At 49.5% G+C, this 121157-nt stretch overlaps 2 protein-coding genes across 7 annotated transcripts; both read left to right on the forward strand.

Moving 5' to 3' along the window:
• The first annotated feature begins 13057 nt into the window (after window positions 1–13057).
• On the forward strand, window positions 13058–107013 carry BRD4 (bromodomain containing 4). 6 transcript variants are annotated; one of them, XM_080798880.1, is made up of 21 exons: window positions 13530–13621; window positions 69096–69414; window positions 73339–73476; window positions 74788–74923; window positions 76345–76634; window positions 77332–77694; window positions 79023–79151; window positions 85445–85654; window positions 86538–86737; window positions 87077–87372; window positions 88393–88503; window positions 97883–97935; window positions 98050–98422; window positions 99091–99678; window positions 102556–102668; window positions 102768–102930; window positions 103060–103190; window positions 103335–103540; window positions 103631–103868; window positions 104198–104276; window positions 104488–107013. In XM_080798880.1, the coding sequence occupies exons 2-20, from the start codon at window positions 69130–69132 to the stop codon at window positions 104264–104266; spliced, it is 4092 nt and encodes a 1363-aa protein (XP_080655006.1). In that variant the 5' UTR covers window positions 13530–13621; window positions 69096–69129; the 3' UTR covers window positions 104267–104276; window positions 104488–107013. The 6 variants fall into 6 exon arrangements, with proteins under 6 accessions (XP_080655004.1, XP_080655006.1, XP_080655005.1 ...); XM_080798879.1 differs by having other exon boundaries at window positions 104198–107013; XM_080798881.1 differs by adding an exon at window positions 71138–71209 and having other exon boundaries at window positions 13562–13621; window positions 102556–102930; window positions 104198–107013.
• Window positions 107014–108612: 1599 nt separating this feature from the next.
• Window positions 108613–112582, forward strand: EPHX3 (epoxide hydrolase 3). Its single transcript, XM_080799078.1, has 8 exons — window positions 108613–108697; window positions 108860–109402; window positions 109612–109697; window positions 110066–110223; window positions 110315–110443; window positions 111302–111405; window positions 111499–111635; window positions 111729–112582. The coding sequence occupies exons 2-8, from the start codon at window positions 109160–109162 to the stop codon at window positions 111952–111954; spliced, it is 1083 nt and encodes a 360-aa protein (XP_080655204.1). The 5' UTR covers window positions 108613–108697; window positions 108860–109159; the 3' UTR covers window positions 111955–112582.
• Window positions 112583–121157: the final 8575 nt, after the last annotated feature.

Raw genomic sequence — 121157 nt, forward strand, 5'->3', positions numbered from 1 at the left:
GGGTACCTGAGTAGCTCAGTCAATTAAGTGTCCTACTTTTTTTTTTTTTTTTTAAGATTTTATTTATTGGGGCGCCTGGATGGCTCAGTGGGTTAAGGCTCTGCCTTCAGCTCGGGTCATGATCTCAGGGTCCTGGGATCCAGCCCCATGTCGGGCTCTCTGCTCAGCAGGGAGCCTGCTTCCCCCTCTCTCTCTGCCTGCCTCTCTGCCTACTTGTGATCTCTCTCTCTGTGTCAAATGAATAAATAAAATCTTTTTTAAAAAAAGATTTTAGGGGCGCCTGGGTGGCTCAGTGGGTTAAAGCCTCTGCCTTCGGCTTGGGTCATGATTCCCAGGTCCTGGGATCGAGCCCTGAATCAGGCTCTCTGCTCGGCAGGGAGCCTGCTTTCTCCTCTCTCTCTGCCTGCCTCTCTGCCTATTTGTGATCTCTGTCTGTGAAATAAATAAGTAATCTTAAAAAAACAAAAAAGATTTTATTTATTAAAGAGAACACAAGCAAGTGGCAGGCAGAGAGAGAGGGAGAAGCAGGCTCCCTGCAGAGCAGGGGAAGCCCAATACAGGACTCGACCCCAGGACTCCAGGATCATGACCTGAGCTGAAGGCAGTGGCTTAACCAACTGAGCCATCCAGGCGCCCAAGTGTCCTACTCTTGATTTCGGCTCAGGTCACGATTCCGGGTTGTGAGATTGAGCCCAGCCTTGGGCTCCTCACTGGGTATGGAGCCTGCTTGGGATTCTCTCTCTCTCTCATCCCCTCTGTTCTTACTCCTCTTTAAAAAAAAAAAAAAAAAGGCATTATCAATATTAATAAGTCCTCTCCAATTAAATTTTGGACCATAAAAAACCATTTCCACTGCCCAACAACTTGGCTGAAAGAGGGTCTTGCTCACTCCAAGTGTGGCCAGTAGTGATTAGACAGGCACAGTGACGTTCAAGTAGAACCTCAGAACCAACAGTAGAAGAGCCATTCAGCATTTTTTGGAAGTAGCATCCTTGGAGCATTTCATAGATGGGTATAGAAAACACGGTGTGGCTTTATACTGATTTAATACTGATGGCTCTTGGGTCATGGTGAAAGTATTGGGGGGGGGCACCTGGGTGGCTCAGTTTAAGTATCTGCCTTCAGCTCAGGTCATGATCTCAGGGTCCTGGGACCAAGCCCTACATCGGGCTCCCTGCTCAGCAGGAGCAGGGAGCATGCATGAGTGGGTACGTGTACACACTGTGTCAAATAAATAAAATGTTTTAAAAAAAAGTATTCAGGGGGCGCCTGGGTGGCTCAGTGGGTTGAGGCCTCTGCCTTCGGCTCAGGTCATGATTTCAGGGTCCTGGGATCGAGCCCCACATCTGGCTCTCTGGTCGGCAGGGAGCCTGCTTCCTCCTTTCTCTCTCTCTCTGCCTGCCTCTCTGCATAGTTGTGATCTCTGTCTGTCAAATAAATAAATAAAATCTTTTAAAAAAAAAAGTATTCAGCCACTTCCTTTATCTTTTTTTTTTTTTAAGATTTTATTTATTTATTTGACAGAGATCACAAGCAGGCAGACAGGCAGGCAGAGGGCGGGGGACGGGGAAAGCAGGCTCCCCGCCGAGCAGGAAGCCGGATGGGGGACTTGATCCCAGGACCCTGAGACCATAGCCTGAGCTGAAGGCAGAGGCTTAACCCACTGAGCCACCCAGGCGCCCCTCCATTAACCATTTTAAAGTGGACAACGCAGTAGCATCTGGTACACTCACCACCTGCAACTGGTTCTCAGACATTTTCCTCACCCTAAAAGGAAATTGCACGCCCCCATTGGCACTAACCCCATTCCTCTCTCCCCCATCCCCTGACAACCAGTAATCTGCTTTGTGTCTTGGATTTATTTGGTCTGGACGTTTCATGCAGAGGGAACCATACACTACATGACCATGGCTTCTTTTCAGAAGCCTGTTTTGGAGGTTCCACTGTGCTGGAGCCTGGATCAGTACATCGTTCCGTTGCATGGCTGAATAGTACTCTACTGCATGTATATACCCCATCTGTTTATCCAGTCATCCAATAAGAGAGATTTGAGTTCTCACATTTCTGACTATTTTGAATAGTGCTGCTAGGAACATCCTTGAACAGGTATCTGTATACTCGTTTTGTTGTTGTTGTTTTGTTTTAATTTTTTTTTATTTATTCATTTGACAGACAGAGGTCACAAGTAGGCAGAGAGGCAGGCAGCGAGAGAGGGAAGCAGGCTCCCTGCTGAGCAGAGAGCCCGATGCGGGGCTCGATCCCAGGACTCTGGGATCATGACCTGAGCCAAAGGCAGAGGCTTAACCCACTGAGCCACCCAGGCGACCCTGTATACTTGTTTTTAATTCTTTGGGATATACACCTGAGAGTGGAATTATATCATATGGTAATTCTTTAATTTTCCAAAGAACCACCACATTTTTTCCGCCACAATAGCCATACCATTTTACGTTTCCATCAGAAGTGTACAAGAGTTGCAATTTCTTCACATCCTTACTGATACTTCCTTTTTTTCCCCCACTTCCGGCCATCCTAGTAGGTGTGAAGTGGTATCTCATTACAGTTTTGATTTGCACTTTTTTTTTTGAAGATTTTATTTATTTATTTGACAGAGAGAGAGAGATCACAAGTAGGCAGAGAGGTAGGCAGAGAGAGAGGGGGAAGCAGGCTCCCCGCTGAGCAGGGAGCCTGACGTGGGGCTTGATCCCAGGACTCCCGGAAGGCAGAGAGGCTTAACCCACTGAGCCACCTGGGCGCCCCTGATTTGCATTTCCTGGTGACTAGTGATGGTGGACGTTCCTTCATGGGCTTGTTGATGATTTGTTTACATTTGGAGAAATGCCTATTCAAATTCTTTGCCTGGTGTGTGTGTGTGTGTGTCTGTGTGTGTGTGTGTGAGAGAGAGAGAGAGAGAGAGAGAGAGAGAGAGAGACTCTTGCGGGGAGGGGCAGAGGGAGAGGGAGAAAGAGGGAGAAAGAGAACCCCACATGTGGAGTCTGAAGCAGGGTTTGATCTCAGAACCCTGAGATCATAACCTGAGATGAAATTAAGAGTGGGACACTTGCGGGGGAACACCTGGGTGGCTCATTGGTTAAGCATCTGCTTTCAGCTCAGGTCATGATCCCAGAGTTCTGGGATCCAGCCCCATGTGGGGCTCCCTGCTCAGTGGGGAGCCTGCTTCTCCCTCTCTCACTCCCCCTGCTTGTGTGCACTCTCTGTCAAATACATTAATAAAATCTTAAAAAAAAAAAAAAAAAGAGTGGATGCCTGGGACGCCTGGGTTTCTCTGCTCAGTTGAGCATCTGGCTTTGGCTCAGGTCATGATCCTGGAGTCCCAGACTCCTTGCTCAGCAGGGAGTCTGCTTCTCCCTCTCTCTCTGCCCCTCCCTCTGCTCCTTCTCTCTGTGTCTCTCTACTCTCTCTCACTTGCTCTCTCAAATAAATAAATAGAATCTTAAAAAAAAAAAAAGTGGGATGCTTAAAATGGGCAGAGCCAGCCATGAGGCACTCTTTGCTTATTTTTTTAATTGAGTTGTCTTTTTGTTAATCATAGGAGTTCTTTATATATTCTGGATACTAGACACCTATCAGATATGATTGCAATTTTTTTTTTCCATTCTGGACTTTTCATTCTCTTAGTAGTGCCCTTTGGTGCAAAAGTTTTCTTTCCCATCAAGTCCAATTTATAATATATTTTTTTCTCTTGTTGCTTGTACTTTTGGCATCTTTTTTAAAAGATTTTATGTATTTATTTGACAGAGGGCGAGAGCACAACAGTGGAGAGGGTCAGAGGGAGAGGGAAAAGCAGAATCCCACCTGGGTAGGGAGCCCGTTGTGGGGTTGATCCCAGGACCCTGGGATCATGACTTGAGCTGAAGGCAGACACTTAAGAGCATCTTATATATGTAAAAAGCATTGTCAAATCTAAGGCCACTAAGATGTACCCCTACATTTTCTTTTAAGAGTTCATGGTTTTAGGGGCACCTGAGTGGCTCAATCAGTTAGGCATCTGCCTTTGGCCCAGGTCATGATCTCAGGGTCCTGGGATTGAGCCCTGCATCAGGCAGGGAGTCTGTTTCTCCCTCTTCCTCTGCCTGCCGCTCCCCCTGCTTGAGCTCTCTTCTCTCTTTGCCATATAAATAAATAAAATCTTTTTTTTTTAAGAGTCCTATGGTTTTAGCTGTTGCATTTAGGCCTATGATCCATTTTGTGTTAATTTTTGTGTATGGTGTGATATAAGGGTCCAACTTCACTGCATTCCATGTGAATATCTGGTTGTCCCAGCACCATTTGTTAAAGATGCTGTTCCTTCTTCCTTTTTTTAAAATTTTATTTATTTATTTGAGAGAGAGAGAAAAAAAGAATAAGAAGGGGAGAGGCAGAAGCAAAGGGAGAAACAGGTTCCCTGCTGAGCAGGGAGCCAGATACAGAACTCGATCCCAGGACCCCAGGATCATGACCCGAGCCAAAGGCACATGCCCAACAACTGATCCACCCAGGCACCCCAAAGATGTTGTTCTTTCTGCTGAATGGTCTTGACACCCTTGTCGAAGGGCAGTTGACTATAGCTACCAGGGTTTACTTCTGGCCACTCAATTTGATTCTTTTATTCTATACAACTATCCTTATGCCAATATCACACTGGAGCTCTGTACACTGATTTGGAATCAGGAACTGTGAATCCTCCAACTTTCTTCCTCTTTTTCAAGATTGTTTTGGTTATTCTGGTCCCTTGAGTTTTCATATTTACGTAAGAATCAGCTTATCAATTTCTACAAAGAAGCCAGCTGATAGGGATTACATCGAATCTATAGGTCACTTTGGGCTCTATAGGCCATCTTTACACTATTAAGTTTTCTAATTCATGAACACTGACGTCTTTCCACTTATTTAGGTCTACTTTAATTTCTGTAAGTAGTGCTAAGTTGTTCTCAGTGTATAACTTCTACCTTTTTTTAGAAGATTTTATTTATTTATTTGACAGAGAGAGACAGCTGTAGAGGGAAAGGGAGAAGCAGACTCCCCACTGAGCAGGGAGCCCAACGTGGGACCTGATCCGAGGACCCTGGTATTGTTTTTCATTAATTTCAACTAATTAACTTAAAAAAAGTTTTGAAAAATCCTTTTTTAAAAGATTTTATTTATTTGACACACAGAGAAAGATCGTGAGAGACAGAGCACCAGCAGGGGAAGTGGCAGGCAGGCAGAGGGAGAGGGAGAAGCAGGCTCCCCGCTGAGTAAGGAGCCTAATGTGGGACTAAATCCCAGGACCCTGAGATCATGACCTGAGCTAAAGGAGACGCTTAACCAACTGAGTTACCCAGATGCCCCTATAGATGTTCTTCTTATATTAGATTCCAAGGGCCTGCTTCATCAACCCTTTTTTTTTTTTTTGAAGATGAGAGGAACAAAAAAGATGCAGGCTTTCAGTCTTGACATGTACTTACACTGATGAGAGTAGGCTATTTGTACAAAACTTTAAAAACAGGCCTACTCATGGAGTCCCTGCTAAAATAAGTTCTATCAGGCATCCTTCCCCACAATAGCCTGTTTTCAACAATGGTGAGAATCGGTCAAGGAAAGGAACGTTCCTTACTTGGCAAATGCCGAAAGAATGTTTTTAGCAGCTGGAGCAGGTTCACTTGGCTCACTGCCACTCGTTCTGATGCCATGATTCCACAGGGCCTTGAACGCATGGGATGTCAGGGGCTCATGACCAGAATTTTATTGGAATCACCAGCCTCCTGTGTGAGTCTTAAACGAGAAGGTATCTTATAATGCGGCTCATTTCCTGGCCAGACATTCTGAAGTCTGTACATTGCAGGGCACCTGGGTGGTTCAGTCGTTAAGCATCTGCCTTCAGCTCGGGTCATGGTCCCAGGGTTCTGGGATCAAGCCCTACATTGGGCTCCCTGCTCAGCGGAGAGCCCGTTTCTCCTTCTCCCACTTCCCCTGCTTGTGCTCCCTCTCTCACTGTCTCTCTCTCTGTCAAATAAATAAATAGAATCTTAAAAAAAAAAAAAAAAAGAAAGAAATTTGTACATTGCAACTGCATCATTTGCGTTTTCTATTTACTTTTCTTGCTCAGGCAGTTTTCTTTACATATGGCATTCTTTCTTAAAAAATGGAAACACAGGGGCACCTGGGCGGCTCAGTCGGTTGAGTGTCTGACTCTTGGTTTCAGCTCAGGTCATGATCTCAGGGTTGTGGGATGGAGCCCTGTGTGGGCGGTCCGTGCTCAGTGCAGTCTGCTTAGGATTCTCTCTCTCCCTCTACCCCTCCCCCACTAGTGCACATGCTTGCTTGCTTTCTCCAAAATAAAAGAATAAAAATTGAAACACAAAATATGCATAAAGCATAGGTATAGTGGAATTACAAAGCTAATGCAGTCAAGAAGTGGAACACTGTTCATTCACGTAGGATGAAAAAGCTCTAGAGACCTGCTCTACAACATTGTACTTATAGTTCTCTATACCATACACTTAAAAAACTAAGAGGGTAGATCTCACGCTTTTTTTTTTTAAGCGCATTAAAATAGTGGCTATGCCCACCCACCCCATCATTCCTTCCTGGTCACCCTCTCAGACAACCACTGGTGACTGCTTTTCTTTACAGTTTTATTTCCCTAAAAACTTCAGTCTATTTTCCTGTTTTAAAAATCAACACAGTGGGACACCTGGGTGGCTTGGTTGGTTAAGCCTCTGCCTTTGCCTGAGGTCATGATCCCAGGGTCCTGGGATCGAGCCCCGCATCGGGCTCCCTGCTCAGTAGGAAGCCTGCTTGTGTCCTCTCTCTCGCCGAGTCTGTCAAATAAATGAATAAAAAAACCTTAAAAAATAAAAAATAAAAAAATAAAAATCAACATAGGAATGGAATCATCACATAGGCACATGGGCCTTGCTTCTAGACCAAACGATGAACAATATATGAGTGGTCCTACTACCATTCATTGACCTCCAGATTCCTTCTTCTTGAGTTTTATTCCATGTGCAACATCTGCATTTTCTTTCCACATTCAAACTTTTTTTTTAATCACTTCCTTTTTTTTTAAAATTTCAATTATTTGGCTCTCCATACTATGTCTTCCAGTATCTCACTACTGAGTGTGACAGTGAATGATGTTTGTCAAACACTTCAAAACTAAGCAAAACCACGACAAAATACAAAATAACAAAGTAGCGGAGACTAAAAATTACCCTTCGGGCTATCATGCACCTGTTTGTGGCTGACAGAATGCAGTGTTCTATTCTGAAGCTTACTTTTGTTCCTAGCTAATTTATGAGTTAAAAATTGGCAAGCATAAAGGTGCATACATGTCATTACACATTTGTCGTAATTCATAGAATAGGGGTGCCTGGATATGGTTAAGTGTCTGCGTTCGGCTCAGGTCATGATCTCAGAGTCCCGGGATTGTGCCCCACTGTTGGGCTCCCTGCCCAGCAAGGAGTCTGTTTCTGGTTCTCCCTCTCTCTCAGCCCGCCCACTTGTGCTTGCTCTTTCTCTCTCAAATAAATAAATAAAATCTTTTAAAAAACAGCAACAAGGGGCACCTGGGTGGCTCAATGGATTAAAGTCTGCCTTCGGCTCAGGTCATGATCCCAGGGTCCTGGGATTGAGCCCCACACTGGGCTCTCTGCTCAGCGGGGAGCCTGCTTCCCCCCCTCCCACTCTCTGCCTGCCTCTCTGCCTACTTGTGATCTCTGTCAAATAAATAAATAAAATCTTTAAAAAACAAAACAAAACAAAACAACCCAGCAACAACTCATGGAACATAAAATACAAAGAGTGACCCCTACTGTAAACTATGGACTTTAGTTAATAATCACTATTCATATTGGGTCATCAACTGTAACAAATGTACCACACTGTGCATAATAATAATGGGGGAAGTGGAGAGGGGAAGTAAGGGAGTATATGGGAACTCTGTACTTTCCACTCAATTTTAATGTAAGTCTAAAACTGCTAAAAACAAATGAATTAGCAAAAAAATGCAAGCAGAATAGCTTCTGTAGAATGGTAAAGAAATTTCCATTTTCTAGGCTTCAGGGAGCTGCTTCTAGGGAGCAGCAAACTACTGTCTATGGGATAAATTTGGACTGCTGTCTGTATATGTACAGTCTTCCAGCAAAGAATGATATGTATGGCCTATATGATTTATTACAGTTATATATATATAATATATACATAATAATTTATATAAATATATACAAATAAAATCTTTAAAAAAGAAAAAATCAAAAGAATATTTTGTGATTCCTGAAATTGGCATGAAATTCTAATTTAAGGATTACCTTTTTTTTTTTTTTTAAGATTTTATTTATTTATTTGTCAGAGAGAGTGAGCACAGGCAGACAGAGAGGCAGGCAGAGGCAGATGGAGAAGCAGGCTCCCTGCTGAGCAAGGAGCCCGATGTGGGACTCGATCCCATGACCCTGGGATCATGACCTGAGCCGAAGGCAGCCACTTAACCAACTGAGCCTCCCAGGCATCCCTGAAATTCTAATTTTAGTACATAACATTTTATTGGGACATAGCCACACCCATTCACTTATATATTAATTACAGCTGCTTTTTTGTGCCACAATGGCAGAGCTACAAAGACTGTATGGCACACAAAACAAAATATTGATACTTTTTTTTCAAATATTGAAAAAAAAAACTGTCAACTCTGGAGCTAGGGAAAAGAAGCAGACAGGCTTCATGGAGTCTGGAGATTTGACTTCTACACAGTGTAAATGTATGATCTTGGGTGAATCACTCACTATCTCTAGGCCCTAATTCCAGTATGTAACTCCATGGTCAAGTTCTTACTCGAAAGTGGACATGGATTCAGGCCATAACAAATCAAACACCTCCGGGATGCTTGGGTGGCTCAGTCAGATAAGTGTCTGCCTTTGGCTCCGGTTGTGATCCCAGGGTCCTGGGATGGAGTCTCACATCGGGTTCCCTGCTCAGAGGGGAGTCTGCTTCTCCCTCTGCCTTTTCCTTCCCCTGCTTGTGCTTTCTCTTTCTCTGACAAATAGATAAATAAAATCTTTTTTTTTTTTAAGATTTTATTTATTTATTTGACAGAGAGAGGGATCAGAAGTAGGCAAAGAAGCAGGCAGAGAGAGAGAGGAGGAGGAAGCAGGCTCCCTGCTGAGCAGAGAGCCCAATGCGGGGCTCAATCCCAGGACTCTGGGATCATGACCTGAGCCAAAGGCAGAGGCTTTAACCCACTGATTCACCCAGGTGCCCCTAGATAAATAAAATCTTAAAACAACAACAACAAACAAATCAATCACCTCCAACTCTTCCAATGGTTTATAAATTTATCCTTGCTTTTAAGAAAACACTAATATATTTTTTAAGATTAAAAAAATTTTTTAAGTGATTTCTACACCCAATGTAGGCTTGAACCCACAACCCTGAGATCAAGAGTCGTATGTTCCACCAACTGAGCCATCAGAGGAATCCCAGATTTTTTTAATCTGGGAAAATGCTGGCAAGTATGAAAGGAAAATGGTAAATGTATAGGATGTTTATTGTAATGCTAGTATGATGGAAAAACTAGAACTGAATTAAATGTTCAAAATGGTGGAACAATTAAATTATGATCTATCCCTTCCAGATAACATACCATATGTCATTTTGGAGTTATCTCCCAATTAGTCAGAACTCATGTGGAATGGCTTAAGATATAGTAAATGAAAAAAAGCATGCTACAAATTAACAAGTACAGAAGGCTCTCTTTTGTTTTAGAACAATACAACTATTTCTGTGGATACATACTGATAGACAGTGTATAGATTTGTGGAACTACTATATTGTACACCTGAAACTAATGTAACATTGTGTGTCAACTATACTTTAAGAACAACAAAAAAAGACCAAGGAACTCCTGGCTGGCTCAGTGGTAGAGCATACAATTCTTTTTTTTTTCTTAAAGATTTTACTTATTTGACAGAGATCACAAGTAGGCAGAGAGGCAGGCAGATAGAGAGAGGAAGGGAAGCAGGCTCCCCGCTGAGCAGAGAGCCCGATTCGGGGCTCGATCCCAGGACCCTGGGATCATGACCCGAGCCGAAGGCAGAGGCTTTAACCCATTGAGCCACCCAGGCACCTCGAGCATACAATTCTTGATCTTGTGGTTGTGCATTCCAGCCCTATGTTGAGCATATAGCTTACTTAAAAAAATAAATAACATGCTGTCACAAATTTTAAAAAAAGTCTAGATTAGTATTGCTCAATAGAAATATGCTGCAAGCTGTATATGTAATTTTATCTTATCTAGTAGCCCACATTAAAAGAGTAAAAACAGGGACACCTGGGTGGCTTGGTTGGTTGGTGGCTCATCTGCCTTCAGGTCAGGTCATGATCCCAGGGTCCTGGGATGGAGTCCTGCATTGGGCTTCTTGCTCAAGCAGGGAGGCTGCTTCTCCCTCTGCCTGCCACTCCCCCTGCTTGTGCTCTTTCTCTCTTTCTTTCTCTGACAAATAAATAGATAAAATCTTAAATAAATAAATAAAAGAGTAAAAAGAAACAGGTAAAATTAAATTTAATAAATATTTTATTTAATCCAATATACAAAACATTATTCCAACATGTAATCAATACAAAAAATAATAAGATATTTTACATGTTTTTTTTCTACCCAATCTTTGAAATGTAATGTGTATTTTACACTTACAGCACATCTCAATTTGGGTCATCTACATTTCAAGTACTCAATAGCCATGTGTGGTCCTATCAGACAGCACAGGTCTAAAACACATAGAAGAGGTAACAGTGGTTACTCTGGTGAGGGAGGGGAAGAGATAAGAAGGTACTTAATTTTTTTCTCTATATTCTTTTGCATTGTTCAGTTAAATGGTTTCATGTATTATTTTATTTAAAATGAATAATGCATATTTAAAACCAATCAATTATAGTATGTACTTCATGTCTCATTCCTTAATATTTTTATTAATCTCTTCTGGTTTTCAGTATTACAAACACAGTAATAACAAGAGAAAAGGAACTTATTATGGGAACCATTAAAAAGTAAAACTTTTTATGAAACTGATTCAACCGGATAAACATTTTCTGAGTTTAAGCTGTAAGGAGTTAGGGTCTGCAGTATGGAAGACAAAAAGAATGGGGCATTGGAAACAGCTTTTGGAACTGCCTCTACAGTTTGCATATTCTCTTCAGGCTGGAAATGACTTCTAGCAACAGCCCAAAGCCCTTCAGTTTGGTTCATTAAAACAAGCTAGATGTTACAGTTTTGTTTAAATGAAGTGTGACTCAAGTAAAGTGTAAGATTCTATTACCTGACTTGCAAATTGGCAGCTCCAAATTACTTCCAAAAACATGATCAGCAACAATAAATTAAGTAGATAATGCAAGAAGACAACCATGGAAAGGACAGCTTCAAATGGATACATTCTGGTTTCCTTAAAAAGAAAAAAAAAGTTGTTACTCCACATTCACATAGCCCTGGGTACTTTCCTATTCTTTTACCACTTCTGATCATCTTCCACAAACTGCTGAGCATGCAAAACAAGGAGCCAGAAGATATTCACAAATTTCAGTATTCTTTAATACATGATTAAAGGAAGTTGACTAATAATCTGGTTACAATCACTTCCTTTATTTCTTGCACTTATTTGTTATCTCATGGTTTGCTAAAATAACTGATAAATTTAAGTCTTTGCTTTCCTAAGACCCATCACCCTTGAAGCCTGAGCAAACAGCACGACAAACACTGACTGTTATGCTAGTGTACTGATATATTTTGAAAGAAGGGGCCATCAGAGAATTTTTTAATTACCTAGACTTTTTAGAGGAACGGAATTTGCGATTTCTAAAAGATGGAACTAAAAGTACTAAAGGTGGGAAACCTGGGTGGCTCAGTTGGTTAGGCGTGGGACTTCTGATTTCTGCTCAGGTCATGATCTCAGGGTTCTGAGATGGAGCCCTGCATGGGGCTCTGGGCTCGGTGGGGCGTCTGCTTGGGATTCTCTCTCTGTCTCTCCCTCTGCCCCCTCCCCTGCTAATGCTCTGTCTCAAAAAAAAAAAAAAAATCTTTAAAAAATAAAAGTGCTAAAAGAGTGAAGAGCAAACGGGAAAGAAGTTTTTGCTTTCCCATTTGAATAATTTAACAGAGTCATCATTATTTTTTATTTTAATGTTTTTAAGTAAGGTCTCCGTTCAACTTGGGGCTCGAACTCGAGACCTCGCGATCAAGACTCGTCGGGTCTTCCCACTGAGCCAGCCAGGAGTCCCCAGAATCTTCATTTTTAAAATGCAAGCGACCCTCGTTCTGCGGAGCTGACTTGTCTGGGAAGCTCGAGGCTGAGGAACGGCCGGGGCACAGCTGGAGGGACGGCGACGCGGCCCGGCCCAGCACTTCCAGCCCGCGCACCCCGCAGCTACCGGCCGCGGCCCTGCGCACAGTCGCCTTCGCCCTCCCCCTGCGCCCGGCGCCCCGTCGCCACTCGCGAGCCGAAGCGACCCAGCCTCCTTCCAACACCTTTCCGCCCTGGCACCCGGGGACCCTCCTCGGTCTCTGCCGGCAGCCTCTGGGGTCTCTCCTCACCTTCCTCCCTGTCGCTGAGGGTCTCATCAGCGGACCCTTCTTAAATTTTGGACATCTCCCTTCTCAGTCCCAGCCTTCAGTCTGTTAGATCTCCCCCCTGCCCCGTTCTCTCTCTTGGTCCGTAGGGTCACGCCCCTCCGTCTGCGGGGGTGCCTTCCCTGGGTCCGCCTGATCCCTGCGCCCTCCAGCCGAGGGATTCCCCCAACCCCGCGCGCCCGCCTCTCCCACTCACCTCGCGCCTGCTAGCTCTCCCGAGCTCGCCGGCGCCGGGCGCGGTCGCGGGACGCGCACGCCGGGTGGCGGCGCGGGGCCGCGCGCGCAGCGTACGCGGTGACGTCAGTGCGCTGGCGGCGGCGGCGGCGGCGGCGGCGGCGGCGGCAGGGCTGTTTGTTCTGCTCTCCCGCAGCCGAGGAGCCGAAGCGGTGGCTGCGGCGGCGGCGGCTGCCGGCAGTGCCCGCAGGCGAGCGGGGCCTGTGAGCGCGGCGGAGCGGCGGGCGCGGCGGGCGGGCCCCGGCGCCGCGCAGGCAGCCCGAAGAGGAGGGGGCGGCGGCGGCGGGCGGCCGGCGGGGGCGGCGTGCGGCCTAGCGTCTCAGGTGAGGACCGGTGCCCTTCGGGGTGGCGGGCGGCGCGGGGCGGCCGGCGGGGACCCGCGGCGCGGCCCGCGTAACCTGCATTGCGTAATGGGGCCGGTGCGCCAGCACCTACGCCATCGGCGCGGCGCGGGGGCGGGGAGGCCGGGGCGACGCGGGCTCGGGCCTGCGGGCCTCCCGCGTCCGCGCGCGGTGCCGCTTGCGCCGGGCCCGGGCGGCCTGCGCCGTTGGCGTCGGAGTGGCCGGGCAGCTCGCGGCTCCTCGGCCGTTGGCGCCGCCGGCCTCCAGCTTGGGCCGGCCGGAGGGGCAGGGGCGCGGGCGGGGGGCGCGGGCGCCGCGGCGGGGCGGGTGGCCGGGGGCGGGCGGGGGGCGGGCCGAGGCGCCCGGCACTTCCTGCCGCCGCCATTTTGTCAAGTGAGGAGGAGGAGGAGGAGGAAGCGGCCGCCGCGGGGCCGCGGCGCGCCCGGCCCCGGTAAGTCCGGGCCCGGCGTGGTGGCCGCGGGCGCCGCTGTCTCCGACCGCGGTCCCCGAGGCGGCCTGGGCCACGGCGCTCACGTGGGCCGGGCTCAGCGCGCTCTCTCTCGGCGCCTGGGTCCTCCTACCCGGACTGGGGCAGTGCGCCCCCGCCCCCATTTCCTCGCCTTCCCGGCTGTCTCCGTATCTCTGCGGAGAATGGAGCTGGTCCCCAGGTGGAGGGAGGAGGCTGCCGCTGCACGCCTGCCGGAAGACACCCTCGTGGGTGGGAGCGGTGCTGTGTCGGGCGAACCTGACCCCCTTTACCCACCCACTCCCAGTCCGGCAGCCCTGCGCTGGGCGCTTTGTTTTGCTTGGTCGGTGCTCGCTGGCGTCCTTGCTACGGCCTCGTCTGTTTGCGGTGTTGTGCGGGGTGGTGGTTTGGGGTGGGGATGTGGGGGAGTTGTGATTCAGCGAAATAAAATGACACCCCCCTCCCCGCCCCTACGGAAGCAGCACAACTTTACCCGACTGGGCTGCCCCCAAGGCCTGCGGTGGCCTTGGATGAAAATGGGAAATCCCACTTTGGTGTGGTGGACAGTGTAAACACTTATATTCAGGCCTGTGGATGAGTCATGTGCTTTTTGCTCAGTGGTTGACCTCCCATTTACTTAAGACCACGCATTGTTTTTTGAAATGTTATTTTTATTTGTTTACTCATTTAATGTTTTCAGCTACCTGGTACGGTTTATGGTATTGGTCTTTGGGTTCATTTTTATGTGTTGGATGCAAGAAGTGACCTCTTGGAGCCTGTTTCGTGAGAACTGAAGTGTCTTTGCTTCCCTTTGAGAGGGCTCTATCTGTCCCTGTTTAGAAAAACGAAGTCTCAGTGTAGCTCTAAGCCAGTGGCTCTTTGGTGCTGTAATAAGGGGAGATTTTTATGAATGGGGCTGTCAAGTTCCTTAAGTTGTTAGTCCTTAGAATTTGTAGTCTGGAAGTGGTAAAGAAAGCTATACTCAACAGGATTTATGAATGTGTTTTCAATTCCAACTAGGTTTTGGATGGTAAAATCTGTTTTATGACCTTGCCAGGAGTTTAATAAAACATTCCTTTTGGTTTAGTTTGGATGGGGATTATCTTTTCTTCAAGGTGGTATAGGTAACCAAGCCCTTCTCCCCCAGAACTTCATCCTGGAGAGGATAAATCTCTCAGATGGTTTCCAGTGACTAACTCTAGAAGGAAAAGCATGATTTGTTTAAAAAACAAAACAAAAAAAGCATTGTTTCCTTGTTATTCCCCATACCCCTTTCCTTAGTAGAAAACATAATATCTAAGGGCTCAAGCTGTGGAGTAAATCTAGTAAGATCACTTTAGTTGGTTGTAATTGGAAGGAGATGAGCCCACCTGTGTACATCTAGCTAGAATTCAGCCCCAGCCAATTTGCTGAAGATAAAGAGCTCTGCCTGCAGATTAAAGTTGGAACTTGAAAGTGGCTACATTTTCAAGATAGTTTGACTGTTCCAGGGTGCCCATCTGACAAGCTTCCCTAGCTTAGGATGGTGATGAGAAAAAAAAGTCTGGCCACTTTGTAAAATTTCCACTAAATTATTGAATTGTTTAAAGGAATTTAGACTTTGTTTCCAAAAGTTACCCTTTTGAGCCAGTTGTGATCTTTGTACTAAATTGCACTTTTGTTTTTGGAGGTTGGGAGGGTGCGATATTTTTCTGTTACGCAATTCAGGTTATTGAATGACCTGAGATTTATAGATCTAGAAGGAGATTGGAATCCTTGTTCTTAATTTAAAGCAAAAATTACTTGGTACTTCTATGATTTGAAGACTAGGGGCTGTTAAATCTTTTGACAACCCACTGTCCTCTGTCACAATTGTATTGTAAAATATTTCAATTTCTGATTTTGAATAAACTTGTAAAGTAGATCGTGTTTGTCTTTATGTGCCCGGCAAATGTATAAAAATTGAAGAAAAGCTTGTCGTTGGAAACTGCTACTGATATTTTGTAAGTCTTTGTGATTTTTTGTGTTTAGCAAGGACTGCATGTTTGCAAGGTGAGAAATGGGATTCTTTGCGAATGCTGACAGTTCATTTTTAATTCATAAGACATGAGTTTGTAAAAAATAAAATTTTACATTTTTCTCTTTGTTTTACTGGAATGTAAGTTCCATGCAGGCAGGTTTATGTTTGCTTGGTTTTGCCTATTTTAATTCTCTGTTGTATTCTCAGCACCTAGAGGAGCACTTATTTTTTGAGTGAACAAACTGGAGAGATAATTAAGCAAGAATTTGGCATATCAAATGCAAATAATTCCTCTGAAATTAATGTTAGGAGGGGACATAATTGGTTAGTAGTGATTTATAAGTAATGTGACTTTCAACTAGGATGGTAAGGTCCAGAAATTGCAGTGAACTTATTTATAGTCTGGGCAGTGTGGCATGCAGTTGCTTCTGTGCACTGTCTACTGTACGTTTCCCACTTAGTTTGAAATGTGGTGAGTGGGTTTGGGCTGTGGTTCAACAGTGGCCTGGGAAAAGTATTTTAAGAGGGAGATGAAGTGGGTAATAAACATGTATGGGTAGCATTTCTTAATGTGACTCTCATGTTGTCAGTAAAAGCTTATTATTTTTTTTAACATTGAGCACTTTCTTTTTAATATTCGGATTTCATGTGGATGTGATTGCCCAGTCAATTTCAGCGATTAGTTTCTGAGCTCTTACTATGTGCAAAGGAAGACAAAAAGGTATTTGCATGTGAGTTTTCTTTGACGGGTTGCTTTATTAGGGTATTTATTGCCAAACATTTACTGAATGTAAATTGCGTATAACTTGAGCATTACACTATTACTGTAATAAAATCCCACCAAATATTCTTTAAAGAAATAACAGCTTTATCGAGGTACAGTTCACACATACAATACAGTTCCCCAATTTAAAGTGGACAGTTCAGTGGTTTTTAGTATATTCAGAATTGTGCAGCCATCACCATAATGAATGTGAAGACATTTACATCTCCAAAAAGAAATCCCTATACATTAGCAGTGGCTCTCCATCCCCACCCTGCCCACCAGTGCCTGGCAACCACTAATCTATTCTCTGTCTCTATAAATCTGTCTTTTCTGGTTATTTCAGGAATCAAACAATATAGCTATTCGTGTCTGATCTCTTTCAGCATAATGTTTTCAAGGTTTGTACTATAGTATGAATCAGTACTTCATTCTTTTTTTAATTTACTTTTTAATTTTTTGGTTATTTTTAAAAGATATAATTTATTTATTTGACAGAGAGACAGCAAGAGAGAGAACACAAGCAGGGGGATTGGGAGAGGGAGAACCAGGCTTCACGCTGAGCAGGATGCCCTCTGCCGGGCTCTATCCAGGACCCTGGCATCATGACCTGCATCTGGGGCAGATGCCTAGATGGGATCGTGACCTGAGTTGAAGGCAGATGCCTAATGACTGAGCCACCTAGGCACCCCAGTACTTCATTCTTTTTATAACTGAATGGTACTCCATTATGTGAATCCATGACACATTTTATTTATCCATTCATTAGTGGGTGGATATTTGGGTTGTTTCCACTTTGGCCTCTGTGAACATTCATGTACAAGTTTTTGTGCAGACATTTTCTTAGATATTTAAGAGTGGAATTGCTGGGTCATGGTATCTATTTGACGACGTGCAGTGACTTTAACTGCCTTGATTTTGTAGTGTATTCACAAGGGGTTAAAAGAAAAGCTTGCTGAGCTGTGGATGTACCCATTTAAAAAAATGAGGAAATGGAAGTGCAAGGATGTCAGCATGTCGCATGTAGTACGGTCTGAGTGATTTGATCCCAACTTAGTTTTTAAAAATTGTACATTCCTAGAGAACAGTTTGAAATGCTGGTAAGGCACAGAAACCCTTCTGGAAGATGCACTCCAAACTTCTAGTGTTGTAAAGAGTAATTGTTAAAACCCTTAATTTTCTTTTTCAGTCTTAACAGGCTACAACTCATTAAGCTGCATCCATAAATCCCACCTTAAATCATGGGATATATTCCACTCAAAAGAAATAGATGAAGTCCAGTGTCAAATTTAGGGCAAACAGACATCTGTCCCATTCTTGACTGAACCCTGAAGGGGAATAGCACTGATCGATCCACCACCATTTGAAAATGAGATTGTAAGGTTTTTTTTTTCTTCCTTTCTTAAACAAAAGTCGTTTGTGGTCATTTGAAATAATTTGAAAAATAGCAATATTAACAGTGTGAAGTGTCAGAAACTATCCCTTGATCTCATTTGTATTCCAATTTTTTCTATTTATGAGTAACAAAATTAGATTATACTCTCAAATTTTCAAAGAAAATATTACATTGCGAACAATTCCAAGATGCTCTTTTTAAGTAGTTATCTAATATTCTACCATATGAATATACCATAATTCTGCTATCTTTGGAGATGATTTTCAAGTTGTCTTTTTTCATGTCTAGGGAGGAAATCACTAGATCAAAGGCTGTCCATTTTTTAAACCTTGATACGAATTAGTTTTCCTGAAAAGTTCCATGAATGTCCATTTCTACACAATTACAGCTTGATAGTGTCTTGTTTATAAAGGTGAGGTTTTTAACTTTTTTTTCCTCATAAAAAGCAATTGGATCAAAGCAAAATGTCCTCTCAAGTGTGTTCTGAAGGCTTCTGAGAAGCAGATATGTCTCCACATCTTGCTGTTTGACCTTTTACTCTCTCCTGCCAGAGTTGGACTTTGTTTCTTGAAATCAAGTCTCAGAATTCCTGATACTGTGTGTGATAGGAACCCAGTGTTATCTGAATGCTCTGGGGAAGGGTACTGGGGAGGGTTTGTATAGCCTCTTGACATCTGATCCTGTCTCATATTTGCTAGCCTGCTCCGAAGACTGATGCCACCAGTATGACACAGACCCTGGTTTGAGTCCTGGCCCTGCTGCCACCTGTGTGGCCTTCAGCTTGTCTCTCTACCTCCCACAAATTTCACTTTTTTCATCTGAGGGTAAAATGAGGTGATTCCCTCTCAAGGTTAGCTGCTTACTTCCTATTATTGCCCAGGGTGAAAAATGAAAGTGGGAAGAGATAGCCAGGTATGAGAGTAGAGCTATTCAAGGCTAGGAAAGTACACCAGCTGGTAATCCTAGAAATCATGTCACCAGGTGACACCAAGGTCCGCCAGGTGCCTTTTAAGAAGAATCCCCTTTGTGTTGTGCCTTTCTCCCAAGTAAACGGTGCGTGGAGACCAGCGGAGGAGGTGATTTAAAGTGGGGATTTGGTTTTTTTGTTGTTGTTTCGTTTTGTTTTTAACGTGAGGATTTGTTTTTATCTGATAATGAGATTGAAAGAGATGCTAATGGGATTAAGGGAAATTCAGTGGTTTGGGGGCATCCATTCTGGGATGTTGGCTGCAGAGTTTAGGGAAATGATGCAGCAGGGAAATGTAGCCTGGTGTATTTTCAGGCCTGATATGTAACTTTCCTATTTCATTAAAACTTGGTTATATGAATAAAGGCAATGGCCATGGTGCCAGAAGTCGCTGGTGGACCAAAGTTTTTCCAGAGCACAAGCACAGCATCTTTCCCTACCATCTTTGGCCGTAATCTGAATTGTGTTGACATCTTGGTGTGATAGGAGGATTCGATCTCCAAGAAGTTTGTCACAAATCAGCCTCTCCCTGGAAGAGAGACAGGCAGCTGGATGGGCCAGGAAGGTGGAGTTTCTGGTTGGGAGGCTGAGGTCCTACTAAGGGACTTTGGGCCTTGTTGACCCAATGAACCAGTTGATGTCAGTCACCGTTACTGGGGACCATGAGGACCAGTGACATATGGGGGTGTTTTTTGTGTTAAACCTATTTGGAAAATAACTTTCAGAGATCAGGCAAATCTGAGCATTTAACTGCAAATTAAGAGTGCTTGAATGGCTATTCTTTTTGATCTGTGACATACTTACAAAGACTTTTTTAAATTCATCCTAAGTATAGGCTATTCTGTGATCTTTTTCTTGACAAGTAGTGGCCTGTTCTGCCCAGTGTAGGAACTTCTAGGTTTTTGGGCTGTGGAGAGCAGGCTTGTTGGAGTTGTGTCACTGGAGAGGGAGAACTGTGGAGAACACTGTCAAAGTTCAGTCCCAGCCCTGTACCCTTTTGGTCTTGTCCTTAGGTGATTTACATAATCTCTCTAAACCTCAGTTTCCTTATTTGTAAAGTGGAATCTGTATACCTGAGCATTGGCAGTTGGCCAGAAGGTACAGGGGAGGGAGGGGTCTGTATTGTATTCGGTTTGAGTGGGGTCTGAAGGGAGTGCTTGCTTTGCTCTGCCTTAAGGGCTTTGAGAAAAGCTGTCCAGACTCTACTTTGAAAGTGGTTACCTTCCTTGTCTTGGTTCTCTTTCCCCCCCCCCCCCCCCAAAGATTTATTTATTTATTTATTTGACAGACAGAGATCACAAGTAGGCAGAGAGGCAGGCAGAGAGAGAGGAGGAAGCAGGCTCCCCGCCGAGCAGAGAGCCCGATGCGGGGCTCGATCCCAGGACCCTGAGATCATGACCTGAGCCGAAGGCAGAGGCTTTAACCCACTGAGCCACCCAGGCGCCTTTAAGTTCTCTTTAAGGCTCAAAGTCCAGGGACGCCTGGGTGGCAGTGGGTTAAGCCTCTGCCTTCAGCTCCGGTCATGATCTCAGGGTCCTGGGATCGAGTCCCGCATCGGGCTCTCTGCTCTGCGGGGAGCCTGCTTCCTCCTCTCTCTCTGCCTGCCTCTCTGCCTACTTGTGATCTCTCTCTCTGTGTCAAATAAACAAATAAAATCTTTAAAAAAAAAAAAAAAGGCTCAAAGTCCATATTTGTTCCTTGTTGCTGTCAAGTCAAGAGGCACTGACGCACTGTGAAAGCAGTGCCAGGGAGAAGTGTTGGGCTTGGTATTGTGCAGTTTCCAGGAACAGGAATTAGTAATTCCTATGTTCTTGTAGGTGGCTAATGTACCCATTTGTCCTACCCCAGGCCATAACACATACACATCTGTGGGCATATTGGCCTTTGAGATTGTTTTGTGTTTTAAGAATAAAGAGAAAGAGAGTGAGATCAGTTTGGGGATTTTACAGTTGAAACATTTTCTGCTGTTTTTGAGGAAACCTATATTTGGCGGGAGCAGATTGTTAATGTGAGGGTGTAAACAGAATTGCATGGAGTATGGAACTTGCCAGCACAGTGTGTGTCTGTCTGTCTGTCTGTGTATGTGCATGCATGAGAACCAGGTACAGGGGCACACTGTACTTGCATTGGACCAGTCCCCTACCCTCTTAAGTCTCGTTTCTCATGTAAAATGGGTAATAGGTTTGGGCTCCAAACTTCGACCAGGATTTAGATTTTAAAAGAAAGTCATTCTTGTTTTTTATCTCCCCCCCCCCCCAAACTTAAGGGTTGCAAACATTATTTAAGGGGAAAAATGAAATGTCAAAGGGTGTCACACATTGAAGAGTATTTCATAAAATCTTTACTTGGACTATATGTAATGTTGTGTACATGATAAAATGAGTATCTTATTGTGAGTCCTGTCAGAACAGTGTGAAATAACATTGTTTTAGATACCATTCACTTGTAACTGTAGGTACCTCGATGGTAGTTTCTCCTCTTAACTGTATTGCAGTCTATTTCTTCCCCACTTGTCCGAGAGTGAACCCTGAATATGCTTTCTAGTAGCAGGTGAATTGCATTGCTCTTCAGTGTCTTTCTTCCTTGTACCCACTGCTTGCTGAGCCCTCTCTGTAGGGGCTGGAGTGGGTGGGGGAGTTGAGGAAGCGTATATTGGTTAAGGTTGTCAGTAGTCTGCAACAGGCAAAACAAGTATATAAAGAGAGTGTGTGTATTTAAAAAATTCAACAGAGTTAATTTTAAAGATCTTAGTTGACTTTATTTGATGATTCATGAATTGAGAATCATCTCACCTAGTAAATACAAAAGAGCTCCAAAGAGCTGTATTACTGAAAGGTTTTTATAGGCAGAAGGGGGCAGGATGAGGAAGTTACAGTGAAGAGCAGATTGTTTTAGGCAAGGTCACCTTCCTTTAGGGGCTGGGGTCAGTTGGGCAGATTACCTCACTAGTGCTGACCAAGTAATTCCAGATTGACTGGTTTAAAATTCCACTCCTGGGAGAAGTTGAAACCATAATTTGGTATTAAGTCTCAGTTTGGTGACTGTGGAGCTTAGCACAAGTGATTCCATTTGGGGCCTTTTACCTTTTTTCTGTGCGAGGCAGACTACCTGTCCTTTATTCTCAGAAACTCTCCTTCCAGCTTTCTAATAAAGATCTCTCTCTCTCTCTTTGTCTTTGGAAATAGTTTTACTGGTTAGGTATTTCTGGTATAAATAACTAATGTAAAACTGTTAAAAGGGAAATTTGTTGGCTGATGTGACAAGAAGTCGAGTGGGTCTCAAACAGGGACATCAGAGCTTGTTACCTATCTCTGATATACTGATCTCAGGGTCAAGATTGAGTTTTCCCCAATAGTGCTGTCTGATGGCAGAAGACTCTGACTTGGATCATTGCCTATCACTGACTGTATGCAGAATGGGAATGCCAAACCACCGTGCCTCAGACATGGGACCTGTACCCATGTCTGCCCTCTGCTTGCTCACCGCAGCAGCACCTTGCTCATCATTATGAGGCATGCTAGGTGAAATAGTTGGGTTGAGCAGTCTGTTTTTTCACTAGAAGTGGTGTGCCCCTTAACTGGAAGCAGGAAATCTTGAATGGCTGAAAGGGAAGCTAATTTTCCATACTAAGTCATAAGTCAGAATTCAAATCTGCTAGAGTGACTCTCGTAACTCAAGAAAAGGGTAAAGAGAAGGTAGTTAAGAATCATGTATTTCAGGGTGCCTGGGTGGCTCAGTGGGTTAAGCCGTTGCCTTCGGCTCAGGTCATGATCTCAGGGTCCTGGGATCGAGCCCCGCATTGGGCTCCTTGCTCAGTGGGGAGCCTGCTTCCTCCTCTCTCTGCCTGCCTCTCTGCCTGCTTGTGCTCTCTGTCTCTCTGTCAAATAAATAAATAAAATCTTAAAAAAAAAATCATGTATTTCAAATCCTTTTGTAGAGGATTAAATGGTTTATTTTGCTAGGTGCTGGGTACAGAGGGAGCCACTATGGGGAGCTGTGAGAGGCGTTAAGCCAAGTCTCAATGTCTCTTTGGGAAGAGTGAGATGACTCAGGTCACCAGTGATGATAGGGTCCAGTTTGGCCAGAGAAAAAGCCCTCAGGAAGCACAGGGGTGAGATGGGGTTATAACACTGAGGGAGCACAGGGCAAGAGTTGGAAAATAGACCAGGTACATAAATTTCAGTAAACACTTGTATGAATGAAATTGTAATGGAGAGCATTTCAGTAGACTGGGTTCATCTTTCTTCCATGCCTGTGAAAACTACAGTTGTAATTTTGCCATTTGCTAAGCTGTTTCTGTACTTGAGTTCTTGTAAAGTCTGCTGCTTGGCATTCCTCTAGTATTACAGAAAGCCTACTCAGATTTCCATAATCAAAAACAAGTGTTAAGCATTGCTAGAGTAATCATTTTCCTACAGTTCTTGCTGTTGGGTTTATTCGGTCCTTTAAGAGCCTTGGAATAATTGAGTATCCAGTGGCCAAGGATGAGACCAGCCCTGCTTTTCACTAGAGCCTCAGTTCTTTTTTTTTTTTTTTTTTAATATATTTTAAAAGATTTTATTTATTTACCTGACAGAGAGCACAGCAGGGGAGCCGCTGGCAGGCAGAGGGAGAGGGAGAACCAGGCTTTCCACTGAGCTAGGAGCCCAGCGTGGGGCTTGATCCCAGGACCCTGGGATCGTGACCCAAACCAAAGGCAGCCACCCAACTGACTGAGCCACCCAAGTGCCCCAGAGCTTCAGTTCTTAGCTTGAGGGGAGATCAGAGGTCATCTTAAGAATGTGACGAATGCTGGGGTGCCTGGGTGGCTCAGTTGTTAAGCATCTGCCTTCGGCTCAGGTCATGATCCCAGGGTCCTCGGATTAAGCCCCACATGGGGCTCCCTGCTTGGCAGGAAGCCTGCTTCTCCCTCTCCCACTCCCCTGCTTGTGTTCCCTCTCTCGCTGTTTTTTTTCTCTGTCAAATAAATAAATAAAATCTTAAAAAAAAAAAAAAGAATGTGACGAATGCTGTGGATCTTTTCTCTTGGAAAAAATGCTTATGCGGGAACGTTGTACAGTTGTAGAGATGGTTCTCATGAACCAGAGCCAATCCAAGAAGCATGTACTAAAATGAATTTCCTGAATTTTACTTTGAGAATGAGTTTATTATTATGTTAATTAAACGGTTCTTGGTGGTTTTGAAGGCTTTCCTTTTTGCACGCAGCCTGCTTTTGGAGACATTTACAAATATATGATGTGGAAATGGTGTGGAGCGCCCATTTTGGTCTGTCCTTGTAAAATCCTCCAGAGGGTGTTACAGAGCTGTTATCGTGAGTTAGCAGTGGTACAAACCTACTCAGGACCCCTGTGTACCTCTCTTTTCCAGCTTGTTTTCTTTTCTGGGGTTGAGGAATGTCAGAATGGGCCTATCAGCTGCTGCAGAAAAAAAAGAGGTTTTTGTTCAGTGCAGTTGCCACTGTTGGTAAAACTGTCTCCCGGGTTGGGTGTTGGCCTGGAGCTTTTGCTCCAGAAGGTAACGCAGCAGGCCATTAGTTAGCCTGGCATTTGGTGGTGTTGGATGTGGGTAGACTTAAATAATGGCTGTGAGTCCCTCTTGTGATTTAGTGCCTCCTCTCCATGCATGCTCTAGAACTACACGCTGAGGGAGATAGAACTTGTGGGACGGCAAACTATTCTTCAGCATAATGTTTGGCTTAGGAATGTGAACATGCTCCTCCAGGTGTGGAGCATGGTGCACTCTGCTGTCTCTCCCCACATCCCTGTGTGGTGAAGGAATAGGAAACACAATACCACAAACTTGAATAATTCATACTTCTGTAATTGGGGCAGAGTTGTTGGAGGATGGAAAAGAACTCCCGTTACTTCTAAGAATAGTGCATATTAAAAACTCTGTTACTCCTTAATCTCTAAAGTTTGAAGATTAAACTTGTTAGGTGCTGATGGATATTTCACCTTTTCATTTACTGTTGGTGTTGGCTTTAATTAATCCCATTGCTCTGCTCAGTTGAATTACAGTCTTATTGTATGGGCATGATTTTTGTTCCTTGAGCAGTTTCCCCATTCTGTAATTAAGAGAAACAAGCAAGATAGGGTACCTGGAAGAGTTTTGAGGGTTTTTTTTTTTTAATGTTTTATTTATTTGACCGAGATTACAAGTAGACAGAGAGGCAGGTGACGGGGGGGGGGCAGGTGTGGGGAAGCAGGCTCCCTGCCTAGCAGAGAGTCTGATGTGGGGCTCGATCCCAGGACCCTAAGATCATGACCTGAGCCGAAGGCAGAGGCTCAACCCACTGAGCCAGCCAGGCGCCCCCCCGGAAGAGTTTTGTAAAAGGTGGTGCCATCCATGTGTAGGTTGTTTTCATTTATAATCTTGATTGAAAATTACTTGGTGCTCAAGTGCTTTCAGTTATAAAAAGCTGCTAAGTAAGAAAGGCATGTGTATGTGTCTTCATTTGTTTTCCTTTTGACACTAGGAAACAATTGAGCTGACAGATTAGCTGTCTGGAAATAACACCACCTTTGTGTTCATCTATTTCAGAATCATAACATGCATCTTTGTAATCCCAGCAATGCAGTTTTGAGTTACCAGTGTTAGAGCCCTTTGGAGTCGTAGCACATGCAGCCTGTAATTCAGTTGGCCTATCCTCAGGGTCCTCTCTCAGGACATCTCCAGGCCTGTTTGCTTTGGGAATCCTGTGTGAGCATCCTTCTCTTGTACTTGTGAGGGCTGAATACCCTTCCTGGCCTGTGGCTCTTTCTGCTTGCTTTCCAGACCCCCACATTCCCTCTGTTCACCTTGAGGCAGTGCTTGTCTTTGATCTGTACCTGTTTGTGAAAAGGTTTCCTCTTAAGGGTAGAACTATATTTTCTGAACTACGGTTTGTTTGTTTGTTTCTTTTCCCCCCCTCTAGTACTGCTTGCCTTTCTTGAAATGGTGAAGTCAAACATGAGTCACCTGGCTGGCTGTCAGCCTTAATATATGGAGCTGCAGTGTGGGTTTCTTCTTTCTCACTGTTTCCCCAGATGGGAAGCTTGAGCATATGTTTATGAGCACTCTGTTTTAGTGAGTAGTTGAGTGGTTACTGTGGCCCAGGTGCTAGATTTCTAAGAAAGCCTCCTATGTTTTCCTTAAGTCTTCAGAAAACAACCTTACTAACTGGGTGCTAGTATTCTCTCTGTTCTGTAAAAGGAAGATGACGCCCAGAGAGCTCATCCCTTGAGCAGAGATGCAAGGGCATGGAGCTGGTAAGTGGAGGCGCCTGGCTCCAGAGCCCATGCACGTGCTTGCTCGCTCCCTGCCCCCCGCCCCCACAAGATTTTATTTTTAAGTAATCTCTACACCCAGCATGGGGCTTGAACTTATAACTTGGAGATCAAGAGTTGCATGTTCCGGGCGCCTGGATGGCTCAGTGGGTTAAAGCCTCTGCCTTCAGCTCAGGTCATGGTCCCAGGGTCCTGGGATCGAGTCCCACATCGGGCTCTCTGCCCAGCTGTGAGCCTGCTTCCCTTCCTCTCTCTCTGCCTACCTGTGATCTCTGTCTGTCAAATTAAATAAAGTCTTAAAAAAAAAAAAAAAGAGTTGCATGTTCCACTGACTGAGCCAGCTAGGCATCTCCTACATGCTCTTGATTTCTGTTCTACAAGCTGTGGAAGGAGGCAATCTGTCATATGTAGATGGTTGGGATGGTACACAGTGGGCACAAGGTAGACTGCAGGAGTGTTTTCTGAGAAGTATAGGCCAGCCACTCTGAAGGAAGAGAGATCTTCCAGCTGTGAGCATAGGAAAGAAGCTGGCATTTTGGCTGGTCCATCTGAGGACAGCTGAGGCTTGGATGGAGATCTGGACTGTTCTGCAAGCAAGCACCTGTTCCTTGGAGGCACTCACCAGGGTGGGGAATAGTCAGGGGTGGGGGGGCTTTACTCTGGGCAGATCTCCTTTTCATCTGGGCATCTGGTCACTAAATGCTGTGTCACTCTACTGAGGAGTAGCGAAGAAATTCACATGAGTGGAATTAAACTTCACCTGCCTTGATTTGGTTTCACCTCCATTAAAAAAAAAATATATATATATATATATATATATAGTTAAAGATTTTATTTATTTATTTGACAGAGTTCACAAGTAGGCAGAGAGGCAGGCAGAGAGAGAGGAGGAAGCAGGCTCCCCGCCAAGCAGAGAGCCTGATGCGGGGCTCGATCCCAGGACCTTGAGATCACGACCTGAGCTGAAGGCAGAGGCCTTAACCCACTGAGCCACCCAGGCGCCCCTTCCCTCCATTTTTTCCTTGTTACTTTAGTGAAAGTCTGAATACAGAAAAGGGAGTTTGGGCTGGAATAAACTTCATTTTTAGCCTATGTGCACCAGGCTTGTTAAAGCAGGGGTGTGATCTGGATGATCTCTTAGGATTCTGGTGAGTCTGTCTCAAAGTGCTGCTTATTATAGGGTGCAGTTGAGTTCCTGCTCATGGGTGCTTATTTCCCACTTAGGGACTCTTGTTTAGAGGGAATTTCCTGCCTGAAGCGAACAGGCCAGATTCTGCCAGGGTGTGTGTAGGACTTACTAGGTAATCAGTCACTGTGCTGTATTCTGTGTGTGCAGTGAAGATTCAGTGGTTAATAAAGGTTATTTTCCATGTCTGTATGCCATGTACAATTAAAGCATGTCTGAGGGGCAGAGTGAGGCAAGTGTTTAAGGGGTCCTAATATGTCCAGTGGTGGGTAGTGGCTCAGTGCTAGAAAGGTGGTAATTTATTTTATAAAAGTGTCTTGAAGAAACAGATCATTTTACTTTTAAGACCTGTCTTTTACTTTGTAAGATGACAAATGATCTCATCGAGTAAGAGTTTGGCTCTGAGTAGCTGTGAGAAAAATACAGTCAAGAGAAAGTGATAGAAGTGGTTAAACAGGCTTCATGCAAAACTAAAAACTAGACTAGTAAGCTGGTTGGAATATGATCAAAATGTAATAGATTTATTGCAGCAAAATTCTCCTGTTGCTCTAAAACCCAGACTCCCATCCTGTGGTACTCTGGGCCCTAGCTTCTATGACAGATTGTTGTCCCATTGTCTTTGGTTCTTTGCTTTTTCTAGACACCCCCTTACCCCCCGTCTTTCAGGGTCCAGTTTGGATATTTTACAGTGACCTACCGAGTTTGTTTTTATTTGTTTTTATTTTTTTTATTATTTTATTTGTTTGTTTTTAAAGAAAGCTCGCTCCACATCCAGTGTGGGAGCTTGAACTCAAGACCCTAAGATCAAAAGTCACATGCTCTTCCAACTGAGCCAGCCAGGTGCTCTGACCTACCTAGTTTGTAAAGCAGTGGTATCCTGTGGAACTTCCTGCAGTAATGGAAAATATAGTTTCTGAGTTACCATCCAGCATGGTAGCCACTCTCACCCCATGGCAAGTGTGCCTGATTTGACAGGTTTTAGAGAAGATAGGCTTATTTTAGTTCCCTGGTGCTTGTGATTGAAACAGCCTTGTAGGCAGGTGAAGTGTGGTTCTGGAATGCGGGGGCAGGCCTAGGCCAGAAGTGGGGACTTTGGGTATTGCTGGGAGGGTGGGCGAGGTCTTCTTGGGGCTGTGTGGAGAGAGAAGAGGAGGGGTCTGGGGCTACATTTAGAGTGAGAGGACAGTCAGGAACTGAATCCTGATTTGTGGAAAATGGCAAATACCTTGCTCCCATTCCCACGGGAGGTTGGAAATGGAGTCCCAGCAAGGTCCCAGGCTAGAGAAAGCCAAGCCTGTATAGCCTTAGAACTCAGATGGAGAATTAACCTTCATCAGCTTAGGAAAAGGTGTTTTGTTTTGTTTTGTTTTAAACTATCCATTGTGGAGTGAATGCCAGTTACCTAGGTTAAGTATGGTATTCTCCAGTCTCTGGCCTTCTGTTTTTAGGGCCTAGAAAATTTTCTACTCCTCCTTGGAATTTGCTTTATCTGACATCTTTCATTTCATTCCCTCCTCCCCCATTTTGTGAGCAGAGCTTTTGGGGAGGGCTGGTGCTTTTGGCCCATTATATTTGGGTGTGGAGAATGTGAACAAAGGCTGAAGCAGTGACTGAAGTCTGAGCTGTGGTTATAGAAAGTGCCAGTGGTGGTCTGCCTGGATTGAATCAACTGAACCAGGTAGATAAAGCCTGCCCACAGAGCTAGTGTCCTGCAGACCAGACTTCAAGGCCTATTGGGTTTACTCTGTGAAATGTGCAAAGTTAATACCAAATCATAACATTCAGTTTTATTAATAGTATGATTAATAGAGTTTATTGAGCACGTATTTTCTGTTGCATACCATTTGACACTTCACCAGTCCTGTAAGAGACAGTCTGATCTCCATTTCTGCGTTCAGGAATCTGGTGAAGCCATCGGCCCCCATCAGTCAAAAACATATAAAAGTATCATCTTAATGTTTTTAACTATATACACGTTATTGTGCAGTAGATTCTAGAACTTTTTCATCTTGCAAAACTGAAACTATATCCATCTAAAAACTCTTTCCCTTCCCTCCAGCCCCTTGGCAACCACATATGCTACTTTCTGTTTCTAAGAGTTCGACTATTTTAGATACCTCACATAAGTGGAATCATGCAGTATTTGTCTTTCTGTCACAAGCTTGTTTCACTTAGCAAATGTCTTCCATGTTGTCACATATGAGAGGATTTCCTTTTTTAAGGCAGAAAATATCTTATTGTACATAGTTACACATTTTCTTAATCCAGTCACATGTTAACGGACATTGGGATTGCTTCCCCTTCTTGGCTGTTAGGGATAGTGCTGCAGTGAAATGAACCTGAATGAACTTGGATACTTTTAAACACAGTTTTCTTTCTTTTTTTTAAGATGTCATTTTTTTGTCAGAGAGAGAGCAAACACACAAGCAGGGGGAGAGGCAGGCTCCCCGCTGGGCAAGGAGCCCAAGGACCCAGGACCCTGGGATCTTGACCTGATCCAAAGGGGGAGGCTTAACTGACTGAGCCACCGAGGTGTCCCTGAACACGGGTTTCAATTTAGAAGTTGGATACAGAAGCCTGCTACAAAATTGCCATGTCCTGTTTGAATGCTGAAACTGATCTGGGATTGGAGGGTTTTTATATGGCGGCTGTGAAAAGTGGACCCAAAGGTGCAAGAAGGGAGATGGTGCAGCTGGGGTCACCTGTCCAGCCAGGTGTCTTTCAGGGCACCCTAAAAGAAAACATGTGACTGGTTGCAAATGCAGTGGACTCTACCCCTTTTTAGGGTCTTATCCTGTCACTTATCCCACAGCCATGGCTCTCAACCCAACCCACTAATGACATTTTCCATGGCAAGTAGCTTGCCTCATGTTTTCATTTCAGCCAGTCTAATCCTGAAAAAGCAGACAGAATCACTGTAACTTAACATTTCTCTATGCATTGCCTCAGAATGTGACCAGAGCAGCCTGACTTTTGAAATCCTTTAAGTGGGATGGCCCTTACCAACTCATGATCACATAGATGTAGCAGAGGTGAGAAGTGTTTCCAGTGTCCAGACTTGGCAGGCTCTGCCTTTCCATGCATTCAGTGTCCTGTGACTTATTCCTGGACAACTTGGATTGTGTCATCCTCCCTCCTGCCCAGTGCAAGAAGCACCACATGCCACCTGTCCTTGGAATGCGAGCACAGAGCCTCAGGATAGATGAACTAGACAACTTCCCCAAAAGGAAGCAGCTGAGATTTTGATTTTTCTTTTCTCGGAAAATCTGGTCCCATTTTTACAAATGGGACCATCCGTTCATCAGTTCATGAACATGTCCATTTCTGCTTTTTGATTCTTACGAAGAACGCTGCTATGAAGTTTCACATGCAAGTTTTTGTGTAGATCTGTTTTCCTTCCCTTTGATTATATAGCTAGGGGTGAAACTTCCTCCTTATATGGTAACTTTAATCTTTCCAGGAGCTGCGGACTGCTTTCCAAAGCTGCTGCCCTATTTTTACATTCCTGTCATCAGTGTATGAAGGTTCCAGTTTCCCTACATCTTTGTCAACACTTGTTGTTATCTTTCCGATTGTAACAAATTCCTTTCAACCCAGCAGAATTGAAGAAGTTTCAGCTTTTACTTCTGACTCTCTTCATTTTGATCTTCTAGATAAGCAGCAGTTGCAGGATAAGGAATTTTTTCCTGGTGTTCTTGCAGGATACTCTGCCCAATTGAGTCTTATCATGTGACATGCCAGTAACAAGACGCTGTATGCAGATCTGAATGCATGGTATTGTTAAGAGGTTGAATTTTAAGTTGTATTGTGGAACTTATTTCTGTGAACTTTTTTTCTAGTGATAACCTTAATTGATGTTTTAGGTAATAGAGTGTTGATGTCTTCAGGTAAGGGTTCCAGTCCACATTCTCCCTTCCAGTTTTTTACTCACAGGTGTGCCTGTGTACCTGAGGCTAAAGATTTATCTTAGAACCCATCTTACTCTCTGTGCTTATTGGTGAAACAGCTTCTGGTCCAGGGCAGAGGATGAGGGCTTGATTCATCAGGAATCTTTTTTTTTTTAAATATTTTATTTATTTATTGGACAGAGATCACAGGCAGAGAGGCAGGCAGAGAGAGAGGAAGAAGCAGGCTCCCTGCTGAGCAGAGAGCCCAATGCGGGGCTCCATCACAGGACCCTGGGATCATGACCTGAGCCGAAGGCAGAGGCTTTAACCCACTGAGCCACCCAGGCACCCCGATTCATCAGGAATCTTAAGCAGACTGTGCCTCCCAGGTTTTGAAACGATCCATAACCTTGAAGTCACTCTTTTTACTGTTTAACAGCAATTGGCTTTCTCTTCTCCTGGTACCAGAATGAGCTAGTCACTCAGTGTTTTATTTCATGCTTAACAGACGTTCTGTTTATCTCTGTTGTGTTTTATGTTAGTCAGTAGAGCATGCTGAAAATGGAATGAACCACGTAAGGAGGTAAATAGATGAGCTGTGACTGGTGGTATTAAAACTAAAAATGTACACTCACTGGCATTTGGAGAAATGGGTAGCAATCTCGGACAGTCTGCTCAACCTCTGAGCCTCTGTTTCCCTGCAGTCAGTAAAAGGGGGTAACAAAAACCCCACCTCCCTGAAGTTTGTGAAGATCTGTCTGGGATCAGGTAGCTCTAGTGTTAGTAAAAAGCTGCTGCCGTGAGGCACAGCGGAGGGAACGTGCTCTGATGTAGGAGGTGCTGTGGATTCAGTCATACATAATTAAAGGTGCAGTGATTTGCACTTGAAATCTGACTGATTCTAATTGCTGTCTTCCAGCTTGACCAGTTCAGTTGCGTTTGCTTTGCGTATGCTTTACCTACCTCATTTCCTTGCCCATCCTGAATTTTGAAGTCACCATCCTTTTTCACTCTGGTCTCAGTTGCATATTACCTCTAAAGAGTACATTGCTTTGTCTTACTGTTTTTCAGCTTTTATTACCCATGCCAACATATTATTTGCAGGGTTCTGCCACTTCCTCATTTAAGTTCGTGCATTTGTGGTAGTTATACCTCACTCATTTTCACCAGAGTGTGAATGTATCATGATTGGTTCTCATATTGGTGGACATTTGGGTGCTCAGATTGATTGACTGATTTTAAGATTTTGTTTTTAACCAATTTCTACCCCCACAAGGGTTTAAGATTCCCAGCCCCATGATCAAGAGTCACACACTCAGCCAACTGAGCCAGGCAGGCTCCCCCTTTAGATTGATTTGTACTGAAGGGGGAAGGGAGGGTGGAATTGGTGTCATTAGAAAGCATTGTTGCTATGAGCATTCTTTTGCATACAGACATGCACCTGAGAGCTGTGTACAAGTGTTTCAGTAAGTGCCAGGAGTGGAATTACTGGATCATCAGGGATACCTTAATACCAAATGATTTTCGGAAACAGTGCCATCAGTTTACCTGGCCACATCCTAAAATGTTGAACCACATTTTCACAAACATTGGCATTAATGGACTTCTTATAGTTTACCAGTCTTGATGGGTACAAAAATGTCATTGTGGCTTCGGTTATCAGGGAAATGAAGATTAATGAGGCTGAGCATCTTTTTTTAAAATTGAACTTTATTTAAATTCAATTAATTAACATGTGGTGTATTACTAGTTTCAGAGGTAGAGTTCAGTGATTTATCAGTTGCATATGGCACCCAGTGCTTATTGCATCACATGCCTTCCTTAATGCCCAGCACCTAGTTAACCCATTCCCCCATCTCCCCTCCAGCAACCCTGTTTGTTTCCTATAGTTAAGAGTCTCATAAGGTTTGTCTCTGTTTCTGATTTCATGTTATTTTCCCTCCCTTCCCCTATGATCCTGTTTTCTTACATTCCATATATGAATGAAATCATATGATAATTCTTTCTCTGATTGACTTATTTTGCTTAGCATAATACCCTCTAGTTCCACATTATTGCCAATGGCGAGGTTTCATTCTTTATGATAGATAGTATTCCTGTGTGTGTGTGTGTGTGTGGGTACACCACATCTTTATCTGTTCGAATATCTGTCCGATGACATCTGGGCTCTTTCCATAGTTTGGCTATTGTGGTCATTTCTGCTGTAAACATTGGGGGGGCAGGTGGCCCTTGGGATTACTGTGTTTGTATCCTTTGGGTAAATACTTAGTAATGTAATTGCTGGGTCCTGGAATAGCTCTATTTTTAACTTTTTTTTTTATTTAAAGATTTTTTTTTTAATTTATCTGTCAGGGAGAGGGAGAGAGAGAGAGTGTGTGTGCGCGTGCGCACTCAGGCAGGCCGAGTGGCAGGTAGAGGCTGAGAGAGAGGCAGGCTCCCTGCCCAGCAAGGAGCCCGATGCGGAACTCAATCCCAGGATCCTGGGATCATTACGTGAGCCGAAGGCAGCAGCTTAACCGACTGAGCCACCCAGGCATCCCTATTTTTAACTGTTTGAGGAAACTCCATACTGTTTCCCAGAGTAGGTGGACCAGCTTGCATTCCCGCCAGCAGTGTAAAAGGGTTCACCTTTCTCCACATCTTCGTCAACATTTATTGTTTCCTGACTTGTTAATTTTAAGACTGAGCATCTTCTTGTGTGTATTCAGTGTTGTTGTTGAAATGTCTGTTTCTGATTTTTGCTCATTTTCTGTTAGCTTTTTTTTTTTTTTGAGCAAGTGTGTGCCTGCACTAGCCAAGTGGGTGGGGGAGGGGCAGAGAGAGGGTGAGAGTGAATCCTAAGCAGGCTCTGTGCCCAGTGCAGAGCTGGACATGGGGCTCGGTCTCAGGATCGTGAGATTCTCACTTGAGCCAAGATCAAGAGTCCCATGTTTAACCAACTGAGCCACCAGATGCCCCTAGCATATTTATTTTTTTTAATTGATTTGCAGAAGTTGTTTATAGAGTGTGAGTACTGGATCTCTATGGATAGATTTTTTTGCAAATATTTTTCCCTAGTTTAGTGCCCCACCCCCCGCCCCATAGTTTTTTGACAAACAGGAGATGTTAATATTAACATGGGTGAATATATAAATCTTTGTTTTTACAGTTAGCGGAAAGAACACTACCTGAAAAATACTCTATATTGTTTTATAAAAGTTGTAAGGTTTTTATTTTCAAATGTATGCCCTTAATTCATCAGGAAATGATTTCTGGGTACAGGGTGAGAAGTTGTGCAGGCTTCGTGACCACAGATGAATGAATGACATTTCTAGCCTTAGCATCCTCTTCAGTGAGATCTTGGTCCTTACCTGTGCAAGGTTCTCATGGGGTGTTGGATACAGCATACTAGCACACTGGGCCTGAGCCACAGTGAGCATTCAGTAATTGCTCATTGGTCTCAGTCCAGCTGCATTCCCTAAGCATGTGGACACTTAGGGAAAGTTGGCGCCTAACTGGGAAAGTTGTTTCTTATACATCGCTTGCCAGCCGCTACAAGTATTGTGGCCAGGCTGGGTTTGGCTGCTCAGCAAATCTCTGGCAGGGCACTGGCTAGCTTGGAGAATGTTCAGCTGTATGCAAAGCTTGGCCGATTCAGGCAGGTGCTCAGTCAGTACCAGAGCTAATTGGTGTGATATCTGATGCATTCTAGAAATGACTGTTTCCTAGGTCTCTAGTGCAGTCACAAGCCTGGGTCCAAGATACTTTCCTAACCAGGAGATTTGGGCCTTGAGTGGAGCTGTTTAGTGACTGACATTGAGTGTGCAGGAGTGTTCAGACGTGGGCATGCCTTTGTATGCTCTGGGAGATCAGATGTCAAAATGAGGGCTTTGGGAGACCAAAAGGTATTGATTCCAATGCCTGCTTATGGAATTTGTGCAGTAGTTACTGTCCTCTCTGTGAGCCTTTTCCAGTTAGGCTCTCCCGGTGTTCTTGCTGGCATTTTGACCAGGGGCTTTATCATACACCTATGGAGGGGGGCACTGACAGCATGTAATAATAAACCATCAAATGTTTCTTGATCCCTCTCAACTCTGTAATGCCCACATTGGAAAACTGGAAATAATCTCAATTTAAAACAGCTGGGTGTGGTTCGTGAGCTTTGGCCCTGTGATGGGTAGCAGTGGCTGTGGCTTCACTGTTAAAGGTGACGGGTCTGTATACAGATCCCATCAACACTAGAACACAGGATGTGAAGAGAATATTGTGGGTAATCCTGTGTGCTTCTACACACGAAAATACGTGTTGTTACTATTTTTTTTCACAATATTTTATGTATTTATTAGAGTTCATGAGCAGGAGGGAAGGGTAGAGGAAGAAGCAGACTCCCCACTGTGCAGGGAGCCTAATGCGGGACTTGATCCCAGGACTCTGAGATCATGACCTGAGCTGAAGGCAGACACTTAACTGAGTGAGCCACCCAGGTGGCCAAAAGTAGGTGTTACGATATGGGGTGACCTTTTCCCTACTTGTGGCTTTGTTGCATTTTATTGTAAGGACAGTGAAATGTTTTAATCAGAAGACTTCATTCTGCAGGTAAAAATGTCCTGCTGCTTTTTCCCTCTGAACCTGAAGGTGTTCTCTTGGCCAGGAGGGAATTGCTTGCTTCTCTGACACTTCATTGTCTAGGGGCTGCCTCACCTGCTCCTGCCCCTCCCTTTACTAGTTTTGAGATTCAACCAAAACTTTAAAATTGAGCCAAGGCCTTCTAGGAAGCATTTAGTTTGAAAAATTACTCTACCCTGTAGCTTTGTGTATCACCGTAAGTTAGTTGTCTCAAAAGATTAATGAACTGTGCTTTAAACTCTCTGGAAGAGCTGAGTACCAATTCTCCCCCTGCTCTGAGTTAGGAGTAGTCCTTTTCCTCAGTTGATGTGAGTGCAGGAAATGCTGTGGTTGTACAGCCGACAAGGATTTTTGTTACTCTTAAGATTGTTAGTCTTGCTGCTTTGGTGTCGTAAGTATAAACCACAAGTCACAGAACCCATTCTTTACCTTCAACTAGAGTTTTCCTTTCAGAAAAGTACTTTTAAACACTTAGCTGTTCAGCAGTGTTCCAGGAGCTCTGATCTTGTAGGAGTCTTGATCTGTAGGAGTCTCGGTCTAATACAGGTGAGTTTCTGTTTCAGAAAATAGACTATTTGGGTTCCTTCCTCCTTGTCCTTTGATAACTGATTGAACAACACCGAGCACTTCACATATGCCAGGCACCCTTTTTAAGCCTGCTAATCCATGGGGTAGCCCTGAGGGTATCCCCTGTGAAGCACTGGTTCGCAGATGAGTCAGAGCCTGTGTCTCCCAGCTCAGCTCGGGTGCTTGGTGTTCAGACCAGGCTGTTCCTGTTCTTGTTCAGCACTTGCAGGTCTGTGTCTGCCCTCAAGACTCGCAGGGCAGCGGGTCTGAATGGGTGGGGCCCAGTTGTGGTTTATTTGTTTATTCATTCTCTTAACTTCGCTGTAAAACTCACTCTGACAAATGCACTACCAGAGAAAGGAACAATATTTCTAGCATCCCCCCAAATTCTCCTTGTGCCTCTTGGTAGTCAGCTTCTCTTCCCACTCCCAGCTCCACACATGTGTTTTTAAAACAAGCTCCCCCCAAAATTCTCTTTGCAGCCAGAAATGAGAGCTACCGCTTTACAAGCTCTTTACAGAGCAGCAGTCAAGTCGTTTTTTTGCTTATGATCCTTGGTGGATGAGATGCAGAAGTGGGTGGCCACTTGCCATAAGCACAGTTAGCACCAGAATGTTGGGTCCTGTTGCTGAGTCGCTGCAGGAAGGAGGAAACATTGATGGCATGCCATGGAGTGCACTCATGTTGGGTCACCAGGGGAGTCATGGAAATGTGTCCCTGTCCCATTTGCTTCTCTACATCTGCCCATATTGGGAATTCTGAGGTTAGGGCATCTTTTACAGATTGCTTTTTTTTAGCTGGGATTGGCCAAACCTGGATACCCCAGGTGTCCCTCACCCTCCCACCCCCCACTTCTGCTAAGGGACTCTGAGTTGATTGCTGACGGAGCACATATATCACTGTAAAAGAATTGTGTGACTTAGTGAAAGTTGCAGAACTCTCTGAGGGGAAGATTCTTTTAAAAATATGGGGGGACCCTGCTCATTCATGCATAATTTTTTTTTAAAGATTTATTTATTTGACAGAGACACAGCGAGAGAGGAGAGAGAGAACACGAGCAGGGGAGTGGGAGAGGGAGAAGCAGGCTTCCTGCTGAGCAGGGAGCCCAATATGGGGCTCCATCCGAGGACCTGAAGGCAGATGCTTAATGACTGAGCCACTCAGGGGCCTACATAATCACCTTCTAATAAGATGCTGTAAGACAGGCATGTGGATCACTAGTGAGCAGTGTCAGGCTAGACCCTCGGGTGTTCATGCAGGTAGCTGTGGTAGCCAAGCACATTTGCTCCCCCGGATGTCTGTGTCTGCAAGTGTTTGTTGTTCCCTGAGACAAGGAACAGCTCTGTGCCAGCAGAAGAAGGCTGTTGCTACACTGCACAGGGCACCACCCATAAAGGCGATATAGTGATGTGCCAGCAGTCACCCCAGTGCCGGCATTCTAGGACATTAGCCTGCACTGCTTGGGATCTCTTAGCAGCGTGGGACCTGTTTTCTTTGCTAAGACCTCGGGTGGATTGTATATTTAACTAGAGAAGACTGATTTGGCGTTTGTTCTTTTAAGCTGATTCTCTGGTTGTAGGAAGTAGATTGTTATAATTTGGTTTAGTTCACAGCTGTTAGGGAAGCTGTATAGAAGTGTACTTTCATTCCTTTTTCGGGGAGGGGTGGTGAGAGGTGGGAGTAGGGAGAGTAGTAATGACCACAGGCTTTCACGTTAAGAATGCCAGGAAAGCATTTTGCAGGTTTGCTTTTGTTTGTTTGTTTGTTTTGGATAGCCCTTTGAGTTATCCACAGTCTTGTTACAGACTTAGCCAGGATTCAGGCAGAAATGAACCAAATACTTCAGCAGTGCTTACAGTATGTATTTCTGTTGTGGACTTCTACCTGTGTCCCATGTTTGTGTGTTTTGCAGAGCCCATCAATAACCAGGGCTTAATAATGAAGTTCAGATTGACTGGGTTGTGAGTATGTTGGCCTGCTTGGGGTACCTGTGCTCTGCTGCCTGCGTAGGGCAAGCATAAAGAAACCTTTACTACAGTTGTTGGCTGTCGAGTAACCAGGTGCCTCCTTTCCTGTTGCAGCTCATAGTGATTCTCCCAACTAACAACACTGGTTGTAACAAAGCCCCTGTTGTGCTTCACCTTCATCTTAAAGATGAGATTGCAGAAAGGCCTGATTGGGATTGGGGATGGAGACATGCAAACAGCCCCCCTTTCTCCCTGCTGCTGGTCCCTTGGGGGAGTCCAAGGTGTTTGGGTTGAGCTGGGCCCTTCTATTCTGTTGTTAACATTCCATCTTTGATTTCCAGTTGAAACGGCTGCTTTCTGCCTCTTACGTCATCCCCTGTGATGAGGGCAAGCCTCAGACAGGAAATGAGGACACTCCTAGTGGGAGCCCACATCTGTATTCCCTTTGTCAGCAGGTGGGGCATTTCCCACTAGACCTGAGCCATGTGCAAAGGCAGAGATCAAAAAGCAGATGAAAAGTCAGTATGCTCTAAGAGAGACCTACTGAGAATCCAAATAGAAAGTTTCTTGTACTTGTTGGGCAGACAAAGCAAAGGAAGGTGTGGGAGTGTGTTAGGTTTTGATGAGTAAAAAACTTAAGCAAAGGAAGCCCCCCACAAGGCTGTTTACAAATTTTGAAGGCATAGTTGAGGTGCTGTACATTCTTCTCTGTGTTGTGTGTGCATGAAGATGAGGGAGTAATATATTCCACCTGATCTATGTTTGTTTTTTTTTTTTTAATTTATTTATTTGTCAGAGAGAGAGAGGAGCGAGAGTGAGCACAAGCAGACAGAGTGGCAGGCAGAGGCAGAGGGAGAAGAAGCAGGCTCCCCGCCGAGCAAGGAGCCCGATGTGGGACTCGATCCCAGGATGCTGGGATCATGACCTGAGCCGAAGGCAGCTGCTTAACCAACTGAGCCACCCAGGTGTCCCCACCTGATCTATGTTTAACAACAGAAAAGGGTAATGCTCTCAGTACTTAGAACTGCTTAACCAACAACTTGGGAAGGCCTCACAGCCTCTGCGACCTCATCACAGGAGAGTGACAGGTTTCCGTGGTCTTTCTGACCTGTCAAAGTGCCATACTGGTTGCTGCCCTGTGTCCTTTGTCAAGATTGTGAGAATGTAACCAGGCTGTTACTGTTTTAAGTCTTGACATTACCTATTTGTGTGTGGGAAGGGAAGGAGCTGATTTTTCTTTTCTTTTTTAAAAAATCATCTGCTAGAAGCTGTGCCAACTGCTTTTTTCTTCTTTTTAAGTCCTTACAAAAACACAAGGTAGATATCCTACAAGAAGGGCCTTGGGCTGAGGTGCTTGCCCAGGGTCATCTGGACAGGATCTGAACCACGGTCTTGCTGGATCTGAAGTACACGATTTACAGAGGGGAAGTGTCACCACCATCAAAGACTACTCCCCGTGAAAGGGAGGCAAAAGGGGTCATGTGTTTAGAGAACCAGAGAGAAATGAGTTGTTCTCCAGATTAGAGAAGCCTCTGTCAGTATACCTCCTTTGTTAAGTAGATTTTCAGAGGATTTGAGAATAAGTTAGTCTTCCTTTAGTCCCTTGGATTTTTAAATCTTAAATTTAAAGCCTGAGGTTGAGCAGAGTGCTGCTGCTTCAGGAGCCAGAGCTCGTGTAGTTGAAAGGTCAGGAGACTGCACTGGGGTGCCGGCTCCCTGTTGACTTTAGCAGCCATGACATACTCTACATTACTGCTGTCTAAAGACGCATTGGCTCATCTGCAGGCATCCTGCCCTCTTTCTGGGGTTAGTGGGTCTCTGTTGTAGGCTTATGACTTTGTGTGACTGGCATTTGTGGTTGGTTTCTGGCTTTCTTTAAACATTTATTGGGACGTTTCAACCTGCCAGGTGCTGACTTGATGACATTCATAGCAGTATGAACTTGGAAGAAAAGGAGCACGCACCATCATAGTTTGGTGGATGCTGTGGTTGCTTCCAGTTTCAAATTCCAATTTTTCATTGCTGGTGAATAGGAGAGGTAATGTTTTGCATATCAACCTTGTATCTTGCAGCCTTGCTATAATTGCTTCTTAGTTCCCGACGATTTTTGATTCTTTGGGATTCTCTACATAGACAGTCCTGTCATCTGCACATAAAAAGTTTTATTCCTTCCTTTCTAGTCTGTATCTCTTTAATTTCTTTTTCGTAATTCATTAGGACTTCCAGGACAAAGTTGAAAAGGGGTGGTAAGAAAGGATACTCTTGCCTTGGTGCAGATGTTAGGGGGAAAACATCGAGTTTCTCAGCATTGAGTGGATCCTGTGATTGTGATGAAACAAAATCTGGCCACAGGAATCCTTGAGAAGACCATGAAAGGCAGACTTGGTGTGTGTTGGGGGTGGGTAGGGATTCAGGGAAGGCTTTTTGAAGGAGAGGGGTTTGACAGGATGGGGTGCTGTGGGGGACAGGGTTGATATTCCAGACAGGGAAGGTCTAGTATATTCAAAGAAATCAAGAGTGTCGGGGGTGACTGGGAGCTTCTGTCAGTAAAGTGTCTGACTCTTGATTTTGGCTCAGGTCATGATCTCAGGGTTGCAAGATTTGAGCCCTGCATTGGGCTCTGAACTCAGCCTGGGGTCCACTTGTTCCTCTCCCTCTGCTACTCTCCTGGCTCCCACTCCTCCTGCTGTGTTTGCAGGCTTGCTCTCTCTCAATAAATAAAATCCTTTTTTTTTTCCCAAAGATTTTATTTATTTATTTGACAGAGAGGGTGGGGGGGTGCAGAAGCAGGCTCCTGGCTGAGCAGAGAGCCTGATGCGGGGCTTGATCCCAGGACCCCGAGATCATGACCTGAGCCGAAGGTGGAGGCTCCAACCCACTGAGCCACCCAGGTGCCCCAATAAAATCTTTTTTTAAAAAGTGTCAGAATGGTACATGTGCAAGCAACAATGAACATATCTGTGAGGGAGAATGAACATACCTGTCTAGAATTCTTGAGCTTCTGTCATGTGCCAGGTACCCTGAGGTGGCAGGGACACATTTTGCGTAGTTACCAGACCACTCTGAGGCTGCAGTTGGAGGTCAGACGTGGCACAGCTTCCTTTAGCAGGCTGGCTCTTTGGGGTGGACAGGGTCTCTGCCAGGGTTGAGCTTCGGCTGTATTGCTTGTTCCTTAGGCCAGTGCCCCCCTTCATGGCCCCTCTGACTGGTGGCTGACTCGGGAGAGTCTACACAGCACAGGTAGTGTTATGGTGTTGAATGTTGAGGCAGTTGTGGAAACGATCATAGCTAAAGAGTAGTTTTATCTCTTCCCTTTTTGAAGGTAGACATGTTAATCCTTTGTTCTCTGAATGGCCTCTGGGGTCTAGGATAGCCTGCCCCACACTGTTCACTCTCCTTGACTGCTTTGCCACTTTACCACACAGGCCCCAAACTCCAGGCCTTGCCCCACACTGGCTCTCTGCATCCTAGGAATCTTGGATGTCAGCCAGGCCTTAGAGCTCCAGGCTCTGAGGAGATCAGCGATTCCGTTCATCTTGGATTAGCCCTGGCACCCAGCCATCCTTTGCAACATTCTTCCCTGGGAATGCAGCAGAGGAAAGTCCCAGGAACTGGCTTGATGTACCTTTGGAACATGAGCCTGCTTTAGGTTGCTGGTTGCCCATGGTATGTTAAGAATACTTCTCTGCAAGAACAGTGAGAAAGGCGAAATTTCCACACCCAGAAATTAGCCCTGGAATTATAGCCAACTTTTAGTCATATTCAGTGCTAGTGGCAGAATCCTGTTCCACCATTCCTCTTTCCATCCTCTTGCCTTCTGGACTGAAGAGGAAATGAATGGACCCAGGAAATCCCTACATGAGGGTGTTTCCATATAAGCTGGTGGAGATCACAGTGGAGTGCCTGGTGCCTTCTCTTTCGGGTGTGTACATAGAGGTCAGGGTGTCCCCACCACTGTGAACTGCACGTCCAGACCAATACCAGTTACAGCTGAAAAGGAGAACATTCCACTTTGGTGTTTTCATTTGTATTTTACTCAAGACAGGAATGTTTAGCTTCAGATTATGAGCAAATTGTCACAAATTACGTTTGTGAAAACTCAGGGACTCCTGGTATGTTCTAGCATGGTACCCCATTTCTTGATCTTGATTGTACAGTGGTTCACAGTCTTGGCTTGGATATTAGAATCACCTGGGGAGTTTTTGAAAATCCTAATACTTGGCCCCCACCCAGGATCGTTTTCATTGGCACATCTCTGTGGGAAGGAGCCCAGGAGTCAGTATGTTTTAAGGTTTCCTGAAAGCTGCCAGCTGTAGACGTCTTTAAACTGTTTGTACCCGATTTCACCCTGGTCAGGTGCTGGACGTAGAGCATGCAGAAGGGGCACAGTGTCATGAGGAGAGGCATAATACTGGGCAAGTTGCAGGCAATTCTGGGAAATGCTTGGCTAAAGTTTTTTTTGTTTTTGTTTTTGTTTTTTTTCCACCCCTGGATTTTTCCTTTGCTAACTTCACTGCTGAGCACTATCTTCTTAGTTTGGGGACTTGAGGGAATGGTGGTCTGGTTTATTAAGACCCGGTTGACTCTCTTGGCTGCATTTGGGCCCTGCTGAAATCTGGGAAATGAGGCCCTGACTTAAGTGCCGAAGCTATTTCTGCTGTTCATTTGAGATGGAAAGCTTTCTGAAATGAATCTTTGCCCTGGGGTAAAAAGGAGTGTGCCATCAGCAATGTTCATAACAGCACTCTTCACAAAAGCCAAAAGGTAGAAGGAACCCAAATGTCTACTGACAGACAAATGGATAAACAAAGTATGGCATAGCTGTGTAATGGTATATTACTCACCTGAAAAAGGAAGAAAATTCTGGCACATGCCACAACATGGATGAACCTTGAAGACATCATGGCAAGTGAAATAAACCAGATATAAAAGGACAAATACTGTATGATCCCACTTATATGGGATTCCTTATAACATAGTCAAATTCCTAGAGAAAGAAAATGGGGGGGGGGTTGCCTGGGTGGCTCAGTTGGTTGGGCGGCTGCCTTCAAGTTGAGCCCCACATCAGGCTTCTTGCTGATGGGGGAACCTGCTTCTTCCCTGCCTGCTATTCCCCCTGCTTGTGCCTGTGCACGCTTCCTGTCTGTCAAATGAATGAATGAAAGAAAGAAAGGGAGGAAGGAAGAAAGGATGAAAGAAAAAGAAAATGGAATAGTGGGTCCCAGCTGTGCAGCAGGAGGTGGAGTGGGAGTTATTTAAGGCAGTTTTGGTTTGGGATGATGAAAAATTCCGGAGGGTAGTGTTTGTGGTTGCACAACAGTATGAATGTACTTAAAGCTACTAAGCTGTACACTTAAAAATAGTTAAAATAGTAAGCTTCATGTTGTATATATTTAACCATACACACACACACACACACAAAATTTTTTTAAATGAGTGTGTCTTGCCTCTTCCAGGTAGATGGCTGGGGGCCCTCTCACTGCGTTTTGATCTTATTCACCAGAGAATAATGAGTGGCGCCTGCGCAGGTTGCCTAAGGCTGTTGCCTCTGCCATGGCAGTTAAATTGTTCACTGTTTTTCTTTTGGTAAAACAGCATGGTTGTCTCGTTTGCCTGCTATCGCATTGCCAGCCGTTGCTTCCTGCTCTTGTGCCTTCAGCTGCTCCACTTCCCTTTCAGTGGGTTGCCTCTAATCTGGTGTTCTGGGGACAGAGATAAGCCAGCCTTCCCAGTGGTGTGAGGCTTCGTGGTGGCCCTCCCCAGAGCCACCCTCCTAGGACTTCAAATGTCCAGGAACCCCTCTGATCAACCACTCTGGTAGAGCTAAAATGTTGAGTTTCAGGTTTCTTAGGTTCGGTTTTTACCTTGGTATCCAGAGTTCAGCTAATCTTGTTTTGAGTTAAAGAGGAGTTTTTCATTGGTTTTTCTGTCTCAAAGTCACTGTTTTTGGTTTTTTTTTTCCCAAAGTCACTGCTTTGAATGGTGCTTCCATTGGCCTCCTTAAGCTGTTGGCATCAGTTGTAGATGGCTGATGTGAGCACGCCTGGGTGTGCACTTTTGGTGTAGTGGTCTGACATGAGCCAGCCTTTCCAAGGGCACTGAACATCTGGAGGAGGTGCTCATCCTCCTGTCTGCCCAGTGCTAGCAGAGAGCTCCTCTCTTCCTTTGCTGGAATCTGCTTGGGCCGGGATTTAGGATGCTTTCAGCTTAGGGTGTTTGGGCTTTTCAGAAAACATCTGTAGATGTTTTCTCATGTGCTCACGGTGCCTTATTAGGCAAACAGCTTTGCACACAGTCCATTGTGTAATCCAAATAATGCCAAGGGCTTCTGGGGCCAGGGTTTCCAGCAGCAGAGAGAGATCCTTGGGGTGTAGGGGAGTCACCAGAGTCTGCAGTGAAGGGTAGGGGTCATAAAGGCATCTCCCCAGATGGTTGTGACGTGAAACTCTTTTGCCTTCAGCACTCAGGAACCGTGAAACCTCTGAGGATTCTGGGATAGAAGACCAGGTTGTTAAGTGGCTTGTTCTCATAACTAGGGAACTTTGGGGGCGCCTTGGTGGCTCTCAGTCGGTTAAGTGTCTGCCTTCGGCTCAGGTCATGATCCCAGGATCCTGGGATTGAGCCCAGCGTTGGACTCCCTGCTCAGCAGAGAGCCTGCTCTTTTTCCCTCTGCCTGCCGCTCCCCCTGCTTGTGCGCTTAATCTTAAAAAACAAAAGGGGGGCTTCTGGGTGGCTCAGTGGATTAAGCCCAGGTCATGATCTCAGGGTCCTGGGATAGAGCCCCGCATCGGGCTCTCTGCTCAGCAGGGAACCTGCTTCTCCCCCCCCCCCCCCCCGCTGCCCCCGCCTGCCTACTTGTGATCTCTCTCTCTGTCGAATAAATAAATAAAATCTTTAAAAAAAAAAAAAAGAAAGAAAGAAAAAAATCTTTTAAAAAAAACACCAAAAAAACCCCTGGAGGACTCTTTTTTGCCTCACTTTCCTAAGTTAAAGATGGAGCATACTTGTGAAGTGAAAAAATCAGGATTTGGTCAGCTGACTAGCTGTCATTCAGCTTACGTTGTGGCATTTATTTATTTAGGGAATCATTTAGTAACTACCAGCAAAATAACTGGTGTGCTGAGAGGAATTAGCATCTTTCTGACTGTAACAATGTAAACCTAGGGTTGGCTGTCACTGCAACCTGCCTGAGGGGTAAAGTCTAAGGACCAGCTGACTGACCCTTGACTCTGCAACAAGATGTGTCTCTACTGGTTATAATCAATGTCTAGGCTAAAAGTAAAGTTGTGATACAGAACTGGCTTAATGAGCTGTGTTGTCTTGTATGTAAATGATCAGAGCTGAATAAATTCTGTCCTTTCGTTGTCTTTAAGGGTGGTGGTGTAAAGATGGTATCACTGAATGGAAGCTGCAATTTTAAGCAAGCCACAAGCCCCTGTATATACAGGAGATTCTGGGGAGTCTGCTCTATTTTACACATGAAAGAGGCTTTTGTGGAGAAGGTTGGTTTTCTGGGCACCTGGGTGGCTCAGTCGGTTAGGTGTCTGCCTTCAGCTCAGGTCATGGTCCTGGGATCCTGGGACCAAGCCCCACGTCCCACTTCCTTCTCAGCGGGAAGTCTGCCCCTGACCCGCTCGTGCTCACTCATGCTCCTCCATGGGTGCCCTCTCCTTCCCTAATCAATTCTTTAAAAATAAATCAGTAGGTTTTTTTCCCTTAAGTTTGTTTTCTATGTTTTGTTACGTTTGCTTTCTATTTAATGCATAATACGGAGGAAATGAGATCAGGAATCACAGAACCTCGCTTATGAAAGTCCCAAGGGATTCCTTTAAAAAAAGATTTAAAAAATTTAAAAAGCGTCAATCTCATGTGTCCCCTGCTCTTTTTTTTTTTTTCCTGTAGTATACCACAATTTTAGTTGTCTTTTCATTCTTGATTGTCCCCATGCTCCCATCTGTGGGCTGAAATGTGGACCCATGACTGCAGGTGTCTTTGTGCCAAATCCCAAGAGACTGCAGTGTTGCAAGATACATAGTTTGTTGACTGGCTGAATCAGAAATCCAGTTTTTATCTGAGCCAACAAATGATGGTGTATACCCACTCATTCCCAGGGCCAGTCTTTCTTGGCCAGCCAGGAGTTGGTTTTCAGCCTGTTCTTCACCTCAACCCCCATCTCCTTATAGAGCCATGCCAAAAGGTACATACTAGCACATCACAGATACATGTTCGCATGTATCAGCAAAGGTGGGCAGCAAAAGTCAGAAGCAGAGGGGCGCCTGGGTGGCTCAGTGGGTTAAAGCCTCTGCCTCCGGCTCAGGTCATGATCCCAGGGTCCTGGGATCGAGCCCCGCATCGGGCTCTCTGCTCAGCAGGGAGCCTGCTTCCTCCTCCCTCTCTGTCTGCCTCTCTGCCTACTTGTGATCTCTGTCTCTGTCGAATAAATAAAAACATTAAAAAAAAAAAAGAAGCAGAGAAGGCCAAGTTGATACTGTTTATAAGGGGAGGAACGATATTCAGATTACGGGAGCAAAGCTAAGAGAAGAAGCCCTTACCAGAACCCCTTAATTAGGGGTTTTGCAGGGTTCAAAGTGCCATTACACCTATGTCTTTTCCATCTGGGTCCTGCTGTGGGACCATTACTTCTGTGATGCAGTAAGACGTTTTTTCTTTTTCATTTATAAAGAACACTTTTTAAAACCTCTCAGATCAGGGGTGCCTGGGTGGTTCAGTCATTATGTGTCTGCCTTCGGCTCAGGTCATGATCCCAGGGTCCTGGGTTTGAGCCCCGCGTTGGGCTCCCTGCTTGGCGAGAAGCCTGCTTCTCCCTCTTCCACTCCCCCCGCTTGTGTTCTCTCTCTCACTGTCTCTCTCTCTCTCAAATAAATAAATAAATAAATAAAATCTTTTTTTTTTTTTTTTTTAGATTTTATTTATTTGCCAGAGAGAGAGCACGAGAGTGAGCACAAGCCTGGAGAACAGCAGGCAGAGGCAGAAGCAGGCTCCCTGCGGGACTTGATCCCAGAACCCTGGGATCAAGGGGCTAGCCTGGGATGAAAGGCTAGCCGACTGAGCCACCCAGGCATTCCCAATAAATAAAATCTTAAAAAAAAAAAAAAACCTCTCAGATCATACCTTGGGTTGAAATCATATCTGCAGTGGCCTTTGTCTCTGTCTTTACTCACTAGAGATAGTGAACCGATTTCACGAGGGACCTTATGTCTGTTGAGGGGGAGTGGAGCTTACATTTTCATAAATATGGGTCAATATGAAAACGGAACAAATCAGAAACGTGACGGCTGTGGACCTGGAGCAGGAAGGAGGCATGTGTGCTTTGAGCTTGATCACTTCTGGGGTGTGCTAGGGTGGAGGCGGAGTTACGCTTGAGTCTCTGTGGGAGGGCAGCTTGGCCAGATCAGTTGTGTTTGCCTCCAGGGTCTTCCTTAGGGCTCATGTTTATATGTTTGTGTTGTGTGGGTGAGTGAAATTCCTTTCTCTGCCAGGCCTGCAGCACATCTGTTTGGGTGGTGGTCTAGGGATACTTGAGGTGCTTGCCCCCATGTATTATTAAAGGGATTTGAGTTTGAATTGGATTTGATGGGGATTTTTCTTCCCCATGGTGCATTTTTTTACCCAAAAGTATAATGCATTTTGATGCCATTTCTATGGCAACTGGTGAACTCCAAGGGAACAAATTCTATTTTTGTGCTCTTAACATGGTAACAGGATTAGTGAAGGCACATTGAAAATTCCATTCTAAGTCAGTGCTGCATTTTGAAGAGAATTGAAATGGTCCTGTACTAAATTTTGAACATTGACTCCATTTGAATACACTTGTAATAATCTGCATGTCACTCAACTTTGTCTCTGAGGGTTGGGAGGGGATTGTTGGGAGCTGATTTTTAATCCCAAATGGGTCCTCAGTGAAGTCTTAAGGAGCTCTGTTCTGAAGGTTTCAGAAGCACCTTGTTCATGCACCTCGTGCTCAAGTGTGTGACATCCTCCCACCACCTGAGCCTGCAAGTCAGGGACCCCCCCCCCCCCCCCCCCGCCAACCCAGTCGCTCCTGCCTTCAAACCAGACCTCACCGAGAGACAAAATAAAAAAGTGAACTCCTCTGCTGTGGACCTGAGAAAGATCACTTCCTAAGGAATCTTTCTCTGACCCGAGCTCCTTGCTTAGGTGCCCTTGGGCCCCTGGGAGGTAGTGTCCTGTACCTTCTGTCTGTGAGGGCAAGGAGCTAGTAGTGGGTGGCCTCCCATTGGGAGGGGGTGGTCCACTACCCCAAGGAGCACACTTAGCTCCCATTGCTCGTGAGCCACACCTTTCTTTGCTTCCAAGCTCTTGGTTTCATCAGATTGAGCTCCTGATATCGGTTTCGGGTTGGGGAAATGATACCTATTTTCTGATTTTTAACTCCGTAAGAAGCCTAAGCTTTCCACGGGAGTGGTTTGGAGACACTGGGGTAAAGGATCTCAATCCTTGCTGGCTCTAGGTGCTTGTGTCTGAACCTGGAAGCGGGATGGGAGGGCTGGGTAGGGACGTGGGGAGCTGGACAAGGGCAGCCAGAGGTAGAAGAAAGACAGGGAGAAATTTTGGTGTGCTTCTGCACTTTGGTTTCCCCCAGTTGAAGACAAACTGTAGCTTCTGTTTAGCTTCTTGTGTTAGGCTTGTCTGTTCTAGGCACCTTGATAGGGACCTGGGCAGTTGTTTTGCCAGAGTGTGGAGGACTGAGGACTCGGTGCCTGTTCCTCTGACCTTTCTCTCCCCTCAGCAGATGGTACTGTTGCATGTTCTCCCTCACCAATGAAAGAGCTCATTCATGCCATTCACTGAGGGTGGACTCAGAGCTCTGCCCTCTTCCATCTGCTGGGGACAGAACCCGCCACCCAGCTTGGAGACTGCCCTCCTGTGTTGACTTCCTCACAGCCGGATGCTGGGCACTGTCCTGCGTAGCATCAGCTGCTTAGTGGCCAAATCTGAACAAGGGAAATGCAGAGCCTCTCTGTGCTTCTACTCCGGGGAGAGAAGCCACCTGAGTTTGTGTCGGGGGCGGGTGGGGGGGGGTGTTGCTCAAGGCAATGTCAGTAGTCCTGGCTAGATTCTGTGTGTCACAGAACAGCTTCTGGGAAGGAGCTAAGTTTATGGCTGGATCCTGCATGCCATTCCCCTCCTAGTTATGAGGAGCCTGGGGGCCCAGGCACTGAAACCTTTGGCCATTACTTTCACATCTCGCCTCTCCCTTTTTCGTGTGTGTTTACCTTGGTCTAAAACTCTGCTTTAAGATCTGGTGTTTTTTTTCTAGGATGGTTTCCACTTCCTTCTCTTTCATGTTACTATTCAACTTTCAGAGGACAAACGCAGAGTACCACCCCCTCACCCCCAGCAGGGACTTCACTTGACCTTCTGGGTACTCTACTCTCTGGACACAAAATTTCCTGTGTGGTCTCACCCAGGCCTCATGCTCAGCTGCTGCTCTGCTCCTATTCCCTGGTAATCAGCTTTTTACCAATTTGTCTTGTGATGGTTCCGCAGTTGAGGTTAATCCTGGACACACTCTTGACCTCAACAATTGGGATTTAGCCTCTTAAATTGTCTCTGAGGCTGGCCCCATCCTCTGCCCTTTTTTTGGTCTTGTTTTGTTCCTACAATAAATAGCCTCCATTTAAATTTGCTCTGCACCTGCACCCCCCCCGCCCCCGTAATGTTCCCAAATTGTGGGATGCCTAAGTTAGGTGACTCTAGCTAGACCAGAGACTGGCATTCCCCATGGGAGGAGGGCACAGTTTGCCCTTCAGTTTCTTGCAGTCCTGCTCACATTGAGGAGAAAGTCTCAACGGGTGCTGATCTCCTCCCTTGATGCAAATTTAGTATGCTCAGACTTGGGCCAGCAGGCACTCCAGTGATGTTGTTTTCATCGTTCTTATTTTTACACTGGCTTTCTCTTCAATGCAGCTGGTGCTGGTTTTTTTTTTTTTTTAAGATTTTATTTATTTATTTGACAGAGATCACAAGCAGGCAGAGAGGCAGGCAGAGAAAGAGGAGGAAGCAGACTCCCTGCCGAGCAGAGAGCCCCATGCGGGGCTCGATCCCAGGACCCTGAGAACATGACCTGAGTTGAAAGCAGAGGCTTTAACCCACTGAGCCACCCAGGCGCCTTTGGTGCTGGTTTTTAAGTTAATGACTTTTCTTTCCTTTTAATTTCATGTTTATCAGTGCACAGGTTTTTTTGTTTTCGTAAATCCTTTGAAAGTAAATTGCAGATGTGATTTTACCACATGTACTTTGGCAGACATCCCTATAAGAATAAGGGCATTTTCTTGGAAAGCAGGGATTGTATTCCATGTTCATAGCAGCAAATGGCCAAAACAGTAGAAGTCACCCAACTGTCCATGGATGGATAAATAGATGAACAAATGTGGCCTAGCCATATAATGGAATATTTTATTCAACCTTAAAAAGGAAGGATATTCTCACACGGGTTACAACATGGATGAGCTTTGAGGACATTTTGCAAAGTGAGAGAAGCCAGTCAAAAAAAGGATAGACTGAATGATTCCACTTATATGAGGTACTTAGTCTGATTCATGGAGACACAGTAGAGTGATGGGTGCCAGGTGAAAGGAGGGAATGGAGATTTGGTGTTTAATATAACAGTTTTGGTTTTGCAAGACAAAATTCTGGAGATGGTGATGGTTGCACACCAGTGTGAATGTACTTAGTGTCACTGACGTGTACATTTAAAAATGAATGAAATGATAAATTTATGAAGGCTATTTTACCATAACAAAAAGATTTTTTTTTAAAAAAGATTTTATTTATTTGACAGAGAGTGAGAGAGATCACAAGTAGGCAGAGAGGCAGGCAGAGAGAGAGAGGAGGAAGCAGGCTCCCTGCTGAGCAGAGAGCCCAATACGGGGCTCGATCCCAGGTCCCTGGGATCATGACCTGAGCCGAAGGCAGAGGCTTTAACCCACTGAGCCACTCAGGCGCCCCAATGAAAAGATTTTTAAGATATTAAGGTTATTATTTTTTAAGATTTTATGTGTTTGTCAGAGACAGAGCGCACATGCAGGGAGAGGGAGAAGCAGGCTCCCTGCCAAGCAAGGAGCCTGATGTGATTATATCCCAAGACCCTGGGATCATGACCCTAGCTGAATGCAGACACTTAACCGACTGAACCACCCAGGTGTCCCAGATTATTAAAGTTTTTATTCTGTTTTTTTTTATAAAATAAGGACATTGTCCTATAGAACTATAGTAAACATGGTTAAATATGAGAAAATCAATAATTGCAACCCATGTTAAGATTGCCCATGTTGTCTTTTGTAATGCCTGTCTCGTTCAAATAGATTCAAACTTCACATGGAATACGTTAATTTTTTTAATGTTTTCTTTTTTTAAGATTTTATTTATTTGACAGACAGAGATCACAGGTAGGCAGAGAGGCAGGCAGAGAGAGAGGAAGGGAAGCAGGCTCCCTGTTCAGCAGAGAGCCTGGTTTGGGGCTCGATCCCAGGACCCTGGGATCACGACCTGAGCCGAAGGCAGAGGCTTTAACCCTCTGAGCCATCCAGGAGGGCCCCTTAATGTTTTCTTTTAAATAAATAGAAGTTTGTAAGAAGCAAGTTGACTTTTAAAAAGATTTTATGTATTTTTTACTTATTTTTTAAAAGTTTTTATTTATTTATTTGAGGGAGGGAGAGCACAGAAGGAGAGGGAGATGGGGAAGCAGACTCCCCTGCTGAGCAGAGAGGCAGGTGTTGGGCTGAATCCCAGGACCTTGAGATCATGACTTGAGCTGAAGGCAGATGAGACACTTAACCAGTTGGACCACCCAGGCGCCCCAGATTTTATTTATTTCTTTACTTTAGAGAGAGAGAGAGAGTGCACACAAGAGTGGGGGAGGACCAGAGGGAGAGGGATAAGCAGACTCTGTGCTGAGTGGAGCTAGAGGCGGGGCCTGATACCACACTCCTAGATCACAACTTGAGCCAGAATCAGAGCCACATGCTCAACTAACTGAACCACCCAGGTGCCCCAAAAGCAAGTTGATATTTGGATGATGAACATGGATATTTGGTGATGAAGTTGGTAGGTGTGGACTGACTAAGGTCCAGCCAACCCTGAATGTGTAATGGTGTAGATCCCTGTGCCCTAGAGCCAAGTTCCTGAAGTGCGTCCCCTGGCTTCCTTTCTAGAAGAGGGAATCTTCCCAGATGTTTATGGTAAGATCAGCACTAACTTCTTAGGGTTCTTGAGCATCAAAATGTGGCTTGTGTGACTGAGGAGCTGAACTTAAAATTTTATTGTTGCTTAATTATTGGAGAACTTTAAAAAATGTTTCGAATACTTTGGGTATGTGAAGCTACTTTTTCACCTGTATATTTTATAGAATCTAAATACAGGTAAAATATTTTTTAAATACTTTATGAAAATTTAGTCCTGCATTGAGATGTGCTGTAAGGATGGAGCATGCACTTAGATCTCAGACATTTAGTACGAAAAGAAATGTAAAATGTCCGGGTTTTTTGGTGTTTTTTTTTTTTTAACAATTTTATTTATTTAAGAGGAGGGAGTGCGTGTGATAGAGACAGCACAAGCTGGGTGGAGGGACGGACTGAAGGATGGAGAGAGAGGAGGAGGGCGATTCCCTGCTGAGCAGGGAGCCAACACAGGCACAGGCAGATCCCAGGACCCCCAGGAAGGCAGATGCTTAACTGACCAAACCACCCAGGCACTCCTCCCAGCTTTTTCTAGTGATTATAATTGAGATGGTACTTGGGATGGTATATTGGGTTCAGTGAAAATAATACTATTATACATTGAATGAAATATATGAATAACTTCACCTTTTTAAATTAATGCGGCTACTAGAAAATTTTGAATTGAGTTGGCCATATTTTTTTTCTGTCAGACACATACAGATATGGTGCAGGTATACAGTATCTGCTTTCTCTGTGCAGCAGCTCCCAATGCCACCCTCCTCCAGGTCCTCTTAACTTCCCTTTCCGGGCTACTGAAGATTTTAGGCCCTGTTGGCTTTTGGTGAGTTCTCACTGGAGTCTCTGCCACTTGCTTGGTCCTTCTGTCTTGACAAGGCCTCGGGCCTGTGAGTATATGAGCCGTAGGCACACCTGTGCTCCTATACTAAGCGTTAGGTTTAGTGGAAGGGCTCTGCTACATCTCTCACCTGTGCAGGGTTTGCTGGGAGCAGGAGGAACATGCGGTCTGATCTGTGTTCCTGGCTACATGGGAGATGACCCCTCTGTTCCTCCTCGGTCTAGCTCTTTGCCCCAGGTCCTCAGCAGAGGTGTGGGAATCACTGGTGGAAGGGCATTGGGACCCCAAAGTGGATAGAGGAGGTACTTGCTCAGCTCAGCTCTACTCCAGGTGACACAGGCCTGGGATGGAGAGCTGGGAAAGGCATGGGCCTGAAGCAGCCCATTATGTGGGTCTCCAGCTTCCCCTGCGCACAGCCTGAAAACCACTTACTAAACCCAGTGCAAGGCCGTTTTCACTGAGGAACATGCATGTGTGCACATTTTTGTTTACTTAGTCATTGTGTATGCTAGACCCTAGTTAGAAGCTTCAGACGTGACAAGTGTTAGTTCCACTTCCTTAAATTTTTTTCAGTTTTAATATAAAGGTAGTGAGGAGTTGTGGGGAATGCTTCAAGTTCATTGAGTGAGTGTGCTTGGGGGCAGCTGTTTTAGTTTTTGACGAGTTGAAAGCTCCTCAAAAAGTGAGCGGCTCTTATTCCTAAGTGGACACTAAGGAGAAGCTGACTCTGTCTGCCAGGGAGCAAGCTTGGATTTGTGACAATCTGAGTCTGAGATGCTGGCTTGGCTGCAGCCGAGGCTCTCCTGGGGCAGGGATCACTGCCGGTCGTCATCGCCCATGCTGCCCAGGGGAGAGTGGTAGGCTGGAGATAGGTGAAGTGGGGGTGGGGGTTGAGGGGGACGGCGGTTGGGTCCTGCAAGGAGATCAGATATGCTTTGTGTCATGTGTCCTTTTTCCCCGTTCCTGTCACTGTTAAGAGTTGGGGCACTTAACCTCTCTGGGTCATTTACTTCAGTGGAAATTAGGTGGAATTAATGGCAATAAGAGCACGGATTGTCACAAAACAACAGATAACTTCACGTTCTTTTGCTTCTTTAGCTGTTCTCTTCTGAAATGATGTTTTGTCCCTGCTCAGCTCCTTTGCACTCTGAAAGTTACTGAGATCTAGAGAAGGTTGGTTTATTTAAATCCACCTCAAACTGACACAGATTGTCAGGGCAGAAGTAGACCCTGAGTGTTTGGTGAGGGCTGAGGCCTCCCAACAGACAAAGGATTGGCAAGCTTACCCTTTACCTGATAGAAGAAGTGCCTGACAGGAAGTCAAGACCGTGTGCAGGGTGGGCCCCTTGGCCTGTTTTCTCTGGTGTTGCTTGACTCTGAGAGGACCGGCCTTTGGTAATATCTCTAGTTTTGATGCTGTCAGCTCTCATGACTGATTGCGTTTAGGCCTTGGGTTAGTCTTTCAGTTCCTTTCAGTCCCCCAGTTCCAAGGGACTTGGGGGGGGGGTCTTTCTAGTTCTGATGTTAATTTTGTCACCTCTTTTGGGAAAAGTGATATTCTCTCCCACTCCTACCCATATTATTCGGGTTCCGCACCTGATGAAAACTGAGGCATGGTGAGAAGAAAAGTTGTCTCTCCTAGAGTCATACCCTGAGAGTGCCTGATACTGACAGATGTAATCTTTTCCACAGATTCTTTTTTTTTTTTTTTTTTAAATTCAGCTTCTCAGTGAGTGTGAGAGGGTAGTGCTGTTGAGGTAAAGGCTACCCACTAAGTATCAGCTCTTCATCAGTGTGACTGAGCTCGTGCAGCTCTAAACCGACAGTCCACATGTGCCCTTGTCCTTCATGGGTTCACTGTTCCTGGCTCCTTGCAAGGTCTTCATGTCTCTGTGTGTCCTCTTGGCCATTGAAGGCCTGGTTTGGCCTTTCCTCTTCATGAAGGCTCTTATTGGTCATCGCATCTCTGGAAACACTTTTGCTGGCCCTGTTCCTGACCCCTTTTGTCCCCAAGGAGCATAGGTGGGTCCCTGGGACACCTTGAGTCTTGCCCTCAGCCACTATGCTGTGACATGAAGAGAAGCTTAGAGGCAGGATGTGCTGTTGGTAAATCTATCCTGCCCCACCCTGTTACCTCTGCTTCCCAGGATATGAAATTGTAGGAAGGTTGATTGGAATGTTGCGTTTCCCACTTGTGGATCTGTTCATGCATTGAGTGTTGTTTTCACTTACATACAGCAGAGCTAACTGTGTGCTGAGCTGGCACGTTTTGGAACATTTCAGCCACAGGCAGTGGACTGCCTCTCCCCTGTGTGGAGCTAGCCACTGGCTGTGCAGGTGGTTCATCACCTGCACTTCACTCACCTCCTGCTTCTTGGCCTCCCAAATTTAGAAAGAACTTGACATTGATCACTTGCTTGAAGGTTGACACTAACCTGTTTCCCTGGTATTTCATGTGCCGGAAACACCATAGGTAATTGTCTTTTTTTTTTTTTTTTTTTTTTTAAGTTTTAAGTTTTGTTAATGAAGATCCTGAACTTGATTTTTATCCTTTTGTTGGAACTGAGAGGGTTCCAAAGGATACCATGTGATGTCATCCTCAGAAGCTTTCTGGTCTACAGCAGGGCTGCCCAAGACTATTATTGTCAGCCTAGTTAGGACTCATCTAGTTTCTCACTCTTGAACATTTCCCTCATTTCAGTAGTTTCACTGTCCTGTGAGAGGTGAACATTGACTCCCACTCTTTTTTTTTTTTTTTTAAGATTTTATTTATTTGACAGAGAGACCATGAGAGAGGGAGCACAAACACAGGGAGTGGCAGAGGGAGAAGCAGGCTTCCCACAGAGCAGGGATCCCGATGCGGGGCTTGAGCCCAGGACCCTGGGATCATGACCTGCGCCAGAGGCAGACGCTTAACAACTGTGAGCCACCCAGGCACCCCTTGACTCCCACTCCTGGTGCCTTGCAGATTCTTCTTTTTTCCCAGTATCTGTGTGTCCTTCCTACTGGAAAACCCTCATCTAAGTGAAGGAAGAAGTACCCAGCCTTGCTCTCTACTTCAGCTTTGCAGTCTGCATGGCTTTGTGGCCATCTCAGAGTTATCTTTCAAAGCAGGACTTTTCTACATGAATTAACGGTCCTTTTGCATTCCATATTACGGTGTAGATTAAGCTCAGTGTCACATACACCACGTCAGCTTTTTTGGATAAGTAAATAACTGGGGGGAAAAGGTGTGAAAGTGAAGTTAGGTAAAGAAGTTGGAGTAATGGCTTTATTTATTTTTAATTTTTTTATTAATTTTTTATTTACTTATTTGACAGATCACAAGTAGGCAGAGAGACAGGCAGAGAGAGAGGAGGAAGCAGGCTCCCCGCTGAGCAGAGAGCCCGATGTGGGGCTCGATCCCAGGATGCGCTGGGATCATGACCCGAGCCGAAGGCAGAGGCTTAACCCACTGAGCCACCCAGGTGCCCCTATTTATTTATTTTTAAAGATTTTATTTATTTAACAGAGAGAAAACAAGCAGGGGGAGCAGCAGGCCGAGGGAGAGGGAGAAACAGGCTCCCTGAGGAGCAGGGAGCTCAAAGCAGGGGCTTAATCCCAGGAGCCTGGGATCATGACCTAGAGCCAAAGGCAGACACTTAACTGACACTTAACTGAGCCACCTGGGCACCCCTGGGTAATAGCTTTAAAAAGAGACAACCTGAGGAAAATGTCACTTACCCTTACCTATGAAAGGCACAGCCCTAGGGTCACATCCCCAGGTCAGTGGGAATGCATCGTTTGTATTAATGGTATCATATTTCTTTCATAACCTTCCAGCCTCAAATTTGGAGTGTTGGCCCAGGTCAAGGCAGCTTTGAGAAGCAGTACCTGGAGGCCAGCTCACCAGGTAGAAAGGCAGATAGACGGAGTGATGCACCACACCAACGGAGGTCAGTGGGGACTTCCCAAACAAGAGGCCAGCCTATTGTTACGTATGTATTGGTTTGGTTTTCAAAGTTACTAGGTAAGAGTCCTCTGCAGACCCACCGCCCATGTCCCTCTTTATCTTACAGTTCCAGGTAGCCACTCATTTGCACATCTTTACCTAATTTCATCTATAATTTTGTATTCTGTTTTTCTTTTATTTTTTTATTATAAAGGTTTTGAGAGTGTTTGTGGGCATGAGAGACAACATCAGTTGGAGGTGGGGAGAGAGGCAGAGAGGGAGAAGCAGGCTTTCCGCTGAGCAGGGAGCCTGACATGGGGCTTGATCCCAGGACCCTGCGATCATGACCCAACCCAAAGGAGACAGATGCTTAATGGATTGAGCCATCCAGGTGTCCCTCTGAACATAACATTTTCTAACATAACATTTTGTCATATATATTTCCCTTCCCTTGACTTAAAGCCTAGAAATCTCTGGAACAAAACTAAAGCCTGTGTGGGTCAGTCTGAATTTTATTGGCACACAGCCACTCTGATTTGTCTAAGGATTGTCGGTGAGCTGCTTTCACAATACAGCAACAGCAGAATGGAGTATTACAATAAATTGTATGTCTTGTACAGCTGACTGTATTTACTCTCTCAGCCTTTATAGGAAAAATCAGCCTGCCCCTGCTGGAATGTTTTAGTCTAGCAGTTTTGATCTTGTCCACATCAGAGTTTTTGTTTTTTGTTTTTTTACTGCATGCCTATCACAGGAACAACTTCTTTTTTTTTTTTTTAATATTTCATTCATTTATTTGACAGCGGGAGCTCAAGCAGGGGGAGCGGCAGGCAGAGAGAGAGGGAGAATCAAGGAGCCAGATGCAGAACTCGATTCCAGGACCCTGGGATCATGACCCGAGACAAAGGCAGCTGCTTAACCAACTGAGCCGCCCAGGCACCCCTCACAGGAACATTTTATTTTTTAAAAAATATTTTATTTTTTTATTTGAGAAGGGGTTAGGGACAGAGGGGGAGAGAGAATCTTAAGCAGGCTCCATGCTCAGTGCAGAGCCCAGTGTGAGGTTTGATCTCATGACCCTGAGATCATGATCCAAGCCGAAATCAAGAGATGGGATGCCTAACCGACTTGAGCTGCCCAGGCACCCCCACAGGAACATTTCAAATTCACAAGTCCATCCACCCACTTCTAACCATCAGCACCATGATGTAAACTGTATGTAACAGTGGAACTTTTTACTGTGCCTGAGTTGGTCATCCCTCCAGCTTCTGGCTGCTTTTGTAGGAAAAGATGGTGCAAAATTCTCAGTGCCACTAATTTAATGGGCCTCCTGATTGGTTTCTAAAGCAAAAGGACAGGAATTCTGATTGGCGGTGTTGTGATCTTCTGGGCCTGGCTCCCCGTCCTGGCTACAAGGTCCATATGGGCCTGGTGCCTCCCCCACCCCTCCCCACCCTTGTGGAACAGAGCTTCAGTGTGTCTACACTCCCCTACCAGGAAGGTAGCTCATCACCTTGGGTCGCCTGGCTTGAGGCAGGCTGAAGGGCCAAGTCTGAGGTAATGGGCCCCTGCTTGGCAGGTCTGAGGGGCAGGAGTTACGGTTCTTAACAAGCTGCACGAAGGAGGATTAAGTCTTCTGAGAGCTGCCTCAGCGCACAGCCACTGGCCAGGCTCCAGACAGTGCAGTCTGGCTGATGCGGTCTGGCTGATGACACCAGTGCTGTTCTCACCAGCTGCCTGAGCCGGTTAGATGGAAAAGTAATCCTGTTTGTGCTTCCCCACTGACACACATACGCATTGAAATGGGCCGTAGCCATGAATGGAAATAGCTTCTGCTCCGGGACCAGGAGGGAGTGGACCTTCTGGTATTAGTGTTCCATAACTAGCATAACCATTCAAGAAAGAGGTTGCTAGGACAGGATAAGATTTTCTGCAAATTGACTGGTACTGAGAGATTGCCAGATTTTTACCAGTCAGGATTCTTCAACCCCTTCTTTTTATCTCTGGGTAGAATCTTGCACTTACTCCAAGTGATGTTTTTTTTTTTTTAAGATTTTATTTATTTATTTGGCAGAGAGAAAGATCACAAGTAGTCACAGAGGCAGAGGGGGGTGGGAAGCAGGCTCGCTGCTGAGGAGAGAGCCCGATGCGGGGCTCCATCCCAGGACCGGGAGATCATGACCTGAGCCGAAGGCAGAGGCTTTAACCCACTGAGCCACCCATGTGCCCCCAAGTGATTCTCTATAGGAGAACCTTGCAGTGGTGGGGAGGTGCCTTCCTCTGAAGGATGTGTGTAACTGTGCACTTGTAATTTCTTGAGGGGCTGTGGTCAGCTGGCATTGGCTAGCATTTTGCTTGGCAGGAAACAGGTTCAAGGCAGAGCTCTTTGTGGCCCTTACTGTGTCAGAAACATAAATAACAACTTGGACTCTGTTCCTCTCAACTCTGTCCCCATGGCATCAGCAGGAAAGTACGTTTCAGAGTTCACCTAGGATGTGGGCTGAGTCACACTATAAACTGACAAACAGATGGCCAGGTGCTGTGAGAGCTATCTTGGCTCTGATTTGTTTTGGGGGGGGGGGTGAAATTCTTTGGAAAAACCACTTTTGGAAATCTGACTTGAGACCCAGCCTGAGGGTCACATGGCATTCAGCTGCTTCTGTAGAGAGGGCAGTGTAGGCCTGCTGATTAATACCTGCCAGAATGTGGAAGTGGGGTGCCCCTGTGGCGAACCAGTCCTGCCAGGCCCAGTGGTGCTGGTTGACTGGGCCTCTGCCCCGTGATTGGTGAGAAGGGGCAGCTGTGGAGCAGAATACTTGAGATCTTCGTAGCCCCAGGTGACCTCCAGCTGACTGACCAGGCCACCATCCACTCTCCTGTGTTACCACAGGGACGAAGATGATATTGGCACTTGCCTTGTAGGGCTGCTGTGAGGATTAGCTAAGCAGGTACAGCTCAAGTGCCCAGCAGAGAGCACCAGCCCAGGACGTGGCAGGTATGTACTGACAAGCTTGCCTAGGCCCTAGTGCGGGTGAGTGTGGTGATGGCTTGCACAAAGCTGGTCACAGTATTTCATTGGAGAATTCTTAAGGCTTCCAGTTAACCTGCACTGCTCCTGTTTTCCCTGGTGTCTTGGTGCCCAGGTGCTGTGTCACATGAGGGTGAACATGACAAAGTGGAGGTGGGTTCCTTCGGATTTGTGGGCCCTTGGGAGTCTAGGACTTCATTTGGAACTACAAGTACAAAATCTGTCATCCACAGCCCATTAGGTTTACTCAGCCTCTTGTGATGGACAGAAATATCCTCAAATTAGCCTCTTTCTGGGCAGTTGTATATGACCTTTTTCTTTCTTGTCCTCAGTGTCCCAGAACCAAGCCTACCGATGTCTATTTCTTTCTGTCTTACCTTCTAATCTCCAGGAAACAAAACTTGCTGTTAATTTGAAAAACATTATAGTTGTGTTGTCTGCTAAATGCTGTCTCTCCTTAAAATTTTCTCAGATCATTTAGAGGAGTTGGGATGTTAGCAAATAGTATTTCTGAAAGCAAGAATGTTTAATCAGGGGTCTACTTAAGAAAATAATTTGCATTTTTATTTTCATTAACTCAGAAGTTCCTAAACTTTCTGGTTCACAGCATCCTTAGCATCTCTGATTTTCGTGATGTTCCTAGGCTGAAGGAAATACTGAACAGTTTTGTTTATTAGGCAGTTTAGATACAGACAACTGAATAAGCACTAATGTCCCAACATGTACAGCTGTTTGAAGAAATAAAACAGGTAAATTGAAAGGGAAAATATTACAACCTTTCATAATCACAGTTACTCCCTAATGGGATGTGCATGCCTGTTGGGCACTGCTTAACTGCTCACGCCTTAGAACCAGCTCCAATACCTGCCACTTGCATTTCCTGTTCCATACCGGGTTTTATGTGGTATTTACTTTTTTTTAAAACATTTTTTATGAATTACATTTTTTTTCTTTTTTTTTTTTTTTTAAAGATTTTACTTATTTTTGACAAGAGAGATCACAAGTAGGCAGAGAGGCGGGGGGGGGGGTCAGGCTCCCCGCTGAGCAGAGTCCAGTGCAGGACTCGATCCCAGGACCCTGAGATCATGACCTGAGCCGAAGGCAGAGGCCTAACCCACTGAGCCACCCAGGCGCCCTGGTATTTGCTTTTTAAAAAAGATATTATTTACTTTTAGAGAGAGCAGTAAGGAGGAGCAGAGAGAGAGTCTTAAGCAGACTCTGTGCTGAGCACAGAGCCCAATCTGGGGCTCAGTCCCACAACTCTGAGATCATGACCTGAGCCTAAATCAAGAGTCGGATGCTTAACCGACTGCATCACCCAGGCACACCTGTAGTATTTGCTTTTCATTACAGCGTTTGTTGAATGCCAAGTTTTGCAAGATACGACATTGTCAGAAGGCATATAATGCAATCTAATGTTGAAATTATCGATTGCCTTGTACCTGTATTTCATATAGTACCCCTCTGAGGTATCATAACACCCTTGGCGCACTCAGTTTGGGGACCAGGGCACTAACTGTCTAATCTCTCTTCATCTTTTTCTTTTTCCTTAAATTGGGAAATTGTTATAGGATATTAGTTGGAAATAGATCCAGGAATAAGACACCCAGTTGAATCATGCAGCCTTCTTTGGGTTGGAAACAATAGGTGAAATTCTCTTCCTGTCCCTTGTCCTTCATCTAACTCAACGCAGTGAATGGTGGCTCTTGCTTCTTGGCCACAGGTCAGTATTTAAACAGACAGCATTTTAAGATCTTTTAGGCTCAGAACTTTGCTTGAATATGATGTCTACTTACATGTGGAGGTAGGCTTATGAGTTTCTGAGCATTCAGTTTGTTTCTCCCTCATTTAGCCTTGGTGCTGAGTCATTGATTTACCCTGTCCCTGTGCAATCCCCTCTTGGGTTCTCTGTCTTTTGCATTTGTAAACTGCATTGGTGTAGGTGTAGTTAAAAAATGAAATATCAGGGGCACCTGGGTGGCTCAGTTGGTCAAGCAACTGCCCTTGGCTCAGGTCGTGATCCTGGAGTACCAGGATCAAGTCCCGCATCGGGCTCCCAGCTCCTCGGGGAGCCTGCTTCTCCCTCTGATCTTCTCCTCTCTCATGCTCTCACTGTCTCTCTCTCGAATAAATAAAATCTTTAAAAAAGGAAGAAAGAAAGAAATGTCAGGCAGGGGATTCCTATAGTATCTACGTGTTCCGAATGACCCTGGAATCTGTCCCCCATGCTCCATCCAAGCACAACCCCACCTTTGGTCCTCCCACTATGTTCTCTACCTTGAGTCAAGGACACATGAAATACAAAAGCCCAGTCTGGTTACATGGTCCCTGTGCTTTGCCTCCTACGCCCCCTACCCCCACCCCTGCCACCAAGTCAGCTCCTCAAATGTGCTGCTATCTCTCCTGCCTCCAGACCTGTGCCGGTGTTCCTGCATTGGTCCTACCTTCTTTTACAAGCCTGGTCTCTTTCTGTCCATCTCTGCCTCACCTACCACATGAGCGCACACCCTCCCTGTCCTTGGCCAGAGCAGCCCAGCCCTTTTCCTTACTGTACTTGCCCGAGTATTGCTTAATCACTGGAAGAATGTCATGTTGACCGCAGAGTCCTGGGCCTGGCACACAGTTGACACGGGATGCATTGGCTGAGCAAATGAGAGTCTGGCAGTCACCACATTTTTCTGTGTGAGAGCATGAGCTGCTTTCCTTTTCCAAAGCTTCAAGATTGATCTAGAATAGAATCCTCAGGGTGACATTCACATGTGGTCATTGTAGGGTGTCTTCTGTACCTGAATCATGCACTGAGCACTTGGTAGGTATCGGGAGAAGAAGAATGACATAAAGATGGCCCTACCCTCAGGCTTCCCTGTGTGCGCTCATGGGGCCGACAGGGAAAGCCACTCTAAACAGATCAGGGAAGCACCATGTGCAGCAAATGAAAGGCCTGAACGTCACAGGGAAGGGGGCCCACTGTGGCCTCTGCTGAGTGTTGATGCTGTGGTCTGGGGGCAGTGTAGGGTGGAAGTGACTGCTGTGGGAAGAATTTAAGGTGGCAACCTTGTTGGATATTTGTGTCAGAGAAGTCACCCTGGCTCTCACATAGAGCTGCTTGCTGGTGCCTCTAGTTCTTGGCCCACAACAGACCAGAGTCTTTTTGGCTTCCCTCGTGTTCTCTGCTGTGTTGCAGGTGAGTGGCTTCTGGAAGTTTCATAAGGATTTTACTTGCCTGCAGTTCTGAGGGCTGAGCTGTAAGATGCAGGTTGTCTGGGCATGGCCTCTCAATGTGTGGGTGCTCTTGAGGCCCCTGAGTGCGAAACAGGACATCCCAGGGATTTCATGGTGATCCCTCACATTGGGGCCATGGATGTTACCTGTCATTGGTTGTCTTCACAGCCTCCTCAAAGAAACTTTCAGGTACTTGTGTTTCCCAGGTCTGTCTGATCTGTTAAACTATATCATGCCTTCCATTTGAACTCTGGCAGCTTCTTTCCTTATGAAATTGACCTGGGTTGTTAAAAGTGTGTGGGTCTTGTGCTTAATGTTCATGTTACTTAAGATGGGCCTGTCTGTCCCGACCATTTGCACTGGACCCTTCTGGGGTTGAATGTTCATCTCGTAAATGGGGACTTCTTGGTTCCAAGTCCAACTGAAACTTCCCAGGCGTCGTGTTAGACTCTGGGCCACCATGGCTGCTTAGGCCTGATCTTTCTACTTCCTGGATAAGTTATTTTTCTGTACCTCAGTTTCGTCATCTTTAAAATGGAGATAAGACCAGAAGCAATCTCAGTTGTTTTGAGGATTTAAATACTACTGTATATCAAGTGTGAGAACGCTGGCTTCGGGAAGGATGTTTTGGCTTTTGTGGTGGAGGTAGTAGTTTAAACCACAGAGATGAGGCAAAGTTTAGGGTCAGGCTTTCTGTAGCAAAAGCTCTGTTCATCTGGTGAACAAAAAAACACAGCTTCCTTGGCTCAAGGGCCCATTTGGGCCTGGCTTGAAGGTGAAGTAAAGTGGTTATGTGCGGAGCCCTCTATCCCTTGGCCTCACTGAGAGTCCGTTTGGAAGAAAAAAAGGCGACAGCGCAGCCCACAAGTTCCAGAAGTCAGTTACCTTGATTTCATCTTGCCTCCAGGACATTACTTGAAGATTTCCAGAATGTCATTGCTTAATGGAAAAATGTGTGGGACTGCTTCCTCCCAGTAGGATGCGCTTGGCCCCCACCGACATGTGTCCTTGTGGCTGACAGGGTTCCTCCACTCCCCTGGGTCCAGAATGTCTCCCCTAGGATGGTACCACTCCTGCCCCTTGCCTGCTGCAGCTTACCTGGCTTGGCTGTGTAATTCTCACATTGCTTTCTAGGAGAAATTGAAGAGCAGAAACCAAACTGCTTATCATTCTTTATCCTCACTTCAGTGCATCCAGCCTCCCTTCATGATGGGGCCACATGTACACTTGTTCCCTTGTATTCCTTTGGACATTTTGGTCCTACTGCGTGGAGACTCTCTCCTAGCTGACTCCAGGACTCCTTAAAAACCCATTGGCGTATTTTCTTCTCTGTGATGCTGCCTCCCTGTTGATAACTTGTTATCCAAGCACTCAAGTCCTGTATCTCTCTGTGCTTGGTCCATGGCCACCATACAAAGGATCCTGGCCAGCTGGCACATTGTCCATGTCATTCTTCCCTCTGTTTCCCCTTCCTGCCTCACTGGCCCCACTCCAGTTTCTGTAGTTGCCCAGTAAATGATTACTCCCATCCACTTACCTGTGGAGGATTTTTGAGGGAGTGCTCCAAAGTCCTGTGCATGGGTTCCCGTCCTCCCTCCCCCCAGTTTCCTACAAACTTTCCTGATCCACTGGCTTCTCCACCTGGAGCCTGCAGTCGGTCTTGGCTGGCTCCCTTCCAGAGAGAAGGTATTTGGGTTTTTTTTTTTTAATCCGTTTACTGTTTTGTTTATAGTACTTTTTTTTTAAAGATTTTATTTATTTATTTGTCAGAGATTACAAGTAGGCAGAGGCAGGCAGAGAGAGAGAGGAAGAAGCAGGTTCCCTGCTGAGCAGAGAGCCCGATGCAGGGCTCGATCCCAGAACCCTGGGATCATGACCTGAGCTGAAGGCAGAGGCTTTAACCCACTGAGCCACCCAGGCGCCCCTGTTTATAGTACTTTTATTTTGAAAGGAAGCTAAATCAGAAGCCACACATGGGTTTCAGCAAAATTAAATATCGTGAGAACAAAACATTGCTAAAGTCTATGTGGATGATCATATGGTGCACCTTTGTGCACAGCCTTTTACACTGGCATCAGATGGGGACTCTCCTTGTCAGCCCTGGAATGAGTGAAATGAAAACCAGGGAACACACACCAGGTGATTAAATGCTATCCACCTAAAGCCTGCCCTATGAACGCTCCCACAGCCCCACGGGGGCCCCTGCATGTCGCTCTGAGGTGGCTGTAGACCTTGCCTCTCTGGAATTGAGGTGCCCTCTTTATTGATTAAAGCTCAGAGGTTGGCGAAACCCTCTTCTGCCTTTCTTGCTGCTCTCCTCAGCAGCGAAGGCACACTTTTTGAAGGCTTCCATGCATGGCTGAATGCAGCTTCTGGGATGCTTCCTCCCTTCTCCCCATGTTCTACTCAGTGACATGTAATTCACCCTGGCCCCTTGGTTTCTCTTCCCTCTGTTCTTGCCTCTGAGCAGGCTCTTTCTGATGGTTCCACACCTTATCCCATCCTTTGGGTGCTTCCCCTCCCTCGATCTGTATGTGGCCTTCTTCCTGCTCCCATTGGGGTGCATTTACTCAGCTCACTGGCCTCTGGCTCCCATCCCGTCCTTTCTTAGCTGCCAGCTGGGCTCACCTCATGCACCCCTCATGTGCCTCCCTCCCATCAGTAGTGCCTCTGACCCAGCTGTCTTGCCTTGATTCATGCCCAGGCACTTCTTTCCAGGACCACATGGCCATTAGTTCTGGCCGAAGTCCCCAAAGTCTGGAGCAGGCCTATCCAGTTACATCTGCCTTTGGAAACTATTATAGTGCACAGTATTCCCCATCTTCAAATGAAGTTCATTTGGGGAAATGCGCCTCTCTTGTCCTGAGTTCCTGGAGCCCCACTCTTATGAGGTGCTCTGCAGACTGCTGCCCAGTTCCCCACCTCCAGTGCCCCCTCAGGTTCTGATGCCAGATGACTGGTTTCAGCTCTGGGTGCTCCTTCCCCATCTTTAGCACCATGCGAGAGGTACCAGGAAATGGCTTCATATCTGCAAAGCCCCCCTACTCTCCTGTAAGTGTTCTTCCTGGGCTAGTATTCTCCCAGTAGAGTACACTCATCATAGAGATTGCCATAGGAGCCTCCCTCCCCTTCTCAAATCTCTGGAGGACCCTGAGAGGGCACAGACTAAAATACTCACCTGGTGTCTTGGATACAGTTGGGCCTCATTAATACTTAAGTTTAGCGTTGGATACTAAAGGCCGCACCTAGACTCCTCTACATTGCCCTGCTAAAACATACCTGTCCTCCAGGGCCTTGGATAATAGCACTAGTGTTTCTCCACAGTGTCTTCCCTCCTGTGAGCTATAAATGATTGGTGAATTACCTAGTTTTGGGTTTTGAGTGTTTGTCATCCCATCTGTGAAAAAGCAAAAGGCAGTCATAGATCTCTTACTTGTTGGGTGAAAAAGAATAAAGAACAGTCTTTCCTCTTAAAGCAAACATGGATTCAGTTCTCAGACTGAGTCTGTAAGATTCAGGGTCTTGCATGTGATGGCTTTGGGCTCTTTCTGCCTGGGTCCCCTCTCTGCAGCAGCCTTCTCCTTGTAGCAGTGTCCTCTCCACGTGGTCACTAGCCAGTTGACAGCTAGACCTGCAGTCAGCCAGAGCACCCTGGAAGGAATGCTGTCTCCTTGACCAGGTCAGTTTTGTCAGTTCTTGGGCTCACACTGCAACTAGGACATAGGTGGGGGGGGTGGTCAGCCTCAGGCCAGGAGTTCCAGCTTGCCACAGCCTCCTAGGACATACTCAGCACCGAGTTGTATTTACACAGCAAGCTTTCCCCTCGTGCTTTTCAAATTTGGTAACTTGCCAGAACTGAATTTACAAAAACCTTTGTGGGGACTTTGGTTTAAATTACACTTGGTTTGGGAGCACCTGGGTGGCTCAGTGGGTTAAGCCTCTGCCTTCGGCTCAGGTCATGATCTCAGGGTCCTGGGATTGAGCCCCACATCGGGCTCTCTGCTCACCACGGAGCCTGCTCCCCCCCCCCACCTACTTGTGATCTCTGGCAAATAAATAAATAAAATCTTTATTTTTTTTAAAGGTTTTATTTATTTATTTGACAGAGATCGTAAGTAGGCAGAGAGAGAGAGAGAGAAGGAAGCAGGCTCCCTGCCGAGGAGAGAGCCTGACGTGGGACTCAATCCCAGGACCCTGAGATCATGACCTGAGCCAAAGACAGAGAGGCTTAACCCACTGAACTACGCAGGCACCCCTAAATAAAATCTTTTTTTTTAAAAATTATGCTTGGTTTGAATTATAAAGGAATTCTTGAGCAGCCAGAGTGCCTGGTGTGTGGTATGTTCCAGAAAGAAAACCATGACAGAGCCAGTGAACTTGTCCTATCTTTTTTCGTCCCCTTTGCCTACCAGGGTGTGGTTGTAAAATCTGTCTGACTTCCCCAGCCAGAGAGGTTTTCTTACCCCCACTGAACTCCTGAGTTTATTACTAGAGATGCTCATTACATACAGGCAGTTCCTAGATTACAAAGTTGTTCTTATTTCAGGGACTGGGTTTAAAGGTGAAACTTCCTTTTTCTTGCCAGTAGAAAAGGGTCAGAAAAACGGTAGACAGAAAGAATGCCAAATAGTACATGTTTGAACAGATGTTTTTCTCATTAATAGAGTGTGGGAACTCTCGGCACTGCAAATAAGGGGTGGGTTAGTGTGTTTCAGGTGGGCAGTTTGGCAGTAACAACATGTACCCGGGATCTGTGGTTTTGTTAGAGTAACTGGACCAGGTGTACAGAGTTGCCATTGCGAGGATGCTCGTGACAAGATTTGTGTTGTTGACATGTCCCGAAACAGGGGTCATTTGTGTGAGGGGAGGGCACAGGATGGGGTGCTAACACAGGCATTGAGCTGAGGGTCTTGCACCTGTTGTGCAGGTCACAAGAGGTGCCCTTTTTTATAACTCTCTAAATAAGCTTTGAAAACTTAGTAAAGTGGTAGGTTGAGTGTGGATTCATTTTTAGGTTATTAGCAGTTACCCTGTAGGATTTCTTGAATCAACAAATATGCATTGTTTTCAGTTACCAAGGAAGTGTTCTCAGTGAGTGTGAGGCTTCACCCTGTGGACTTAGCAGTGGGCTAGGTGGGCCACTCTCCCTTCCTGTCCCCAATCACCAAATGTTTCATGAGCTACAGGTGCAAAGAATTTTAATGTAAAGGATATATTTGGGGGCTTGCAAATCGTCCTCTCTCCCACACAGGCGGGGTCCCTTAAAAACTCTCAGTTGTCATGAAAACCTGGTTTGTTGCTTATTCTGCCCCTTTTTGTGTGAATTCAGTATGTGTCCACAGCCCTTGCCTGCACCTGGTCAGTTCCTTTCTCTGAGCCCTGTGTCCCTCATGCCCCTCCCCGTTGGTGCTTGATCCCTCTTCCCTGCTGTCGGATACATCTTTGAGGAAAGCAGATACAGGGCCCTTTTGGTCAGTGCATGGAGTGGCTCTCTGGTCAGCTTGACCGCTTTCCACCAGAGGAGCTCAGCCCTTGGAGGCCACAGCCATGTGTTGCTCTGAGTGGTGCCCATCTGAATGCCTGGTTTCTGATGAAGGCTTTTCTCTTCCCTTGTAGAGTGCCCAGTGAAGAATGTGATGGGATCAGTAGCATGTCTGCGGAGAGCGGCCCTGGGACGAGATTGAGAAATCTGCCAGTAATGGGGGATGGACTAGAAACTACCCAAATGTCTACAACGCAGGCCCAGGCCCAACCCCAGCAAGCCAACGCAGCCAGCACCAATCCCCCGCCCCCAGAGACCTCCAACCCCAACAAGCCCAAGAGGCAGACGAACCAACTGCAATATCTGCTCAAAGTGGTGCTCAAGACACTATGGAAACACCAGTTTGCGTGGCCTTTCCAGCAGCCTGTGGACGCCGTCAAGCTAAACCTCCCTGTGAGTAACCTGGGCAGGGCCCAGGGCTGCTGTCTTCCAGGTCTCTTCCCATGTTGCTCCTGGTGAGGGTGGGCTCAAGGTCAGGGCAGAGGGTGTCAGGGGCAGAGATACCTTTGGGGCCCAGCTCTGAAACCCCAATACTCACAAGGCCCTTGAGTGAGTGGTTTCAGTTGTCCTGATGGTTGGAAATAGGAAAGGGGAAGAGAACGTGCTGACTCACATAATAACTGGCTCTTAGATGTTAGGATCCAGGGGATACTATGTAGAGATACTGAAATAGGGGCAAAGGAGTGCTTGCAGTTTTCCTTCCGATTCCATAGGGGAGCTGAAGTGGGAGCAAGCATAGTCTAGGTCCCCTACTTCTCAGACATGGTTGGCTGGCCCAGAGTAAGCGGACATGGTTTGGTCACACTGTGCAAGTGGGACTGGTTTGCTGCAGTGTCTTCTTTGGTACCGGCATCATCATCATTGTTACCACCCAGAGCCCAGGGTGGGAAAAGGTAGTGGAATAGCTCCCAGGGAGTAAGCACATGCAGGGGCTGGTTGGAGAGCGGAGGTACGGATGCAGCTGTGCCCTCAGAGGCCTCTGTGCACGCCCTCCATCTGCTGTGCCATAGCCACAGCACACTTGTTCCTGTTCTTTTGTACTCCTCCTCTTCTCTTCCCCTAGAGAGCTTTCCTTTTGCCCCATCCCTAGCAAATGGTTCTGGAAATCAGTTTGTATCTGCAAGATAGCTGCTTTTTTTCTTTTCTTTTCTTCAGAGCATCAGGGATTGATTGTCTTTAAGTTAACCCCTGCTGGGGCACCTGGGTGGCTCAGTCGGTTACGCCTCTGCCTTCGGCTCAGGTCATGATCCCAGGTTCCTAGGATTGAGCCCTGCATCGGGCTCCCTGCTCAGTGGAGAGCCTGCTTCTCCCACTGCCTGATGTTCCCCCGCTTGCGCGCACACATACGTGCGCGCGCTCTCTCTGTCAAATAAATAAATCAATCTGAAAAAAGAAAAACATTAACCCCTGCTGTTTGCTACATCCCGCACACTCCCAGATGAGGAATTATGTGATTACTGCCTTAGCCCTAGGCAGTGGTCTGTGAGTGTTAAAGCTGCACCACTGTAGGAGCCTTAGTGTCTGACCGGCATCTAGTTTCAAGAAAGATGAATACAGTAGTGTGACCCTCCTGTCTGGAAAATGTCTGTGGCAACTGTCCAGTTATTTCTGTCTGCTGAATAGGTGTCATGTGTTTGGGAAGAGCAAGTCAGGAGGATGCACTGCAGGTCTGGATCATGAATCGGCTCAAGAGAGGGGATGGAGACAAAAGAGGGTCCTTGCGAGATCTGGGCTTCGGAGGCCACTCTTTTCTGTTGACCATGAGAAGGAGTAGAGGCAGACAACCTGTCACCAGGGGAGGTTCTTGGGAAAGCTTGCTACGGCATAACCTCGGTCTGGGCTAGTGGGCTATACTGGGCCAAGGCACGCAGGGTCCACAGGTGAGGGTGACCTTCTCAGAGCAAATGCAAAGAATGGGGACAGAAGGAGTAGGGGGGGTGGAATGCAGGGGGCCTGAGGCTTTGACAGCACCAGAGGGCGGTGGGAGGCCTACAGAAGAGCCAGGGGAAACACCAGCAGAGAGCAGTCCCCCCACCCCCACCCCGTTCCCACATCAGAGGCTACAGGGAGGTCAAAGAGATGAGGATTCCGACCTGACCCTCCTGTTGGCCTTTAGGAGGGCATTGGTGACCTTAGGAAGATGTGACGCAGAAGTAAAAACCAGATTCCCGACGGTGTGAATGAGAAGGTGAGGATGCGAAGCCATCATTTCAAGAAATTTGGCTTTGAAGGGAAAGCGCGGCAAGGCGAGAGTGGAGGAGGGGTTGGTTTGTTACAGGAAGACTCAGAGGGCTTAGAGGGTGAAGACAGAGGAGAAGGGGGTGGTACTGGGGGACCTGAGATCCTGAGGAGGCAGTGTCCCAGCCAGCGGTACAGACATGGGTGTGGGTGGTCTATAAGGCCCAGTGGTTGGGGAGTTGGAGGTCATTCCAACGTGGAGGCCAGGCTTCCCAGGGGTCACAGGGTGAATCCCTGTCTCTGTGACTGTTGGACGTCACCGTCACCCTCAGCAGCTCTGACTAGGAAGAAGAGGCCTTTGGAAGGTGCCACTGGTCCGGTGTCTTCAGGAAGGTGGGAGAGCAAGGAGCTGGCCCAGAGAAGCAGGGCAGGGCTGGTCAGCTGAGAGCCATGTCATGCTTAAAGCCTGGTTTTCCCGGGACCTCTCCCCCTCCTTGAGGAAATGTTAATACAGCCACCAAAAGAAGGGTTCCTTCTTTTTCTCTTTTCTGACACCTTCCAGGAATCTTGACCTGAGTTTTGGCCTCTGATCCTTGCTGGACTTCTCACTAGAATGCCTGCCTCTTTTGTTCAATAAATGTGTATAGTTGGATTGTTATGCCCCTAAACCCACTGCCCGCTTGTCAGTGCACTCTGCCCTCAAGCACTGTCCTGTCTGGCCTTGAGCCACTTGACAGACTATGGGCAATTCAAGCACTTGACGCCACTGTGGGCCATAGAATAAAGTATGTTTCCACTGGGGCACATATATTTGGCTTTGGCAGGTCTCTTGGGAAAGGTGGTCAGAGCCATAGTATAGCATAGAAAGTCTGGTGCAGTCTGTCCTCCTGGCCTCCTGGCCAGGGTACCCAGGCACGCTTGTGCAGCCCTTGTCAGGTCAGGGGCATGATCTCTGCCACTCGTTATATGTAAGCTAGTTGTTTTTGTTCCTTTCTCATGGGTGTCAGAGCAACCTAAAACCTCACATCCTGTGTTCACCTTTTCAGTACTGTCCACCATTTCCAGGCAAGCGCTTGGTACTTGCTAAAGGATAGGCCTGTCTTTTCTGCCATCGGTTCCCACTTGGACTTGTTCTGATACCCCAGTCATACCCAATTACGGGAGCCTCTGAGATAGTGGACTGTGGAGTGGGCCAGATGACACAGGTCCCCCTGCCTTGGCTCTGTTTGATCCTTCTATCTGGAAACCTGGTGTGTTGCCTGTTCTGCCCCAAGACACCTCCTGTGGCGGTTTTTAAAAATAAACATTTAGTATAGGTTTAGATTTAGAGAAAAGCTGATAGTAGTAGAGTCTGATTTGAAGGCCTTTAGGGTATCTATACCTGCCATCTAGCTCCTTCTGTTGGGCACTTGTAGAGTAAGATCTGAGGCTTTGAGGGGTGGGGTCTGGATTTTTTTTAACTGAGGATTGTACAGATTGTCCAGATTCCTCATTAACCTGGTTAGTTGTTCAGATATATCCAGGTACCACTAAGGGATCCTTAGAAAGACTGTGTGCTAGTAAAAGAAATGGAAGTGCAATGAACTTGAGTGAAGGTGGAGGCTTCTGCTCCGTGGTTCTTCAGTGTGCCCAGAAGCAGGGAATCTGGTTGTTCCAGGTGGGCTTTAACGCTGGTTCCATAGGATTTTGTGTTTTATGGACCAGTAACATTTCAAATGGTAGAGGAAAAGTAGAACTTGCCATGGGTTGTTTCATTAGGTAAGAAGTGCTTTTAAGAAGGCTGTATGTTTTCCCCATTATTTATTAAAAATTAAAGGATTTTAATACCACCACCACCAACAACAACAACAAAAAAAATTAGAAAAAAAGCATAGATCTCTGTAAATACAACCTGTTCCCAGACCAGGGAGTTGACAGACTTGCACATTTCCCCTCCAGATTGCCACCCAACATTTAAGAATTCTTCCCTGATTCACTTTTTCTTGGGGTTCCCCTTGAGATTGCTTGCTGAGACCATGGAAGAGCTTCGGTCTGTGCTGTGGCTCTCATCTGTGCTCCTTGAGTGAGATCCACAGGCCCACTATGAGTGCTGCATGGCCGGGGAGGTGACACTGGCCTTTTGCTCTCTTTGCTCTTCAGGATTACTATAAAATCATTAAAACACCTATGGATATGGGAACAATAAAGAAGCGCTTGGAAAACAACTATTACTGGAATGCTCAGGAATGTATCCAGGACTTCAACACTATGTTTACAAATTGTTACATCTACAACAAGGTGAGATGTGGTGGCAGATGTCCGGCTGCCCTGAGGGGAGGGGAGGGGAGGGGTGGAGAAGAAGGCTGGCATATCTGGAGTCTGTGGGCAGGGGTGCTTGGGAGCAGGTGGGATTAGTCTAATGGGAGATCATTTGGAGCAGAAATAATGGGACCCGTGGTTTTGCCTGTGACTGGGTGTTTCTTTTTCGGGGAGGAGGGTGCTGGCCTTGTTTGACTTTCAAGCCGTCCTTTTTAGCTTGAAGCATGTGCTTCCGGTGCCCTTGGGATTTTGGTTCTTGAGCATGTCTAGAGAAGGTGTGAGGAGGACAGTGACGACTCATTAAAAAGTCCATTTGGGTGATGTAAATGGTCAGGAAGGAGCCTACTAAAATGTAGTTGTGCAAAGGTGTACTCAAATTTCAATGTGAGAGAGGGTGTGCTGGGGCCCACTGCATCTCAAACTATGGACATGACCACTGACAACTGGTGGCCATAGAATTGAATGTCCCCTGATCTCACATGTAGACCTGAAAGTCACTTCTTAACCCCGTTAGCCAAACCTTTTGGCTCGGCTGTGCCATGAAGCCAGATCATTTGTTTACAGTTCAGACCACAGATGTGATTAAAACCAACCCTTTCATATAGAACGGCTCTGGAGGGAGACCCTATACAGAACTCAGCTTTTGGCCTCTGCTGGTGTAGTGGGTAAAATTGCCCAGAAGAGATGGGTAGGTGAGTTTCTTGAAGTTTACTGTGTTTTTTTAAAGTCTTAGCTCCCACCACTAAGTTTAAGTGACATGTGCACAGAAAAGATTCTCGGGTTAGAGCTGAGTGGGAATAGCATGTCGTAGATGAGGCAACAAAGTGGGGACCCATAATGCAGTTCAAGATAGGCATGGCCCCGAGCCCCGATGAGCTGCCTTGAGGGTACACTGGGGAGCATTATCAGAACCCTGCTAATGTATCTGTGGCAAGAAATCCTGTGTAATGCAAGTATTTATAGTGAAGTTGAATTGTGTCAGAGGAGGGCTTCTGTCAGTGGTTGGCAGGGCTTGTTAGATACTTAAGGCATTAAGATGGCTTCTCAGGCCAGAGCTTAAAAGATGAGAGGGAGGTGCAGGTGGATGGGTGCTGGTTCAGGCACATGAGCCTTCGTGATATCTGGTGGTGTAACTGTTGTGGCCCTCGAGGGTTCAGATCGGGAAGGAGCCCGACTATGATACTTGATGCTTTGGAGCAGGGAGTGGGTGGCACAGGGTGGGGAGCTCTTGCTCCATCTGGAGAGGTGGTGAGGGCTTTCTGATGCTCACCCCTGTGTCTCCTTTTCCAGCCTGGAGATGACATAGTCTTAATGGCAGAAGCTCTGGAGAAGCTCTTCTTGCAGAAAATCAATGAACTGCCCACTGAAGAAACTGAGATCATGATAGTCCAGGCAAAAGGAAGAGGACGTGGGAGGAAAGAAGCAGGTAGGGTACCTCCAGTGCGCTGAGCACTGTTGGCCTCACACTGAAACAGCAAGGACATTGGCTTTCCTGTTCCCCAGTCTTTGGTCCTTCTCCAGGTTTGGAGGGGGCAGGAGGGGAGGGTACTCTTAGTGTTGGACACGCCCTAGAGGGTCACTTGACTGGGTGACCTCCCACAAAGTAGAAATAATTGGGCCCTGCCTTTTGATTGACTTTGGTTAAAAAGAAAGTGTAAATTTTGCAAAGCATCTTTAAGTTTTTTGAATTCTTCACTCCATTTTAGAGAAGAGAAAATTTGGCCAAGGGCAATTTTAATTAATAATCCCTATCTTGGAACCTCAAGGTTGGTGATTTGAAATATCTTAAGATGCTTATGTCAGAGCCAGGCCTGCCTTATGATGCTGCTGAAGTCGTGAAGTCGAAGTGAAGCCCTCCACTCTTTGCCCCTGTCTCTTAGCCTGACACAGGATCTGAAGGCCAGCTGGCGGGGGGACAATGAAATGTTTCTGTCTAGGAAAAGCTCTAACAGCTGCCTTTTGCATCTTGCCGTCCTCCGCTCTGTGCTGAGGTGGCCCATGCTGTGAGTTATTTGCTTCTCTCCACAGAGGGCTTTCACCTGGCTTCCCACCCTGCTCAGAAGTGATGACTTCATGGGAGCAGAGGTGCTTGGCTGGATCCCAGGCAGTGCTGAGGGGTAGCCAAGGAGAGGTGGTCCTGAGGGTCACCCCTTAGCTGTGGATCCGGCTAAGAGGTGTCCTGTATCCTTAACATCCAGGAGTCCTGCCCTTGTGGCCTGGGACCAGGAGTTTGGTCTGCACATGGGACAGACGCCGGGCATTGTGTATTTGGGCTCATGCGCACAGCTGCAAGGAGGCAGTCTGAGCCGGTCACAAAGGGCAGCAGCCGTCCAGCCTCCTCCTGCGGCTCAGGGAGGTGGAAGCTTGCCAGTTTCCAGAAACCTTGGCCAGGGCTCCCGATGCTGGCCCCTTGCCAGAATTGCTTACTCAGGAGGCAGCGCTTCTGGGAATGAGGACAACTCTATCCAAAAGCGCCAAGGAACATTTTTCCGCTCTCCATCTACCGTCCTGGTGCTAACTCTCAGCATGTGTTTCCTGCTCCTTTGGCCCAGGCCTCTGTGCTTATGAAGGCGTCTTTGTGCCTGATTTGGGACTTGAAGCCAGGATGCCTCAGGAACTGTGGAATGCAGTGTGCCACTGCTCTCAGACAACCTGAGGGCAGGTGGACCAGTTTGGCTGAGGTCTGGGGTGTTCGAGTTACTCTGTCTCTAAGGCTAATAGTCACCGTGACAGTGTGTGCCATGCCCATGCAGATGTGTGTTCTCCACATGTGACAATGTTCCCATAAGTTCAGCCAGCATGTGTCGGGCCCAGCATCTAACCACGTGTCCCTTTTATGATTGATAGGGACAGCAAAACCTGGCGTCTCTACGGTACCAAACACAACGCAGGCATCGACTCCTCCGCAGACCCAGACCCCCCAGCAGAACCCTCCGCCCGTGCAGGCCACACCTCACCCCTTCCCTGCAGTCACCCCAGACCTCATCGTCCAGACCCCCGTCATGACAGTGGTGCCTCCCCAGCCACTGCAGACACCCCCACCGGTACCCCCTCAGCCACCACCCCCACCCGCGCCAAACCCCCAGCCTGTGCAGAGCCACCCACCCATCATCGCGGCCACCCCACAGCCTGTGAAGGTGAGCATCCTGTGTTTGTGTGTGGCCCAGCCCAGTTGCTGGCGGGCTCCTACCACCTCAGCTAGCGCTCCTTCTCTTGTCTTCTCCATAACAATGAGGCTGGCAGGAGACAGTCACTTGTCCCTGCCACTGCTTCATGCAGAGCCTGGCCTGGTTCTCCAGGCACTTGCGGGTGTTTTCTGGGGGGATTGTATAGTGTTTTTAAGTCACGGCCTCGAATCTGCTGCCCTGCTGGCCCACAGATTCCAGAGTTGAGAACCACCTCCCAGGGGCTTGCTGACCTCCTCTCCCGTATTTCTCATGTAGACTGTGCATATTTGCAGATGGTGCCTAAATAGTCTCTAAAACAAGCCTCCTGTGTGGGTGGGGGGCAGTGTGACGAGGCTTGGCCCTGAATGACTTCCCTGGCATTAAGTAGGAAGCTGTTCTGTAGCTTTCTTTGGGCTCCAGTGAGTGGATTCTGCACTTTGGTATGTGCTTCCTCGTGCCCCTGGCCGGGGTCCTGTCCCAGCTGCAGAGCAGAATGGTGGGACAGGGTCTGTTCTTGCCTCAGTCTTTCACCCATGGAGTTACTTTTGAGCCCCATCCCCCAAGAATGTTGGAACCCTAGAAAGGACCTGGCTTCAGAAGTGACCTGAGGGCCACCTGTGCCAGCTGCCACCTGTGACGACGCTTGTTGCACGTGTGCTCTTGGCAGACAAAGAAGGGAGTTAAGAGGAAAGCGGATACTACCACCCCCACCACCATCGACCCCATTCATGAACCACCATCACTACCGCCAGAGCCTAAGACCACCAAGCTGGGCCCCCGGCGGGAGAGTAGCCGGCCTGTGAAGCCCCCCAAAAAGGATGTGCCCGACTCACAGCAGCACCCAGTGCCAGATAAGAGCAGCAAGGTCTCGGAGCAGCTGAAGTGCTGCAGTGGCATCCTCAAGGAGATGTTTGCCAAGAAGCACGCAGCCTATGCCTGGCCATTCTACAAGCCTGTGGATGTAGAGGCGCTGGGTCTGCACGACTACTGCGACATCATCAAGCACCCCATGGACATGAGCACGATCAAGGTAAGCAGATGCCCCTCCCAGAGCTGGGGGTGGGGCTTCCTGGGACAGAGAAGGGCAGAACCTCCCAGGCTAGTCTAAGAGGAGGGCCCTAGCCTTGGGCTCTGCTGAACTGTGCCCTAGTAGCTTCTCTCCTCCTCAGCTCAAAGAAGTCCTGCGCCCCCTGCTGGGAATTGTGGAGACAACCTCCAAGACCGAGTGCTTGGGCATTTTCTTCTCAGACAGCACTGCTGCCCCCTTGTCTAGGGACAAGCCCTCTGTGACCTTGGGTCCCACTGTCCATAGGCACCTTGCACAGTAGATGCTCCAGGACCGATTGAGGGTTAGTGACTTTGCCAGGCTCTGTTATGCAGGGGGCCTTGATGTCACCTCTCTGTAAGAGGCACACAGTGCTGGCATTTTCATTGTAGTATTATTTTGAGACCGTTTTGATTATGTTTGTTTGTTTTATTTTTTATTTGTATTTTTTTAAAGATTTTATTTATTTATTTGACCAAGAGAGAGAGATCACAAGTAGGCAGAGCAGCAGCAGCAGAGAGAGAAGAAAGCATGCTCCTTGCTAAGTAGAGAGCCTGACGTGGGGCTCGAGCCCAGGACCCTGAGATCATGACCTGAGCCGAAGGCAGGCACCCAACTGACTGAGCCACCCAGGCACCCCATGTTTGTTTATTTTAAACTGTTTTGCATTTTTATTTGGGAGTGGAATAAGCCTGCCAAACATGGGATAGGCGGTGGGGGCACAGTGCTTGTAGGCCCCCCGACTTTTTTTTTTTTTAAGATTTATTTATTTTAGAGCACGTGAGCGTGTGGGGAGGGGCAGAAGGAGAACGGGGAGAGGGAGAGAGAAACTTTAGTAGCCTTCTAGCCGAGCGTGGAGCCCAACTTGGGGCATGATTTCATGACCTGAGGTGAATCCAAGAGTCAGACACTTAACCATCTATGCCACCCAGGGGCCTCTGGTTGTGTTCCTTTTCAGTGTCCTGTCCTGTGTCATCAAGACAAGTGTATGGCAGGTCAGAACTGGTCCTAGTCCTCCCCTTACAGTCTGGCTTAAGCTCTGCCTCCATTTATTCTGTGTCATCTTTCCCCATAGCCCATCACAGTGACCAGGGTGGGTGGGGTTGGCGTGGTAGCAGGGCATTTCCCAGCCCCGAGATTTGCTCTTGAGTGTTTCCTTGTCCACTTGACGTAGAGAAGAACTAAGGTGTTCGTGACCTCTCCTCTGCTCCACTGAGAAGCCAGCTTGCTCCTACAAACAGCTCTCCTGGAGTCACATCCCCATTGGAGCAGGGGCAGACATAACCAACAAGGGACCTGTCTTGTTTTTTCAGTCTAAACTGGAGGCCCGTGAGTACCGTGATGCTCAGGAATTTGGTGCTGATGTCCGATTGATGTTCTCCAACTGCTACAAGTACAACCCTCCTGACCATGAGGTGGTGGCCATGGCCCGCAAGCTCCAGGTGAGGTTCTGGGGAAGCTCTGAGCGCAACATCCTATGGTAGGCAGGCTGGAGTCCTGGGTAGGCCAGATCTCCATGGACCTTTGTTTTATATCTTTCTTTTGCTTTGGTATGATGCCATGTTGTTTTGAAGATGGGCTCAAGTCAGGATGACTTGTCATTTTACATTGAGATTATTTCATTATAATTAAAGCAGGGTGGTTAGTTTGGGTCTTGGGTACTTGGGGTTTTGTTCTGGGGTGTCCCACTGAAAGTCCCCCGCCCAGTAACTGCATTTCGCTGCCCTTGGCCAAGAAGAATGCACGTGCTGTGAATGGCCCAGTGTGTCTCCACAAAGCAGACCTGTCTCACATTGGTGGATGACACTCTTATAAGCAGTCAGGTTGACAGAGTTGTGAGCTGAGGTAACTGTTTGCCTGTGGACACTTCTTCACCGGAGCCTTGAAGTCTTTCGCCTTCTTGCTGTAGGATAGCCGCTTGTTGGCATTCTGGGAGGCCACATTTCCCTTATGGTTGTCGCTGGGGATTGTGGCACCTTCAGGTTGAGCTGGGCGGTGCACACGGTCAAGCAAGTGTAGGTGGAATGGAGGGCAGATGACCACATAATGTATGAACTAACTTCATTTTGCTCCATTTAAAAAAGGAAAAATGTACCCAAATTTCAGCAGTGCTTATCTTTGGGTAGAGAGATCAAGGGTTAAGAATTATGGAGAATTGGTGGGGCACCTGGGTGGCTCAGTGGGTTAAAGCCTCTGCCTTCAGCTCGGGTCATGATCCCAGGGTCCTGGGATCGAGCCCCGAATAGGGCTCTCTGCTCAGCGGGGAGCCTGCCTCCCTTCCCCCCACTGTCTGCCTCTCTGTCTACTTGTGATCTCTGTCTGTCAAATAATAAATTAAAAAAGAAATAATAAAAATAAAAAATTTAAAAAAATAAAGAATTATGGAGAATTGGGGCACCAGGCTGGCTCACTCAGTGGAGCCTGCCACTCTTGATCTTAGGGTCATGAGTTTAAACCCTACACAGGGTGTGGAGATTACCAAAGGGAAAAAAAATCTCTTAAAAATATGGAGAATAGGGGTGCCTGGGTGACTCCATGGGTTAAGCCTCTGCCTTTGGCTTAGGTCGTGATCTCAGGGTCCTGGGATCGAGCCCCACATCGGGCTCTCCGCTCAGCGGGGAGCCTGCTTCCCTGTTTGCCTGCCTCTCTGCCTACTTGTGCTCTCTCTTTGTGCCAAATAAATAAATAAAGCCTTTTAAAAAGCATATGAGAATAAAATCTATATTTAAGACTTTTATATAATTTTTCTTTAAATTCTTTAAAATTACACATATAAACAAACATTTCCGGCCTTTTCTCCCCAAGACCCTGGGTTGCTCCTGCCCACAGCCAGGGCAGGCCTCGGGCTGGGTTACCTGCCATCACAAGGGGGCAGACAGTTTGGTTGGAGCCCAGTGCCAGTTTGCACATCTCCTGTCCTATTCCTACCTGAAGTCTGGGTGAGCGGTGATTTCCTCACACCTGGGTTTCCTGGCCATCTGTGGAGTGCTTCCAGGGCAGAAGTGAGGACTTGCCTTTGGTAATCTGTGGATCTGTTCTGCTCAGAGGCTGCCTGAGCCCTGTTGCTCACCTGCCTCCTAATGCTGTTAGCTCCACATGTCCCAGACTCACCATCATAGTGTCTCCTACCTCCACACACTGTATCCAGGGCGTGGTCTTTCCTTTTCCTTCACTTGGCCCGTGGTCTGGGTCTTGGGCCACCTTTGGTTCGAAGGGTGTGTCCTGAAGTTCTTATGGTAGATTAAAAAAACTTATTACTAGTATGAACCTGGCTGTTGTTAATTTAATGGCACACCCAGCCTCAAACGTTCTTACAGTTTCTACTGTTTGTTTTTGGTCTTATTTTCGCTGAGGGTTTTTTTTTTTTTTTTCTTTTTTCCGGATTGGGGGGGGGGTGACTTTTAATTTGGTGCTCTCTGATTTCTTCACAAAGCTGCCCTTTGTTTACTTCTGCATTTCCCATCCTTAAAGGAGCTCAGACTTTATAATTTTATGTCAATTCTCATATGTGGCCACCAGGTGGCAGTAGTGCCCTCAGATCTGTCTTCAACTTCCTCTTGTGAAGACTGGGGAAAGGGAATAGCTTTTGCCCAGATTTATACCCATACCCTTTATTTGCCCTCTTGCAAACAGCTAAACCAAAACAAGTTCTCTCTAAGCGCCAAGATTGCTATTCTGAGCTACTTTACTTTAAAAAGAACAGAAAAGAGAATCCTCTAGTATATTCTAGTGCGCTCTCTCCAATTTCTGTGCCTGTTTCAAGTGTTTTGGTTTTGGTTTTTCTTTGTTTTTCTCCTGGGAGTGGCATGAACATGGCCCAAACATGCGGTTTACCCTTAGCAAGAACGCTGAGCTGTTTTCCATACAGTACCCTTTTTCTCGACATTTTTGTTCCAGACACCAGGCTGGACTAGATGAGGTCCTTGCCCTGAAAGAGGGTGCATTTCAGGCAGGGGCAGTGCCTGGGAGCCATTCGGCACGGGGCTGCCTCTGCCCCTAGCCTGCTTTGCCCACCTCAGGGTGGGTTGCAGTGTTACTGGAAGTAATGTCACTTCTCCATTGCCACAAGGCAGGTGAAGGTATCTGCTTCAAGTGCAGAGTTGCTGTGAAGGGCTTCTTGTCTGGAAGGGAGTTGCTGTGCTTGTGGCATTTCAGGCTTTTTCCTCTTCTCGAAGCTTTCCTGGATCAGCATGCTTTAGATGGCTAGATTGTCCAGAAGGGAGGAGGAGCAACAAAGTCCCTGTCTTTGTTTGCCTCTTTAAGAGGTGTTAGACCTGCCTCCTCTTAAGTAGATTGTGTTCAGGGACTGAGATTTACCTGAAAAGTTATATGGAAAATGATCCACTGTGTTTTCTTCTTCTGGTCTCTAAAGTCCAGGCCTTTAGAAAAAATTCACATCCCACCACCTGGCAGCCACGGTCACAGAGACAGCCAGGAGTGTCTGGACTCAGGGTTGCTTCGGCCCAAGGGTGACTTGGGCTAAGGCCTGCCAGCCTACCTGGTAGGCCCAGAGCTGCTGGTGATACTCACCACTGCTGTGTCATGAAGTGAGGAGTCACTTAGGATATTTGGTACTCATGTAGATCACCAGACTTATATTTCAAGGAAAAGTGCAAATTCAAGGTGGTATACAATTATTTTTAAAGCAAGGAAAAATGAAAATTGTATTGGGATATCCTGCATTAGATCTCAGAGGCAGGAAGCTTTTGAGGTGTGCGTAAATGTATGTGTCTGGATGTCCACTCATGGCTGCATCTCCAGCATCTGGCACCTAGTGGCCTGCCACTGCCTGCATTCTCCCCACCACCACCCCCATCCCCATCCTCTGGGCCTTGGTATGCCCAGGTATGGCCACGCCCCACAGCCACATCCAGACTTGGCCCCTCTTGACCTTTGGGCACTCCAGCAGCTGGCTTAACTAGAGGGGTCGTGGAGTGTGCTTCCCCATGAATCTGATGCAGCCCAGAGTAGGTGACCTTGTGAACATTCTAGCAAGAGGAGAGGCATGCCCTGAAACCAGCGTGCCTTGCTGATTGATGCTTAGAGTCTTGGTGTGGGTGCAGGTGATGGCATAGGTGGGAGAGCTGGCTCCACCTGGAGACCTTACCAATCCTAGTGTGGGAGGCTGAGCCCCTGTTCCCCTAGAGAATGCTGGTTGTTGGTATTCACTGCCCCTCACCAGCACTGTCCTCCCTCACAAGACCTTCGGCCAAGGTACGTTTCATTTGGTTTTGGCATCCTCTTGCCTGGCTGCACACCCTTTCCACCCATTCTCCAGCTGGCCACCGGGATGAGCACCTGGATTCGTGAGTCACACTTTTCTCTCCTTAGAGCCATCCTTGCTAGATCTCTGTAGCTGTTGGCATCATGTCTCCCACTCATCCTGAGCTTTCAGGTTTCTCACAGGCTTTCTGCCACCCCCTTTTTGTTTCCACCTTAACACTTAGAGCACTTTACAACTTTTTACGTTCACTCCTTGAGGGCAGGGAGCACATCGTTTGTGTTTACCATACAACAGGCCCCGGCAAGTGCCAGCCTATCTGAGCCACTTGGGAAGGTTCTTCTGCAGTAGCCTTCGGCTCACTGGCACTCAGACCAAAGTACATGTCCCAGGATGTCCCCCACTGGAGCCAGAGCAGATGGGAGGAGGACAGGTCTTGTAGCTGGGCGTGTCCAGGAAGCCAGAAGCCCCAGCTTGCAGGCCCTGCAGTGCTTTCCCATCCAGCCCACCTGGCCTCCCATCTTGTGCTCTTTTCTGTTTATGGTCTTGGAATGGCAGGGCTAGAGTACCCTTGAAGTGGAAGGAGGCCTCAGGGTGAGTTCTCTCCCCGCGCCCTTTCCACAACAGCCACAGCGTGTTGGGGAGCAGCAGGATGTCCTTGTGGCAAGGGTAGTGTTGCAGCTGGCAGGAGAGGCTGGGTGTACGTAGATAAGTGGCATGAGGCAGCTCCCACCTAGTAAAGGCTCATCTCCCAGCAACACCGAGTACTTGGCCATGCTTCCCTCTCTCCTCCCTTGGTGTGGTCCTGACACGTCAGGCACACTCCTTTATCCTGCCCTTTGCCCATATCCAGGGCACTGTGGGGCACGTCTCCTCGGCAGCCTGGGCAGTGACAGTCTCTGCTCATCCCCTGGGTGTGTAATTCTCCATTGCCCTCAGACCTGCTTCAGAATTTATTTCTGTGTGAATTAAAAAGGCATTACCTTTTCAGTACTTAGTCTGGTAGCAGAACCATTTAGATGGCAAAGTCTAGGTTCTCACCTTACTGGGAGGAGGAGCTGCCTTGAAGGAGGCTAAACCGGGTGGAGGGGACAGCACTGCAGTTGTTGACAAACCTACTCTGTTGCCAGGGTCACCATTCCCAGCTGCCTTGGGGCGGGGAAACCTGAAGCTGTTTTTCTAGAGATATAAGGAGAGGTTTCTAGGGCCAGCTCTGTCAAGTGTACCCTAGTTTGTTTGACACAGCAGCTCTGGAGCTTGCTCCCGCAGCCCTCTTGGGCCATGCTGCTCCGAAGTATCGACTCACACTTGGGGAAGGCCTCCCTCTTACAGGAGGTGACATGTTGACGAACGTTTTCCAGGCTTAAAGCAGGTCTTAACATCTTGCTGGGAAGGTGGCTGTGTTCCCTTCACTGCTCTCCTCTGTCCTGAGTCATTACTGGATTTATGGTCCCAGAGCCCTCAGGGTAGGAAGGGACCTACTAGTTGGCTGATGAGGCAGCACAGACGGACCCACGTGCCCAGGCGGAGCTGTTGCCCCCAGGCTTTGTGACCCCATGTGGAGTCCCATCAGATTCTTGGGTCTTAGAATTGGAAGGTCTCAGTCTCCCATCAAGGGATCCTGTGCTTAATAGCCCTGGGACCTTTGCTTGGGTCACTGGCACCTCACAAGACTTAACTCCCTCCTGCAGCCCATCCTCCGGATCCCCCATAGCCATTCTCCTATACTTTCCCACTTTGGCAGGGCATGCCCTGGAGACACCTCAGCCAGTGGGATGGCTCTGCGCAGTTAGATGCCCATGATCTGAGGAGTAGGGAGGCGGATGCAGATGTGCCCGCTGTAGCAGAGGCTCAGTCGCCTCACTGGCCATTGGCTCCGTGCCAGGCACGTTTACTGCAGGGCTGGGCCATTGCATGTGCTGTTTCCTTTGCCTGGAATGATGTCCAGAACTATAGAACGCACCCACTTCCTGCAGGAGGATGACCCCGAGGTGTGTAGAAGCTCCTATCCTGTTTACTGCTGTTGCTTGGTGCCCGGCCCTGGCATCCAGAAGGCTCCCTCAGGAAGTGCTGAGTAAGCACCGACCTGATGAGAGCCTTAGGGCACTCTTTGTGGGTCCCTCCCTTGACCTGTCATCTATCTCCGATCCCCAAGCAGCCACCCTCAGTGGGCCAGCTGCCTCCTGTGACTTGGGTCACATGTACATACCTGGGCTGTCTCTCCTGGGGAATGGGGGCCAGGCCATGGCAGGAGCATATTTCTTTTCAAAGTGAAATTTGTGAGGAGTGTTGAAAGAGCTGGCAAGGGGCCTTGGCCCACCCCTTGCGTTAGTGGGCAGGGTAGGGGGGGTCACCATCAGCCCAGCCCTCTTTGACCCTCCTGCTTACTTCCTCTTGAGTCAACCCTAGCAGCCAAGGAGGCTGTGGTGACGCTGAGCCACATCCCAGGCAGCCCCCTGCCACACATGCCTGGGCACCTGGGAGCCCTCATGGGCATGGCTTCTCCCCCACCAGGATGTGTTCGAGATGCGCTTTGCCAAGATGCCAGATGAGCCAGAGGAGCCTGTGGTGGCCGTGTCCTCCCCGGCGGTGCCACCCCCCACCAAAGTGGTGGCCCCACCCTCGTCCAGCGACAGCAGCAGTGATAGCTCCTCTGATAGTGACAGCTCCACTGATGACTCTGAAGAGGAGCGAGCCCAGCGGCTGGCAGAGCTCCAGGAGCAGGTGAGGATGCAGGCGGCCCCATTCGCAGTCCCCCTGAATCCATGGACTGGGCAGTCAGTCTCTCCCCACAGGTCTCCATGACATGGGGAGTTCCAGCAGGAGCAGGATTCCCACTGGTCCCCCTGTGCTGGGTGCACATGCATTCTAAACACAGAGTTAACCTTTGAGCAGTGTGAAGCCGCCTGTGCTTCAGAAATCTGTGTATAATTTTTAACTCCCCCGGAAAACTTAAGCAGTAATCTGCTCTTGACCAGAAGCCTTACCTGTAACATAGTCGATTAGCTTATGCTTTATAGGTTATGCTCATTATGTACTGTATTCTTAACAATAAAGTAAGCTGTTAATAAATGAAGAAAACGTAAGCAGTAGAGGATACGCTTACAGTATTGTATTGATTGTAAAAAACAAACAAAACAAACTACATATAAGTTGACCTGCATAGTTCAAACCTACGTTTTTCAGGAGTCAATTGTACATACATAGGTGTTTGTTGGGGAGATGTGGCTGTTCTCTGGGTAGAGGTGAGGCTTCTAGACCCTTCCAGTATCTGGGAGGAGGAGCCAGAGCCAGGATATCCATCTCTCCTGGGGCCCTACAGGCCAGAGATCAGGCCTTAGTAGCCACCCTCCTAGGCACCCTCCTTCTGGATGGCCATAGAGCTCGGTGTTTCCCAGCTTGGGCAGCTCCCCTGGCAAAGAAGGACACTGGCCACCCTTGGAATCTGGGTGGGCATGGGCAGTTTGAAAATTTGGTGAGGCAGCAGGTCACGAGGCTGAGGGCCAAGCACTCTCCCTGTGCTCCCCCTGCCCCACTCCCTTACACCTGAGGGTGTACACAGAGACCAGGATGATGGGTGTGTGTGTCTTGCTTGTCTGTTCCACAGCTCAAAGCCGTGCATGAGCAGCTTGCAGCCCTCTCCCAGCCCCAGCAGAACAAACCAAAGAAAAAGGAAAAAGACAAAAAAGAAAAGAAAAAGGAAAAGCACAAAAAGAAAGAGGAAGTAGAGGAGAATAAGAAGAGTAAAGCCAAGGAGCTTCCTCCTAAAAAGACCAAGAAAAATAACAGCAGCAACAGCAATGCGAGGTCTGTGCCTCCTCAGTTTACCTTGGGTGGGGACCCCTGCCTGCCCTGATGGGTAGGGAGGCCGCCTCTCTGCCCTTTCCTCTGGGATGGATCTTTGGCACCCACTGTGTTTGGGAAAGGAGGGAGGAGGATAGCAAGTTGCATGGAGTGGAAGGCGAGGACCAGGGCATGGTTTGCAGTCTGTCACCAACAGGTGCTCCTGATAACAGCCTCCCCTGTTTCCCTTGAAGGCTTCTGGGTGGGGGTGTGGAAGCTGTCCACCAACCCCCAAGTGGAGGAATGGGTGCCTGGCTTTCCCAGGACACCCGTACCTCACATTCCTGCATCGTCCGTTCGTAGCAAGAAGGAGCCAGTGCCCATGAAGAGCAAGCCCCCGCCGGCATACGAGTCGGAGGAGGAGGACAAGTGCAAGCCCATGTCATATGAGGAGAAGCGGCAGCTCAGCCTGGACATCAACAAGCTCCCTGGTGAGAAGCTGGGCCGAGTGGTGCATATCATCCAGTCTCGGGAGCCCTCCCTCAAGAACTCCAACCCTGATGAGATCGAGATTGACTTCGAGACTCTGAAGCCGTCCACCCTGCGAGAACTGGAGCGCTACGTGACCTCTTGTTTGCGCAAGAAAAGGAAACCTCAAGGTGCTCTTGGGCTCCCCAGGGTGGGGGAGCAGGGTGTGTTCTAGCCATCCCAGCCGAGAGGGAGGAAACTAGCCACAGTTCGCTTTGCCTTCCACACATGGCCCTCTCCCTTTGCAGGCTGTTTTTCCAATTATAAAAGCTGTGTCCTAAGCAAAGAAATCTCGGGGGGGTGGTGACATTGCCCTGGACCCTGGGCTGTGGGTGCCTCCTGAGTGGTACCGACCTGGGTCTCCACCTCCCCCCGCCCGTGCACCTCAGCAGCCCCTTCCCGGAGCAGCACTGTTCTTACTCTTGCCGCTGAGCCTCCCCCAATGCCAGCTGCTCCCCCTGCTGCCGCCTCTTTGCAGTAGGCTCGGGGGTGGGGGAGGTCAGGAGGAAGGATGGTGTCGGTCAGTATTGTCCTGCCTGCTGTCCGCTCCACAACATTCTGCCAGGCAGCTCTTTCCTGTTAGAAATGCCTTGTCTTAGCTCACAGCTTTTGTCTTAAGACCAGTAGGACTTAGGATCCACGTCAGAATGTGATGCACAGCCTCTCTCAGCCTGGACTGCTTCCTGGTGTTCTCAGGCCCCTCCCTGGGGTGCTGCCCAATGACGTTCTGCCCTCGGTCTACATGCCGAGGTGCTGGGGACTCCTGGGACTCTTTCATGTCTTACTTTGTCCTTGCTGTCATGTCTCCTTTGGGTCGCCTTCACCCACTGCCTGAGAAGTAGCCGAGGGAGCCCCGGCAGTTGCTCATGTTAGGGAATCCCCTCCTGCCTTTTTTGGATTCTCTGAGGAGCCCAGCACAAGGTATTCTGTGGGGTTGCTTTAAAATGCTGGTATTCAGCCAAGTTTTGGCTGATGTGCAGTAGGCTAGCAGTTTACCATGGGGAGCTACGGGACTGGCAGCAGCCCCCCTGGCTCACAAGCCACTGACTCGCTGCTGGCCCTTCTTGTAGGCTGTTGGGGTGTGTCTGTGGCCAGCGGCAGCCTCCTAGATCAGGGCCCTGCCTGACTCTGTCCCTGTTGCTTTATTACAGCTGAGAAAGTTGACGTGATTGCTGGCTCCTCCAAGATGAAGGGCTTCTCGTCCTCGGAGTCAGAGAGCACCAGCGAATCCAGCTCCTCTGACAGCGAAGACTCCGAAACAGGTTAGGTGTACTTCCTTCGTGACTCGTCGCGTTCCTGCCTGTGTCAGGCTTAGTCATGTGTTCAGGCTGCTAGAGACCAGAGATGGTGGTCCTAAGAACTTTCTGGGCGCCATGGTGACCCTTTCCCTGGGGCATCCTGCACCTTGAGGAGGAGTTGCTGAAGGTATTGACACTGCACAGTCCTGGGGAGCTTGGGGGCTTGCTGGTGAGGACTTTGGGTATTGGGGCCCAGGTGGTGGCATTGACCTTAGTGTGACTCTGCTCAGTCTTACAGTCTTCCCGATGTCTCAGTCGCATGCAGCATGGCTGTTTCAGGTGATGTGCTTTTGCAGATGTGGCGCAATCTGCTATCGGCTCTGCTGTCACCCGGGCTCAGGGCATTACCTTTCTCCCCAGAGGGTGCTCACAGCTGCACTGGCTGCTCCTTAACTGTGCATGCACTTGGACCAGCATGTCTTGCAATCTCTAACGGTTCTTCTGTCCATGTTTCATGGGCCTGCACGTGTGCCCCCTGGTGCCCTAGCAGAGCGCCACATACCCCCCATGCCCCGAAGCCTGAGCAGCAGCTTCCGTGTGGGAGGTGGGAGTGAGTAAGGGCAGGCAGAGATGCTGAGCGCTGCATGGTGGTAGGGAGAGGAGCTTTTCCTCCAGATGTGTACTTTCCTGATTATTCTCGGGGAGCAGGCAAGTGCTCACACTGGCCCGGAGGAGAGGCTAGAGAAGAAGCCTGGCGCCCAGCCTGTGTTGTGAGGTGGAGCTGGCCACGTGTGCCTGGGTGAGCATGGTTGCCCCTGGGCAGGTCTACTCCATCAGCTGAGCCGACAGTCTGCAGACCACTGGAGAGCCAGCTCTGGGGCCTTAGGCACACCCCTCCAGGCAGGTTGTAGTATGAGTATCCACAGTGGGAAACGTGTTTGGGCAACAAAGACCTCTGGTGTTTTCTTTCATAGATCTATTCCCTCTCTGGCATTGTATTCTTAACTGGAGATAAACAGTAAGCCCCACTTAATCAGTTCATGAAAATAACGTGATCTGATCATGCCAAGGAAGTGTGAGGATTGCTCACCCTGCCTCCGATCAGGGAAGCGGAGGATGGGAGGGCTTCTGGGCCTTCTCATTCTTCCTTGTTACTTTTATGGTAAAGGGCACCAAACTTCCCTAGTGGGTTGGAGGGCTGCCTTGGGGTAAGCTAAGGGCTTCTCCAGGACTCCAAATTCTGTAGACTACCTCATTTCCAGGGGGTTCAACTGAGACTCATTAAGCTATATTCTGTATTTATTGAGCTCTGTTGTATGCAGAGACAGCTGTGGGCAGTTTGCGGCCTCCTGTCTTCATCCTTTGTCCTTTTCTTCCTAACCACCCCCCCAACCATGGCTTTTTAATCTGTCAACCAGCAGGGGGCGCCACAGCCCATGCCTGCCAGGGAGGGCTGGCCCCAGGCCAGGGCCCACTGCCCTCAGTAGAATGAATGGCCATATTCTTGGGCCCAATTAGCATTCCTGGTGGCCACTGACTTCTCACTTTCGGTGCCAGCCACGCCTCGGGTTTGCTATTGCCCTGGGCTTTTGCACCTCCTGCAGTCCCTAGCAGGCTGCTCCTACTAGGGGTTTCATAGTGTTTTCTCCTGAGGATCTGTGTGGCCAAAAGAAAACCCCAAAGGTTGGAATTGGCAGGGGACCTAAATGTTAAAAACAGTGCGGTTTGGCCCAGGGCAGACTGTTTTGGCCCCATGGTGGCACCCGACCATCAGGTCCTGATGGCAAGTCTGTAACTTTGGCCTTTGTTCCTGATCCCCAAGCTCTTCTTTGGGGTCATGGTGGCTTGAGGAGGGAGTTCTCCCGAGCTCCTAAGTGCCCTGCACCCACCTCTTGCCTTGTGCTGTGGGATGGCTGTGACGGCATCTTCGGCAGCTCTGGACTGCTGAGATTATTTTTCCCTTTTTGTCCCCCCTTTGAAAGAAATGGAAAGATTGTGCAACAAGTAATCTGAGAGTCCTGGGAACAGCTGTCTGGGCGGGAAGGAGGGTGAGATTTACAGTCTCCCAGCCGCCAGCCTTTAGGCTCCCAGGCTCCAGTGATTCGGCCCCAGTGGCTTGCTCCGTTGCTTCCGGCTCATCCCTCTTTCCAGGCGCCCTCCCGACCTTGCGTCTTGGGAGGCCCCCATTTGTCTTCAAGGTCCTGGCTTTTCCTTTTCCATCTGTGTGCCCTGGAGAGTTTTGGTGTAGGTCACCTGAGCGCTTCTACCCTGTGCTTATGCCCTGGGGCTCAGACACTGTCAGCCCCAAAGTGGGAGCTTGTACCCCTGCACCACTGAATGCAACCATCCCCCACCCCATCCCACACAGGAAACTGCACTCACTTCTAAGGCAGCTCCTCCAGCAGCTGCTTGAGCTAGGTCCCTGGAGCTAGGCAGCCGTGATTTCTGTGACCAGTTAGTGGGCATAGAGCAGGGTGGGGGGCACTGAAGGTATTTTCTTTGGTCTTTTGGGACTTAATTGTTTTGCCCTCCTCATTCTTGTGTTTCCATTTGGACCGGAGCCGAAATTCCTGAAAGAGCCTATTTTTGTCACTTGTAGTAAGGGTCATTTCTGCTGACAGGGCCTAGAGACATGAATCACCAAAAGAAACCAAACAGGCATGAAATTGGGGCTTGATGGGGATAGGGGGTTCCATAGACCCTTCCTGGCCTCTCTTCATAGATAAGGATGCTGTGGGCTCCTCAGGGCATGGGCCTGGTCTGTAGGGCCCAAGCTGTAGTTCAGGAAGGTGATGCCCCCACAGTTGGGGATTGGGGGATGGGGAGGTGGGTTGGATTTCTAGCTGCGTTCCCAGGCCATCATGTATGCTGTCTTGCCTGCCCGCATGCCCAGAAGCACGCTGTTGGCTGGTCCTGGCATGTCCTCCAAACCCAGCTATTGCTTGGGTTGTGGTCTTTTGTTGAGCTTCAGTTCTGGCTGATGACTGAGTCTGCTTCAGGGTTTAGTGCTCGGATAGGATGGGGGATACAAATGCCACTTTTTCATGGCCATCCCAGGTGGGCTGTGGGCAGAGCTGTGGCCTCCCCCGCGTCACCCGTGCTGGGATCGTGTCTGCCTGGCTCGTGGGGCCAAGAGGGATGTCCTCGGACTCTTTGTCCAGCCTTCCACTCCATCACATTGCTGATGATGGACTCTTTCCACATGCCATCCACAGGTCTTCTGGGCGGGGTGGACACAGCTCATGTTCCTCTTAGGAGCACACCCTACCCCAGCTACCAGGGCTGGGACAGGTTCAGGGAGATAAGGGCATTGCTCTTGGATTTGGGCCTGGTCTTCTAGTTGCAGTGGGAGCACACTCCAGCTATTTTAGTCTCCTTGTTTCCCTTTCCCAGGATTGGAGCATGTGGGTGTTTCTTAATAGCTCCAGGGGAAAAAGGAATGCTTGATGTTTTGGAAAGATTTGAGCCGGAAAGTGCAGGCAGAGGCCATGGGGTGTTCTTCCCAGACAACCAGCCTCAGCTTCCGGCCCCTGGGGTCTTTGAGGGACTGGGTCCCAGTCCCATCTTGGGGCTTGCTGCTGCCTGCTCCAAGGGTGTGACACTTACTCTTGGGAAAAGGGAGAGGCCCCTGGTAGGGGTGGGGGTGGAGTGGAGATAGGAGGAGACCTGGAGGATGGGACTATAGCTGGTTTGCCTGTACTGTCAGGTGACCCCTCATACACCCATATGCAGGGGTCGCAGCTGGAGGGACTCTGGGGCTTCGTGGGCAAGGGTGAGCCTTGTGGAATGTGCCCTGAATGGTAGGCCGGCCGGTGGGTGGGTTTTTCCCATGCACATACTTGAAGACCATGGGAGTGCAGTGTTGGTTGCATCCGTGGCTCTAATAGGGGCATCCGCTCTGCTGTGTGGGTGGGAATGGGCCCCACGTCCCTCCCCCGCCAAGGGGAAACACATTCGATGCCCTGGGAAAAGGAGGACAGCTTTGCTCCTCGGCCTGTCTTCATTTTATTTTTTTCCCCGGTGATAATTCTCCAGTTATACACAGTGTGTATAATTGCTTACTCTTTTTATAATTTGAGTGTGTTGTTTTTGTTTTGGAGGGGTTGTTTTGGTGTTTTTTTTGTTTTTTGTGGTGATGGTGGTTTCTTGGGGTTTGTAGGAATGCAGAAATGAGGCTGTTTGCTGGAGATCCTGTACTCCAAAGCCCCTTTCTGGGGGATTTTCTTACCTCTGTCTAGGTCCTGAGGAAGGGCTGGCATCACTTGCATGAGGTGGACAGTGTGCAGAAAAGCAGATCCAGTGGGGATAGGCTTAGAGTCAGGGGTGCCTGATGGGTGTGGCACACCTGGCTGGTCTTCAGGAGTGATGGCAATTAGGGCAGGCAAGGGCACCTTTCACGTTGAAAGACCTTTAGGAAAGGAAATGCCAGCCTGCGCTCAGGGTGCACATGGAACTTGTTACTGGAAGCAGCTGTTCTGTATAGAAGCATAAACAGGGCCCTGGGTGGTTTTGGAGACATATGCCGGAACTGTGCCCGTTGTAAAAGGAAGGTGGGTCTGTTGCCACCTGTGGCTGGCCAGGCAGGGGGCAGGGCTCCTAAGCTCCAGCGCTGTTCTCTCGTGCCCTGTCAGCTGGCAGGGCACAGGAGGCTGCCTCGGTCTGTGGTTCTTCTGTTCTTGTGACTTGAATGGTACATTCCACACCATTTCTCTCACACTGGTTTCTCTCTCCCTCTATGTAGGTCCTGCCTAATCATTGGACACGGACTCTTAATAAAACGGTCTTCAGTTCCAGATTCCTTCCCAGCAAGCTATAGCTTAAGTCCATTTTCTTCTGTGAAAGGGACAGGACTCCATCAAGTTATGGAATTCCTCAGAGCCCTGGGCCTGTCCCCCGGGGTGGATTAGTCATGTCCAGCAGTACACGCCTAGTCCCGCCTCCGGGAAGGCTGCCTGCTTGGCTGGCCACCCGGGCCTCCTGTGTAAAGACTGCCTGGCTGTCCTGCCCAGCTTCCCTGGTCGTCTGGGGTCTTCGGGGTGGGTGGCATCTCCCAGCGGGTGATGACAATCCCCCCTGCACACACATACATGTGGTGCTGCTCCGTGTGCAAGGCCCCATCACAAGTATGTTTTCTCTCTTCATCCCTCCCTCTTTGTCTGAATCCTGACCACTTTCCTCCTGGACCTTAAAATGGTGTTAGGCCAGGGAAGGTCTCCATTCAGCCTAAGGAAGAATACTCTTAACATCTAGAGTTTTCCCCAGTGAGGAACAGGGGCCTTCGGGGCAAGCCTGGTTGGGCCTGGAAGCTCACGGGGCTGTCCCTCAGCATGCCCTCTCTCTGGTGGCTTGTGAGGCTCCATCAGCTGGAGGCTGTCACCAGCTACAGCTGACTCCCAGGCCCCTGGAGTCTTCCTTCTGTTTTCATTGTTCCCATTGTTGCCTGTTGGGCATTTCCCCAGCTTTTTTGGCCTCTTCGCCTAAAGTCACAGAGGGGAAAGTACCTCTTGGGCTGCCTCCCTGTCCTTCCCAAGTAATCAGAAGCAGGCTGCAGTGGTCAAGAGCTGCTTTCAGGAGGGTCCCTGCCAAGGGGCACTTGAGGAGAAACAACTGTACAGCCAGCTGACCTAGCCCTTGAGTCCATGATTCCTGTCCCCAGCGGGGTGGGGTGCTGGGCTAGGGATAAGAAAGGGCTCTCAAACCCAGAGCACTGGACCAGTCTGTAGTGAGGCCATCCAAGCCCTCGGGCCTGCTCCGTGCGCATCTCTGAGGGGTGTTGGCAGTGCAAGCTCCCTCCCATTCTTCACTGCCCTAGAATAACGACAGCCTGAGGGGCTAGGGCCACCGGGGTGGCCGCATCATCCAAGCCCTCTGAGAGGCGCTGAATAGGATTTTTTGCTCTAAAAATAAATAACGGCCCTTTTTTGGTCATGAATCCAGCATTTCAGCAGAAAACTGTCTGACGAAAAGTCCCCTAAGGAACAGCATCTGTGTTTCAGGGAGTGCTCCCCCCCCTTTTTTTTAAAGTGTAGTTTGTGTGTATTTCTTCAAGGCCTATAGCAATTTCCTGGCATCTTGGAGCCTGCCTTCCGGAGCTGGAAGCAAATTTGAGGACGTGTAGTTCACCATCAGCAGGCCCTCGGGCACTGGCCACCTCCTGTGCAGAAACCCTGGGACCCTTCCTCTGGGCTTTGTGTTCTAGATCCAGCCCCTCCAGAGCTTCCAAGGCCCTGCAGTGATGTTTGCAAGTTCCTTTGGCCAGTTGATTTCCAGTCAAGCTCCATTTGCCAAACAGACTATTTTGAGCTGCCCTTTGGCCTGTGCCTGATGTGTTCCCAGTGCAGCTCGGCCTGGCTGGAGCCAGGGGGCTTCATGCCCGGAGATTCCCACAGGACAGTTGGGAAGCTGTTGGCATTGTCTTTCTGGGAAGATTCTGCTGTCTTGGAACAAATGGCAGCCTGGATTCCCACAGTGTCAGGCTGTGTGCTGCCCCACCCCTTCCCACACTCGTGCATACCAGCTATAGCCACAGGCCAGCTCTCCTGCAGGGTCTTTGCACCCTTTCTGTCTGTGGATCCTGGCCTCCTTGCCCATGGGGTTTCCATCTGTCAGGGAACTTGATCTTTAGACTTGAGCCGGCACCTGTGCCCAGTGCCCCAGTAATAGAGCAGAGAGCGCAGTACCCATTCCTTATTGGCAGCCTCCTGTGTGCGGGCAGGGGGACATGCCAACTGGGCCTTGACACACCAGCTGGCCTGCAGGGGCCTGAGGAGTTGCTGTAGGAGGGGTGGGTGGCCTGTGCCTCTGCCCTGCCCTTACTCTCTCAATCCTGTCTCCTTCCCTTGATTGGGGGTGGGGGAGGGGCGGGAGGAATCAGTGTTTTAATCACATTTTACAAAAAAACGTTTTAATTCTTTGTACAATTATCATCCTATGTAAAGATTAAATTTGTGTTGAGTTCAAGATTTTCATGGAATAAAGATCACACAGTACTTGAGGCCATCTTCATGTAACCCTTTCTAGAGAGTTTTGTGTGGGGTGTCTTGGGGCTGGTGTGTTGTGAAGCTGTGCACTTCCTGTCTTGTCTTCATACCAGTAACTCCGACAGGAGGCTCGGGCCATGTGAGCCAGATGCAGCTGTCCCAAACAGGCTCCAGCACCCCTTGGTCCCCACTGCCGGCCGCTGCAGTGTCCTCTGGTCCTAGAGGTCTGCTGTATACCTCCCACTGGTTCTCCCAGTCTGTGCCTGCCCCCTTCTCACCAGCACTTCCTCATGGAGACCTGGATCTGGGACACTTTCCAAGGCAGCCGTTCTCTGGAGCTGCTGGGACCCTGCTGCATTTTGTCCCGATGAGTGTTCATGTGGGCCTCTCTGTTCCCCCGCTGCGGGGAGATAGTGAAGGCTCAGAGCCACCATCCCTCCTTTATGGTGGATAAAACAGTGCTTTCCTTGGGGCCATGAGAGGACAGGCCACCCCAGCTGTCTCCCCACAACATGGTGTCTTCTCCTGGTCAGACTTTACCATTGGCCCCTTTCTTACTCCAGTTTCCAATCACCCAGTCTCCCAAAAGCCTGCCCAGTGTGTGAGCAGCTGTTCCAGCCTGCCTCGAGCTTCAGCGTGTGTTACTGGAATCTGCTGGGAGAGGTACCCATCCTGGAGGGACCCTCGGCCCCTTCCTCTTGCTCCCTTCAGCTCAGTGGCCTCTGTATACTGTGCTTTCCCCCAGCGCATACAGGGTCCTTTTGGTCCTGGGCTTCCCACCTCTCTAGTTCAGTGTGCCTCCTTTACCCCCCAGCTGCCAGCCCCATGGCCCTAATCCCGCAAGTCACTCAAACTGTCCCCTTTTATATGTCCTACCCACAAGAGTGTTCCTCTCACCTGGTTTCCTGCTGTGACCAAAAGTGCCCTGAACCCTGTATCCTGGCATTGCCAGTGTCCAGGTTTGAGGCTGGGCATATGGTTCGCGTGTCCCAGACGTCCTCGGTTGCTGCCATTTGTATGAGGACGTGTGTCTGTAGCTTCTGAGGTCTGTGTCACACTGTCTTGTCTCTTGCATGGAGTGGTGAGCTCTCGCAGGGCATGAGGTCCCTTCTCATCCCTTTTGGTAGCGCACTGTACGCTGTGGCTGTGCACCTCACAGAAGCTTAGCCCGGCCCTCCGTGAAGCAGCTGCAAGTGGAGGTAGCAAAGCATGTGTCCTCCCAACACCAGCAAGAGCCGGCGCCCTGGCAAGGAGCTTAGGGAATGCCAGGCAAAGCCATGAGGTGTCTCTTGGTGACAGGAATTCAAAAGGCACCATGGGTCGCACCTCCCACCTGGTTGGTGACTTCATCATTTCCTAGCCCACGAGTACTACTTGACTGGTTCTCCTCTCCCTCTCCGGGGTTTGCACACCAGCCGGTATTGGTGAGGGGCGAACACCTGGCAAGAGATGGTTAGCACAGATTTGTGGAGCTGGTGCCGGGGTGGGCGTGTGCTGGCTCCTGCACATTCTCTGCAGGGCAGGCCCACCCTGGATGCGTCCACGCGATGGCAGCAACCAACCATCAGCCCCTGAGGGACCAGGGCACACACGGCAGGGAGGGTACCTGCAGTGGCTGTGTCCCAACACGGGGACTTATCAGAGGCTGGTCTCCCATGAGGACGGGGGTACTGATTGGTGGCCTCCTTTTGCTGCTGGTGGTAGTGGGCACCTTCCCTATTTCCTGCTGGTCATTCCTGGGAGATCAGCCTGTTTCCTTCCGTCCCGCCCTCCCCACAGTGCGCGCTCTGCGGCCAGGCCTCTTGGCGTGGGTCAATCCCGCTGCGCACTCTCACCCCCAGTTGTACATCTCTGCTTCCCCTGGGAGGATGGGAAAGAGCCCGCATAGAGGGCAGTGCAATTGGAGGCTACCATGCTGTTACTCTGTAGCTGTGTGACAGGGGCAAGTGCCTTAATTTCTCTTTGAGTCTCACTTGGCTAATCCATCAAATGGATGTGATGATTTCTAATGTCACGATTGTTCCACAGCAAAGCGTGCTGGGGGGCAGACACTTGGGTCACCATAGTGGCGTCTGACCAGCAAGTAGGGAGAGATGCTGGGCAAGGAGGTGTCTGTAGCTCAGCTCTCAGTGTACCCAGGTGTCATCCTTTCATGGAGCCAGCTGGTGGTCTGGAAATTGGCAGGGAGGCTTTTCACTATGTCCCCCCTAGGAAAAGCGGCAGGCAAATGTGTAGGTGACACCCCACACGTTTTCCCTTTTCCTGAGACTGGCTCCCATCCCAGACAGAACCCAGCTACCCGCCCAGTCACCATCACCGACCCTTCTCCTGAACTTACCCTGTGTTTTCTCCTTGCTCTGCCTCCGAGGCCAGCTAACAGTCCTCTCCCCCATAGCCTCACCACCTTCTCTTTCCCTCTGCAGAGATGGCTCCGAAGTCAAAAAAGAAGGGGCACCCCGGGAGGGAGCAGAAGAAGGTACGTGGTCTCAGGGGTGTCCTCCAGCAGGTGAGCAGTGGCCACCTGCCCTCGTGGGCCCTGAGGGTACCCAAGTGTGTGCCACCTGCCTGACACCAGCCTGTCTGTCTGCAGCACCATCACCACCACCATCAGCAGATGCAGCAGGCCCCGGCCCCTGTGCCCCAGCAGCCCCCGCCGCCGCCCCAGCAGCCCCCGCCGCCTCCACCTCCACAGCAGCAGCAGCAGCAGCCCCCGCCCCCGCCGCCCCCACCTTCCATGCCGCCGCAGGCAGCCCCCACGATGAAGTCCTCGCCTCCGCCCTTCATCGCCGCCCAGGTGCCCGTCCTGGAGCCCCAGCTCCCAGGCAGCGTCTTCGACCCCATCGGCCACTTCACCCAGCCCATCCTGCACCTGCCGCAGCCTGAGCTGCCCCCCCACCTGCCCCAGCCGCCCGAGCACAGCACTCCACCTCATCTCAACCAGCACTCGGTGGTCTCTCCTCCAGGTGAGCTGCAGCCACACCTGCTGAGGTGTGGGGAGGCCCCCTTCCATCCTGCTCTTTCACTGTAATAGGCACTCTGGGCAACCTGTGGAACCCCCACCTCGGCTGTAGTTGTCTTGCCTCCCAAGGGGAGGTCAGTGGCTTCCCTGAGCTGTTAAGGACACCGTGAGCCACTGAAGCACAGGCTCTGCTATTTAGTGTCTCGATACTGAAGATACTGACTCGTTTCTTCTGGGCCAAGCATTGTGTGATATGGAAAAAAAGATGTGTGCGCCCCCTTCCTGCCACCACCTCAGCTCCAGGTTGAGGATGGAGATGCTGGGAAGCACACACATACACCCCCACACCCAGCCACACCCACCCCTGGGCGATTCAGGGAAGGCCTACTCTGAGACCTGAAGGGCAAGTGTGAAAGTAGGGAGCAGCTGAAGGGAAGGGAGGAAGGTCGGGTGCAGAGCGCAGGGCAGAATGGCAGCGATCAGGAGCCTAATCCGGTAGACCTTTCTGGAAACTGTTCTTATTCTGGAGTTTGTGGGAAGCAAAAGAGGGCCGAGTGAGATGACTAGTTGGAGGGAAACCGGCAGGAGGTCACAATGGAGCAGGAATGCTGGGCTGGGGTCACAGGGTGCAGAAGCTGTGAGCCTCACCGCCACACCATCCTTTCCTTCCAGCTTTGCACAACGCGCTGCCCCAGCAGCCATCGCGGCCCAGCAACCGAGCCGCCGCTCTACCCCCCAAGCCTGCCCGGCCCCCGGCCGTGTCGCCTGCCCTGGCCCAGCCACCCCTTCTCCCACAGCCCCCCATGGCTCAGCCCCCCCAAGTGCTATTGCAGGAGGACGAAGAGCCACCCGCCCCACCCCTCACCTCCATGCAGATGCAGCTCTATCTGCAGCAGCTGCAGAAGGTGCAGCCCCCCACACCACTACTCCCTTCCGTGAAGGTGCAGTCCCAGCCCCCACCCCCTCTGCCCCCGCCACCTCATCCCTCAGTGCAGCAGCAGCTACAGCAGCAGCCACCGCCACCACCCCCCCAGCCACAGCCTCCGCCCCAGCAACAGCACCAGCCCCCCCCACGGCCCGTGCACATGCAGCCCATGCAGTTCCCTACCCACATCCAACAGCCCCCCCCGCCCCCGGGCCAGCAGCCCCCACATCCGCCCCCGGGCCAGCAGCCACCGCCGCCACAGCCCGCCAAGCCTCAGCAGGTCATCCAGCATCACCCTTCTCCCCGGCACCACAAGTCGGACCCCTATTCAACTGGTAAGTTGGCTTTTGCCCCTGGGCTCTGGGGAGGTTGATGCTGGGCCCAGAATTTTGTCTTTAAGAAGCCAGACTGGTCAGCTCATACTTTCGGCTGAGGTGGATTCAGAGCCCCACCTTAAAAGCTCTGGGCTAGTTGCAGAGGTGGCTGAAGGGGGGTGTCGGTGCTTCACATAGCATTGTTATCTGGGGTTTGTCTTGACTTGTAGCTTGATGACTGGGAACAAGGTCCCCACTCGTCCTTCTCTTGGAACTCACAGGAGCATTACAGTACATCGTGATCCTGCTAGGTGGGGAAGTCAGGGCACACTTCCTGGAGGAGGTGAACAGAGGGTGAGCCAGAGCTAATTTAACAAACAGGGTGGGGAGTGGCATCCAGGCAGAGCAAGGGGCAGGCCTGGGCAGCAGGCGGCTGTTTGGGAACTTGTAGGAACAGGTGCTCTGCTCTCACTGAGGCTTACCTGGTAGGAGTCAGGACCTCATGGGATAGAATTGGGCTAAAGCTGAAAGGTAGCTTGGGTTGTAACCGGCAGCCATTTCCCGTTCCCCGCTCCCTGTCTCCACACTGATCCAGGCTGTCCTTTTTCTGTGTTAATCAGGCCACACCCACTTTCCTTTCCTGGCTCTTATTTTCTAAGTGTCTGTGACCAAACTGTCCCAGCCTCAGCAAGGGAATTGTTCCAGTCAGTGCCTCATGGTGTGGTGACACGTGAGGGTCAGGGTTCAGGCCCCTGGACTTGGCAGTGCAGACCATGTAGCCTGGCTAGGGAGTGCAGGTGCTGCCTGCAAATTGAACAACAAGGCTGTTGATCTTAGGCTGTGACTGCTCTGAAACCTAGCAAAAGCTGCCAGGTGCCAAGTGGATTATTGGATGCCCTGAGCCAAGAACAGCTGGCTGTCCTCCCTGGGAAAGGCTGGTGCTGGTCCCGGTCCCAGCACCTGTGCAGCTGTGCCTGTTTTCACCGTTAAGGAAGGCCAGGCTTCCCTGGTGGGGGCAGTGATGAGCAGATGAGATGCCTTCAGTAGAGCTAGTTCTCGAGGTGGGGCAAGTTCCCTCTGACAACCTGTGCTGTGAGTCTCCAGGCCCACCTACCCTGAGCTCCTGTGGCCTGCGGTAGCTTGGGGTGGGTCACAGGGAGCCATTGTGGCTTGGAGCGCAGCTGGGGACTTTGGGCCAAAGGCCAAGTTGGAGTCCTAAGGAGGTGCATCCCTGGGCACCTGGCCAGCTCGTAGGCACTATCCCTGAGCCATTGGGCTCCCCTCTCGCTGCTGTTGGATGAAGCCACTGGTAGGCGGGTGATAACCTACAAATCATAGATCCAAGCATCTGCCTACCATCACCCAGTCAGGCCTCAGCAGCTACTGCTGAGGGAGCCACCCCAGACAAGAGAGTGTCACCACCATGTGCCTGCAGATCCCTAGGCCTGGACTGGGGCCCCGAACACCAAGGCTGGAGAAACCAGTCACATGGTGCTGGGGACCAAGCTGCAGGTGTGCGCTGGTCTTCACCGCCATGTTGTCTTTGAGCAGCTGTTCTGCCTTTCTGGAGTTAGAAGCAAGTTCTGGCTTTAGAGAGATGGGCAGGGAGGGTCCACCATACCTGAGGCATTGTGGTCTGTGCCAGGTCCGGGCGGGGGGTGGTGCTGGGGGAGGGCCAAGGGTGTTGCTGTCTCTGCTGGCAGATAGCAGCTGGCATCTGCCTGGAGGAGGTCAGTGGGAGGGCCTGCAGGCAGAGCTTGGGTTAGGTGGTTCAGTGTGAGGCACAAGGCAGGACTAGGAGCAAGTGCACTGCAGAGAGAGGTGGCTTTGTTTTGTGGACGAGTGTGGCTTGTCCCATGCTGGGGCTGGCCAAGACATGTCAGGGATTGAAGCAGGAGGGTGTTTCCATGCTAGAGTAGGTAGTAGAGTCAAAGGCAGGACTTAGCGACTGTGATCTAGGGCTGTTTTCTCACCAGTGAAGCTGAGGTGTCAGACCTAAGTGCTTTGATGGTGCTTTCCAGGCTCCTGCTTTGTGCCAGGTTAACTTGGATCTTGTGGCTGCCTGGATTTCCACTCTCCTACCCACCCCACCTATGGTTTGAGGAAGGTGGGTGGGCTGGCCCAATTCCTGTAAGAACCACGGGCGGACGACCTGATCTACCAGCTCTCCTGTGGTGCGGGCCAGTTCCAGGCATCCCCCTTGTGAACAGCTTGCAGGCTGAGTTGTGTGGGGAAGGTCTCCTGGCGATCCAGTCCAAGGTCCAAAGCATTCGTCCATGCAGGCGGGTTAAGCCATATACACGGACAGTTGGGAGCCCAGACTGTCTTTTTAAGGTTACTGGTGTCCGCTGTCTTTGTAAGGTTACTGCTGTCCTTTTTTTTTTTTTTTTTTTTAAGATTTTATTTATTTGTCGGAGAGAACACGTGTGCACGACGGGGAGTGGCAGGGAGAGGGAGAAGCAGGCTTCCTGCTAAGCAGGGAGCCCGATTTGGGGCTCAATCCCAGAACCCTGCGATCATGACCAGAGTCAAAGACAGACACTTAACTGACTGAGCCACCCAGGTGTCCTGTTGATGTCTTTTGTATTTAACCCAGGCTATGCATGGAGCCATCTGGAGAACTTTTAAAAAGTACTCAGGCCCAGACCTTACCTGTGATCAGCTGCATCAGGATCTGCACTTCTCAGAGATTCCTGATGATTCTGATACACAGGGGCATCAGACACCAGGACTGAGCTCATGGCTCCACAGAGCCCTGCTGTACACTGAGCTAGGGGCCTGATGTGCTTGGGGCTCAGGCAGTGTGGGTCTCCCCCAGTTTAGGGAGGCACCTGGCTGGGGCCAGGCCAGTGGCATCAACACAAGTTCTGCTGACATGCTTCTTGTCCCCTCTCCTAGGTCACCTCCGCGAAGCCCCCTCCCCGCTTATGATACATTCCCCCCAGATGCCACCGTTCCAGAGCCTAACCCACCAGTCGCCACCCCAGCAAAACGTTCAGCCTAAGAAGCAGGTAAAGGGCAGGGCTGGGCCACAGCCCCAAGGGCCAGATGCGGGCCAGTGCCAGAGGCACCCACCTGCCTCAATGGCCCCTGTGCCTGTGCCCTCCCAGGAGCTGCGTGCAGCCTCTGTGGTCCAGCCCCAGCCCCTGGTCGTGGTAAAGGAAGAGAAGATCCACTCACCCATCATTCGCAGCGAGCCTTTCAGCCCCTCACTGCGGCCAGAGCCCCCTAAACACCCAGAGAGCATCAAGGCGCCCGTTCACCTGCCCCAACGTGAGTGCCCTCTGCCCCCGACCTGCACTGGATGGAAGCCTTCTGTGGTCTGGTTGACTCTGCCCTGCTGGGACTGGGGCCTGGGGGGAAAGGGCCCCGGCCCTGGCCCACAAGCTGTTTGTGTTCCAGGGCCTGAGATGAAGCCTGTGGATGTCGGGAGGCCTGTGATCCGGCCCCCTGAGCAGAATGCGCCCCCACCAGGGACCTCTGACAAGGACAAACAGAAACAGGAGCCGAAGACGCCAGTTGCACCCAAAAAGGTAGGAACAGTGAGTCCACAAGTGTTCCCATTACCAGGGAGGCACCTTGAGGGAGGGTGATGTGCCCCCAGGCTTTGGGCCTCTCGGGAGGAGTCCAGGTGCGGCAGGACCCCTCACCCACCCTGTGGTTTCTCTGTCTGGCAGGACTTGAAAATCAAGAACATGGGTTCTTGGGCTAGCTTGGTGCAGAAGCATCCCACCACCCCGTCCTCTACCGCCAAGTCCTCGAGTGACAGCTTCGAGCAGTTCCGCCGTGCTGCCAGGGAGAAGGAGGAGCGCGAGAAGGCCTTGAAGGCGCAGGCTGAGCACGCAGAGAAGGAGAAGGAGCGGCTTCGGCAGGAGCGCATGAGGTGGGCTGGGGTCGCAGGCAGCCTAGGGCCTCTGGGGCTGGCACTGCCCCCGTGCTGACCGGCAGCTCTGCTCTGCTCTGCTCTGCTCAGGAGCCGAGAGGATGAGGATGCGCTGGAGCAGGCCCGGCGAGCCCATGAGGAGGCCCGCCGGCGCCAGGAGCAGCAGCAGCAGCAACGGCAGGAGCAGCAGCAGCAGCAGCAGCAGCAGGCCGCCGCCGTGGCCGCCGCCGCAGCCCCCCAGGCCCAGAGCTCCCAGCCCCAGTCCATGCTGGACCAACAAAGGGAGTTGGCCCGAAAGCGGGAGCAGGAGCGAAGGCGCCGGGAAGCTGTGAGTAGGGGACCTCTGGGTAGGGGTCCACCCTTGGAGGGCTTGGAAAGGGGACCAGGAACGTTGGGGTGTAGGCAGTTACTCTCTGACATGTGGGGTGAGCAGGGAGCTCATGGGGTGGGTGCTCAGGACGGAGCTCCTGCTGGGTCACTCAGTGCTGGCTGGCCTCTGGGTCTCACGGGTGGCTCAGGCTCAGGCCCAGTGTCGGGAGGTTTCTGGGTATGGGCCCTGAGGGCCTAGCCACTACTGGAGGTCGGGGGAGGGGGATGTTGGAAGGTGAAGTAAGGGTAGGGCACCTAGTCTGACTCCCTCCCTCCTCTCCCCTCCAGATGGCAGCTACCATTGACATGAATTTCCAGAGTGATCTATTGTCAATATTTGAAGAAAATCTTTTCTGAGAGCACCTAGGTGACTTCTGACTTTGATTTTCTGGCAAAACGTTGACTCTCCATAGTGTTAGGGGCGGCAGTGGAGGCGGTAGCAGTGGCAAGGGGGTGTCTCCGGGCCTGGCCCTCCTGCATGCTATGCCCGGGGCAGGGCCTGACGGGCAGCTGAGGATCGCAGAGCCTGTCTGCCTTACAGCCAGCTGGACGTCCCACCACCCACCACCCCCTCACAGGACGTCAGCTCAGAGCACACCTCTCCACGAGCAAGTGCCGGCCAGACCCCAGCCGCGCGTCCCCACGTTCGGGGCAGAGGTCCTGCTCTCCGCCAAATGTCTACACAGTATACACAGGACATTGTTGCTGCCGCCGCCGTGACTGGTTTTCTGTCCCCAAGAACGTGACTTCGTGACGTCCTGCCCACCAGGAGTCCTTCCCCCACACCCCAGCCACCACCGCCCGCTCCCAGGAGGCCAGGGCAGGCCCGAGTGAGCTGGAGGCGGGCGAGGGCACCGGCCCACCCCCTTGCTGGCACTGACTTTGCCTTGAACAGACCCCATCCCTCCCCTCCCCCCACAAGCCTTTAATCGAGAGCCGCTCTCTGTAAGTGTTCGCTTGTGCAAAAGGGAATAGTGCCGTGGAGGTGTGTGTGTGTCCATGGCAATTTGGAGCGAGGTGACTGTCACACGCGCGTGTGTGGGCCGGCCTCGTCCAGTGAGTGAGGCCACCAACCAAAGTCAGTTCCTTCCCACCTGTGTTTCTGGGTTTTGTTTTTTGTTTTTGTTTTTGTTTTTTGTTTTTTTTCTATATATATATTTTTTGTTGGATTCTATTTTATTTTTAATTCTCTCTTCTCCAGACACAATGGCACTGCTTATCTCCGAAATGGTGTGATCGTCTCCTCATTGAGCGGCGGCTGCCACCGCGCTGTGGGTAGTGTGTGACCGTGGCTGTACTGTGTAGTGAACATAGTTGGCATATCTTTGTTTGAAGTTTGTTGGTGACTCCACCAAACTGGTGTAAAAAACTCAAAAAAAAAAAAAAAAAACCCCACAAAAACAAAACAAAACACACAAAACACAAAAAAAACTGCCTATATTTTACTCAGTTTCAAACTTTATTAGTCTATTTTTAATTATAAAGCCATGTTTTCTTTTCCCTCCCCTGCCCCCCATTTGTTTTTAATGTCAAATCTGTTTGAGTTGTTTTTTTTTTACCAGGAAAGTAAGGGTCAGGGGACAAGGCAGGCACCGGGGGCTGGGCGGCCACAGACCCCCGAGGTAGAGGCTCCCCACCCAGCCTGACTAGCCAGCTGCCCCTTCCCCCACTTTTTTTTTTTTTTTTTTAATTTTATAATTGGAGCCCTTGGTGAGGTTACGTGTGCCATGAGAACCCACTCTACACCACGACGCTGGTGCCTCAGTGTTGGCCAAACTCTGGAGTCACTGACTGGTTTGACTTTCATACGGTGAATATGCATTTGGTCTGTACTGATCATGGAATAAACACATCTCTCTTTTTTAATGCTGGCGTCTTCCTGACATTTCTTTGTGAACCACCTGTTGCCTAGGCTAGGCCCAGGGGCCCCCCAGATCCCCAGCCACCTTTGTACAAGAACTACCATAGGGCCAACTAGCCCATCTCCTGTGACCAAGCTGAAGCTGTGACAGGGAGCCCAGGTACCCATTGTTCCTGTGGACCCTGGCCTTCTAGGTGGGTAACATGCTGCAGCAGAACCTGGCCAAACTCCAGACAGTATTCTTCCCCCTTGCCCTCCTGCATCCTGGTCCCCCAATCACCAGAAGACTTGGGCCGCTTCTCCCACCTCACCTGCCTCTACCTTAACTACTCCTTTCATTTAAGCTCAGGGTTAACCAGATGTTCTTAGATAAGTGTACACTGCCCGCCCCCCCAACCAGGATCCTTTCCTCCCACGCATGTAGACACGCACGCACACATTCCCACCCAAGAGAGCCCGCCGTGTGGCTGCTGGAGCATGCCACAAGGCAACGGCAGCACTTAAGAGTGGCCCCTAGGATGTAAGATAAAAGTTTATCATTTATGTGTGCGGAAACACAAACATTTCTAGCACTGTTTGTTAACCCCTATCCCCCTTTGTTTCTCAACCAGGAAAGCCCTTGTATCTTGTGTTTGGGATCTGCAAAACCTGGCAAGGGTGTGGTTCAGCCATCCAGCCAGAGGCCCCCAGTTGCCTCCCTGCCCCCACCCCCAGCAGGCACTTCCTTGTGTGCCCTTGTGCTGGTTCAAGTGGGACTTAGATTTTGGTTCTTTGGGTTTCTTCGTCTCTTCCCGCCCCCTCATTTCTGTTCTGTGTTTTGTTGGTTAACTTCCCCAGGCCAGGTCCGACTGTTTAGCTGGAGAAATGGTTTTGTCTGCACCTTCCTCCTAAAGATTTAACTCTGCCATGGCCCTCTCCACACCTTCCTGATGGGTGTTTCTCTAACTGGGTTGTAATTTAGAACTTGGGTCTACTATTTAATTTCTCTGGCCATTTCCCACTCCCTCCCACAGTACAAGAAATCTTAGTCCTATACAAGAGTAAGAGGTGTGTACAAGCCCCCACTGTACTGTATGCACGGATCGCTTGGCCAATAATTATGTCAGTGAATCTGAGACTTGTATTAAACACTCTAGACATTTGTAGAAGGGAATTCGTAGACTTTTCACTTATATACTAAAGGTTTTTTTTTTTTTTTTGTGCAGTTCTCATTGCAAAAATAAACATTTGTACTGAATATAAAATTACCATCCTGTGACTACCGCTGTTTTTTTGTTTGAGGGTAGAACGGGGGGGTAGGGGCTGGTGTCAGTTTTGTGTAGCAGAGCAAGAAGGGCGATCCCCGGACACTCACTAGCCGTCCAGCCAGATTAGAGGACTTGGGAGGGATTCTGGGATCATCCAGTGGTTGGAAAATTGATTTGATGGAAAGCGTAAAAGAAACCAAAGCTGTGATACAGGCTAATCGTGCAAGAAAAGAAAGGTACTAAGTACAGGGAGAATAATACTGGCTGTACAATACTGGCTGTGTAATCATAGCTGTCTACCTGAGGCTGAGATACATTGTTTACTGAGGTGGAACCACATAAACCACCATTCCCCTTTATGTAGGAACCCACAGACTTAATTATGGTCCCAGGACAGTGTAATGTTTAGCACCCAAAACAATACAAAGGTAAGGTTAGAAGTGGGAGGTGACGGAAACAATGAGTAGAGTGCTGAAAGTTAAAGGAAACCAATAGGAAAACTAAAAGCGGGTAAGACCTGTCCGGTGGTGATGACGGAGTCGATGCAATGTTTAATACCCCAAATTGGTCATCAAGAAATAGCCACACAAGCGGATTGCGAGGTACCTGGATAATCACCAGAAGAAAGCTATAAGCATTCCGATGGCTGCCTCTTGGCTGAAGTAGAGGTGGAGCCTGACACTGTTGCTTTTTCTGTAGGTCCTGCTCAGCAAGCTGTGTGGCTTTAGGCAAATGACTGAAGCCCGGAATTTCAGGTTCGTGGTCTGTAATACAGAGATGTGATAATAGTACCTAAACTTAATAGGGGTGTTATACGGGTTAAACCATGAGTGACCCTGAAATGTTCAGGATCTTGGGGGAAGATTGCAAAACAGGAGGAAGCTGGCCCTATCGGGCCTCTCGCCCGACCTTGCCCCACTTCCTCTTTCAGACAGCCCTACTGGCTCAACCGGCCCTGTCCTCCGGCTCTGGGCCAGGCCTGCCTTCTAGAAGTCAGAGTCTCCCGGTCTTCATTGGTTCGCCCCCGCGGAGCGCCCGGCTTCAACACCTGCCGATTGGCTGCCGGGCGTGGCCTGTACGTCAATAACCACCGCCCTCCAATCACAGCCGCATAGGGGCGGGCCGACGACGGACCCGCCGGACTAACTGGAGGCCGGCGCGGGGTCGAGGCCACTGGACCCGTCGTTGGAACCAGCCCTGGGTGAAGGTACTGCTAGTTCTCTCCCAACCAGGCCAAGGACAGGGTCGCACGCTCCAGGAGGGGGAGCTCTCGGAGGGCGGCGGAAGGGGCCTCCCAGGCCTCCTCGGCTTGCGGCGACCGCCCGTGTCTAATCCCAGCCAAGGCACTACCTGCCTCCTCCTTCCGCTTCCGGGCCCACCGACCCCCGCCATATTAGGTTCCGACCCCGCCCCCGTCTCATTGGCCCGGACCCAGGCCCACCTCCAGCTTATTGGTCCAGCCCTCGCACCCAAACCCTCCCCGCCCAGCCTAGGGCCTTCTCCCGGCTAGCTTCAGGCCCCTCCTCGTCTGGGCTCCACCCTCTCCCCGCCCACCCCTTAAGCCACGCCCCGGTCGTGCATCGCTTTTAGGGCAAATTGGGTCCAAGTTTCGGGCTCGTAGGCCGCACCTACCCTGCATTGCTCCGCCCCTTCGCTCCAGTCTCCGCCCATCTCACCCAGGTACTCCGCCGTACCCCGGTCGTTAGTCCGCATATCTATCTTCCCCTACACTTCAGATCCCCACCCACCGGCGCCGGGAGTCCTACTAGACCCCGCCCCCTTCTTAAGCCTCGCCCAAGCCTGCCTAGGCCCCACCCGCAATGCGCATCCTTTCTCGCCAAGGCCCCTCCCCAGCCACCGAAGCCCGGTCCTCACAGGCTCCATCCCTGCACCCCATCCTGTTCCCTGTCGCCGTCGCACCCAGGTGTTTACCTGGCCCTTAGGTGAGTCGTGTGCCGTGGCGGTTTCGGTCTAAGCCTCCCGCCTCTTCTCCGGGAGGGTTCCTCAAGCCCGGAAGACACGGAGGGGCCCCAGACCAAAGGCGGTGGGCTCCCCAGCCCGGGTCCCGCCTCGGTGCGGCTGCTCGCGCCCCCCGCCCACACCCCCGAAGGCAGCGCCGAAGTGGTCCCGGGTCGCGGCGACATGCCCGAGCTGGTGGTGACAGCGCTACTGGCGCCGTCGCGCCTCAGTCTGAAGCTGCTGCGCGCCTTCATGTGGAGCCTCGTGTTCTCCGCGGCGCTGGTGGCCGCCGCCGTCTATGGCTGCATCGCGTTCACACACGTGCTGTGCCGGCCCCGACGCGGCTGCTGCGGGCGCCCCCGGAGCGCCCCACCCGCCTGTGTGAGCGACCCCACGCTGGGCGAACACTGCTTCCTGACCCTCAAGGTGAGCGCTCGCGCTCCCCGGGGCGGGCGGGGCGGGGGTTGTGTGTGAGGCCTTCGGGGCTTGGAGGGGGTGTCAAGCGGAAGTCGGGCCGTGTGGGGATAGGGGGGCGGGGTGAGCAGACAGCAAATGGTTGAATCCAAATCTGGGGCTGAGGTGTTCAAGCCTAGCGAGGAAGGGTTTCCCCGGTCTCAGACTGTGCTGTCCCCCAGAGTTCGGGCCTGCGCCTGCACTATGTCTCCGCCGGACGTGGCAATGGGCCCCTCATGCTGTTTCTGCACGGCTTCCCAGAGAACTGGTAGGTCTGAAGCCCAGGCTCCTGGGGTACACAAGCCCGGAGGTGGGGCTGGAGATGGAGCTCGCACCACCAGGGCATCCAGAAGGTGGGCTCGCAGTCTGGGTAGACTGGGGACACAGAACATCCAGATGGGGTGCTCGAGGACAGAGATCTGTCTACAGGAGGAGGCCCTGAAGGGATGGGACAAAGAGGTCTTGGATCCAGTGTGCGGCTGACCTTGCCCTCTGCATGAGGTTACCCCATCTTCGTTTCTGGGAAGCCCAGGGCAGGAAGGGGGTGGGGGTGGTGAAGGCCCCTGCTGGGCATAGGGTGGAGGTGGAAATGCAGCCTGGGGACCCTGACAGCCTCCCTCCCCACTCGCCTGACAGGTTCTCCTGGCGCTACCAGCTTTGGGAATTCCAGAGCCGCTTCCACGTGGTGGCTGTGGACCTACGGGGATACGGCCCCTCAGATGCCCCTCGGGATGTAGACTGCTACACCATGGACCTGCTGATGACGGACATCCAGGATGTCATCCTGGGACTGGGTGGGGATACCCCCTTCCCAGGCCTGGCCTCCCTCCCCCTGCCTCGCCTCTCCCTGGCATCTCTCTGACACCAGTTCCTCTGGCCCCCCAGGTTATTCTAGGTGTATCCTGGTGGCCCATGACTGGGGTGCGCTCATCGCCTGGAATTTCTCCATCTACTACCCATCCCTGGTCGAGCGGATGGTAATTGTCAGTGCTGCCCCCATGTCTGTGTACCAAGGTGTGTTGGGGAGTCCAGGGAGCTGGGATGTGCCTGTGTCTGTGTCTATGCTTCCCCAGGGGCTGGGGACACACATACCACTCCCCACCTGCAGTCAGTGACAGCACACGTAGGAGTGACTCAGTGTCTGGAGCACCTGCAGGTAACCATTGCTCTGACAGAGAGCTCGCATACAGTAACCTACACAAGCCTCCTGAGCAGATGAATGTGTTATCATCTTCGTGGTCCAGTTGAGGGAAACTAAGGCAAGAGAGGTTAAATGCCTTTCTTCTGGCAAGGAAGGTATAGATAACGAAGCAACTACCATAGCATGAGATGCCTGCCACCTCACCTGATTCTATTTCCCAGTATTGCAGTCGAAGTGACATTGTGACATGGCCTCTCATCTTTTCTCTCTCTCTCTATTTCTCCCTTTCTCTCCCTCTTTCCATCCCTTTTTGTTGACTTTTCTCATCTCTGTCTGTCTTTAGACTGTCAGCTCCCAGGGGCCAGGGAGTTTTGTCTGTTCCTTTTACTGCTGTGTCTCCAGGGTTTTAAGCAGGTCCTAGGTGCTCAGTAAATATTGAAATGCATCCAGGCCTGGGCAGGCGAAGCATACCAATGGCTCTGGGGGTTCCTGGGAGCTGCGGAGGGAGGGGCCCCCATTTTGGGGGCACAGTGACAACTGGGCAGGGAGGGAAGCTGGTACCCAGGCCGGGAGGGATGTCGAGCATCCTCAGGGCCTCAGGCAAACAGTGATGACATTCCTGAGTGTTGGCACATCTTGTGTACCTGAACTGGGTGACTGTAGGAGCACAGGGGTGTGGGGCCACCCTGGGCCCAGGCCTAGGCCTCACATCTGCCTTTCCCCGCCCCCAGACTACTCTATACACCACATCGGCCAGTTCTTCCGTTCCAACTACATTTTCCTGTTCCAGCTTCCCTGGCTGCCTGAGAAATTACTGTCCATGTCTGACTTCCAGGTGCAGTGGGGCAAAGGCCGGTGGTAGGTGGAGGGTACGGGGTTGGGCCTGGGCAGGCGGGGCACTGAAACCACAGTCCTGTTGTGTACCCAGATCCTGAAGACCACCCTCACACACCGCAAGAGAGGCATCCCACACTTAACCCCCAATGAGCTTGAGGCCTTCCTTTATGACTTCTCACAGCCCGGTGGTCTCACTGGGCCCCTCAACTATTACCGAAACCTCTTCAGGTGAGAACAGACCCAGGGCGGAAAGCTCAGGAGAGTTGTGGGAGCAGGGAGTTGGGGTGGTCATTCTTCTATCTGTCCCTGTCTTGGCCACAGGAACTTCCCCCTGGAGCCCCAGGAGCTTGCCACCCCCACTCTGCTGCTGTGGGGAGAGAAGGACACCTACTTTGAGCAAGGGCTGGTGGGAGCCATCAGCAGTCGCTTTGTGCCCGGCCGGCTGGAGGCCCACATCCTGCCAGGCGTGGGGCACTGGATCCCACAGAGCAACCCTGGGGAGATGCATGAGTACATGTGGGCCTTCTTGCAAGACCTGCTGGACTAGTGGCCCTCGCTCACTGGCCTGTGTGCACCTAGGAGACCCCACAGTGCATGTACATGGGTGGACTGCTGGATTGTGCACGGGCGTGGAACTCGAGGCTGCAGCCAAGGGTGTCTGCGGAGGCCCTCAGGTGCGCCAGCCCATGGGCTCGCACACAGGTGTGCATGTGTGTGCAAGTGAACAAGCGCCTCGATCCTGGAGAACCAGGGGCAGCTCTCCTCGTGGAGCTAGATGTGGAGCGTCCTACCTCTCCCCTTCCCCGGGCCTCACTCTTCTCCCCAGCGTCAGGCATCAGAGCAGCACCAAACACAAACTCTGACCTTCCTGTCCCTGGCTTTCCTCTGCAGTCAGAGTCTTCAGCTAAATGCTGCTGTGTCCGATAGGGTGCTGGCAGCCACATCTGGCTGCTTCAGTTCACATGCAAAGTAACTAAAAGAAAATCAATTAAAAATTCAGTTCCCCAGTCACGCTGGCCATACTTCAAGGGCTCAGTTGTCACAGCAGTATAAGGGATTCCGCTGGACAGTGTCGAGGGGCGTGCTCCTAGAATAGGGGTATCCACACCGGGCTCCTGACCGGCTTCCCCGAGGGAGGACCCTCATGTGCCAGCAGCTGGGTGTCTAGACTTTGGTCTGGCTGGACCCTGAGCAGTTCCCACGACCTTCCACCCAGCCGTGACTCCAGGCCTTGTAAGCTCAAGTTCTCTTGCTGCGGCCTGGGAAAGATCCCTGGGACCCCTGTCTCAGATCCATGGAAAAATGGTTCTAGGCTCCATTAGGTTGGATGTATGAGATTCTGGACTGGCCCAGGAAGGGACCAGCTCTTTGAATAATCATCTGAGGTCTGAGGACTGCCTCTCCAGCTCCGGGAATCTTCTCCAAATGAACCACACTTTCTCCTGATTCTTTCTGGGGTCCTCCGGCTCCAGCCTCTGGGTGAGGGAGGTACAAGTAGAGGGTGAACCATCCAGCCCCAGGCTGGTGACAGCACTTCGATCTCCCCAGCTTTTGCCTGGCTTTTGGGGACGGTGTCATGACCTGCCGTGTGATGAACCTCTCTGGAGACCAGCAACCTCAGAAATACATTCTCTTATTCATGGGATGGCCCAGCCTGGCTAACGCCTGCCTGCTGGTCACCCCCCTCTGTCCTCTCTTGTCTCCACCATAACATCCTGCCTCTCATCGGTCATGTGTGCCAGGCGCTGATCTAGGCCCCGGTGGTGGAGTTAGCAGAGAACAGGCATAGAGAGTTATGTGAGAGTATGACGGCTCTGGAAGGGCTTCCCTAGCCGGGGGACACACTTCTAAGCAGTAAATTGGAAGGTCGGAGACAGAAATAAGCTTAGGCTGGCTACTGGAGGAACAACGTGGGGATTAGCGGCTGCTAGGGCAGAGCGAGGGAGAAGAGGCCACACAGCCAGACCGCCAGGGGCTGCGAGGAGTTTGGATTGATTCTCAAGGGGAGACAGGGGAGGGTTTTCAGCAGGGGAGGGACATGGCTTGCATTTTGAAAAGCTCCCTGTTGTGGCTGGGCCGTCCCACGCAAGAGAGCGAGCGGGGAAACAGGCAGGGGGCTATGCACAGCCTCAGCACGGGACAGCCCGTTTGGCCCGACGGGAGCCGGGGCCCCCCACCCCCTGCCTAGGTGAGAACAGCGCCCCCTAGGGGCGAGGAGATGGGCGGGAGGGGAAGGGGACCCCGCGATCTCGGAGCCTGGGGCGAGGAGGCCTGCGGGCAGGATGAGGACGGTGTGTCCACGGGGCGGTGGGTCTGGCGACGGTTGCCAGGGGGACGGGGAAAGGGCTGATGGTTGACCGGAACGGGTAGCGGTTGTCTGGGTGATTGAAGGGGCCCAGGCGAAGGCTGACGGGAGGCCTCGGACAGTTGCCGGGGCGACGGGTCCGCTGACGGTTGCCAGGGCAACTAGAAGGCGCCGTCTTCCGCCGCCTCTGCAGCAGGCGGGAGGGAGTCAGAGGCTAGGGGGTGGGGGCGAAGATTAATCGCGCTGATTGGACAGAGTCCTGGCTAGTGAGCCAATGGAGGCTCGTGGCTCGGCCAAAGCCCTCCTCTCCCATCCTGAGCCAATCCTGGCGCGCCTTTCTCCCGGCCGAGGGACTCGGCGCGCGCAACCCTTCGAGCGGGAGAAGGGATCCGGAGGGCTTGCGAGGGGGGGCGGGGGGAGCGGCTCCGGCTGAGACCCCTCCCAGGCCCGGCAACTCCCTCCTTGCTCTGAGCTCCCGCCTCCGAATCACCTTTCACCAGTCAGTCACCCGTTCTTCTGTCCCTACTGCCAGCTCTAAGCCTCTGGCCGCGCACCAGAGGGGCGGGGGAGCCGGAGCCGGACTTGAGCGGAATAAGGCACAGGGCGCTTACTTGAGGAGTGGGAGGGAAGGCTCCCTGGAGGAGGCAGCCGTGGAGCTAAACTCTACAAGGGTGTGCGCCAACCCACACTCCAATCCAACCTCCACGCACAGCTGATTGCGTTCCGCGGGACTGGGGGGGGGGGGGGCGGGGAACGTTTGGGATGGGAAGATGGGGAATTGCAAAGGACTTCCAACATCGGGCGGGCGGGGAGCTTGATTCCCCAGTAGGATGGGCGCCAACAGGGGAGGGTTCCGGACAGATTTGCGTGTTTGGAATCTTACTTGGGGGATGGTGAAGGGGAAGGACCAGAGGGGGAAGACTGAGGGTCAGGAGGCCTGGAAAGAGGATGGGCATGGTTCAGACAATAAAGGGTGAGGTACAAATCTAGGCTCTGGGTGAGGAGCAGATCCAAAGGGAAGACCAGAAGCAGGCTTAGGTCATGCTCAGTCTAAGGGGCCTGAATCCCTGGGCCAAGCACCTAGACACATCTGTGGGTTAAAGAAAAAGATGGCCAAACGACCCTGTCTGTGTGGTGGGGCAGAGGGATGCTGAAGCTGGGTAAGGATTAAGTCTCCCCAGAACAGAGCAGACAACAAGACTGGAGACAGAGCCCTTGGGGCCCCAACATCTAAGGGACAGGCAGAGCAGAGAAACCACAGAGTTAGGAGGCAAAGCAGGCAAGCATGGTGCCCCCGCAGCGGTGGGGGAGGGGGGTTAAGGAGGAGCGCACAGCCCATGGTGTCACAAGCTGCTGACAGATTTAGAGGACTGAGCCATGCACATCTTGGTGGGGGGGGATCTGAGAGTGGAGGCTGAGGATACAGGACTTGGATGTTCCGAGCACCCTTAAGCAGGGGTGAGGAGGGAAGCATGGGGACCCCAGCTGGGAGCCTAGGGGAGATAAGTGGCACATTCCAGTGGGGGTAATTTGAGGCAGATTTGCTATAGGGACTATATACAGTAGGCAGGGTTTGGGGAAGCCAAAGGGGTGAGCACCCATGGAGAGCCATTACCATCTCCCAGTTCTCCCTGACCAGACAAGGGGAAAGAAGAATGTTAGAACCCAGGGGTAGATTTATGTGCACAGGGCCTTTGGTCAAGGGATACAACCCCTGAGGTGACCCTATGGGAAGGGATGCAAGAGGATTAATATCCCATTCTCTCCTTCGGCTTCATCTTCTGCCAGTGCCTTCTGTTGGCCAAACCCACCTGGCAGCCAGAGGACAAGGCCGTCCATTGATGCAGTCTGTAGAGGTCAGCCTCTGGGGGCACGGAGTGGAGGGGAGAAGGGGAAGAATGAAGCCAGGCATGTGCAGAGAAGCAGGGGAGAGAGTGAGGGGGTGGGGGTTGGGGAATGTGAGACGGTGAGACGAGCATTTGCTATGGATTCCTGAAACTTCAATTTATCATGGAAGAGACTTCAACCTATGGCCAAGGGAAGAGGTAGTGAAAAGCCCTGGGGGAGGCATTCCCCTTTTCTGAAGCAGGAGGACAAGTGCCACACCTACAGGAAGGACAGGCTTCAAGGGCTAGGGGGCCAAGGATGGGCAGGGGACATCAGAGCATCATGGTTCAGACCTGAGCAGGAGGAGATGGGGTCTGGAAGAGGAGAGTGGTCTGAGGCCAGGGTCCATGAGGCCAAGACATCCAGTGGGTATCCCACCCAATGGAGGGTCCTAAGACAAGGAAACCACCGTCTATCTCCGTAAGGCATGGGAGGTGCCTTCCCCTTCCACTTGTCCAGAACTGCAGGGCCTGTAGCTTCTCACTTGAAGTGAGCTCCCTTCTCTTCACTCTCTTCCATATGCAATTTTCGCCCCCTCTCCTCCTCCTCTGAGAAGCCCTACCAGCCCCCACCCCTGCCTGTGACTGAGCCCTGATTTAATGGGGACGTCTCAAGGGCTGGCACTGGGCACATTCAGGTCGCATTGCCTGGGTCTTGCTCTGTGCTAAGAGGTGCTTGGTGTATCCATTCATTTGACCTACTGTGAAACAGACTCACTGCTAGACACTGCGGATTCAGCAGCAAGCCAGACAGATGCCCAGAGAGCTCAGAAGATGATGGGGAGCCAGGAAGGATCACACGGAGTGAAGAGGCCATGGGAGGCCAGAGGAGATGGTGGAGCCTCAGGGACAACTCCCTGGGAGAGAAGAAGGCAGATCTTCCAGAGTGGTCTTCTACAACTTCCGTCAGATCAGCTTTTCCCTGCAAAACCCTCTAGCGGCGACCATCATGCTTGTGATAGAATCCCAGACCCTGTAGCCCCTTGAGACCTGGCCTGAATCATCTCCATCAACCTCCCACCCCTCACTCCCTCTGTGCCTAGCACCCTGGCTTTGTCCCTGTTCCTCTCTTAGCCACTTGCCCCTTCTTCCTCTGGCTGGGCCTTTGCACTTGCCAATCCCTCTACCTGGCACCCCCTTCTTCTGGCTGGCTGTTTGCCCCTGCTTGGCTTCTTCTCCTCCTTCAGGTCTGAGTTGTTATGTCCTCTAATTCAGCGGGGACTGTCCTGCCCCCCAACACTGAAATCTCTCCTTCCCCTGAGTCACACTCAATGGTTATTTGTGTGCCTTCTTGTTTCTGGTCTGTCTCCTCCATCAGGACAGGAAACAGCTCTGGCTTTGTCACCTCTGCCTTAAGAGGGGCTAGGACCAAGTAGGTAGTAAGGTTTGTTGAAAGAATGAATGAATGAAGGTGAGAAGAGCTGGAGAGTCCTAGTGAATTGCCAGGTGAAAGGAGCCTTCAGGGTATGAGAAAGTTGCTCCTGTGGTGGGTGCAATGCCTGCCAAGACTGGGAAGGCTGGGAGACAAGTGAAGTTGGTAAGGTGAGGACGGTGTCACTCTGGGCAGTGGGGAGCCATAGAGGGTTGGAGCATGAGAGGGCCCTAGGGAGGCAGTGTCCTAAAGAACTGGTTGGGTCTATAGCCAATGGCCCCTGGAGTCCAGCCTTCCCACTCTCGCCCAGGGCCCACAGCCAGCAGCCCTCACCCCTGCTGGTCCTTCTTGGACTCCCATGGCCCACTGGGCATGAGGGCCTGGCCCCAGCTTTGGTGACGAGGGCAGGACTGTGGTCGCGGGAGGAGAAGCTGAGGGCACGTTCTCAGGTTCCTGGTCATCGGCCCTGGGCCCAGCAGCTGCGTCTTGGCCTGGCCCCAGGTCCTGTGTCCCTGGGGACTGAGCTCATTGAGGAGAAATGCAGTCCTGGGCCAAGGCTGCTGGCAGGGGCAGGGGAGAGGGCTCGAGCTCACCCCTACCCCCACCACCTTGGGAACTGTGTGGCAGCCCACTGCAAGGCTGTGGGAATCGTTGCTCCAGACTATCTTGTCCCCTAAGGATCCCGACAACTTGGGGTGGTTCTGCCACTGTGGCTCAAGGGTGGCAGGAATCTGGAGCCAGGAATCCACGTTCTGCTGGCTGATTCATGGGGACTTCAGAAAGGGATTGACACACAATAGGCAGTCTGTAGACTTTCTTTCTTTTGTGCCTACTTCCCCCCCTTCCCCGCCATGCTGGCCTCACCTATGTTTTCGCTATTATTGCTCCCTCTCTGTCTCTGTTTGTCACACACCAGAGTCCACCAGATCAGCAGAGTCACAGACTCTAGACTTCCTGTCTAGCAAAATGTGGGTCCAGGTTCCTTGGTTGCTCCTTCCGATGGAGAGCTCAGCATCTCATAGGCCATCCATTCCAGCAAAAAGTCCTTTCTCAGATGGGTCAGGGTTGGAGCCAGCCTGCCTCCTGAGGCCCCTACCTTTGCCCCTGGAGCCCCAACCTCTAGAAGGGTACTGAAGAGAGTGGTCCCCCTGTGGCAGCCCTTCTGGGGTGGGCATCCTAACTCCTTCAGCCAATTCCTGAGTCACCAAACCCTCCCATGTCATCCCTTCTGTGTCCACAGCATACTGTGTGATGCCTGGTTCCTGGGAAGTTCCTGGTTTAGGTGGGGATACAGAGAAGGATACAGATATCCCAGCCTTTTATGGATAAGGCAGAGAGAGACAGAAGGAGGATGCTGGGAAAGCCCAGGGGGGCTCTGCCTGCAGGGGAAGAGAGGACTTCCTAGAACAGGAACCTACTTCCTTCTTTCTTTCTTTCTTTCCTTCTTTCCTTTTTAAAGATTTTATTTATTTATTTCAGAGAGAGAGAGCACATGGGGATGGTGGTGTCAGAGGGAGAAGCAGACTTCCTGCTGAGCAGGGATTCTGTGTGGCTGGATCCTAGGACCCTGGGATCATGACCTGAGCCACAGGCAGACGCTTAACTGATTGAGCCACCCAGGCGCCCCTGGAGCCAGACTCTTGAGGAATAAACGGGAGTTCCCCAGGTACAGGAATGGGGAGTCAGAAGGCAAGCCAGAAAGAGGGACCTGCATGGGTAAAGGGGTGTCATGTGTGGGAAATAACAGAGTATTCCCTATAAAGAGAAGAAAATACATTTTTGAAGAGAACGCATTTGTTGTGAGTTCCCGCTGGGGAAGGAAGCAAAGGGTCCTTTTCTCTAGTTGGTGTCTCAGTCGAGAAGAAACTGGGTAAAGGCCATGAGGGCGCAAGGCCTGCTGGGTGAGGAAGCAGTTTGACTCAGTGTGATGGGGGGAGGGCTGGAGAGGGCACAGGGCACGGGTGGGCTAAGGGCTCTGAAAGCAAAGCCAGGGAAGGGGGAGAGGGGCTTGGATTTCCCACCGAAGCCACACCTGCCCTAGGACCTGTTGACTCAGCACACTCACTGTGAATCAGGCTGCACCCCTTCTTGTGCAACTTTTATCCGTTTCACTGCCCAATCCCCAGCCTCACCCCACCCCACCCCTCACACTCCGTGTGGCCTGGAGTCACTCAGCCCTGGGTTTGAATGTCAGTTCTTCCTCTAGAAAGCCTCCAGCAAGTCACCAGAAGATGGGCAGATACTCCCTCCCCGTGGGAGCGGCAGCCAGACCCTGGGGGAGGGGCAGAGCATCCTCAGTTCCTGTCCCCAGGGGCTGGCCTGTCTATACCCGCCAGGCCAGGCCGGGCTCCAGCCAATCATTCCAGTTGCACCCTTGGCCCTTCGTGCTTCTTCGTTCTCTCCAACAGCACTTCTCCGCCTCCTTCCCCTCTTCCTCGTCGGGCGTTTAAAAACCATCTCACGGGGCGCCTGGGTGGCCGAGTCGCTGGGCGTCTGCCTTCAGCTCAGGTCGTGATTCCAGGGTCCTGGGATTAGGCCCTTGTCAGGCTCCCTGCTCGGCAGGAGGCCTGCTTCTCCCTCTCCCACTCCCCCTGCTTGTGCTCCTTCTCTCACTGTGTCTCTCTCTGTCAAATAAATAAGATCTTAAAAAAAAAAAAAAATCACCTAGTGGGGGGGGACGCCTGGGTGGCTCAGTTGGTCAAGTGACTGCCTTCTGCTCAGGTGGTGATCCTGGAGTTCAGGGGTCGAGTCTCACATCGGGCTATCTGCTCAGCAAGGAGTCTGCTTCTCCCTCTGACCCTCCCTTTGTTGTGCTCTCTCTTTCTCTCCCTCAAATAAAAAATTTTTTAAAAATCTTAAAAAAAAAAAAAAATCACCTTGGGTCTCCTGGGTGGCTCGGTCTGTTGAGCAGCTGCCTTCAGCTCAGGTCATGGGGTCATGTTCCCGGGGTCCTGGGATGGAGTCCCGCATTGGGCTCTCTGTTTGGCGGGGAAGCCTGCTTCCTCCACTCTCTCTGCCTGCCTCTCTGCATACTTGTGTTGATCTCTGTCTGTCAAATAAATAAATAAAATATTAAAAAAATAAAATGGCAAGTGGTTAATTATATAGTATGTGAATTTGATCTCAGTGTAAAAAAAAACCTCGTAAGAAATCAGTCCATGCCAGAACCAGCAGGGAGAAATTTTGATGGGCACCAGGATATTCACATCATCTCAAAGTATCTCCCCACATGATATTGATATCAATTTGTTATGGGAGGAGGAATGGGAAGAAAATGGTACCTCAAGAGTAGGGAAACCTGGGAAACCTGGCCACCTTCACTCAAGTGATAAAATTCTAATGTCACCGATGTTGGGAACTGATGTCAGGTACCTCCGGGTATGAGGCATGTGGGGAGGAGGGGGCAGCATCACCTCTGTGATGAAGACGGAGACAGACAAAGACACACACCTGAACCGGGTCGGGAGGAAACAGCAGGCCGGCCCATTGGGGGACTTTCTGCGAAATGGGTGATCTCCACTCTGAAAATATTAGTATCACAGAAGACGGGGGAAAGCTGAGGAACTGATTCAGATTACAGGGCACCAAGAGACATGACCAGTTCATGAAACACATGGTCAGGGATTGGATCCTGGACCAGCAAAGAAACATGCTATTGAAGATGCTACTGGGGCAACAGAAAACTTGGAACACAGACTAAGGGTGACAGCCGTGGTCTGTTTGGGTAAATGAATGCGCTCATGCTCAGAAAACACACAGTGGTGTATTAGGGGGGTAAAGGAACATCACATCTGCGATCTGCTCTCAAAACTAAAACACAACTGGGCACCTGGATCTCAGTTGGTTGAGCATCTGGACTCTTGGTTTCCACTCTCTGGTCTGATCTCTGGGTAGAGAGGTGCTCAGCGGGGAGTCTTCTTGGGATTTTCTCCCTCTCCCTCTGCCCCTCCCCCTGCTTGTGCAGGCTCTCTCACTTTCCCAAAATGAATAAAAACTCAAAAAAATAAAAAAGGCACATAGATAGATATGTGTGTGTGTCCATATATATCTATAAAGCAAATGTGGCCAAGTGTGGAAAGAGTTGGTGAATCTGGACAAAGGGAATATGGAAATTGCGTTATTCAAGACTTGAAATTATTTTAAAATAAAAAGGTTAAAAGTTGCCTGAAGATCTCGGGGTGCCTTTG

The sequence above is a fragment of the Martes martes genome (assembly GCF_963455335.1).
Source record: "Martes martes genome assembly, chromosome: 1".
NCBI lineage: Eukaryota > Metazoa > Chordata > Mammalia > Carnivora > Mustelidae > Martes > Martes martes.

Excerpts from the sequence above, each read along its gene's own strand:
- EPHX3 (XM_080799078.1), top strand. The coding sequence starts at position 109,160 with ATGCCCGAGCTGGTGGTGACAGCGCTACTGGCGCCGTCGCGCCTCAGT. Across the intron at positions 111,406-111,498 it reads TGTCCATGTCTGACTTCCAG|ATCCTGAAGACCACCCTCAC; the intron begins GTGCAGTGGGGC and ends TTGTGTACCCAG. Across the intron at positions 111,636-111,728 it reads TATTACCGAAACCTCTTCAG|GAACTTCCCCCTGGAGCCCC; the intron begins GTGAGAACAGAC and ends TCTTGGCCACAG.
- BRD4 (XM_080798878.1), top strand. The coding sequence starts at position 69,130 with ATGTCTGCGGAGAGCGGCCCTGGGACGAGATTGAGAAATCTGCCAGTA. Across the intron at positions 87,373-88,392 it reads CAAGAAAAGGAAACCTCAAG|CTGAGAAAGTTGACGTGATT; the intron begins GTGCTCTTGGGC and ends GCTTTATTACAG. Across the intron at positions 88,504-97,882 it reads CAGCGAAGACTCCGAAACAG|AGATGGCTCCGAAGTCAAAA; the intron begins GTTAGGTGTACT and ends TTCCCTCTGCAG.